Source organism: Falco rusticolus, chromosome 6 (genome assembly GCF_015220075.1).
Source record: "Falco rusticolus isolate bFalRus1 chromosome 6, bFalRus1.pri, whole genome shotgun sequence".
In the NCBI taxonomy this organism is placed as follows: Eukaryota; Metazoa; Chordata; class Aves; order Falconiformes; family Falconidae; genus Falco; species Falco rusticolus.
This window is the reverse complement of record NC_051192.1, coordinates 23,735,673-23,870,701: the sequence shown is the minus strand read 5'-3', so window position 1 is coordinate 23,870,701 and position 135,029 is coordinate 23,735,673. Positions and strand designations below refer to the sequence as shown.

The 135,029-nt window shown below is 43.6% G+C and overlaps 2 protein-coding genes across 6 annotated transcripts; both read right to left on the bottom strand.

The window, feature by feature from the left end:
* Positions 1 to 13,882: 13,882 nt before the first annotated feature.
* Positions 13,883 to 79,949, bottom strand: PRDM1 (PR/SET domain 1). 5 transcript variants are annotated; one of them, XM_037392542.1, is made up of 7 exons: positions 79,723 to 79,949; positions 37,064 to 37,312; positions 30,168 to 30,287; positions 26,727 to 26,979; positions 17,913 to 19,021; positions 17,475 to 17,603; positions 13,883 to 17,048 (listed from the first exon to the last, which is right to left on the bottom strand). In XM_037392542.1, exons 2-7 carry the CDS (start codon positions 37,244 to 37,246, stop codon positions 16,473 to 16,475), a joined length of 2,370 nt encoding a protein of 789 aa, XP_037248439.1. In that variant the 5' UTR covers positions 37,247 to 37,312; positions 79,723 to 79,949; the 3' UTR covers positions 13,883 to 16,472. The 5 variants fall into 5 exon arrangements, with proteins under 5 accessions (XP_037248439.1, XP_037248438.1, XP_037248441.1 ...); XM_037392541.1 differs by lacking the exon at positions 79,723 to 79,949 and adding an exon at positions 47,447 to 47,649; XM_037392544.1 differs by lacking the exon at positions 79,723 to 79,949 and adding an exon at positions 38,805 to 38,975.
* Positions 79,950 to 115,403: 35,454 nt separating this feature from the next.
* On the bottom strand, positions 115,404 to 119,094 carry LOC119149890. The gene is made up of 4 exons (XM_037391754.1): positions 118,948 to 119,094; positions 116,728 to 117,011; positions 116,531 to 116,624; positions 115,404 to 115,782 (listed from the first exon to the last, which is right to left on the bottom strand). Exons 1-4 carry the CDS (start codon positions 119,092 to 119,094, stop codon positions 115,633 to 115,635), a joined length of 675 nt encoding a protein of 224 aa, XP_037247651.1. The 3' UTR covers positions 115,404 to 115,632.
* Between the last annotated feature and the right edge of the window lie 15,935 nt (positions 119,095 to 135,029).

Genomic DNA, 135,029 nt, shown 5'->3' with positions numbered 1-135,029 from the left:
AGCATGCACCTATTAACAGGGCTCTGTTAAGGTCTTTGACCTCCAAACACAGATAAGCTGCTCTTGCAGGTTAGGAGATTTGAAACCACTGGGCTGAAATCCAGCATGTTAGAACCCAAGCTTCTTTATCTTTTCCTTGGTTAATAGGTGCTTGAACTATTTGGCAGGGAGCCAATGAGGGCTGCTAGGCCTGTGATGGAGCAAGGAGTTATGTTAAAAGACCCAGTTTCTAATTAATCCAGGACCTTTGTAACTCTCTAAGTGGCTTGTCCAGAGTCACGCCAGTGCAGGGTCACCCTTGTCTTAGGAGTGCGAGACAGGGTAGATGAGGCCTCCAGTTCTTCTATACACTGAACTTCAGTACAGGTCATTAGTACTTTGAAATTATCCGTTAAAAATTGCTGGGAAATTATCTGTGTGATTATATCTTGAGGGGCAGAAGCCAGAGCAGAGATAACTGGCTGATGTTTCTCTCTTGGGCTGGAGTTCAGCATTGCCCCGTTGTCTCTGCTGAGGCTCTTTTCTGAATAACATAGAACTTTGCATGGAGCTGTTCTTGGTGTAGCTTGTGTTTAGAGGAGATGAGAATGAGGGAGAACTCTTAACCAAATTTAGCCTAATGTTTTTTCTTCTTTCTGCATTTCTGATGGATATGGGGAAATTGCTTTGCTGTGCCTTGGCTTTACTACGCTATGTTGATTGTTTTTGATATGGTCTTGGTTCATGGCAAGTATATTTCCAAGGTAATCTATACCCTCTGGCACTGAAGGACATCACATGTGAAAATACTATGACCTGGTAATTTTAATATATGACAGAGCTTTTTGGTGTAGTAGTATCACAGTGAATACCCCTTTTTAGCAACTGCAACAGAGTTTGCTAGCAAAAGGCCTGATTAACATGATACTTGTATGACCAACTGATCAAGAGATTTAAAGCCATGATTAGCAGCACTGTGCTGGCAGTGCAGATTCCTCTGCTGCTGGCTGCAACTGAAATGGTGATCATCTGCAATAAACGGGGGTCAGTGCAGACCCTTGATATGCCTGCTCATTGCTTTAGTGATTCACCCTTACAGGGGATTTCAGGTCCCTCAGACTTTACTTGCTCAAGGAGAATTTGTTTTTAAAAAGTCAACAGGCCAGTAACAGGCCTCACACAGGAAGCTTATGTTGTTCATTAATATAGTCTTTGTAAATATAATGTGTTTGTTAATATGGTATAAGCTGAGTTGAGATAAAAGATTTAAGAAACAGAACTCAGGTTTGCCTGGATCCTATGTGGTATGTTTAATGAATTTTCACTTAATCATCCATTAATATGTATGATTAAAATAAACATGGCAATTGAACAGCACAGTACTAAATACTGTTCTGAAAGAAAACCACATTGGGTGAACTAAAACACTGCATTTCTTACTAATCTACACAGTGCATTTCATTTAAAAGGAGAATTTATAGTATTTGAAATATCCTACCACATACTGAAACTTTTAGTGTAAACTGCCACTTTCTGACTATCACATATTGAAATACTTGTGGTGCATAGTGAAATTTATGTTATATAGTGTAAAATATATAGTGAAACCAAACTGATGTATAATGAGACACACATGTGCTTGTAATGACTTACCAGTTCCACTATTTTCTAACTAACACTATTTTCACGAACAACTTTTTCTGGGTCAGAGGAAGAGAATGGTGAAGACCAGGACTGATATTACAATAGAAAGTGTAGACCCAATCTTGCACAAAAACCCCATCGAGCTGAATTATCCTTTGTCCTTTCCCGAGATAAATTCTAAATGCAAAGTCTGCTAATGGTTACAACATGTCTCTCTTTCTCTGCCAAAGCTTCATTACAAACATCAACATCAGCCCAGCCAGGAAAATACCACCAGCCACAAGTGGAGAGGCTGAGCTGATACCCAATTCTCAGCAGTTTTTACTGGTACAGGGATTCCACATGAGAGACCCTCGTGCGCATGTGGAGCCCTGCAGGAGCACCCAAGCACAGGTTGGGTCATTCAGACCCGTTCAGGTCTCACAGGAGGGGGGGCATGTACCGGGCATCTTGGACCTGACCTCCTTTGCCCACCAGCACTCCGGACCTCCTGAGCAGGCTCAGGGTGGATCGGCACCGGTGGTGGCTGTGACCTGCAAACTTTCCTTCTCTGCTGCTTAGACCTGTTTTTTTTCTTACTTAAGCCAGGTCCTGACTATGCAGCCAAGCATCCCTGCTGGGCAGGGCGGGCAGGCTGGCCACTGGGTGTGCCCTGCTGTTGGTGGAGGAGGGCTGTGGAAGCCGGTCTGGCAGCTGCTGGCCTCCTGGCGACCTGGGGTGCTCCTCTGTGGTACTGTCATTTGCAATTTGCACTGGCTGTTCAACCTCAGCAAAGGTTTGGGCTGAGGATGTTGTCTCCTGGGCTGGCTGGCTTGGGAAGTGGTTTTGTCTCTGTCCTGGTGGACTGTGGTCTTGCAGGTCCTGCCCAGCACAAGGCTGCAGGACTTCTGCAGCCCTGCCCGCTCCTCCCCAGAGCTATCTGCCAGACTTGGACCACAAAGTGCTGTCTCCGAGAACTGGCCAAAAAAGAAACTGAGATGCCAATGCTGCTCAACCAAAAGAGGGGGAAATAAACCACAAATGTCATATCTCCTTGACCAGTCCTAATGCAGGCTCCATCAGAGGGGTTTCTTTTATGGGTTATCTTTTACCTGGTTTTGCACCAGTGCTAGTGTGACCAAAGCATTTAACACCCGGAAAGTGTTAACAGCAATGAAGTCCCCTCTTTGTGATCTGCCTCAATAGCACCCAAGTCAATGCGTGTTTGTCTCATCATAGCTATTGGGCTACTGGCCTTTTGCTAAACCAAAACAATCTAGGCCATACTGAAATTGAAAGAAGACCTTCCTGCTTCATGACTGTTGTGCAATCGATGCTCATCAAGGATGGTTGAAGGCACAAGACAAAACACACCCTGCATTTGAGGGTAAGGTATATTAACCTTTCCACTTGGAATGCCTAATTGCTCAAATATTGCCAACATTGTTCAAACTGCCAGATATGTTAGGGAACAGGCAGAACTGGAGGGACAACTCTATATAAGGGGTATGACAAATTTATTAGGTAAATTGTATGGGAGTGCTTAACCCTTCTCTGTTCTGTTTTTTGAGAGGACAACTGCCAAGTAGAGTTGGTCATGACTAATTCATGTGAGGAAATAGCACAGAGAAGTTAAACAGCAACAACCAGTTTAATTTCACTTGTTACCAATAAGGCCTAACTTGAGTTTCAAAAGGAGATGAAAGGTAAATTTGCCATTTGCTCTCTATGTTTTAAAAGCTGCAAGAGAGCTTGAAAAGGTATGTGCTCTGCGTTATTAATGCCACCTCTGTCTTTAGAGCAGGCGAGGAGACAAACACAAAAAAATTCCTGTGTGTACCAGGACAAAAGGTCTCCAAAGCATTGAGTTTGTCTTTTGTTTTTGTTCTTCCCCATTCCTGGCTTTTTAAAATCATTCTAGAGAGGTGCATTAGTTATCCCTGAAGCCCAGCAGTGTATGTACAGGCTCCTACACGTGTCAGTACCAAAACTGACCAAGATAATATAGCAATCATAAAGAAGAAATCGTTTTGAAGGAGAAGAAAGCAGGAAACTTATCTTAAGTACCTGAGCATCAACTCTAGCAAACAACATATTAGACATTAATATTTCACAGGTGGTACAATCACCTGCTACCTCTATTTTGATCTGTCTTCTTATCTCCCCTTAATCAAAGGGTGCAACAATGGTGACAGTGAGTGGATGAGGTACTCTGTACTTAGATGACATTGTAGAAGATGATCTATCAACAGGGAAACAGAAACGTTTCATAATGCTACAAGGAAAATTCACACAGTAATCCCAGAATAATAGATTTTTAATCCATGATTGTTTCCTGTATGGTACAAACTACTAAGTGTCATCCACTTCTTTGAAGCCATCTGCAACTTGATTGACATAGACCATTTCTTTTGTAAGATGGCTGGTCCAGACTGAAACATTTACCGATTCCTTCATCTCGGTGGCTAGATTATTCTTTTACTAAAACAGAATAGAGCAAAACCACTGCATCTTTTCAAAGGCAGTATATAGAACTATCACGTCTTTGAGCTAACTTCAGTAAGCCAAACACATGGCTGAGCTTTCATAAGATCAGGCTTAAACAGTTCTCTTCATTTAAAATGCTTCTGTGTAAACCAATGATTTATACATCCACTATGTGAGTTGTATTATGAAGACCGTCCAAAATCAGGCTGCCAAACTGGATCTGCCCTCTGCTGAGCTAGGTGGTCCCTGTGAGGAGGGTGAGGGCAAATTAGCGGCTTAGCAATTTTCTCAGCATCCATAGGAAAGCTAGTGGTGATCACTTGCCAGTAAAGGGGACACTTTGCTAGCGTGGGCCCAGTTTTCTTCTCTGGCTGCCTGTATCCAGTAATGGAGATGCCAGTGTACTAACAAGAGGACCAGTTCCACATCAATAGATTTTCAGCTCCAGGGAGAAGTATTAGCAAAGAAAGATGTGTCAAAATAAGGAAAACACTAAAAAAGGAAGTAATTTGGCAGTATCATCCCAGCAAAACACAAGGTAAGCTTTGGCAGGGTGGCAGCAGATGAGCCGCAAAGCATTGTCAATGTTATAGTTTAAGTCATGGGTGAAATTTCATGCCTCAGAGTAAAGTCAGAAATGAGAAACTCTGGGCCTTTCAACATGGGAAAGCTGAATCTATCAAAATAGTTTCACTTTGCATCTACGGACTATGAAAAGATGTTCTTCCCTTTTTTTTCTCTTTTCCTTCTCTTAGTGTTTCATCTCACCCTTGCCCTTTGTTGCGCAGGTCCCTTTGCTTAGGAGGCACTGGGTTTTCCAAGGAAAAGGTGGTGTTTCACTACTTCCATCCACCAGGAAGTCTCCCTCTGGAGAGACTGGAGAAGCCGGTGGCCACCTTCCCCTGTGGCTAGCTAGCAGGGAGCTGAGAGCCCTGGGGGTGCTCACCAAGAAGGCAAGAGGATGGGACTGAGCACAGGGAAGGGAAGAATGAGAAGGGTAAAAGGGACGGCGAGAAAGGGCATGGGGCTCACCACACACCCGTGCTAGTCTACATAAAGGGTGACGGGCTGTTCCTGGCAGCAGTGCCACAGCCAGCAGAGCTGGTAGCTTGTTTCATGGAAAACACCAATCCTGCTGCGCCGTACTGACATACTGCAGGCCAGCCACAGAAAGGGACACATCTCTCTGGCCTGTGTGCTTTTCAAAACCCAGGAGCTTGTCCAGGCAGCCTGTGAGAACAGCTCAGGCACTCAGGGTTTGAGAAAAGCCAGAACTGAGGCTGAGTCAGGCCCCTATGGATGTGTGTAATGACATGGTCTTTACGGGATGCGTGTTACCTTACCGTATGGCCCTTGGCTTTGGAAACCGAAGGAGGCTCTAATCTGTAAACCCTACACCTTGGTGGTGGTCTTTGTTGAAAGGAGTGGGGTAGGTGGAGGGTCCGTCTTGGCCAGGGAGCTGGGTACTACCTGGGGGAAACACGTTTCCAAGGAGTTGTTCATAGCACGGAGCATGTCACTTAATCCAAGTTTTCACAGGCTGTAAAGTACGGTACTCTGTGGTTTTAGGTGCTTGATTTGAAGGCGCTGAGGATTCCCAGTGACCCCTGAAATTAGGATGAGCTATGCTACAGTCAAGTGACGCTTCACTTGGGATAAACTGCCCTGAAAAGTCTGTGCGCCCAAAGAGAATATTTGACTTGCAACTCCTGTATTTTGTTTCATTTTCTGCCTGCATAGGGATACCACCTTCCTCTTCTGCGTGGATGTTGAGTGATACAGGTGAAGCCTTCAGTCATCCTCCTGATGAACCCACCAAAAGCAATGAGATGCAACCGGCCCCAACTGGAGAGCAGGGCAGGAGCACAAAGGCCAGAGTCATGTGGCCAGAAATGGAGGTGGGAGAGGTGGGAGGAGAAGGAAGGCATCCCTGCCTGTTCCCACACAGGGTGAGCATCTCCCGTCTTGCGGGCTGAGTGAAATAGAAGTCCCGCAGGAAAACCAGTGTGTGAACCTGTGAGCAAGGGCTGCTCTTGAAGCTTATGTGTGGACAAGCTTAATTAATTCTGGCATTTCATAACTTCTTGGTGCTTGACATTGCAACCTTGCTTGCACTGTGTTAATGCAGGGAGAGAGGTGTGCGTATGCGAGTGAGTGAAAGTAGCATGAGCTTTTTGATTAGAACAAGGTTTCCATCAGATACAGACACATGTCCAGCCTGATACCTGTTTGTTTTCAAGCAATGTGAAGTGAAGGCCCACTCAGTTTCAGCACACTTCTGGGGGCCCGGGCTTTTAATAGTGTGTAATATTTCTGGCAACAGATGAGAGCTAATATATTGTGTTTAAATCTGGGATGAGTTGTTGACCAGCTGTGGTCTATGTGCAGAGATATCAAATGCTTTTCTTCGAATAATGTCAGTTCCAGCCTGCAACCCACATGTGGATCCGAGGCAGGACCGAAGACCAGCAAAAATAATCCATTTAATCTCATGAAGCCATGTCTCTCTTGCAGAGCGTTTGGTGCAGTTGTCCTCTAGCAATATAAACATTTCAGAAAGTTCTGGGTGAGCTGGCTCCTTTTTCAGTGTTGCACATCAGTCGATGCTGGTGGGAGGTTTCTGCCCTTCTGTCTGCACCAGAGAGGTCAATTAGTTAAGCAGAGGCACAAATTATTTGCATGCAGCTGAGGTGGTGAATGTGTTATCTTAACAGTAGAAAAGGAAATGGTTCTCTATAGATTATTAGTTACTGAAAAAGCAATGGCACATCTTTTGTTGCCACCACACCACTGGTCTGACTGTTGAGTAGATACGGATCAATATCCCCCCTTCCTCCTCACCCCCCTTGCTTTTCACATTTTCACTTACGCTGAGGTGAAGAGGTTTCACTTTAATTTATGTCATTCTTGTATTGCCAAATGGCATGCCAGAGCAACCGAACCGGGTGTGATCTGACTCTCTGTTGTGTGCTCTCACATGCTATCCCCTCGTGGGAAAATGCTAAGAGAAAATGGAAATTTAAGCTCTGCACCTAGACGCTGTGGGGTTTTTTTGGTTTTTAATAGTGCTTTGTTTGTAAGCTCCTTGGGGCAGAGAGAGTTTTTTTTTGTTGCGTTTAGGGTAGTCGTAGCCCTTCTAAGGGAGGACTTCTAAATATTGCAGATCATAAGCAACTTGTTCTGTCTATGAACAACAAAAATACGTGCTGTTACATATCTGAGGATCTCAAAAGAAGGTACAAATATTAGTCTTACACCACAACTTGCACAAGTCTTGTACCTATTCTACAAATGAATCGGGTGTTGTATGGGACGGTCAACTGGATTGTTCCAGACCTCGCTACCAGTCAGTGGAGATACCAAAACCAGGATCAAGTCATCTTGACTCCTGGGTTCCTGTCCTTGCTGCAAAACTTATCTCTGGCCTTGAAGTACTGAAATTTCTAGATAAAACGAAGTCTGTCTTTAAATCTCCATTGTTAGATAAGCTTAAACTTGGGTATATTCCCCTGTGTAGATGCACATCACTGCTGTAGTGTTTAGATTGGTCTAAACAATTACATAGAAAATTAATTATTTTAAAATAGTAATAAAAAAAGAAATGCATTAGGAATGGCATCAACAGGTATTCCCAGACTTAAATACCCCAAATCTGAGGGGGGAATGAGAACTTGTAGCTGAACTCTGTGGCTAGGTCCATCCACCCCTGAATGTGTTTTTGACGTCAGACTCACATGGAGTTGTGTTCTCTTGTGGCTAATGGGCACAGGAGGAGTTAGCAGGCAGGAGGCCAGCAGCAAAGGACTGAGATTTAGGGTGGTCGTGTCTAACAAGGCTCTTAGAGTGTTTTGCAGGGGTGTGTTCTGCTTCAGGAGAATGGGTTTGAAGGTCAGGGAGGGCCCTTGTTTTCTGGACTCCTTAATTTGGACAAGTAACTGTGCTTTTGACCAAAATTGGAGAGCACTGTGCCTCCAGTATGGTCTGCACCCTTTGGTCGTCAGCCTGCTTCTCTGTTGGGTGCTCGCTAGCAGAATAAGGATAATCCTGCCCTAGAGAGCAGAAGGGCCCATGCCATGTTGCCTCTTCCCTGGAGGAGCCTGGACCACTTGTAGTACCTGCAGCCACTGTTCCACCTTGTCTTCTGGGCTCCTTTTTGAGCTCAAGCAAGACAGGTGACTGTGCAGCAAACACCGCAGTCATTCCTCAATGTTGTATCTGGGGGTGGGGTGGCGTGGGGGGATTAAAAACCTCAAGCAGATCCGAGGGAGGGAGGAAATCTGAATGTTGCTCTTAGCTGCTATGTAGGTCATAATTTCATCTGAGAAACATTCAGGTATTTTACGAACAAGGCTCCCAGTGAACAGCAGCCCACAGCACCCGAGGAGGGTGAGTAGAACTTGTGTCCCAAGGAAAGTGTGCTGAATTCCTCCCAAATGGCTCCAAATTCAGGGGGCACTTTTCTTCAGATTTCAGCAGCGACTGCTGAGGCTGCTGTGGGGTGTCTCTGCAGGGAGCAGGCTTTTTTCAGGGTGATGGAACACCAGGGCTTCTGCTGTGGGGCCGGTGGCCACACAGGACCCCCAGGCAGGGGAGGCACAGGGATCAGGGGACACAGCCCATCTGGGGACAGCAGGACAGGCAGCACAGACATTGGTGTGTAGTCCAAAAGACAGATGTTTTTAGCAAACAGGTGTAAAGATAGCAACACTCATTTGGAAATCAGATGCATGGCTGGGCACAGGGGTTACTGTTGAGATCACGAGTCTTTGCAGCCAAACTAGATCTGCTTCGCGAGGGCCATGGAAGTACCTGCCCTGCCATTTCCTTGCTGCCATGGGCACAATTTCAGTCAGTGGCTAGTGGCCAGGCTTGCTCAGGGCCAGCCCAGGGAGGAATGGGGGCAGGCAAGCACCTCCTGCGACTGTCCGGTTTGCAGCGTCCAGGCCAGGCCCCCAGTGCTGGGGCACTGGTGCAAAGAGCTAGAGGAGGCGGTGCAGGGGTCTGGGGCAATGGAGATGTAGGAAAGGAGCCCCAGCTCCGGGGTCCTGGCTCCGCTCCCCAGGGTCCCAGCTGAGGCCTCTCAGGGTGGTGCCGCTGATGTGGCTCTCAAAGCAGCTTATTGCTCCGCTGATTGGGGTATGAGTATTTTGGGAGATTGGGATGCTCTGGTGATAAAAAGCCATCCGGTCGTCACCTCACTCGCTTTCCTGTGCTTAAAGCATATTTTCTCAGTTTGCAGTGTCAGGGGGCTGGGCGCACTGTGAGGGTGTTTGGATTCTGCGTTGATAAGGCGAGTGCAAACTGTCCCCACAGCTCTCGAGAGCAGAATCAAACTGAAACTTACCACTCGGAGTAGAGAGCACATAACACCCACAGCTACAGACATGCACAAATTGCTGCAATATAGGTTAGAAAAGGAGCCCTGTTCTGCAGCCTCTGGTCTCATTAAAAACACGCACACGCGCGCGCACACACACACACAAAATCTTCTCTGAATGACTATAGGCGCCAGCCTGTGTCCCCTCCTAAACACCCAACTAACTTGTGACAGCTTATTAAAAAGGCTAATCTTCACTTTTCATGTATTCTTGCTCCCTTTCACACCTGGTTGCAGTTTCTACAATATTTTTAACTTTTGTTTCTTTCATGACCAGTTGCAAGTAAAGTGAGGCCTCTCAGGGCTGCCACCCAGCCTGGTTAACTGGGTCCCCACCTGGCAACTCGGCCCCAGCGCAACCAGAAGAAACCAAACCTTCCCTGCTTACTGAAATATCTCTGCACAGGGCTTCAAGGCTGACAAGAAGAGCAGACCTTGCCTGTGAAGATGCACAGGACCAGGACCTGTCCTTTAAAAAAACAAGGTCATTTGAATACACAAGGTAAACTTAAGGACAAGGGAAAGCAAATGTCCCCTGTGGTTCACAGAGGGACAGTTCTCACACAGAAAGTTTTGCCATAGGAGAGCTGTGGGGAAGCTGGGAACCGAGACTATAATATCTAAACCATCCCATACAGACTGCTGCTTGCCGCACTCTTCTTCCTGCCCAAAAGCTACTCTCCGCGTTGCTCATTTGCATTAGGATTTACCGTGTAAAACTCAACCGGCAAAGGCAGGCATGTTGGGGTCCCCCGAACCCTAAGCCTGGTATCATGTGGTGATGCCTGCCCTCAACAGGGGCGAGCCGGAAAAGAGGTTTTCAGCCTTTGATTTTGCTGTGCATGGTTTCAATATTGCAGGGATCACTTCTCTTTGGGGCAGGAATGCTGTAAGGAATCTCACTCGGTTCTTGGATAAGGAAATGATCAAGGACTTGCCTATTCACAATTAATGGAAAAAAAAGAGCCGAAAGCCTTTATTAATCATTGCACAATAAGGAAGTCATACTGGTTTGGCTCCTTTCAGTAGGGCTATTTGGTCACACCTACCTAAGTGGTTTGGCATCCCAACCATCTCCTGCTTGTGCAGCTGGGGAAGGAGGAGGGAAGGGCCACTGCACCTGTGTGCCACCAAGGTGCCTGGCCACTGGTTCATGGGGCAGGGTGAGCTCTGAGTGCCCATCTCCCTTTCCTGGAGGGCTGGGCATCTCTTTTTAGAGATCTGTGCCCAATACACACACCAGTGCCACCCATCCCTGTGCTCTGGGTTTCTGCTCGCAGGTTTCTGCCCCAAGCCCTGGCATCAAAAAGGAGCAGAACTTCGTGCATGCGCTGCACCAGTTTCTCCCCTGCCAGCTGCAGGGGGTCCCTGCCAGGGAGGGTCTTGTCCTAGGGAAGTGTGCCACCTGCCCAGTGACTGCAGCTCCTTGCCCCACTACTGGGTATCTGCTTGGGGCCCTGGCTTACCTCTTGTGGCAGCCAGGCTGTTTAACCCCCAGCTCCGGAAAGCGGTTTGGGCCCAGATGTGATGGCTGGCAGGTGCCTCTGAAGTGCCAGGAGACAGATGTTCAGGCACTGGGTTTTGGCTGGTGCACAGGACTGCATCGCCCTGCCCTAGGAGAGCATGCCGGGGAGAATTTTATAGCTAGTGGTAAGACAACATCAGCACGGGTTGAGACAGCATGTCAGCAGCCTGGGTTACATCTCAGTTGCCTTTCCTAGGTGAGTTTGCACAGCCTGAAGTTTGCAGAGCTGAAAGGCCCGAAGCAGCTGAGCCCGTGTTGGCTGGAGGTGGAAAGCATTATCAAATCTTCCCCGTGCCACGTTTTCCTGCGCAGAGTGCCGTTCAACTTGTGCCAAGCTGCAAGCTGTCACGGTGGAGGTGAGGAGGCTTGGTTTTGAAGCAGAAGGCAAGTTCTGCTTGTGTGCATCTCTAAGCAATTGACATCTGACCCCTCTAGCACAAGACAAGAATACAGCTTTGCAGCCACAGTAGGCACCAAGGCTGCAGGGGCTTGGCGAGGATTAGCGGCTCCTCTCCCCTTCAGCCACCACTGTGAATTGCTGGGAAATTTTCCCCAACCTGTTTTAAAAATGAGCAAAAGCATGTCACGCAGCATGTTGGGAACTCTCAAGCCTTCTGCTGTTGACTGCAGTTAGTGCAAATGCGACCTTGATGGGTGTGTGAATGTGCTGTTTGCCAGCACTTCCACGTACTGCTCATGAGAATGGGAATGGCAGCAGCCGCGCTGGTTGCAGGATAGTCCTTTTTCAGCATCTGATGAAAAATTAAATAGCCATGTTTTTGGGAAGTGTTGCATCTTGGACAAAAAGTCACTTTTTCCGGCTCTTCAGGCAGGACTGGTTAGTGCTGAAGTTGCCAAAATTTCCGTCAGTGCCCCCCACATCCCAGCCCGGGCAGTTGCCTTCTCCCTGACCCGGTGCACAGGAGGGCGACCTCCATCTCCGTGCCAGGGCAGCAACCCTTGGTGCTGTCGGTGAGTTTTTCTTAGGCCACCGTGACAGCTCGTATTTTGCAGATACCTGCCCCATGACGGGCACATTCCTAGGCCACACCGCATCCACTCAGTCCTGGCTCACGCAGTAATTAGCCAAGTGTTTCCTGGCTGCCTTTAATTACAGCCACAACTATTTCCCTCACTGTAACATAATGCCTCTGAACGACAGCAAAGGTTTTGGGCTCCATCCCACACGGAGCGCGGGACGCATGTTGGGACGCAGCCGTGCACCGGCAGCTGCTGATTTGAACCCGAAGGGCTCATACCCCCTTGATGAGTCACATATTTCGTTTTTTGACCTCAAGGTCATAATTGCCCATGCTGGGAATTAGCGGTGTCTCCCCCAGCACCCAGCTGAGAGACACCAGACTTTATAAATCAGCCAGAAGGGCAGGATCCTCCTTAAATGTGCGTGTGTGAGTCTTTCACCTGTCATTTGCCCCATCCCATGGCAAAGCAGCTCAGCTGGCAAAGCTGTGGGCGGAAAGTGCACGTTGCCTTCCTGGGCACACCACGCTTGGTCCCCCAGCATTTTCACACATCCAGGTGGCCTGCCCACAGACAGCCCGCGGCTCTGTGCTGGGGGCGCACGGTCTTGCTGCGTTTCATGGCAGCACCCAAAACAAGGAGCTTCCCCCACCCCGCACCTCGCTGACGCTGTTGCGGTTAGCTGGCCTGGTGGTGGTGGTGCTGCCGTGGCTGAAACCCACTGTATTTCTGGTTGCAAAATGCGCCTTCAGTGGCTTCTGACTGGCTTGGGGGCTGCCAGAAACCAACGCAGCAGCTGCCGGGCTCAGCCTCACAAGGCTGTGATCTATAACGTGCATTGTCTTTTTATGTAATACGTTTTATTAAACATCTTCTAAAGCTTGCAAGTGTCCCCAGGACATAACTCTCCAGTGCAACATAACGCTTTGCCAAGTAATGAAGTATGATTTACAGCGGTAACGGTTATCCTATGTGTTTTTTAAAAAATTATTACAGCAATAGCTCTGTCAAATATAGGAGTATAACATGCTGCATTTGGCACGTTTATGACAACAGTGCTCTGGTTTTCTTAACTCCACAGTTCGCTGTTGGCAGTATTTCAAATTCTTGAGACAGATGTTTAAATGAATTTTTTAAGAGGACAGTGAAATACTTTTAAAACATCATATGGTGCTGAGTGTCTCAATATGAGCAGGAACATTATTTCTGTAGCGTTCAGGTAGGGCAGGGCAGCACATGGCCTCTCTGGTTTAGATCTCACAGTAAATGATGGAAGTAGCAAATGTTGTATTAGCTTTCTGGGGCATCCTGGCCTGTTGTTAACTTTTTGGCTGGGGGGCCGAGGCGGGGGGAACGGACACTTGACCTTCTCCTGGATTTAGTTTGCATTTGCATCTCCTTTGTGAGCAGTGAAAACAGATCCACATTTGTTTTGAATGCAGTTCCCACCACGCTGATACAGGACAAAGTGGTCTCACGCTGACACTTTTGAGTGTGTCATTGTGGTCCCAGTGGTTAGGGTTTCAGGCCAGAAATGACAATCATTTGGAAAAATGTAAATGAGAACCCTGATCATATATCTGTGAGGCAGACTGCATTCAAGGATTTCCATCAAAACACTGAAAATTCTTTTTGAACAAAAATCCTTTTTTTTTTTAAAAAAAAAAAGAGGTATTGGCTAAAACTGACGAGAGCGCCGTAATTAACAGCGCCAGGGTATTCGGCTCTGGCATTGCTGTTTGCAACTTTCAATCACAGAAAATCAGAGCCCACAAAGGCAGAAGTCGGCATTGTTGGAGACATCATCGCCCTCGGCATTGCGCGTGTTTGCGGCTGGGAGGGGAAGACGCCCCGCAACGAGGCTGCGCATGCGGTCAGTGCAGAGAGATTGAAGACAAGGGAAGCATCAGTAAAGCAATGAACACTTATATTTAATTTACATTTGACAATTTGCACATAAATAATGATGTAAACCAATACGTAAACATACGATAGTTTGTTGTTCTAGCAAAGTAAAAAGCCTGGTAACTTTGGTCAGAGTCTTTCTTGAGAGAGACAAAAAAAAAAACCCCAAAACACTGTTGATTGATTGTTGCTACATTCACATGTAAAACGTCTAAGGGAAGGGAGAAACAGTAAAGAGAAGTAACAATTCTTAAAGCTGATGCATATAAATTCTTGTAAAATTTGTATCAAATACAAGAAAGCACTACAGGCAAATAATAGGAAAAGTGTGTGTCCAGTGACAGAGTAGTGATACTTTGGTTTATCCTACAAGTAAGTACTATATTTATGAACTATTGCTACATTTAAAAGATGTCAGCCTCACAATTTGCAGGAGTGGAAATGTAATGAACTGTAGTCCTTCAAAAGCTGTGTTGAGAGACTTATTATTTCAGGATTGTTTGTTTTTTAACAGAAGGCATGAAAATGAAATTTGCTGAGAAAAAGAATCTCCAAATCCTGGATTGCTGAAGTGGGTCATCTTAAAATTTGTAAGTATAACCAGACAGAAGATGTACATGGAGGGGAGATGCTACGTGAATTGACTGTGCAGCTCGTTAACAGCAGGGTAAAACAAGACCAGGGGCTCATCCCAACTACCCCTGCCCCCTTCACTGCGTTTTGCGAACACACCGTGTGTGGGTGGTACCTGGCTGCCTCTCAAGTTTCTTCAGTTGTGTTTTCTGGCTGTGTTTTCACTGACCACCCGGTTCCTTCCCCCCCAGTACACGCTGCCCAGAGAGCAGGGGAGTGATGACCCCCCCATTCTGCAAACAGGGTCGTTCCCACCAAATCTGCTGAGACGCCACGCGTGGGTGACGTGACGTGACGTTATTCACATCAGGTTGTCTGCAAGTTCAGGCTTCCCCTGGACAGCCACGCAAGCATACTTGCGAGTGATAAATGCCTTCGTACAACCTTCTGGTTTTGAGGTCATTGGTAGTATGCAAAACTGGATAACATTTGATTTTCACACTTAGATGAAAAATAGGTTTTATTACATGGTTTGGCTCACAACTTAAGTGGTATAAATATATATACATATACATATATAGTATAGTGGTATAAATATATCTATAAATATACATGTATTCTTTGCTACACCTCAAACGTCACCATATCATCTTTGGGCTTAGCAAAACAAAAAGATAAAAGGACGTGCATTCTATCTTTCCCTGTGCACATTTTGGTTTCTTCTCTAAGTAGCAAAGCGTTTAGATAAAACAGCATTGTCTGCACCACTGGACACAAGCACTGAGGTAATTGTTGTTCAACAACTTTGCAATGCCCTTTTCTTCTTTAATTAAATTAACCACAAAATGTACAAACACAAATACTGAGAGTTGTACAGGAAGGAAGAAAAAAAAATATGTGCCAGGAAAGGACTCTATTACCCACTTTTACCCAGGCAAAGTGGGAGTGAAAAATACAAATAAAACTGAACCCCTTCTTTCTCAGGGAATCTGACCATCTTTTTTTTATCCCTACCATCTTTTTTTTTATCCCTGGAAGGCTCTGGCAAAAAAAAAAAAAAAAAAAAAAAAAAAAAAAAAAAGAGAGAGAGAGAAGAAAGAAGCCTGCCAAAAACTTCCTTTTAGGCAGAATATTAAGAATATTTGTGTGTTTGCTTTTAAACTGCTTTCAGAAACAAAGAACGTAAGTGAGATTCTATTTTGGAAAAGCCACTTTAAGCTGATGCATTCCTTTGGTCATAACATCACATGACAACGTGTGGGGCTAGAGCTGTTTTCTAACAACCTGTGGTATTGTCCATGGCAGGTAGGTGTTTGCTGTGCCACATCTGCTCTGGACAGAGCTGCAGATAGAAGAATCTCTCTCCTATCCTCCGGCAGGCAGGGACAGCAGTTTCTTCCCTGCTTGCTGCTACTCTGCGGGGTTTTTTTTTTCCCTTTTCAATTCCCAGTGGGGTGATTTGTACATAAAAGTACACAGCATTTTTTTCAAACCAACAGATCTAGGATTCTGTATGTCAAACGTCCAACTTTGGCAATACGAAAAACCACATTTGTTTAAAAGACATTGGTACATAAAACATATTTACTGAAGCCCCGATCTTAGGTTCTTAAAACAGATGTGCAGAAAAACATATCTACAAAGAATGGCCATAGAACAAAAAATAAAAACATTTAAAGTAAAAATTACAATGAATTTTCCAGTCATTGTAAACATTTTCCTAATTATTGCTTTTAGAATGATTAATTGCATAATAAATTATGAAGTACTATCATTGAAAAAATAATTATGGATAGATGATTGTCTTTTAGTAACTGGCGAGGCAACGTAGAGTCCTTTGCCCCTTTTTATGCCCTGAGAAAACAGTAACTTTGGAGTTCCTTCTTTCAGCTGGAGAGCGTAGGGAAACTACTGTAAGCCAAGATTGCTTTGCAGCATTGAAACTATGTACAAGCAACTGCTACAGGCACCCTGACTTGCCAAGTCATAAATAAAAAAAAAAAATCACTTTGCCAAAAAGTCTTAAGGGTCCATTGGTTCAACTGTTTCTTGCTTGACCTTTACAGGTAACAGAGGTAGTGGGTGACCATGAGGCAACTTCATAATTGACATATCTGACGACTCGTAAAGGTTGCATCCTGAGGAGAGCAGTCCATTTCCCAGGTTCCTCTGTAGAGATACTTTCAGATTAGCTCCTTCCATTTCCCTCCTGAGCATGGTCAGTATATCCTTCTCCACGATCGATGTTAAGTCGATATTGTCCTCCACTTCTTCCAACTTGTCGGCATTGTCACTGATGTCGAACTTCTCGATCTCCTCGTTGATTCGATTCAGGTCCTCCATGGAGAGGCCCGAGGCAGGGGCAACGGGGCAGTTGCCCTTCAGGTGGACCTGGAGGCTGCAGAGGTGAATGTAGCTCTTGTGGCAGTGGATGCATTTATGGGGACGTTCCCGGGTGTGGAGACGCTTGTGCAGCTTCAGGTGCACAAACTGGGTGAATTTGGCTGGGCAGAGCTTGCACTGGTAAGGCTTCTCTCCAGAGTGGAGCCGCAGGTGGGTTTTGAGATTGCTGGTGCTGCTGAACCGCTTGTGACAAACCTAATGCGGGGGGGGTGGCAGAGAGCAGAGAAACAGGGAATGAGTGGGAGGGGATTTTATGGTTTAAATCACAGACACCTAGGAGGAGACAGCAGAATGAAGCAGCAGCTTTTTATATCTTCACACTTTCTCACAAAGGGAAAAAATCCCCACCTTTTTTATGTAAATATTGCCAAATAGCATTTTGAGTATGGCCGACAGCAAAACTGCATCGGGCAGACGTTGCCCTAGCAGGCTAAAGGCGACTCTGCTCTTACAGATGCTGCCGCACCAGGGCTGGAAACAGCTGCAGCACTGACTGCGGCCCTGAGCAGCTGGGGGCTCGCCACGCAGCCCTCCCTGCACGCCATGCACGCCATGCGCCCGCACGAGCGCTGCCACCCCTTTGGCCTCCAAGGGAGGCTGCCTCTGTGGCATGTGGCATACCTGACACTCGTGGGGTTTTTCTCCCGTGTGTACCAGATAGTGCTTCTGGAGGTGCGCCAGCTGCGTAAAGCCTTTATTGCAAGTCTGGCATTTAAACGGTCTCTCTCCACTGTGTACTCGGAGGTGCACCTAGGGAGAAACAAAGCAATTAACAATTTCCAGTTTCCAGTACTGCAACAGAAGTACTTTCAGAGGTTTCCTAAAGTTAGCGGGAGATTCCCATCACCAAAACACAATGTCATCTAGTTACTTAGGTGGCGTCAGTATGAAAACACTGTCTTTACAACCGTGCTTTCCGGCTGGGAGATGCCCCTATTAAGCCCCAACTGGTAAGCAGCCTAACAAGCAAGGGAGGCCCGTCCCTGCTTTTCCTAGATAACCTACAGGGAGAAACCAGACCCTCTCAAGAAGCCTCACGTCTCGGTCTCCTCTGCTTACCTTCAGATTGGAGAGCTGGCCAAAGGTCTTGGAGCAAACGTTGCATTCGTACTTGATCTTCCCATTCTGCTTCTTCAGTGGGTAGGGGAGGGTTTTGTAACCGGTCACATTCCTCTTACTTTTAATGAGATTCATGGCTTCTTCGCCGCCGGTGGCAGCCAGCACCACTGAGGTAGGTTTAGGTTGCATTATGTGTTCTGAACTGGCTGCTGTTCCAGCTGTGGGCGACCCGCTGGTAGGGCTGCATGGCTTGTCCTTCATGCTGGCGGCAGCACCCGTGATAGAGAAGGCACTGTTAGGTGCTGGTATGAGGAAGTCTCTCGGGTGATCAGGCTGCAGCAGTCGACGGCCTCCTTCGCTGGGCAATGAACTGGGGAGCGTGGTGGGGTTCAGCATGTGGTGGGAAAGGCTACCTCCACTGAGAAGGTTGCCATAAAGAGGATACATCCTTGGGAAAAGATTGAAATTGTTGATGCCATTGATATTGTTCAAAGCGCTTAGGTTATTACAGCTCATATTGAACGGAGGTAATAGGAATTTGGGGTAGTGGGGGTTATAGGACGGTAGAAAGGCAGGCGGGAGGTGGCCAGGGGGTGCGTATCCAGGATAAGACCCCAGTCCTTCTGAGCCGTACGATCCATTCAAGTAAGAGTACGGCTCTCTGTGCTCTTGGGAAGTAGGTGCCAGAGGTGAAACCGTGACCCCTGGACTGCTGTGAGGGCTTGAACTTTTTAAGCTTTGGTCCGGGCTGCTCCTCCCAGAAGGACTTGGTGTAGTAGACGTCTGGATGGGTGAATGAGTAATGTAGCTAGGTCTGTCCATTCCGTATCCTAAGGAAGCTTTCAGATAGTCTTCTGGAATGTGAGGTCGGATCGGGTAGACAACTCGCGGGAAGAAACACCTCTCTGGGCTGTAGTTCTTATGCAAATCATCCAAGTCTTTTTCTGGAGTAACTGGTGAAATGTTGGTCTGGAAGAAGTCTTTTCCTTTTGGAGGATTAGATTCCATTTTCAGGATTTCTTTCACACTGTGCTCCTTCTTTGGGATGCCCTTCTGATAGAGCTCATCTTTATCAGCACTGTGCTGCTTTGGATTAACATGGGTTTGTGCTGAAATACAAAGACAAGTTAATGATTATTCAGATATGCCACCGTCATTACCTCTTTTCAAAACACAATCAAACTCCCACAAGTTTAGTGGGAAGGAAGGGCCACTCTCAGAGATGAGCAATCATTTAACTCACCAGAAGCCTAATTTCTGTGCGAAGAAATGCCTGCTGGTATTAAGTGTTAATAAAAAACATTGCTAATTTAAGGAATACCAGCCAGTACATACAGATCTGAATGATGATTCATTCCTAAAATGCTAGGCTCCACTTTGCAAACTGATTTCACCTTTCTTTCCCTTTACATTTGACTAGCTTTGCTGTCTGTTTTCGACGTCTGTTTAAGCAGTATTTCTAATAAACGCAGTAACAAGCATTTGCTCACAATACAGGTTTAACAGAAGGACTTTGCAGAACGCAAGCTCCCAGAAATGTTCCTCAATAAATAACAAGGCATGACAAATAGGCTTTTGCCAAACCGCAGCAGTCACTTCACCAGCCAGTTCAATTACTTACAGTACCAAAAAAACCATGGCTGGCTAGGATGAAAGCTTTCTTCAAAGAGAAGGTACTCTCCATCAGTAAACAGATCATTACTCATTAAATATACTGCTTAGGAACATCTACAACAAAGCAGACTATTTACTGCAGATTTCTGTGGCATTCAGTCTATGCAAAACTCCTCTGCTTACAGCTGTACTTTATAAAAAAAATGCTGAAGTGAAGCAAAAGAAAGCAAGACTGGTTGGCTCCAGCTTAAGTTGAAATGCACTTAAAAAAAAAAAGAGGGAGGAAAAGAAATATGTATTTAGAAGAAAACAGAAGCTAGCATGCGTTCGGCTCAGTTCAGCACATACACTGTTTATTTGTATTCAAAGACTCATTATCTGGACACAACAGAATATAAACAGTACACTGAAAGATGTCTTCAACAGAAAAAGAAGTCTGCTTTTATCTGCTCTCCCAAAGTTAATAGTTACATAATCTTGAAACGATGACTTGTAAGATACTTTATTATAAGGGAAAATCTACAAGAAGGTTTCATATTCATGGTTAGTTATGTGCAAGGTTTTCCGTCAGGAGGTACAAGTTGATGCCAATAGCTGCGTGACTCAAAAGTATCACAGCCCTTCAGCCAGGTTTCTACTTTTGTGACTGACTGCTCCTACTTCACTAACTGAGGTGAGAAGCAGTTATTTCTGGTTTTTGGAGGACCAGCTGAACCAGGACCAGTGAGGAAAATGCAGACAGGCAATGGCCACGCTGCTTTCATCGCGGATTCTTTGCTTCACTATTCACTGCCCTGACAGAATCTATCATTTGGCAACATTACCCTATAAGGCAAAGAAACAGCCATCTATTAAACGTATCCAAGAAAGCAGCTGCTTTCAAAGCATGCTCCTACTCACAGCAACCCGCTTTACAGTAGCATCCTTTTTCAAACGGCATTAGACTAGTAGCAAGCAATTTTAGTTGGAGATATGTGGGCATTTTGTGGATTTTCAAGTTGCAATGAAATGCAATTGAACACATTTAAGTTCAATTAAAATATTTATGATAAAATATAGGGTGTGTTGTACAGCAAGCATGTACACACGTAAGTGTGCAAGTAGCTTCCTGATTACTTCTCTTGATGTTAAAGTTTAATGCAGAACTGTTTCAATAATAAATTAATAGTGTGTCATATTGCCTGGCGTCAAAAATAATCTATTTTGTTTGGTCGTTCTGTCTGTACTTGTAGACTGGTAAACATTTTCTAACTATCCACCCAAATTTTTGCATATAACACAAGAGATCCTGCTAGGTTCAGGAAGCTCCATAATGGCACTGTGGATAGTACTATCTACATCTTCTTATCAGCTGCCTGTCACCATGCCAGCTTCTCAGAGCAAGCATTCCTGGTGACACTATCATCGGGAATTATCGAGACTTGGAAGTATTGAAAGCTGGGCAGCGGGTGGGAAGCAGGACTTGTGAAGCCTTGCAGCCGAAAAAATAAATAAATACCACCTTATCTGTCGAGCAGGAACTTCAAATTGACACTTTTCTCTTTTAAAGAAAGAAAATCCAGGGGGAGGGGAAGAGGAAGGAGAAGTGCTGGCGCTGCTGGAAAAGTGACAGAGAAACTGGGGCCACTTCAGTTAGAGGAACGGCTCCTACTGTCACAAGGTTAAACATCAGGGTGGGGACATATGTGCCTTATGTGCCGGAGAAAGCCCGCAAGTGACAAAAAGGAAGCTCACACCAAGAACGTAACTTTCTGTGCAACAGGCCCATGCCCCCACCTGACAGGCTAAAGATAATTGCTCTTTCCTTCCCTTCAAAGTTTTCCCAGTAAAGCCTTCCCTCCAACTAATTTCCATGTGTAGACAGAAGCTGCAATATTTAAAGATCATTTTTCAGGTCTAACTGTGACAGTTCTCTTTAGTTCACCAGCTATCTTTGGTCCATAAACCCCCTCTTGGCTTTTTCACCTATTTTACCTGAGCATAAGGGATGCTTCACAACACCAGAGAGATCAAAACATGATCAAGTGTGTCAGCACTGTGTAAAACAAGAGAAGGCAGTGCTGGGGGCCAAGGAGAGGTTCTTACCTTTTATACTGAAAGTGGATTTAAACCAGGGCTGAAACTGACTGAGAGTTTTACAACTTTTCTTGTTGCTCTTAAAGGAGCCATAAAAAGATGTATTTCTTATACATGATTTTTTTGGTTTTACTTCTGATTTTAGAATTAAGTTCTCACTGATGACAATGTCTCCCTCTTGCTCTTGAAATGCATTTTTCCTTCCCACCCCCACATACATACATATACAGTAAATATAGGCACATATTCTTCCAAGATCTGTCTAGTTTCTGTGGTCAGAGAGACACACAGAAAAGAAGTTCATGACAAAACAAGAACAGTGCAGCTGCATTTCTAAGTTACTGATCTGGGGGGAGAGGGGGAAAAAAGAAAGAAAAAAACCCAGACGTGCCTCTTTAGGAGCCTGATCCACTTCTAACTGAGGTCGACAGATTATTTGCTCAGATCTGAGATCAGTGAGTGCGTGCAAGAGGAAAAGGGACAAAACTCCTGACTTTTAAGTATTAATGAAACTTGAGCGGAGGGGCTGCCTGAAGTCACTCCAATGTGGGTGTTCCAGCTACAGACTGCTGCATAGCTATAAGCTTTGCTCTCGTTTCTTGTGCTCCGAGCTGTAGCCTGAGAAAGACTTCATAAGAACAATGACCTGTTTTTTCTAAAAACTTGAAAAACGGTTGTAGGCGGCCAGTAATTTCAATAGTAATTTCAGGAGTGAGATGGTACTGAACACTTCGAGTGGTAGAGCTTAATTATGCCGATTCACATTTTCGATCTAAATTAAGCACCTCTTTTGCTAGTAGAAAGAGAACCTCGAAGTTGTGAAGCAGGCAAAACAAAGAGTGTTTCCATTCAAAATGAGAACGGAGACCTATACATTAGAAGTATATAATTTGATCATCTGTTTTCTAAACGTGTCCAAGGCAGGGTGACATGCCTTGGAAAACATTTTGCTCAGAGAAGGTTTTTAAGGAAGTCTTCAAATAATCCTCAACTTTAAGTCAACTTTAGCCCTCCAATTCTGATTTTGTGAAGACAACCTTTCATATAATTTCAAAATCATTTTCCTGAGCTCTTTTGAAGATTCCAGGAGGCATTTTTTTTAAGCAAGTGCAGATGTTTCCTCCCAACCCAAACAGAAAAAAGCTTCAAAACCAGAAAGTGAAACTGCCCATAAACAAAAGGGAAAGCAAGCAGCAGGGCTTAGCTAACGGCTAGCATGTCAGGGCCAGCAGGAAGAAGAAAAGAATAAACCACATGTAAGAAACAAGCATTAAAAAGTTAAATCTTCACAGAATCTGAAAGATTTTAAATAATACCTCGTTAAGCCTGTTAATGAAACAAAAAGATTGCCAAATGTTTTATAAACATGCAAATTGTCTTCCCCCAACTCAAACTTTTTTCCTGAAGCTTGACCAACAGATGTTACCTGCCTGTACTTGACTGAGGAGACAAACACGACATGAGCAGCAGGAAGTTGCATCATATGATTGCAATACATGAACATTATTATCAAATAGTCATGTCCTGAGTCAACGCAGTTGTTTGGTTTGGGGTTTTTTATTTATTTTTTTTTATTGTTACCCTCTTCACCCTCCATCCCCAAATAATCCCCCCTACAATGAGGTAGGAATAATATGCTAAACTATGTGGGACCCCCAATGCAAATTTCCTCTGTCTGTTTGCTAGTCCAAAAATAAAATATCACAGACAAGACAAACCGAGAGTCCAGTTGAATGAGGCCAAGCATATTTAACACATTACTGGAATTTGACTTTTTGGCCAGCAGAATACATAAATCTTGTGCCATCACACTTAAAACCATTTGATGCACAACACTACCATCTGAAGATGACATATCTCAAATCTTGATAATAAACAACATCAGTGGCTTCAAAACAGGCGGGAAGAAGGGGATCATTTGAAATGAGACTGAGTTTCTGCCACCGGGATAATGCAGTCTTGCCTCCACCACTATTGTGCAACTCTTTGCAGGCACTCCAACATCCACTCAAAGTTACGTAGCTCCACTCAGGGCTAATCATGGCTGTGAAGGTAAGTGTGTGCTTCAGCGTCTGAAGGACCAGGTCAAAGGCCCCAATTCAAGAAAACACAGAGGACAGGGTTAAACCCATAACTAAGTACATGCCTAACTGCTGTCTTGAATCTGGATGCTTTCCTTCTACAGCACAAATGAACTAATGCTGAAGAAGTTACCTTTAATTTGAAAGTTTGCTGTTACAGAGGCAAGTAGATGTTATATGTGGATGTGTAATATATATTTATGCTCTAAAGTGGTAGTTCTTTCATTTTTGAGGCCACTAATTACAGGAAATAAAGCCAGAGAAATTCTCTGATACATTTTTCCCCAGAGGCCCATCCCGCTCAGGTGCTTAAAGAGGAACTGAGGTGCTAAACTCCCAAGACCGTGATCCCCAAACCCCTGAGGCACCTAAAGCAACTGCCTGTATTTTAAATTGGCAAGGCTGGAAGCTTTCCACAGGTGTGTGTCCCAGGTGGCCTGTGCCAGGCTGGGCAACCAGCCAAGGCACGGCTCTTCCAAAGCCTCCTGTGGGCACAGAGACATGGTGCAGGGAGACAGCTGGGTGCAACACAGCAGGGCCAGGAGTTGGCAGTGCTGCTGCCCCACGCTCACACTAGCGTGTGTCCCAGCAGGGTGGAGCCCTGACTTCAGCCTGCAGCGGCACCTGGTCCCCAGCTTTCCCTCCCTCTTCCTCAGAGGGTGCCAAAGCCAGCAGCTAGGAGCTGGGAGAGGCAGCAATGCTCAGCTGCTCCTCTGAGGGAAGCTGTGCCACTTTAAACAGTGAATTATTAGCAATCCGTTTGGCTGGAGAGAGCTTTTCCTGACCTTCTAGCAGCCGGAGGAGGTGACCAGTGCAGGGTGCCCCCAAACAAGACCGTATTAAGATGGGGCAAAGCCCCATGTCTGCAGCAGGTACAAGATGATAGCGATTTGGGGCCAAGCTTTCTGCATTTTATTCATAGATGAACACAATACAAGGGCACCTTGGCCAGGCTTGCAATGGAGGGAAAGGTTAGAGGGGCAGCAGGATGCTCACTAGTTTCAGATTTAACCAGAAGAAGTGGCCTGAGAGGAAGGGGAAAAAGAAAACTGAACAGTACTCACATATGCTTTAAATTCATTTGGTTCCAGTACTAACGCTGGAAAAACCATCCCTGCTTGCACTGTTGCTACAGGGCCTTCAGCAAATAAGCATCTTTGGGAGACGTCTGGATTTTTTTTTCCATACTTTTCAAGAAAGGGTACCCAAACGTTAGAAAACCTCAGTCCTTATGGTATCTGTAGGGTTTCTGGCCCAACTGCAGGCTTTAAGCCTGAATGTGTTTGTCACAAAGATGAGGGGGCAAAATAAAAAAAGTGAGAACTTTTTCTCATTTTTTTGAACGGCTATTTTCTTTAGGTGTAGGGGGCTAACAAAATTTCTGAACAGTTTAAGCAGAATTATCTTTAAAAAGAACAAGGGATATTTTGATTTCAGCATCTGGGAAGATTGTTCTTTTGAATGTTAAGACTGAACTACACAATTGTTGCTAAAGATCCCATCTCTTTAAATCCATATATTGAGCCTACTTTTATTAAAATGGATTATTCTGCACATGTCCAGACACCCCTAGCTTTGACCTGATAAAGATTAACCAGCCAATTCACTGACACTTTCGAAATACATTCCTTGCTCCTTCTGCAAGGCAACCTAAGATGCCAGCAGACGCAGGAAACCAAGGCTGCATTTGTGTATCCTCCTAGCTAGTGGCCAAATATGTCTGGCTGGATGTTTGCAAACTCCTCGTGCACAGAAACCCTTAATGCTGTTGTCTCGTACCACATGTAGGTCCTACTGAAGAGGCAACAGTTCCTCATATCAGGAAATAAAACTGCACAGCAAGTGGTGATATGACATGTGCAAAGATAACAGAATCAGTGAGATATATTTTGAATATGGAATATAGCAGCATAGGACATCCCCTCCCTCTCTTCCCTCTGCCATTAAGACAAAGCAAATTGTTTCCTGTAATTTGTAGGGAAAGACCAAAAACTGGTAGAAGGACAACATCCATGGAGGACAGAGGTACTTTTGATTAATTTGAATGTGTGACATCATTTTCATGATGCGGGGTTACATTTTAGGTCTAATGATCCCCAAAGTAACACTGATACTTTATAAGCCATTATTTGTTGCCAAATAACAGCAAATAGTCCTTTTTATAAGAAAACCTGCTTGCAGTTCTTCCTTCAAATGTCAGTGTAGGGGCTAGCAGGCCAAAAGAATGCTCTGCTCTATCTCAGAGCAGCTAGCGGGGGGGGGGAGTAAGCCTAAGAGTCAAATGAGAAGTCAGCAAGAATCTCTCCCTCTCTTCAAGTGGCTCTGGGTGATGCGCTAGGCAGTGATTAAGCTATGAGTAAAGCGCTGAGGCTGGATATGGTCAGAAACCGCAGAGGAACACAGAGATAAAACTCCTGGAAATACCTCTTCCCCCTGCTACCAATGCTATTATTTTTGAACAGAAAATGAAAGCTGCAATACACAGCCAAGAAACAGGGACGAAATACACTGACTGAGCTTAAAAAACAAGTAGCAAGATGAGAAGACGACAGGAGGTTTGCTCCCATAAGCGTAGATGCAAGGCTCAAAGAGCATTATGCAGTAAACATATATTTTGTCAAGACACCTAGACAGAGTCATGGCACATAGCCACTTCCTTGTACAGTGAGGGCAGCCCTTTGGGAGCATGACCAGCCAGCCTTTAGTATATGCCATCAAAGCAGAATTTTGCTCAATGCACTATGAAATCTAGACGTGGAAAGTTTGAGAGTGAACAAACATCTACAGTTTTGAAGGCAGAGGATGTATTCAGGTTGTCTGTCCAGAATAAAACAGTAACCATTCACAGTTTTTATACTGTGTTTACATTCGAATGGGCAAAGGGAACTCTTTCTGTTGGGGTTTTTAATTCCCCTTTTCCACTCTGAGCTACCTACTGTGACACAACAGGTGATGCAGCTGTGTAATTATACAACTTATTATTAGATCACATAGGCAGAAGAGACATTACTAGCATTCCTTGTTTACACTGTAATCCACTTACTAAGGTTCATCATCGTCAGCTCTCTGGAAGAGGGATAGTGCAGCCTCTCTGCAAAGTCTCGGCAATACCACACAAGCAGCTCTTGGTTGGCAGGGATGGCCTTGATGGTGTAGAAGTAGATGTTCATTCCATTCTGACAAGCAGCCAAGTTCTGTTCCTGAACAGAGTAGCCAGGGTTTACATAACGCATCCAGTTGCTCTTGTCCTCATTAAATCCGTCAATGAAGTGGTGAAGCTCACCACTCGAATAGATCTGGAATAGAGAGTAAGGGCTTATGAATATATATACGCACAATACGTAACACATGCACACAGAGTCCAGAGGGGAAAAATTACAGGGTTTTGTTTGTGGTTTTTTTTTTTTTTACATGAACAGATAATACTGTAATAATAATTCAAGCTGGGTTGCCCCCTTTCCAGCTATGCTATCCTCTGCGGTAAGGAAATAGATGCTTATTCAAAGTTCACCATCACTTTTTCCATTTCTGCTTATCCTGTGTCACTGCTAGTATGGACAAATCAGACCCAAAATATGAAATGCAGAGTACTCTCCCTGTGTGAACAGTGTACCTTAGAGTCCTTTTCCCGGTGCTATGATCAACAAGTGGGTGATGCTGATGACTGCAGGTCTGAGTGCATGCTTGCATTAATGCTTTGAGTCACCTGTGTATAAGACTGACTGGCTGTGCTACGTCAGAGTCTTTCTTGCCTTTTTCTATGGCCTCTGTACTTGCAGTTTCCTACCACCTCCACCCAAAGGTTTAAACTATACAAACATCCTCCACCCCCCCCAGAGTCCTAAGCAACACTTGCTCACAGTTGGACTGTAACCCTTTTGTGGAAAGGCTGGGCGAGGCAAAGATGAACTTCACCTGCCATAACTGAAAGACCTGGAGAGGGGCTAGCCAAAAAAAAGTCACTTTTCTTATCGAGGGACATGTTCTGGCTTGTCCACGAGGGGAAAGAAAACATGAATGTAAAAACCGCTCAGCGACTTGGGGAGAAAGAAGACCCAATCACTGACAGAAGCTACTGTTTCTTAAAAGCCATAAGAATAAGAAAGTTATTAAAAAAAAAACCAAAACACATTAAAAAAAATGCCAGAGACGTGTTTGTTAAAGACACATCCCTTACTCTCAGGAGGAACCAGCTCCATTCTGGATGAAATGGGGTTCCTGGGTTTTGCAAAACAGATGGCCGGGCAATAGCCAGACCTTGAAGTGGGAGCAGCCTGCACCAGCGACGCACCTCGGTGAGCAGGAAATGCCCTTCTGAAGGGGAGACAGAGCTCACTCCAGGGGGAAAACACTCCATGGCCTGTTCCTGCCTTCGTGTTCACACCACTGTCTTCTGCAACTACCTGGCCAGGCAGCACACCCTGCGAGCGCCCACCGGCCAGCTGGGACCTCTCTTCTGGAGAGAGCCACCAGCGGAGAGGGGCGAGGCAGCCTGGCCCTTTAACGCGGGCCATAAACACCAGAATCACTTTCTTTAAGAGTAACTTCCTGTAAACTGAGAAGGGGGAAATACATGTGGCCTCATCAAAGCAGCTTGTGAGAGATTTTGCGGTGTGTTTGTTATGAGAAAATGGAAGGGAGCCGGGCAAGTTGTGCTGCATCAAGAGGAGCCTTTGGGTTTCTCTGCTCACCCCAGCTAGCAAACTTCCAGGAACGCGGGGCTCCGGCACTTGACGCCTGCCGCCGCTTCCCAAACTGGCCCTCCACCGCTCCCACAGCATGGCCACGGATGCTGCCGGTCACTGTGCTCCGACTGCAGGGCAAAGGCACCCCACCAGGCTCCCACCTATTCTGGGGAAGGCGAGACCAGATGTGCTGAGTCATGGCGCAGTTCCCAGAAATGACGTTGGCCCCGGGTGGCCCCACTCCCCTCACACAGGCAAGGCGCAGGCAGCATCCCCCCACGCGTGTAGCAGATGTTCCCACTCCTGCCAGCAAGCCCAGGATGCCTTTAATAACATGTGGGAAGTTATCTCCCACAATTTCCTTTGCATATGCAAGCCTGTGTCAGACCCCTAGGAAGGAATTCATTTTTGCTGCAGCAGCCTGGCTTGAATGAATCAAGAAACTGTAACAGAGAATTTAATGATGCTTAGATGGCTCCTAGGATATTATTTCTGAGGATCCCTCTGCATTAAGGCTTAAAGTCACATCATAAGAATGATGTAATCTCTCTCGCTGCAACATATGAATGAAGACCTGCAAGATGGTTAGCAGTCCCTCTTCCCGATGCTTGCTGCCTTATTAACAACTAGCAGAGCTAGGGCTGGCATACTGGTCTCTTCCTACGCTGGGTGCAAGCTTCTGAAAAATTCAGCTAAAAGAAACATTTTGTAGCCTTATGAATGTGAAAACAGTTGCCTGCTTCATAAAAGCACTCATGCATATAACTGCCTGTGCAATGCTGTATTAAGATCTGAGAAAACCAAAATGATGCAATTAGGTAGGAAGAAAGGGGTGTGGGGAACGCTGCTGCTTGCCCTGGGTTTCACCTGCATATGAGGCTGGGATATTACTAAGGCAGACAGGCACCTGGGCACAGAGGCTTGGATATACTCCCAAATCCACCAACTTAGACACAACCTAAATGGCTAGAAGGCAGCAAAACAAATCCATGGAAGGAGATGGGGCTGAAGGAATGTTCTTTAACAATTAATAATGAGTCTGTAAAGGAAACCGAGGATTATGTCAACTGATAAACTGGAAGCACATTCCCCAGCACAGACTTCCCAAGCCAAAACGAATTGCCTGGTGTTCCCTTCCAGCTTATACTACAGAGTACAAATTAGGCATCACCTCTAGCGTTTGTCTGCCATTAATGGATTTGCCCCTTCACTAAGATCTGTAGGCTGCTTTTTTAACACTCTCTGAAGTGGACTAGAAAAGCTTATGACTTGAATGATATATGCTGAAGACCACCACCACCATGTTACAGTAGTTCTATTCAAAATTGGGGGGGGGGAAGTCACAAAACGTATCGTAATTCCAGATTAAAAGATTATGCAGTACTTTTAAAAGATTATGCAGTACTTTCACAGTTTCTTCATAGCTGGAAAAATCAAGGGTACATGATATTTGCATAAACAAGAATGACTTTCTGCTGTAAAGAAATGCAAAATAACCTGCCCCTACAGCAAGCAGCAGAACTATTTCTTTACACAATCAAGCACAAATCTGTTTCGAAGACAGAGCCAGGAGAGGCTGTGCATCTCTGCTCTCTACACCCACGCAGTCCCTATATCCAAGACAGCCAGGCTCTTACTCGGCTTAGTTCACCCCACTGGCCCTGTTCGTGCCTGGCCGCATACAGAAGTTACCCCCTGCATTCACACAGGTCTGAAGCAGGAAGTGACCCAGCTTCTCAGCTGTACTCATCTAGTGATCTGCTTACTGCAACAACATGGTGCTGTTTTTTTCTGCTTACCCGCCAAAAGTATTTTCTGTTCGCATTCTTGGGAACTGTATCACTGGTATAGATCTCTCCTACCAGGGGTCCAAAGCGTGTTCCTTTCGGAATGTACTCTTTGCTTATAACTCCAGTGACCTACAAGAAGAGCAGCACAGGATCAGTCCATTGCCAACGGAAATTGAAGAGTCTTCCTTCCTCTCCCCTGTCCCCCAAACTTAACAAGGTTAATGAGGTAAAGCAACCGATGAAAGAAATTTTTAGTGACAAGTCAGCAAAACAGAAATAAATTAACGAAGTTGGATATGGTATCACCAGATTTATTAGATACCAGCATCTTACTGAGACATACAGAAGCCAAAGATGAACACCACCTGAAAAGTGTGTTTTGTGGAAATACATTTACAAGAAGAAACAGTAAACAAAATGTATAGAGACTGTCAAATATCTTCAGAAGTTATTTCTCTTATCAAAGGCAACCTCCAAAAGTCTAGTTCCAGCAAACAAAAATATTCAACAGCTATCAATCACTTTACTGCTACAGAGCTTGCTTTTTCTAATAAGTTAGGGACTGGAATGACTGCTCTTCCAGATCAAAACGAAACTTCCCCCACCGCGCCACACACACACCCCCCCACACCCCCTTAACTCTGTACCCGTCCTGATAGCTAAAAGGAGAACAACAAAAAAAGATGACCTACAATCCTCTCACCAGCATACAGTGGCATACAAAACAGAGTATGAAAAGGCTTTGGGACATGTACTCACAGATCACCCTCTTTTATAAAAAGGAGGCAGCAGTTCCAGTAACATACGCCAAGTGGGTTTGGTCAAAAAGACGTAAGGGTTTTGATGAAAATGCTCCACTATGCTAGGTCTAAGAAATGTACTCTAGTTGTTCAGCTTCCTTCTTGACAGTAATTATACCAAAAAAAAAGTCACTGACCACAAATCAGGAAGCAATTCATCACTATTCAGAAGAACGTGCCTTGGAGTAACCCTTTGCAAAACACCGCTGAGTTATTGGTTTTGTCTCTCTCTGTTCCTCACCAATCTTCTTAAATTTAATGTATCCAAACAATGTTAGAAAACCAACAATTTTGTAAAGCAAAAACCCCAAGCCTTTGCAAGACTGATCCTACTGCTTAGATAGTGGAAAAAAGGAAGGTAAAAAGCCCATTAATTTGGTGTTATAACCAAACTTTCATGGCAAAATGCATCAATCTTATCCCCTTCAAATATCTTGCCATTTGTCTTTTTGCTTGCCAGGATTTCAGAACAAGACAGTAACAGCAGAAGTGGTTGACAACTGAGATTACTGCTGTCTATACCCCACAAGGAATCAGTGTTCTTACCAAAGCAGATTAGCCCTCATCAGACCCTACAGATAGCTCACTTCAGTGAGCATGTCTTTTTGTTCCTAACAGTCCTTCATAGCAAAGGACAGTAAAACCCGTGGACTATAGGCAGCACTTCACAAACTAGCTGAGTCTTGTGATTTTCTCATGCTGCATTTTCTTCTGTTGTATCACCCTTGGTGTGACAGAGGGAGAAAGACAGACAGAGAAATGCTTGCCTGTGTACTGGTCAAGACTGAAAATCCAAGTAAACAACTAACGCCTAGCGTAATTTCACGTTAAATGTCAAAATAAAGGAGACAAATAATAGCCATGGAATCAAGGCAGTAATCCAGCCGGAAACAGATTGCTGGGTGTACATGGTGAGTGTTTGCGCTTGTCTGCATTTCAACATGTGTTTCAGCATATTACAAAAAAATTAAACGTCAACAGTAAAGGTAGTTAAATGCTCCATTGATCTGTGCATCTGGACTGAAGAGAGAGAAAAGGGACTTCCAGAAATTTTCCTACACCTACCACAAGCTGAAACAAGCTCGGTGGCTCAGTTTTATTTTTGTCTTGCTTGTACATTTCTCATAGCTGAAAAAGGCAGATGTTCTTCTCATCTTCCCCATATATCTTCATTTACATCCATCTGCCCTCTCAAGAAAAGTTCACAACCAAGCTACAGCACACCCTATCAGTTCTACTGCATGGTAGCTCGAGTTTTTTCATAGTTTTAGAATAGCCTGGCCTTAATTAAAACAACTTTAATGAAATTCTCAGAATCTCTAGAAATCATCCTTGAACTAGTCAACTTGAAACACTCACTGAACTACTGTCTCTGACATAGCAGATACTTTTTGATATTCACCTTACATGCAGTGCTTGCTTTTCCTCCAGCACAGCTGGACACGAAGACGATTTCTCACCCTATACCCACCAGAAGGTTATTTTGGCAGAGAATGCTCTGCACATCCACGTATGCCAACAGTGAAGTTTTGCTAAACCAGACCAAAGCTGTCCAGATGACTTTTAACTAAGGGTAGCTTTCGGGTCAGCAATTCTTGGCCTCCGTTGTGCCCCTACAAGCTCAGTTACCCTCCAGGAGAGGGGTATCAGCAGTGCCAGGTGGCTCCAGACTGCTGGCAGCCGCCCCCAAAAGGGGCTCCTGCCCTGCTGCAGCTTAAAGGGTGTCATTTAACAAGTGGCCACGAAGTACAGAGCTGCCGAGGGCTTGCAGGCAAAACGGCAAAGGAATTCCACGTCCAGAACGGAGGAGAAGCCGTCTTCGGGCTGCCGGGAAGCTGCCGCAGAGAGGCATTTCAGACTTGTGTCCACCAGGTGTCCTTCAGCAGACTGCTGCGCCTCAGCGATGAGACCTTCCGAAAAAGCCTCGTGGCCGGGAACCGCAGGGAAGCACGACCTGAGCTAGCTCCCCGCAAGTAAAACCCTCCCTGCTGCCCTTGTGTAGCCTCCTGGGTCTGAACGATGCCGTAAGGGAGCAACACGCTATTTTGTGAACAATTTCCTCTCTACAGACACTTAACCCCTCTCCCTTCGAAGCTCCAGCTTTCAACGCTCTTGCAAGCGGGCCGCTACCACTTTTTTCCTTCCAGTAAACCAGCCATTTCTAGCACGAAGATGAAGCCTAGCGTCAGCCTCCCGCCGCAGGGCCGGCACCCGGCGCTGCGGGCTGCTGCGGCTCCTGCCGAGGCTCGCCCGCCCTCCTCCCGGCCCGAGCGCAGCGGGGTGCGCCCAGAGGAGCCGGCTGGCGAGCGGGGCCAGCTGCAACCTGGAGGCGCTGCAGCGGCGGCGCCCGGCCGGGCTGGCGGGAAGAGCCCCGCCGCCTGCGGGCTGGCCCGGCTCGGGCTGCCCGGGGCCGGGGCCGGGAGCAGCCGGGGCGGCGGCGGCCCTGGAACTGACCAGGGTCCTAATGCGGCGCCGGGGGCCGGCGGCGGGCAGGGGCACGCCCGGAGCCCGCCGAGCCCGGCCAGCGGGCCCGGTGGCGGAGCACAGCCCGCCCCGCCCGCTCCCCCCGGACAGGAGACGGATGGGCTCCCGTTCCATATCTGGTATTAGAAGGCGCCTGGAAAGACCAAGGCTCCTACATCTTTGGTTGGGGAGAGGGCACTGGGAGTAAACAACCACCCCTGCTAATTCTGCAAGGGCAAGGTATTTTGCAGCTGGGACCCCCTAAACTGCTTTAAAAAAAACAAACCGAAACACAGCACCTAACGAACTCTTATTGGCTTCAGTGAAATAACAGTATTCTCCAAATGCAAATCGGGAAGGCCATCACGTGTCCTGGAATGACACCGATTTTTTTTTTTTTTTTAAACTACTAGTTCTACAGTTACATAAAACTGCATAAATTTTATGCCTTCGTTCAGTGACCAGTTTTCTAGAAGATGTGCCATGAAATAAAGTGCCATGAAAGAATCTAGAAGATACACCATGAAATTTCAGATTGCTTCCTTGGTGATCACATACAAAACCAACGAAATCAAAGCAACAGGGGAGAGCAAGTGTCGCAGATCAGCAAGGCACACTTTGAAACAGCTCAAAATCACTGCTTTCGTTAAAATCACTGATTCAGGGTCTAAGAAACAGCCTTGTCAGGGAAATGCAACAAGTAACGGGTTTGCTGAGATACATTTCTCTCTGTCAAGCTCGTGGACCAGGATGAGGCACTAGGAGTATTCAAGACAGCAAAATAACTGGCACTTCATATCAAGAAGGGCTGTTCAGGCTTTAAGGACTGAAAACAAAGGGGAAAATTACTGAAAAGAAGAAGATGGTTTTAAATATCTGCATGAAAAAGAGGATTCGCATATGGCCTTCTAGAGTGTGATTTTGGCACTGCATTTCATCATTTTCTGTCAATCACTAAAACTGGAGGAAAGAATAAATAATTCACGCATAAAAATAAATACATGACTTCATGTAAATCCAGCAGCCTAAAATGTTACGAGCAGTAGTAATTCATTTTTTAAAATGCTGACACATACTGTGAACTCATAATGAAAAAAGTGTCCTTCAGAAAAATCCCCGACCAAGATCCAAGAATAAACAAGAGTATGACGTGTCATGGACTCCCTTGCAAATTCAATAAACCTTTAAAGAGGAGCTACTCACTTCACAAAGCATGCAAGGAAAAGAAACACAAAAAGCAACCCTCCCCAAACAACAGCGGTTGTACTTCCTCCCTCCTAAGCAGGCACGCCAGTACTTTTCCTACTCCAAGTGGAGATACAATACTAATCATGACAGCACCAGGATTTCATGATCTAATCATGACAGTATTAGCATTTCACAAGCGATGTATTATGTATGTTTTTGTCAATAAACTGACTCAGCATTTAAAACTCTCAACCAGATGAAGCCACAGCTCTCCCCAAAGTTAACAATGAAGACAGCTCACATGTGAAACCCCCTGGCAAACACGCACGATGCATCTCCTGAAGTCTTACCTCATCCTTTCGCAAGTGAAAAAATCCCATCCTACCAAATTGTCAGGACTCCAGCAGTTTTCCATGAGGTCAAAACCAGAATCAGGTTCCCTTGCTGACCCCACAAATGCTGATGTGCAAAAGCAACATACACCCTGTCCTGACCCCACTGAACAAAATCAGACTCGGAAGACAGACCGAAAAAAATAATGTTTCACATCAGCAGTTGTTGGAACGCAAACGGATCACACCATTTACATCTATTTCACCCTGCAGACAAGTAGCAAACAAGTGCCCTGTCCGTACATTTACAGGACTATAGCTTTCACGGAAAGTGGGGTAAAAAAAAAAAGGATCAGACCGGCCTTTTCTTTCAGAACTACCTTTGAAATAGTCAGGGTTCAAAAGTTCCTATTGCTCCTTACAGTAGGTGCTATTCAGCACAAATAAAAGACCGGGGGGAACTCTGGAGAACAAAAGGAGGATGTCCTATATTCAGACTCCCACTAGCAGGTAGCTGCATGGGTCACATTTTACAAGGAAGAACCGGGAATCTTTTAACAACTTCTCTCTCTCCCCCCACCTCTTACACAGAGATGGCAGCAATCCTCCTACCCTGATTCACTAACCTGAGCTATAGCATAAGGAAATTACACCTCGGTGTTTCCAAACACAGTGCTGGGAATTTTGAAAGCTCCTTGGACATCTCCTGCCATGGCAGCAGGACTCAATAGGGGCAGAGAGAGCAAGCAGCCTGAGCAGCCAATCAGTCACCAGCCGTCTGCCCAGGATCTGCCTGAGCTGTCGCGCTGCAAGCTCATTCTTCAACCAAGAAATCGTGCCGTATCACACAGTGGAGTCACGGCTTTATCTCTCCCCCCCCAAGTAAGATCTGTCTAACGACGCATTAACACAAAACAAGGTTTCGCACTTATTTTCTGGAGCGCGTCCTTTCTCTGCCAAAGCTCTGCAGGGCAGGGCAGATGGGAAGACAAGAGTGATTTAAAGACAAATTTAGCTTTAAACTCTTACCAAACCTACTAGGCACTGTATTAGGCACTGCCAAGCTGAATTCCACGGTGCCAGTACCCTCCAGCTGGGGGTCTCGCCCTATTTCTGCACACAGGATTAAACAAGTACCTACTTTGAAAGGAAATATTTGATAGGCACAGATGAGCGTACCTCTTCTTTTCAGCTCTGTGGTCAGTGTGTTTAGCCAAAGTAGAAGCACAGGTAATAGCTGCTGTACCACAAGTCTCAGCACAAGGAGAAATGAAGGGTTGTCCCTTGGGTTATTACCCTGCTGAACATCACACCTAGCTATAATAGCTACTCTATATGAAGGAGTAAACACAAAACCAAATTGCTCATCCGGGCTCATTTCTTTCCAGCCCTTCTGAAACAACAACAAAGAATGTACCCACTCCAGGGACAAGGATAGGACAGACTTGCACGGCTAGCTACCAGTGAAGATACTGTCCCAGATAAACTAAAGTTAATTTAAGCTACGGCCACCCCTCTGTCAAGCTTGCTACAGTTCCACCATCACTTCCTTAACCAACATGCTGGAGTTTTTAAGAATTTAGGAAGTCGGGAATACAGCAAGCTCATGAAAAGAATAAAGCAATTTCATAACCAAAGGGAAAACAAAAAGAAATAATTAAACACATTTCCAGGAATTTGGTGGGGTTTTTTCCCTCTACTTTTTTTAAAGCTATTTATTGGACAACCGAGGCACTTTAATCTCTGAGCCAGAGGCAATGAATGGTCCTGGCAAACAGCAGTCTAGAAATTGGCACAGAGAACTACCCCACAGTTTAAATATGCTTATTCAGATGCTGTTCAAATTGTGAAAATTTAACTGTTTGTGAATTGGTACAGAACCAGTTTCAGGGATAGGCTTGCTGCAACTTCCAGTGAAAATATTACACAACAGATAACCAGCTCACAGTTTCTTAAAAGAGTTATTAGGGTCCCATCTTAAAAGCCAGCAGGCAGCAGTTGGTGGTGGTGGGGTGGGTGTGTGTATGTGTTAAAGAATGGAAGCCAGTGTGAGCACACACTTTCCGAAGCGCTGTGATTTGGCTTGTCCGACTCCAACCTTCCCCAGAGCATTGCCGCTTACCTCTTTGCAGTTAGATGCGTATTTGAAAGTCAAGTTCCTTGGCAAGGAAGCCTCTGCCTGAGTTAGGGTGCCTCCATCGGCACTGGGATCCAACGGGTGATCATTTACAATGTACGTGCATTTCTCTTCAAAATCAGCTTCCGTCCACAGAGTCATGTCAGCATCCTCCATGTCCATTTTCATTGTCCACTCTCTCCCTTTCACCAGATTCTTGAAACTCACAGCGTCCGAGCTACACTGTGTAGCAGCCTGGAAAAAAAGAAAACAGCCTTTAATCCTCATTGTCCTTCAGTGTTGTGGTTTCCGTTGATACAGCATGACTAATACAGTAGTCTGTGACACTTTAAAAGCGTATGCAGGATAGTTGGTATAGTTGAGTAATAGCCAAAAAGCAGCATAAACGAAGCTGCTCTGACTGAAGCAGCGCCTTAAAATGCCAGCCTCAGTAATAATGAGGAGGGAACAAAAACAAAGAGGAAAAAATCCTTAGGCTGACAACCACTTTACCTTTTTCAGACACTTTCCTTAATGCATCAGAGAGAAAAAAAGTATTCCGTGCTGAAGAAAACGTGGGGTCATGGCCACAAGACCACTTAGTCGCCTGTGGAAAAGCTGCCTCAGAAAAGTGTCACAAACAAGGAGAGGAAGAGGAAAGGAGCTGCTGTCTGCGTCTGAATGAAGCTAAAAATGGAAAGCGCATGTTGGAAGAGCGGAACCCAGCCTTGCCTCTTCCAAATGGGGAAGCCTGAACTTTCCCACCAGCTTTCAACACACAAACAACTTTCAAAACAACCTGGCCCCCCCGCCTCCTCCTGACGTCCCCTTATCCTTTGGCATGGAAGGCTGAGAAAGCCGACATCCTGCCAGCATCACTGCAGCAGCAGCAGCCCTGCAAAAAGCACTGCAACATGTTCTTGGGGGCCAAAAAAGAAAAGGAGCAAGGGAAATAAATAAAATCAATAATAAGAGAAAGTTTTTCTCTCCCTTTTGATTTTGATGGTACCTCTGAGAATTAATACCTCAAAGCACTGATAGGAGCCTCACAGGACAATTCCACCAAGTCCCTCAGCCCCTCTGTCTATTCGGGACAGAAGCACTGTTACCAAACCTATCCCCAAACAGGTACTAGGTCGAGCTCTTTCCGTAAGGTTCATTAGGGACCACAATCTGTGCCTGCGCTGGTAGCCGGGAATGACGTTCAAGCCCGGCATAAAATCCCTTCATTTTTCCTTTTCGGATACACAGCCACTGTGAAATTCACACCCTTCCTCCGGGAAAAACGAAACGCGGAGACAGAAAGCACCCGGTCTTCCGAGGAAGAGGTTAAGGGCTGCCGGACTCCGGGTTACCGGCAGACCCCGGCGCCGCGCCGGGGAGGCACGGCCGGGCCGCCCGCAGCCGCCCGGCGAGGCTGGGGCGGGGGTCGCGGCAGGCAAGCTCCCCCCGGCCCCGGGACCGGCCCCCGCGCCCCGACCCCAGCGCCGCCGAGGCGAGCGGTGCCACAGCGACTGACTTGGCGTTAAAGGGGGAGAGGAGACGAACAGCGAAACTCGGGGGGCGGGTGTTCAGTGCGCGGCGGCGCGGGAGGCTTAGCGCCGGTCGGAGGAGCGCTCCCGGCCCGGGAAGGGCGACGAGGGAAGTTCTGCTCAGTCCGCCGGGGCCGGGGCCGGCGCGGCCGGGGAGGTGCGGGGCGGCGGACGGGGAGGTGCGGGGCACGGAGGGTCGCCATGGCGCTCCTTACCGGGGCAGAGTCCGCGCGCGTCTCCACACCGAAGCCCACCGTCGGCGGCAAACCTGGCTCATCTCTACCGAGTAAACATTTCTCCTTCCTTCCAGCGGCCGGGTCCCCGGGAGACTGACTCACACCTCCAGCCGCCGCTCCCTCCCGCTCCTCCCCCGCTGTCAGACAGGTGCTGCCGCGCGCCCTGCTCTTGCCTCTGGGAAACGCTGGGGGGCCGCCTGCCACAGCGCGCGCTCGGCCCGCCCGCGGCTCGCGCGCAGCCCGCGCTCGGCTCGCGCTCACGCACCGGGCCGGCCCCTCCCTCTCCCCGGCTGCTCTCGCCGCGGCGCGGGAGGTGGGGCTCTACCTGCGCCCGCGCCCCCACCCACCCGCCCGGCCGCCGTTTTATTTCCCTTTTAAATATTATTATTAATAACTTTTCTGCCCCCGTTTCGACCGAGATGTGGTGGCCGGGGAGGGCCTGTGTGCCAGCCGGGAGAGCCGCGCCGCTGCCCTGCGGCCCGCGGCGGGCGGGCGCCCCAGCCCTTGCAGAGAAGCCCGTGTGAGACGATTTCTACGGGAAATCTTATTTTTCTTCCTATTTGAAGCTCCAGAGGCCAACGCGTGCCCGCTTTCGTTCAAAAAACCACAAACAAACGCAAAACAATAAAACTGACTCCCAGGTTCCAGAACACCGATTAAAAACCGATTTAAAAAGTGCTTGCTCCCAAACCTTAACGATTACAGTGCTTTATGACACGACCAATTTTGGAGTTTCAGAGTTTGGATTTTATCCCCTTCCTGAGTGTCCCTCTTAGCAACACTTGTAAAAGGAATTAGGAAAAACATTTGTTTCTTCCTTTAAATAAAATCTTTCCCCTCTCCCCAAGTAACAGCAGGGAAGCTGACAGGAGCAGGGCAAGGGCAGGCAGCATTTCCAAAGTCGATGCCTCTTTCACAGCGTGGTAAGAACAGTGATCTTGCGCAGGGCAGTACCTAAGCGACCATCCAGGAGCACGACGGTGATGGAAGGAGGATTGGTATAGCAATTAGCAGACACTGCACCCAATTTTCTTTTCCTCCGATCCAAGTCAGCACGCTGGCTGAAGGAAGGACATCCTGTGATGATGGCATACAATGTCCTGTTTGTTTATTATTAAGAGCATTCCTGCTTCTCATTACAAAACAACCAGATGCCTTACTTCCTTCAGTGGTCCTGTCTCTTCAGCGAGGCGTCCTCGAGCTCAGAGAACGGTGATGCACAATTCCATTTATAGCTGTCTACAGCCCAGTGCGAATGCTAGCTGCTTCTCTACAAGGCAACTCTACCACTTTTCCTTCTCCTCACACGTCTGCAAGCATATTTCTCATAGCTTTCCTGGCACTTTACATGGAAGCTAGTTTCACATTCTTCTAAACACACACACACTTATATTTCGGGGTGATCTGGGTGTTACGTCATTCTTCAGAAGATAAAAGGGAGGGGGTGGCGGGAAGCACGTTTTATGCAATCAAGTGCTTGGCTGTCTCTCTGATGGGTGTACACACATCCCCTTCCCTCAACCTGCTCTTCCTCCCTCTGATAAAAAGACATTTGGAAAGGATTACTTGCCATTTTCAGTCTGCAATGCTGAGAATAGTATATCTCTGTAAAGACCTTCTGTATGCGCTAACACATGAGGGCTCATGGCAGCAGACCTAAGTAGGGCAACTGCTTGCAAGTGAGTGTCCTGGCTTAACTTCCACCACAGCGTAATTCCACAAGAGAGGTGGCCTGAACACTGGGCTGAAGGATATAAATGTAATTAGATATACCCAGTAAAACCGAGACATAACCAAAATGAGGTCTAGGAAGGCTCTGAAGTAGGAAGAACCATTCATTAAAGGAGAGAAATCCGGCCTACTTGATTGGGTTAATTAACTGATGCTGAGTCACACCGTATAGAACAGAAAAACAATGTAGTCATACTGAAGGTGATTATTTTACTGAAAAATAGTCTCACTCTGAGAGGCAGCTGTTTCGGAGCTTTTCACTTCCCTGTTAGCTTGAAAGAAAAACAAAAAGGGGGGGGGGGGGGCAAGAAAAAAGGGCTGATGTGTTTCCTTCAGGGGGCTGATCTTAATGTAAAGGAAAGCAGGAGAAAAGCAAATCTGCCTTTCAGAGAACTGAGAGTGCTTTTGCGTTGGAGAAGAAAAGGAAGCAGAGATTAGATCAGATCAGATGAAGTGAAATATTCGTCAGGATGACAGGAGGATGCCAGCATCCCAGGTCAGTGTGGCTCTCTCCCCGAAGCCTGGGGAGGCAAGTACAGCCTACGAAGCTTATGGACTTCAAATAACTCTGTGGCACACTCTGAGGCTATCCTGAAATTAGCTCCAGGTGTCTCAGTGAAGCTGAGCCCGGAACTACTGTAGTGCAGAAGAGATTTCACTGGTGTGCAGGTCTAGCCTAATAGTGCCTGCCTGATCTGGAATAAAACTAAGTTTATCAAGAAAGAAGAGACAGAAACAAATTGTTAAGGATGTGTACTAAAGTAAGAATCACAAAGGAAACTCTGCCATTAAAGAAATACATAGACTGACCTTCTGACCTTCCTCCTTAATAGAGAAACATAAAAAGACACCCTGTTCAACCAGAAGTTTTCTGCTCTTTTATAGAAATCTTTCATACCAGTAGCTGCTATTGTCTGGAATGTGCAATCTCAAAATGTTCATTTCAAAAAGAACATTTTTAGTCATATTTTCATTTTTTCCTTCTTGCTCATAGAAAACCTCAATTACTGTATTAATCAGCATTTCTCAGGCAGCTCTCTCTGCAGCAGCTTTCAGCCTGGCAACAAATCATGAATGGCCCTAACAGCTCTGATCTCAGAAATCCCCATCCATTTCCTTTGATGCTATCACCACTTCAGCTCAACAACAAGCCTGCGCAACCCAGCCTCAGCCTCTGCTGCCTCTGCTGCTGCTCTTCTCCCTGTGCCTGCTGTAATTGTAGGGGGAAGAAGGAGGGAAGGGAGCTGCTCTAATAGACGAAACTTCTTTAGAAAGTTGGAGGGGAGATAAAATGCACACAAGAGATTAAAGCAGAGTCTCATTTTCACATCCTCCCCTTCCCCTTACCCAAACAAGGTCAGCAGCAGATTGACCACATCAAGAGTAACTACCAGACCCACCCCCATTTCCCACTTCCTGCATGTAGGCATCCTTGTGCTGGTAAACATTTGGGGACCAGTTGTGGTCATTACTTGGAGAAGGTACATGATGTAGTTGCACAACTGCACATCTTTTAAAAGCCAACTGTGAAATCAAACTCAAAGAACTTGCTTTCAAGTTCTGCTGAGACACACTCCTGTTTTGGGGCCACGTTTCTGAAAACGTGGTTGCTGTCAGACTCAAGGGTAAGAGAGAGACCCAGCACGCTCTAGTGACTGTGCAACAGGAAAAGTTACAGCCGCCTTCTCACAGACTGGCCTGACTTTGCAAAACACAGCCTATAGGCTTCAGATACGATCTCAGAGGCTTTGTATGCCCTAGACAGCTACAGCATGGTATTGCCTATAAGGAGAGAAATTAAAATTACACTTGAATCTACATGAAGGTTTTTGCAAGGGCATTTAGGGTGCTGTATGTTGTAGCCAGGAGGCTTCTGGATTAACACATGCAGCTTTCATGGACTGCCTTTAATTACAGAGCACCCTGGTCATTGCCTCGTAGCACTTCCAAATGCCCTTTACATTTATTTTTGTCGCAGCTGTGCAACACCAAAAGCAGATCTTCTGGCTGCACTCTCAGCTACTGCCTAGTGCAAGCTTTAACATCTCTTTTGATTTCTGCTGTTTTATTCTCTCAAGAAATTTTCCTTAAGAAGAGAAAAAAGGAATCAAACTAAAATACCATATGCCTTTTTGTTTCCAGCCAGGCCTTATTAAAATAATGTTCAGATGATGTATGAATAAGCCAAAACAACCCTCCTCCAATGGAAAAAACACTGTTGCAGCACACAGAAGTGAGAACTAAGCTTCAGCCATTTCCTCTTGTTGAGGCTCGAGTTTGAGAAGAAGGAGTCAAGGCCATCTGGGCCTGCTATAAGGAGGGCAAGAAGTCACTTCGCTGTGAGAAGCTGGGCTTCTCTTCGCTGTGAACACAGCTGAGCAGCAAAGACAAAACAGTTTGAAGCCACTCGCTCTTGTTTCCTAGGAAGCAAGCTGGAGTGAAGCTACTGAGACAGCAGCAGCAGCAGCTGTTTTGTCATTGCACCTCTTTTCATTGTGGGTAAAGGTAGTAGACTTTAGGGTCTGGACTAAACGTAAGGAGCCACCTCCTTGCCCCTTATGAGAAGTGAAATGCCTCACAGCAAAGACCACAGTTCAGCCTTCCCATCCCACTTCTGAGCAATGGTCGTCTTGGGAAAGGTAGGGATGATAGCCAGGAGTCCATACAATAATACTTGTATTGTCTTTGCATGTTTCTACAACCCAAGTTTACACCGGACAAGAAAACCTGAGCACAAAAATCAACCTTCTACATCTCAAAGAGAGACTTTTGATTATTCTGACCATAGCAACTGAGTCTGAGGAAAAATGAATGAAAACAGGCCAACTCATTCCAACCACTTGCCAATCTTACTAGTGACAGAGGACTGAAAAAAAGGGTGTGCTTTGGGAAATTTTCTTTTAAAATAGGCTGATTTCCAGATTATTATTGAGGAGGGATGGAACAGTATACATATTATAGAAGGCTCACTCCTGTGAGTATTTAAAAGACATCAGCCCCACAGAGAGCTCACAACAACCTGAAATAACGAAACCATCTCAGAATTAATTGCATTAATTCAACTTTCACATCTCTTCCCAACTCTGTAGTCATGACATTTCTCAGGGTATTTTCTCCTCAACCTGCCTGGAAAGTCATAGAGATATGAACCACAGCAAAACTTTGGACTCTGTTCCTGCACAATTCAGTTTTCATTTCAGATACTCTCCAGGCTACCCAGCGTCATGGAGCTGACGAACACAGCAGAAGGAGGGTGAGATCCATGGGTGGAACCACACCACTTTTCTCAGACAAAGAACTGGCCACAGAGTGAGTTTCAAAACAGATTAACAAAAACAACAGCTACACACCATGACAAAGCGCATATGGTGGAAACAAAAATATTTACCCACAGATTATCACAGATCCAGGAATGTGACTACCACGCATCTAGGACCAAAGGATTCAAAACAGTGACTGCATGTTTAGAGCTGATTAGGGAATCTGGTAGGGGTGGGCTGAAGGACCACTTTTTAAGCTTCTAAGAGTACAGTTGTCATTTCTCCACCTTTCCTACCCCAGGGTGGTGAAATAACAGTCTTTTCATACCTGTGTGTTGGCTGGGGGAGGGAAGAATTCCTCTGCTATTAAACACAACTTCTCATTAAATAGTTGACACCTTATCCTTCTTTAAATGTTGTAATGTTTACTTTGCAAAACCCAGGAAAGCTTTTAAAATAAAGATAGCAGAGAGATTCTTAAGCCGGGTGTCCTCGCTTATCTGCTCTTTATCAACCAGCTATTGTTTCTGGAGGAGCTCATTGGGGAAGGTGGAGCAAAGGGGGTTAATGTTCAATAGGTATCTATCAGTTCCCCTGAAGGAATAGTGCTGCTGACAGAAGAGCAACACTGGGCTCTCAACTACTTCCTGCAGAATGTGACAAACCAGAGAGAAAAAACCCGAGGGCTGCAGCTACTTTTTTTTCTTCTTTTTTTTTTTTCTCCCTCTCCCAAAACAACTAGTTTTAAGAAAGACATTGTCCTTAGGAGAGATAATCCCACAATAGAGAGTCCATTAGAGGTATTAAAGCATTGGCAGCGCCTGATCTACAAGAAGGGCTCTGTCCTGACAATAGACAATTAAAGCTGATAAATCTGCACTACTTGTTGCCGTTCTAATTCCTCGTAATTGTATGCTACTTGTCCCTGCCTCCTGCGTCCAGGGATGAAGCATGCTTCTTTAATCTCCACAGTACCTGACCTAGTTCCTATGTGGTCTTTTCAGGACCTGTTTTCTTCCCATCTGGACTTCTTCCCTCCTACTCTCCTTTCCTGATTCCCTCTCCTAAGCATTAAGAAGAGGTTACGATAGAGGGCACAGAAAACACCAGAGCACAGCACCCGGATCAATAATTCTGGAGCCCCAGACAATGCACTAATCTGCAATAACAGCTAATCATGGTCAATTTGGCACACCAGTGATTAAACTGTACTTTTCATTAGGCTCAACAAGTAGAGCAGACACACAGTGACAATTCAAATTGCCCTATCTGCAAGAGCTGCCAAACTCCTGCGCACTTCTGTGCTTGTAGCTGCTGCATCACTAGTCGTGCCAAACTAGGCGCTTTGTGGGGGCATATTTTTTTTCTTTTGACATTTTATGGACTGGGACTATTAGCTGTGTTTACAAGCCCCTGCCTCACTTTACTACCACGAGTTCTCCTAGTTAAAGGGCTCAGTAGGTGAAATTGTGATGTGATGTGCTGTGCAGGATGCTGAAAACGATCATTGCAATTACATGTTCCCTCCTGGTGCTGATAATATTCGTGGTTTTATTTTACATCTCAGAGGTTTGGTGGTTGTTTTTTTTTAAGAAAGTTTGAAAGCCTGCTGGTGACAGAACAGAAGCATGAAAAAGTGCATCACAGGACTTAAAAGACAGAAAACAAGTAAAAAAACCTACCCTTGGATCTATTTATTTTTCAAACTGAACTGTTCAGCCAACCTCACAAAGCATTTGGAGACTGAAGAATGGTTTGGATTTTCTTTTTTCTCCCCTGAACTTGCGAACAAGCCACTACCGTGTCCACCTTAGAAATCTACACAGCTACTAACCCTTACATGCCATTTTGATAGCGACCATCCCATCACTCTCACAGAACAATTTCTTCTGGTTACAATTGTACCTAGCAGACCTGTTTTGCAAATTGCCCTGAAAGCTTGACACAAGAGTTTACCACAATCTTTCTCAAAAGCACAGCACCAAATTCCAGAAATCCTAGACCAACCCCACACACTTAGGGGTCTCCTTCTGTTTAACTTTAGCTTATCATCCTTGTATTAACTTGTATAAGTGTTAAAACTGCACTCCAAGCTGCTTTAAAAAAAAAAAGCATGGAAGATGTCAAACGAATGCAGGAAATGTCTATTCTACTATTAATATTAATGAATCCCTAATGCATTTGCAACCCACTTAAGGTAAGCCGGTACAGTTCTTCTCCTGACAGCTATTCCTCATCAAACTACCACTGCTGAAGATGTTGATGCTTTCCCTTTTGCTTTGTAATCTTTAAATCAAGTTTAAATCACACCAGAGCCTACCACAAAATAATGTATTTTATCGTAAGTGAACACAAAAGCCCTGGAGACAGAGGTTTTCAAACAGTGCACATGTCCGCTCAATTTATCATTTTAAGATAGGAAGCTGCCGCAACAAACAAAACACCTCCTTGAAAGTGGGACAGCAGCAGATTGTGGTGCAGAAAGCTCCGGGATCTTTTGTTTTCCTGGAGAGCAACAACGGGGCTTTGCAGAGAAAGACAACAGCCTCCCCTTGCTGAAATCTAAATCAGTTCATATAGGAAAGCCTGCCAACTCCTAATTAGATGGTAACAAAATATTGCAGATAATTCACTTTTCACGATAAAGCAGAAACAAGCAGGCATGCAGCACCCAGCAGGGGTTCAACTGATAAAACGGTGTCAAACTCAAACCATTTGTCAACTGGGAGGGAAGAGAGCAAGCTGAAAGATGGACTCAGGAAGTAGATTTATCTAGTGCGACACATTAACTAGCATAAATACTAAGGAAAAAGTAAACACATTTACCCAGCCAGCAAAGAAAAGGCTTCTGAGTCTCAGACCCACACTGGCCATCTAACCACTCAGCTGTCAGCTACAACAGCAGTAGCATTTTTCTTCCTGTGCAGGACTGCAATACCATTTAATTCATGGCACTAAAAGGTTTTATTAAAAGCATACATTATAATTAAGCAAAACAAAAGCGTGAGTCCTCTGCTGTTCTAGTCTCCTCCCTCCGCCCAGTAGCCAAAACAATAAAACCACCTTGGCAGCAAACAAGTCAGGTAACATACCCCAGAGAAGAGCACAGATTTGTTACAGAATCATTTACTTTGCATCTGGCTTGCTCAAAACTGCCTTATCAGAAACTTCTGTCCCAGAGGCTCCCAAGGCAATGGAGTGGGCTGACAATGCAGGTCAGGCACAGTAAGTCGCCAGCAGCGTAATATGGGGCACACAAACAAACTGCAATAATGCAAGGCTGAAGGGCTCTTTGGATGTATGCTTTCCATTGGAAAGTCTAAACAAGTAACACATTTTGTGGGCAGCACATCTCTGCCACTATCACCAAGAAGGAAAACAGCTCAAAGGGATTTAGAATACCAACCCACAGCGACATACATACATGCACCTTATGCTGGCAACCCATAACATCAAAGGATGGCACATCACAGCAGCAAACCATTCTAACACTCAATCTGATAACATGAAACTCAAAAATTAACAGCAAAGTAATTAATCTACGTCGTGCCCCACCTCCCCCCCCCCAAAAGAAGAAAAAGGAGTTCATTCATAAAGCAAAATACCGCACAGTTCTTTGTTCAGCTGTACCTTCATGTGTCCGCACAGCACAGGTTCCCCACCTCCAGCTCATGCATCTCAGGATTTTAGTCCATATGGGAAGTCTGTCATTCACTCTCACACCCTTACACACACACATGCGTACATGCACACCACACCAGCGCTCTCACTCCCCAACACGCACTGCCTGGAACCGCTCCGAGGATTTTAGAATTTCCTCTTGCTAGCAGATTCCTCCCTCCCCTCACATCCACTCCACCCCATTCTGTAATTAGGCTTAACAAGAGCAATTAACAAAACAAACTCCTCTCCGCCTGGTGGCCTGATAATTCTGATTGTCATAATGTATTAAGATGTGTAAGCCAGTTTAAAATAAAGGTAAATTACAACATTGCAAAAGAGCCATTTTGCACCTATTTTTACTGCCTTTATCATAGGGATAATGAACACTCAGCCACCCTTTTAATTTAAAACACAAAACCCCAAACTCAGGACTGAACAGCAGAACTCAAAACTTGATTTTGGACCAAGGAGACTACTTTCTTTTTTTGCTAGTTTATTAGAGGGCAGCTCCCTCCTCCTATACACAGCAAATTCGATATAAACTTTTTTTTAATTACTTTGAGACTAAAAATTCAAGATGCAAAATCAAAAATGCATCTTCTAGTTTTACAGACATCCACAAATAAATGGATTGTAATTGTTTCTTTTGCCCTGCCTGTCGCCTAATGGCATGACATAGGAGACCAAAGCCTCAAAATTTTTTCTGATGGTTTGTCCACCCATCACTTTCCTTCAGCAATTAAATCAAAGAAATTAGGGTCAGAATCATTTAAAAAAAAAAAAAAAACACAACAACAACAAAAAAAACCACAAAAAAAAGAAAACAGCTGAGGACTAACTGATTTCAGGTGGTCAGTGGGGAAACTTTGATGTCCTTTGATTTCATGAGCTATGGAGTCCAACCCACACAGAAAATTTACACATAGCCTGAATTCAATTGGGAAACATATCTAGTTCTTGTGCTGCTTATATACTCTGGGAACGTGTAATTAACACTGTCAACATAAAATCAGTAAACATATCAAAACTATAAACACACAGGAAAATTCATGAGCAGAAAACAGACCAGAAAATAAACCCAGTTTGGTATATGACATGGATTCGGGTTCATATGAACTGGAAAAACATTCTGCTCCCTCAGATACATATAACCTGATTCACAACACCATCTGCCAACTAAACACAAACAATTTAAAAAAAAAGAAAGAAAGAAAAAAAGACTGGTATTGCTAGTGTATTGTTGGAATCCTGCAGCTTCTGACAAGCTAGATATGTTTTCCTAAGCCAACGATTTCATCTATGCTGGGTGTCAACATTTGCACAAGAATAATTCTGGGGGTCAGAAAGACATCAGCAAATGAGATTTCAAAAAGTTTCATAAGAGTGCAGATTGCTCAAACACAGGGAAAGGAGGGTTTCAGCTTCCAGAAGTTCACTCTTCTGCTTCTTCATTCCTCCTTCCCTGAAGCTGAGTCAAAGTTCTGTAAAAACCTACAGTGAACCATCAGCTTTGCATGACAACGTTCTCACACAAAAAGCTACGCTTTGCAATGAGACAAACGGTCCAAAATGACAGTAAATGGAGCCCATTACGGTGCAAAATCAGGCACTCTGTCAAATGGTGGGAAATGCCAAACGCAGAATTGCATACAGAAACTCAGTTCTGCACTCCTGGCATACACTGTACATCTTTTTTTCCACCAGACTGCTTCCTCATTCGGTGTTTAGAAAGAAGAGTGCTGACTGAAAAAGTAATTTTTCCAGCTTTTTTTCTCTCTTCTTTGTCCTTGAAAGGCCCAGTGCCTCTACTTTTACCACAGACCATTCAAATGGAAGGCCAACCAATTCCGTCTTCTATTTTTCCACTTTGCTTATGACAACAACAACACTAGAATACCTCACAAATATCAAATAATGACTAATCTGATTTTCACAGTACCTCCTCCATATGCTGATGAAGGTATTATTGCTATTCTCACTCTGCACAAAGGGTAGGAGACACAATGACATTAACATCAAAAGCATACATTAATTTTGGGATGCAGAGAAGCTGATTTAGTCAGCATGGCATATCACTTTCTATGTTCAAAGCATTTCTCTTCCTGGAATCTGTGACGGCTCTGCATTTTGCAGGTCTTCACATCAGACACCCAGGAAGATGCCAAAATTAATGACCATCTGCAAAAGGCTTTGCTGAGGTGAACTGGCATGAATTTTACTCAGAATCATGGGCAGATATAATACCTGGTTCCTCAGAGCAGAGCTCACCTGCCCCAAGAAGAGCAACACTATTTCCTACCATGGCTATTTTACTGCCTTACGTGGCAGTCAATGAGGTGGGGGGAAGAGGCGTCTTAAAGATAACGTTTTATTACACACCCCAATTCACGTCCCGTAGCAAACTTGTCTGATGCCTGAATGAGGCAAGTAACCAGCAGAACCCCCCCCTCCCCAGTAATTAAAGTAGTAATTAAAGACTGTATCATAACACATGAGGATCAAATTGGAGTTAGGCAAACCACCTAAACTGGAGAACTTGGGTCTGCAATTTCAGTAAGGTTTTTCCACAGCTTTTGTGCTGGTTTTTGAAACTGCAAAGAGAAAAAGCAGAGATCCCACAACCTGGCATCACACTGACACCCATACAGATGGATCAGCAGAGCTGGAATATTTTGATCTGCTGCAGGCAGACCTCTAGGGGGAAGCTAAGCAGACCTGGCTCAGACCAACCATACAGTTGTTTTTGGCAAGCTCAGCACAAGCACTGGAAGGGATAGGACACTTCTGCTGGTGGGTTTCCCCAGGTGACCTGCTGGAAGCAGAAGAATGACTATTTTCAGGCATCTTGGTTTCATGCCAGGTTTGGTGTGGTTTGTTCCTACTCTCCTTGCTTCCGGTCTCAGCCCATCTTTCAGACCTCATCTCAGCCTACTGATTGGTTTCCTTGCCCAGCAAGTCCTTGCCTTGTTCCTCCTGACCCCTCCTGTAGTTTCCCTTTCCAGTCATTCCCATTTTCCACTCCCACACCCAGGCCCTATGTGCCAAGTCTTCTCATCGAGCCAGTTTCAGTCCCTCCTGGTTCCTCACCTGCACTGCACTCCTTTCCCACCCTGATCGAAGCACACGGTACACTCTCCATCCCCATGTGCCCCTTCCTGCTGCCTGGCAGGCCTGGCCCCCACAGCAGCGTGGTGTAGTCAAGTCTCTCCAGGCATCTCCTGGTGCTCCTCCGCAGGCACGTAGCAGTGAGCTCAGTTCACACGTTAAACAGACATGGTGACAAGCCAACTGGAAGTTCTGTGACTACGTTAGTATGGCACTGAGCCCAAGCTAATAAGCCCTGGTGAGAAGCCGGATATATTAGCTTGGGCTTAGCACCGTGCTAATGCAGTCAGGCAGCTTTTGGATCAGAGCTGGCTTACATCCCACCCGCTTTTAACACCGAGCTTGCTCGTCTTTGTCTACAATAACCCATAAAGATAAATCCCTTGGTCTTGTACCAACCTTACTCTCAGTTTCCCTCCTCCCTGACATTGTTGATCTCCAGGCACAGTCTCTCCTCCTTCATAATCCCCTCAAGGTTCAGCTTTTGTCCATAGGCTTTTATAAACAGCTCCTTCTGACGACTCTCTGTCCTTAGGATGGTTTGCAGTAGGTATGCGCTAAACATGCACCCTTCTGCTCTCAGTTCAGGCACTCAGTCCTAGACCCAACAGCATTCACTCACTGAAGCAAGATGTGATGCCCTCCTACAGCTCCTGGGCGGGCTGCTCTGCCAGTCATCTAGGTTGGCTTCTAGCTCAAAAGCAATTCTCCTGGGCGTAGGAGTCAGGGATGGAGGTGGTGACAGGACTGGTGTGTGTCCAGGTCTTGCTCTGACAGAGACCTGATGTAGGTAAAGCACATGTGCAGATCCAGGAACTGGGAAGAGAACCCGGCAGAGGGATGGTATTTGAGCATCCCTGACAGCAACAGCCATTCCCCTCTCCTGCCACATACACTGTCCTTCCTTCCCAGAGCCACTGAACCTGTCATTCAAACTTCTGCTCTAAAAAATGGGGGCTGTCACGGTGGAGATTGCTTTTCAAAAGAAAAGTCATCACACAATGTTAGCAACACAATTTTTGACATAGCCAAGTTCTTGGAAACGGCAGAATAGATTTTGGGGGAAAATGCAGCCTGAGGAAAGTAAAATTTAAGTGACAATTGAGCCAGATGTTTAGAACTTGGTAGATTTATGAGCACCTAGAAGTAGGATCTCCTAATACAAATGGTCTTTCTTAGCAACAGGTGATGCTACCAGCCTTGCTTATACTAGAGATCAGTTTCCTGAGATTAATTTTAGGGGGATGTTACTGAACATTTTCCTTTGTATGAGAACATCACCATCACACACAAATCACATAGAAAGCACGTGCATAGATTTAAACCCTGTTTCCTTGGCCTGCTATTCCTCTTTCAGTGGCCCAAGCCAATGCACTAGAATTGTATTAATTATACAATATGGCAAGGTTTGATAGAGACAGTGAGGATGCTCCTGTTCCAACAGGTTTATGTAAAGTACTCCTTTTCATACACTAAATCCTGAAGGGCAATGGAGACAACAAAAATGCTGATGCTACTCTTTTTCATCGCTGTTAAAATTAAAAAAATAAACAAGTGACTATCTAATTGCAGTAGTTTGCTGTAATAAAATCAGATCTTTAAGTGACTAATCTCTTCACCAAATAACAAAAAAAAAAATTGGAAGATTAATTTGCACCAGTCTGTCCCTGCATATTCCTCATCTAAAATTATTAGCGCTACATGCACACAAATCAGGCAACAGGGAGTAAGGGAAGCTTGCAATCAGACCTAATGTCTTCCCTTCCTCTCAGCCCCCAGTACAGCCACTTCCTTTCTACAAATGCTTTGCTCAGATCTGTACACAAGACAGGCCACATCTTCCGGGGAGGCTCAAAGTCTTTGCAGACACACAGTTGCCTTCAAAGCATCACTGGAAATCTGTGTGGGAAGACTCTAAGATATTAAAACCATCCTGTACTCTTCTAAGGCAACAACAAACCCCCTCTGCATTTATCTATCACTTCCCTGTTCTGTTTATTCTGGGCTGCAGAATAAACTTCTTGACTACTGAAAAAGATGCACATAAGCTGCACCACATGTGCAAAGGAAACAACAGAGAAAATCTGTATGTCCTTTCCAGACAGTTCTCTTCCAGAACATTAAAATTATACATAAACTTTTCCTCTATTACCAAAAGCCAGCAAAACCAAGGCTGGTGTGAAAATACTGTGCTTCAAAATGCACATTATCTGTCCTAAATCCAAACTGACTTACCTTTTGGATCAACACTCCATTACCATCTTGCCTGATTTTCTTCTCCCAAAGGTAACTGCTCTCTAGCAGATTCACAAGTAATTTAAGCCATGATCTTCAGTCTTAAGAAATCCCCAGCTGAAGTTTGCTATGGCACTCATAACCACAGCCCAGCAGTAAGCAGGATGCGACTGCTCTTCCTTGTGTGGCACTCAGGCGGCCAGCTCATGCTTGCTGACTACAGATGAGAGATTGTCATGTTTTCTCAGTTTCCCCACTTCTAACCTGAGAGCTACCCTGTGCAGCAGGAAGACTTTGAGAGGCACATCCCGTTGTACCCTCTCCTTGCTGCCAGATGTCCTCTGTGGCCGGTTCATGGCTTTCATTTTGTGTTTCGCAATAGCTTAACAATTTTGGTAAAAATTCAGAGACTACTACTACTACTACTACTACTGAAAAAAAGGACGTATTATTCTCAAAGAAGGTGGAGAGGCCAAAAGATCTGCTCTCAGTTAAATCCTCTGAATTTCTCTCATGTCATTTCTTCCTGACTGTCAAAGCTAGGCTTTTGCCAGTCCTGTGTATGGACAACTGGATCCCTTTGAAATATGGTCAAGCTGACAAGGTGTGGGGCACTACGATCGAGATGGTATTTCCCTGAAATACACGGCACATTGCTAGGGCACCAGAAGAGTGCAAATTATCACAACTCACTGTGCAGACAGAAGAGTGCCCGAACAGACCTTTGGAGGCTCATGATCAGTTTCTGAGGATGGATGCTATAACCCCACAGATAACAGTAAGGCTGGGTAAATTGCTTTAAGTCTAGCAAGGATCAAAGACAAACAGGTACCAGAAATTACATGTATGTACAGGTTACTGAAACAGAAAAGACACATGGGAATATTTTTTTCAGATTAATTTACATAAAACCAGATTTGACTTTTGTACAGTAGACATGATTTTGCAAATCACCACGTCAAAGAAATCTAAACAAAATCCATCTGCATGCTTATAAACACGTAAAAGTGTTTAATGGACACAAAATGTTTTAAAAAGTCAACAATAATGGTTAGTCCATGCTTCCAATTATATTCTTTCTTCAATTAGTCTTGAAGAAACTAACACCTCTATTAATCATTTCAATTAACTCCACACACCACATGACATCCGCACCAGCAGCCCATATGTTGCGTTCCAATCACCCAAATATTAAAGCCTTTTTAATTGATTGATCTAAAGAACATTCAACAGGCTCAAGGTGGCAGCCAGCCAGGAAATCCCAAAAGAAGATGACAAAAAGGTGGGGGTGCTAAACCAGCTTCCCAATTTGTTTTTCTTCTTCCTCCAGGGTTCACTAAGTTAATCCAATCACAGCCCATAAAGCCCCTTTTTAATAAAATAAATAAATAGATAAGAGAACACACATGTTGGCTTTCCCCCAGAGAAGCCCTCTCCGCTAAAGCTGGAGAGCCATCCTGTTAAGAAAGTGCCGCATACGAGGGTGCATTTTTTATCCGGCAGAAATATTTAGCTTGGCCTCCTGCCAGGGAATGCTGAAAGAATAGACTGAATTAGGGGATTTACCTTCCACGTGTTTGGCACGCGTCATTAGAGGCTCTGAAGAGCTTGACTCTTTCGCTCTCTCACTCTCTGTTTTTTCTCCCCCCCACCAGAGCTTTGATGCAGAGAATAAACTATGCACTATAAGAGCAGTTGATGTGCGTTTCTAGGTGTTGGCACAGTGGGTTTTGTTCTGTCAAAGAAAACTGATGCCCTGTTTCTGTAGTTAATATATTTTTTTCATTCCAGTCAGGTATAGGGTGGTATGTTTCAAAAGCATTTGCTTTAACACAGAAAAAAGGATGCTATTTTTCCTTCCATCTTTTCCTTAAGGAAAAAAAAAAAGTTTTTGAAGTTTTCTGTAGACAGATTTAAACTTGGAGAAAGTGACTTAGAAGTAAATTCCTTAAGTGAAACTCCCAACCACAGAGTATTTTAGGAGCTCATTAGAAAGGTTAATTTTGTAACAATAACCCATTAATTGCTCTGTCATTTGGCTTTTCTATGCTGTCATGTGGACTTACTTTATTTTAAAAACCACTTCTTTACATAAGCACTTCGGTCCTGCAAATACCTGTGAAGGTCTATACCCAGAACACGTTAGTCGAGATGGCTGGTCCATACATACCTCAGGTACCCCACGCACCCTCCCAGAGTTTCTCATTTGTGACAGAAGAGACAACACTGTAAGTTAGCCTCTGCCCTCCTTAACTGACAGAGGGGAATAAAAAAGAAAAAAACCACCAAGTTTCCAGCTGAATAAAAGCATGGAGGTCCTTAAACCAACAGTAAATGCAAATGTTTGTGTCTGGCACACATGGCAACCCTGTTTATAAGGGCAGAGTTTTGCAGAATAACCCCCCAGCGCCACTAACACCCATCCACTGAACTGCTGTGAGCGCCAGGAGAGCCCTGCTGCAGCTGCCTCTGCTGTACTTCTCCTCACAGTATCAGATAAATACAGGCCCCATTCACACGTGGGTTTTAGAGTTATTGATTCAAGCAAATCAGTTTAGAAGCTATTTGTTGACATGCTTACTCAAAAGCACAGTTCAAGCGGAGTTTCTAAACTGGTGCTGGCTTTATCTTTATCCCATCTTCACTTGCAAATAAATCTGGGTCTGAGTTTGGTTCAGCTGAATTCATGTCACCAGATGAGAGCATGTGATTCTTCATCTTTCAGTAAAACTAGTTCACTGCGTATCAGGAGATTCCGTGGGCTACAGAAAAGAAACTGAAGTGATGGATACCAGCCCTCAACTGAAAATACAGGGTATTAACTCCAATGTCAGAAAGGTGCTGAGGACCATCTCCTCACTGAATGTAAAACATCTCAGCTGTAGGGACCTCCTCATAGCTGAAGGGCAGGCCCACAGTTTATCACTTCTTAAATAAATCATTCATAATTCATAACCAGGTTGAAAACCACACAAATAATGACCTCTCAGTATTACTCAGCGGAAAGTGAGAACTGGAGTTTTCCACCCAAACCCACAAAGGCTGACAAGCTCAGACATGGTTTTGTGCGCTCCTTCCTGGACCCCATGTTTTTAATTCAATTTAAAGAAAGTCAGGCAGCCACTTCCCCCCCATCTTTTAAGTAAAGATGTTAACATCCGTGCTAATAATACAACTACCCCTTCTTTTATCAAAGGCTTCAGGAGTCACAGACACTTTCTTTTCATCACCAGGAAAAACTGCAAAAAAAAAAAGCTGCCTAGTTCTGCTGCTAACAGGGCAGGTTTGGCTCTATACATGCATGGATGCCAGCCAGTGGCTGAAGCACTGCTTTATAGAATTATAGAATCGTTTAGGCTGGAAAAGACCTTTAAGATCATCCAGTCCAACTGTTAACCCAGCACTGCCAAATCTACCACTAAACTATGTCCCTAAGCGCCACATCTATACATTTTTTAAACACTTCCAGGGATGCTGACTCCACCACTTTCCTGGGCAGCCTGTTCCAATGCCTGACCACCCTTTCAGTGATTATTTTTTTCCCAATATCCAATATAAACCTCCCCCGGCATAACTTCAGGCCATTTCCTCTTCTCCTATCACTTATCACTTGGGAGAAAAGACCAACACCCAGCTCACTACAGCCTCCTTTCAGGCAGTTGTAGAGATCAATAAGGTCTCCCCTGAGCCTCCTTTTCTCCAGGCTAAACAACCCCAGTTCCCTCAGCTGCTCCTCATAAGACTTTCTCTCTAGACCCTTCCCCAGCCCCGTTGCCCGTCTCTGGACACGCTCCAGCACCTCCACGTCCCTCTTGCAGCGAGGGGCCCAAAACTGAACACAGGATTCGAGGTCCGGCCTCACCAGTGCCCAGTACAGGGGACGGTCACTGCCCCAGTCCTGCTGGCCATGCTGTCTCAGATACAAGCCGGGATGCTGGTGGCCTCCTTGGCCACCTGGGCACACTGCTGGCTCACGTTCAGCTGGCTGCTGACCAGCACCCCCAGGTCCTTTCCCCCAGGCACTTTCCAGCCACCCTTCCCCCAGCCTGTAGCGCTGCGTGGGGCTGGTGTGACCCAAGGGCAGGACCCGGCACTGAGCCTGGTTGAACCTCATGCAACTGGCGTGGGCCCATCGGTCCAGCCTGCCCAGCTCCCTCTGCAGAGCCTTCCTGCCCTCAGCAGATCAACATCCCGCTCAACTCGGTGCTGTCTGCAAACCTACTGAGGGTGCACTTGGTCCCCTTGTCCAGATTGTCGATAAAGATATTAAACAGGACTGGCCCTGATCCTGAGCCCTGGGGAACACCACTTGTAACCGGCTGCCAGCTGAATGTAACTCCATTCACCACCACTCTTTGGCCTTGGCCATCCAGCCAGTTTTTCACTTGTTTAGCTTTTTACCCAGTGGAGAATGTACCCATCCAAGTCATGGGCAGCCAGTTTCTCCAGGAGAATGCTGTGGGAAATAGTATCAAAGGCTTTACTAAAGTCTAGGTAGACAACATCCACAGCCTTTCCCTCATCCACCGAGCAGCTCACCTTGTCATAGAAGGAGATCAGGTCAGTCAAGCAGGACCTGCCCTTCATAAACCTGTGCTGACTGAGCCTCATCAACTGGTTGTCCTGTATGTGCCGCCTGATGGCACTCAAGATGATCTGCTCCATAACTTTTATGTTTCCATCTTTGCTCCTAATCGAATCCCTGAATGAACGGCTGTGCAACACTTGCTACTGCATGCTAGTAGCAGTAGGAACTGTAACAGATGATTCCCCACTGGGTGTTTCCACTTTACCAGAAAATGGAGTAAGTCTTCTGGACTGACAGCCCCAAATGGGATAATTCCTCTGCAGAAAGACTGCAGGTTTAATAGAAAATAATTGTCAGTTAAAGTGCGGATGCTGCAGGCTCGCATTCCATGACAAAGCACCATGGGGCAGCATGTGCTTTTGCATGCAAACCTGTAAGTGAATGCGTTCAGTGCTCCCTGCTGCTCTGGTGCAGGGCTGCCATCCTGGAAAAGGCCTGCCAACCCAAAAAGTGCATCCCTGTTATCTCTGGCCTCCATCATGTATGATCACAGGAGTGTGTGGGTGTCCATGCCCGCAACCGGGAACTGCCTGCCTGCTTTGCCTCTTGAGTGTTTACAGTGAGGCCAAGCATATTTCAGTATTGTGACTGATATTTTGACACTCAGGTCAAATAACAGAAAGCCTTGGCTTGACAATACCAGTTCAGTGGCAAATTGCTTGATGTGTTTGTCAGCACTGCAATAAACTTGTGTTTAAACAATCTGCTACGCTTATCATATTTACAGATTAAAAATATGACCTTTATGAGTGAAATAAAAGAGCTCTTTTATCCCCCCTACATCTCCTCCCTCTACATTTTTAATTAAAACCACAAACCAACACACATACCCATCCTTCTTTTTGTAATAGTTTGGGATTCCACTCTCAAATACTATACAGATAAAACAAATCTTAATGTGTTAGCGATTCACAGGGCAGTAAATTCTCCTTTCCAAACCTGCCATCTTCATTAAAATCTTATTTGCTTGGTAATCTCCTTTGATCGCTAAAGTTATAAGAAGCCCCCTCCTCTTTTTTTGATACTACCAGTGTAGCTTTTGGCCAGAGAGCGTGATGAATTAAATGTATGACAGATATGACAGGTGAGGAGTGCTTGGAGAGGGCTTAAACAGCAGGGATAAGACAAAGCCCCCATTTAAGAACAAAACCCCTACCCGATGGCTAGCCCGTTAATGACCAACCACTCTATTTGTCCTGGTGGATGAGGAGCAAGCTGATACTACAGACAAAGCTTTGTTAGCCACAGGGCTGTTCTTCAATCAGGCCACACAACCAACTAATTGAAATGCCCGGTTTTTCCCCCTCGGGATTTGATATACAAGCTAGGGGGTTTGTAGGTATACTCTTTTTTTTTTCCCCCCCTCCTATAATATATTAATTCAGCCATCACAAGTTTACAGCTGGACTAAGTGGAATTACAGCATATAAACCTGAAAATCTATCTGCAGGGATCCAGCTAAGCCCTGGAGAGAGACAAGTCCAGCAATACAAATCCAAGGAATTTTGGAAGTCAATCCATTAGGATTACTAGGCCTTTGATTTTGGAAGTCGCAGGCTCAAAACAGGGAAGCAATGAACTCTCAATCTTCCTTCATTTTAGCCTCTTTTCAGAGGACTTACTGACCCCATTTTTTCTGTTAAAACACATTTATAAATGTGGGCAGAATTATATTGGGTTCCCATTATATTTGCAGTGAAGGAAGACATGAAAATACCTGCTTTCCTGAACTGATAGTTAACATGCCCTTTAAATTTTTCTGTGTATCTTCTACATATTTAGTGACTACAAGCAAACTTGTCACCCTTCTCATCAGCTAAAGACCACTCTCCCCCCCTTTAAAGTTTATGTTAACTTTCAGCATGCTATGCTGTACCTAAATGAGGCGTTTCAGGCCCTAGTTACTTTAAACCACAGGCTGCCTCCCAGAGGTGAAGAAATCTCTGTGCCCCCTGCAGACCAGGATTACATTCTCAACGGGCAGTCTCTCACTGTAGCCTACAGATCTGCGGTTAGCAGAAGGCCAGCAGCTTCCTGAGGTAGATGCCAAAGCAATATTCATTGCTAAACCCAACTGCTACAGAAAAATTAGATCATAGGGATGCAGCAATCAATCTGACGTTATCATTGCTCTGGATATAATGGAAAACACTAACTGAAGCAAGAAGAGTCTTCACTTTCAGAAAAAAATAAATTTTGATCATTTTGTTCCTTCCTGTCCAGCCCTCAGTGTAGCTGAATCACAGGTGCTGGTATCAGGAAATGTTGGTTCTGTTCTTAGCTCTGCCACTGGCTTCTTACATGGCTTCTGGCATAACTTGTACCCTCTCCGTGCCTCAGTTTCCTTATATAAAAATGCAAATATTCCTACCTATTTCAGAAAGAGTGTGGTCTAGTGGTTTAAACCACAGAATCAAGACATCTGAATTATCAAACTGAATATGGTATCAATTTCTGCTGTGGCTTTGAAGCAACTACCCTTACCTATCCAAGGGGTCAGCTTCCCCTGGAAAATGTTGAATGGCCAAAGCCTAGGCTTTCTGGTAGAATGTGTGTGCTATTTTTCAAGTGAGTGGTATTTCTGGCTGGATGAGAGCTCAACCTCACCTTGCAGTCCTCACCATGCAGTAAGACCGCTTACCTGGAACAGAAAAGAAAAGACAGTCCAAGCTACAGCAAGCAAAGCTTTTGGGAGCTGCTCTTGCTAGCAGGCTATGGTGACTGCCTCTCCAAGCACTTGTCCCCAGGCCACCCAGCAGAGCTGGCCTGACTCTGCCCCAGCCATTATGGTCCTAATTCAGCATGTGGGGGCGTAAGGCTCAAGTCCCAGATCTTCATCAAGTGGGACAAAGGGATGAAACGATAGCTTTCCCCTTCCCCAGGGAGCACTTTGTAACTTTTGGCTATTTTGCAGCAAACCAGTATGTCTCTCACGCTCTCTCCTCCTCCACTTTTGCTTCATGAAAACCTCCCCAAAGTTTTGAGGCCGTTCCACTCAGAATAAGTAGCAATTTGAAAACTTTCACAAGGCACAAAAAGCATTTCCTGCCTGGAAATGGCCCTCTAGCTCATTGGACACTTGCAAAGGTTAATTAAATAACGCTTAGATATTCTTAATATTCAAAGCCTCAGACAAGTGGTAAGTGCTAATGTTACAAAACACAGAAGAGTCATTCAGAGAGAGTAACCTTACAGAAATCTAGAGAAAAATATTGTTAACCTCACAGAAATACACATTTCTTCACTATGGACTCTATTAAAGCTAGACAAAGTTGTTACTGGTACCATCACTGACCTCATACTGAAAAAGACAGACTGATTTTTAGGAAAAGACTATAGGGATTCAGATCAATAAATTAAGGGAGGAAAAAAACCCAAAAAGCATTAATCTAGGGTATTTTGGTTTTGAACACGCAGATCTGAACGGAAGCTGCGTTTTTTTAGACAGCTTTCCGATCTCCCTATTAGATATAATGTTATAGTCTTATTACACATGTTGCCTACTAGATGTGCTCTGACTTTTATAGATGTCAACCCCATTTCTTAATTCAAGACATTTGTCTCTTGTGATCTCTGCGCCTCTGGGTTAGAGTTCCAGTCAAAGAGGTGAGCCAGCTCATATCTGCAATGCAGCCATAAAATCCTTCGGCGCTACATCCCCGAAAGCTGCTGCTGCCCTGCGAAAAGGCCTGGATTTTGTCTGTCTGCAGCTCAGCACCCAGAAAGGACATTTTGCAGAAGGGCTTGGTGGACATCCAGGAAAACTGCTTTCAGGACCTTATCTGAAGGACAATACTTAACTTTCACCACCTGGGCCTGGCCCCTGAAAGGAAACAGTCACACTCAATTATTGTCTTTTTCTAGACAATTACTATTTAATCAAACCTCCAGCTGATATTAACTGGTGGAAAAAAGGCTATTTTTAGTCAGGACAGTGATTCCCCCTCACTCCTTTCATCTATGAGTAATGTATTTCCTTTTGCTCTCAGTACCACAAACCAGTCCACACCAGATGCTCAGTATTAGGTAAAATTAAAAATGTGGGCATCATACCCTTTGAAAGATGCTTTGAACTCAAATTAATATACCTAAACCCACTATTTAAATTAAAGATATCCTGTCTCTCTGCTGTGTAGTTTTCCCTTTTATCAGAATGGGAATTTTAGTCCATTTAAAGGTTTTTTGGTTCAGCTCCACAGACCACGCTTTGACTTAACAACACATTGTAATTTCCTTTTAGCCACAAGAATAAAGGAAATGTATAGAAGCAACACCATAATCTTGTCAAGCACCCTCTTTCGTTTCCCTGAACAAGCCTGTTTGAGAAAATGTGAAGCTTAAGATTTTTAAGATGTTATCTGGAAGATGTTTAGATCATGGAGTACTTTTATTGAAAACAGACATATGTGTTTTTATGCATCTACTGATGCACCCACACACATAAAATATATGCCTACTAAATTCTTTTATGGACAAGAACAGAGCAGTCTGCAACCTGCAGAGGTTTTGCAGAGTTCAATCCCCTTGCCTCAGCATTTTACCTTTTCTAGACTTTTGCCCAGAATCTGTGCTTATACTTGAGAAAGCCCCACCAATTCTCACACCCAGGGAAGTAACCGGGGAGCGCCTGCACCCAGACTCATCTGTGAGCAGGGCTCTCTACCTGCTTTCAGAAGCAAAAATGTGGGAGCAATGTAAAATGCATCAGTTTCTCATGTACCTCTACGTATATATAAGAAATGGGCTCCTGCACTACCTGTGCCATTTATTTGCATTATTAATCTTTTTCAAAATGCCATGATTTGAATGTAACCGCTCCACTTCTGCAGAGCTACAGGACTCGATGCAGTTTGCTGAACATACTCAGACTTTGTATTTTATAAGCAAACACCATCCTTCACATTCACTCTATCCCCTCTTGTTGTCACCTTTGATGTCACTAGTGACAACACAGTCACTGAATACGGGCAGAGGTACAAGAGTTGCCTCTTCCCTTTTTGGTGCTGAGCCACAGAGCTGTAAGCACCATGGCAATGGGGATCTGGCCTTGTTTTAGCCCTGGGGGCACCCATATGTGCACGAGATGATGCTGCCTCTGGAGACCCCGCGGTCTTGTCTGGACCCTGGCAGCTTCTCTGAGGAGCCAGTGAGGCACTGGAGGGTAGCCTGGCCCTGGCCACAGCATGTGGAGAGGAACCTGCCAGGAGAAAACCCAACCACCAGGCTGGAGAAACCGATGCTGAACCCGCTGTACTGAGTGAGGGAGAGGTATTAGTTGGCAGCACTAACGATGCCCAGAAAACATACTTCAAGACAAAGCAAAGGGACAAGTTAAGCATCTGCGATTTCTCTCAGTGAGGGCTCGACAGTGATAGTAAGGCAGTTTATCCCCAAGAGCTTTCTCCTCGCTGGAGGTGTTGAGTTAACTGGCGGTGACCTCCCACTGACCCACAAGCAGCATCTGCAAGTGGTGCACAGTGGTGGCAGCCAGGAAGCACTTCTCCCAAACAGTGCCCTTTCAAAACACCACTCCAAAAAGCAACAGCTGAGGTGACCCAGGAGTCAGCCGTCCAGCCACATCCAGCATGGAGGACGTCTCCTTTCACCCTCCTGGGGTTTCATCCATCTTCATTTGCTTTTTCTTGCTGCCATTTCCTCTGACTTTTCAAACTTGGGACACTGGTAGCTATTATTCATTCTCAGTTCTTACCAGCCACACAGCAAAGAGCTGCAGCTTTCTATCAATAAATACCACATCAGTGATTACTTGCCATTATTTTAATCGCTGATTTTTTCTGCTCAGGTACCTCTTGAGCAAAAGCAGGTTTTACCACATTATTACAGTTTAGACTTCTGAGAGAAACATCTCAATGCAATTATTAAACATCACTCTGGGTAGCCACAAAATAACTTGCTAATGAAAACTCTGAACAGGAATGAAAATATAACTGAGGTATGAAGAAAGTAACTGTCCAAAACATTTGAGGTTAAGCTAGTACAAACAAACATCTTCACTGTTCACCCTTTTTGTCTATAAAAAGGGTGAAGAGGTGAAGCAGCAGGACTTATCCCTTCCACCATGAACAATGGTGTCAACAGCAAAGGCTCACCAAGTTCCAGCTATAACAAATCACTTAGCTCTGTGTAATTCCAATAATTTCTGTCAGCAACATGCAAAAGTGCACAACTGGTACTCAGTTGACATGAATTTGAGTAATCTTGTTCCCACATTTAGTTAAGAGGAGACTGATAATAATACATTTTGGCTTCAGAGTGGGGAGGTATAAAGTTAGCCCTACCCTTCCTCTCCACTTCTGGGTGGTTCAGGAGGGATGGGGGAGAAAAGGAGCAAGTTGGGGGGAGAGAATTGAGGGAGAGATGGAAAAGCGAGCAGGAGTCCTGGTAGCAGATTTGGGTGTGGGATCATGTTCTCCATTCTAAGAATAGACCGCAAAACCTCATACCTGAACCCCTCTTCCCCAAACATGAGAAGGCAGACTGTCCAGATTGCATTAGTGGACAACAACGGTGGGAAAGGCATACAAATGCACAGCCGATGACAAGAATTTCTCAGCTCAATAGAAAAGACAGAAAGAGTCAGAGATTTTGCGTAAGAGGAAGAGATCGAATGACTTCCCCAAGGTTTCACTGAAAGCAGACAACAGGGACAGGAGCTGAACCCACATGTCCTGAATCACAGCCCTTCGTCTCAATCACAAGACCCTCCTTCCTCTTGTATCTTTTGCACTATCTGGGGCAATCAAGAAAAAGCCTGCCTTGCCCTCACAAATCAAGAACTGAATACTAAACCTATAAATCACCTGGAAAATTCAGATGTCTTGATGGAATGGCAATGGGTTCCAAAGAAATAACAAACCTTGCTACTGCTCTGGATGGAAGGTGTCATTTCTTAGGCTGGTCATCCATGCTGAATCAAGACCAATTTAGATGGCAATAGGTTAGAAAATGCAGAGCCTTTCCTAGAAAAGATGCAAAAGAGCATGTCTACATCATGCTGTAAAGCCCACAAAGCCAGCACCAAGCCTGCTATCTGTGGAAAACTGCAGTGTTGTGAGGGACATTGCTGCATCAAGAAAGCAATGCAGATGCATTACAGCTCAGAAAGGCACACAAATTTAACTCCAGAGACATACTTACACTGTTTCTAAGGCTATCTCAATCACTGCTCATACCCTTAAGGGCTGCTGAACCTTGTTTGATTATACAACGCAAGCATGATCTTTCTTGCTTTCTGGCTTTGCCAAGGTTGGGAAAGGACATGGTTGTGCTCTATATGTTATGGGGTAAACAGCAAGGAGCTATTTCTTGAGCTTTTTCAGCTGAAGATTTTCACAGAAGAACAAAACTGGCCTGAGCAAGTTAAGGTCAGAAGTTCTTTAGTCTGAGAGGGGCTTTTCCATTACAGCGGTGGGGCAAAAAACCCTAGCCTTGGTATGACAGGCCTTGTTCATTAATAATTTTTTTATGAAGTTGCCTTTCCCATCAGGAGACTGGGCTGACTGACCAGGGAGACCTCTTCTAGACTTACCTTTTCTAGCAAATCTTCTAAGATATTTCTGAGAAATATTATTACAATGTTCTAGACATTCATGTACTCCTAGAAGGATGAACTAGCAAAGCATTACACATACGTTTTTCAGACCAGACTATGCATCATAAAACAATAGAGATTTTTTCTCTTTTGGAGAAAATTCTAGCTGACTGAGCAGTATACATGCATATGCGTGCCCATGAACACACATAATTTTCAGTATCAAGACCATCTTCAAGCAATTTCTCACTTTTATAATGCATTTATTTTATGTAAAACAGATGCATGTCTTTGGGGTAGGCTTTGTCTTTTAGTCTTATATTGTGAACACCCCTTTTAATTAAAATGAGAAATACAAACTTCCTCATCTAGTTCCAAGCCTGAAGCCCACTAGCACAAGCAGCCATCCGCAGATTCCGCTGGAACCCCTTCAGCATCCCACAGAGTCTGCTGGCTGAATTCAGGATCTTCGGACCTGTATAAATTGGTGCAGCTCCACTGGGCTGAGCCCCTTTATACCACATGTAAAGAAGCTGAACTGGTAATGATGTATCCAGCCTGAGTTCCTTAAACAAGTCCTGAAGCTCCATCATAGATTGCTACATAATACCTGAACAGCTGATGAGAATGCCACTCTCAGTGGCAACACCTTTTAAAGTCACTGCTATGTGCTGTGCCTAGTGGGATGAAGAACAACTAAATGAGTGAAGTAGCAAACATTACAAATGGAGATTATCAAACTGCACTAGAAGTTAAGGGGGGAGGGGGAAACACTGAATATTCCTTAATGCAAGATTATTCAGACCTAACTAATTAAAATATGGGGGTTTTAAGTAGTCTTCTCTTTTCTTCCCATACCCAAATGAAGGCGGAAGCAAGCATTTCCTTTCCCGATGATGGAAGTGATACCAAGTATTATGTTTGTATTATGTGAAGTTCCTCCCATCCATTTCTGCTGAGTTAATGTTGTCTGACTTAAATGCGATTAATAAAAGCAGGCTGTTAAGTTCCAACAAACTAAAACCTTACAAGTTTATAGACACAGTTGCTTCAGGCTCCTCCTATGGTTGGTCAGACAGGGTGTCTTTCGAATGGACTCAAAGGAACACATTTCACACCTGTCAGGCCTTGATTTAACATCCCTGCTAACTGCACTTTAAGAACAGCCGATTAGTTCTAGTCATACAAGCTTCCACGGGTAAGGGGGAGAAGCAGCCTGTTATCACCATCAGGACTCATTGTTCCCCTGAACAGAGATTTGTGTTCCACACTGTGTGTGCCTCAGCAGTTTGACTGGAAGCCCTGCTGCATGCCACGGCAGTGATGCCTTTATCCTAGTCCTGAACTTGCTTTAATGGCAATGGAGACAGTAGAGGTGACCATGAACATAAAAGGAAAATAAACTAATGCTACATTGAGGTTACAAAGCCTAACACCCATTTTCAAGCTAGAAGTGGTTTGCTGAAATTTCCTAATTATCCCAATTTATTTTTTGTTTCCTTTTTGCTCTAAAGGGACAGTACTTCACCTGTAATAAAACACTAGCTTCTGCAAGTGAAAAAAAAGCCCAGTAATGTTGCTGAATTTGCAAAAGGGGATAAGTAAAGTGCTGGCCTTGAAGCAGCAGCCTGAAGAGTGACAACTGCAGCGCCAACACCACCAGTGGGATGCTTGAAAACAAGTCAGGGACCAAGGGTTAGTCCAGCCATTCGAATGTGACAGGAAGGCTAGTTAATAAACACCAGCTAACCCCTTCAATTACAGCAATAAATTGTTCAATTGGTTAAATGTCCACAGGTTCTGCCCCAAACACTGCTGTGAACTGTTTAATTGGCAAACCCTTGCATCACTGGACAAACAGATCTTGGTGAGTGCGGGGGTGCGGGGGTGGGGGGGTGGGGGTGGGCATGGAATGCTTGGCCACTGGAGAGCGAGGGGTGCTGGTGTCCCGTGCAGCTCGCCTTTGCAGGGCTCGCCTCTGCAGGGCTTGCCTTCACATCCCACAACCTGCAATGTTTTAACAGCTCTGAAGATTAATAATTCATTGCTGCCTATTTTTAAAATAGAATTAAGACTACAGGCCAAATATGCCTTAATCACCATTCTTTCTGCATCAGTTTTCCGTATTTCGGTAAGATGCCCCACAAATTGCCTGCCAAAATATTACTTTTATTATTTTTATTATTTATTTTTATTATTTTTATATTATATATGTTATATATGTGTTATTATATAAATAGTAACAAAATGTATTGCCCATATCGCAAGCTGTGCATGCAATATGGGTTATGCAGTACAAGAGATGCCGAGTACCTGCATGCTGTACAAGACAGACCTGCAAATTAAAAGTCAGCAGGCCTATTTCTTCAAAATATTTAACACACTAAACTTCAGTTTATCTCACTAAGAGTTAAGAACATTCAAAGCCTTGTTAAAAAATTTTGGCACAAAAGAAGTTTTTGGTAAAAGCTATTCTATGAAAAAGAAAGCTACTTCAGGTGAATAAAGCAACAAGTTGACCACTGAGGAGCAATTCAGAGTTAAAGACATAAGTTGCCTTCACTGGACCTTTGATCACTTGGATGAACCATCGATTCTACATACTCTGTACTAACTAAAACCCACACACTGATGCACAGGAAATACTATGTTGGTTTTAAAATTTTTATATTAATTAGATCCGTTTAGAGGAATTTCATGTCTGAAAAACAACCAATCAAAGGAGATGAGTATTATTTGTTATGTTTACACAATGAGGAGGAATTGCATTTCCCTACTGAAATTTTTTTAATGAACTAAAATAGAGGTAAATTTGTCACAGTTGGAAGTAAAATACATACAGTGTTTGCCTGTGGAAAGCTGTAAGTGATCGCTCCCTGTCCTAGCAAAAGTATTTCTTTGGAAAAGGGCTTTAGGCAGAAATGTTCATTTAGAAACACATTTTTTTGTAACATTGAGGAAGTCTACCACTTTGCCTGAGAAGCCTGGATCCTCAAAGGTTATCCAGCACAGATAGGCAATTCAGTTTATTGGGGGAGGATGAGGCTGGACTATGTCCCACTCTCCACTCTGTAAAAACTCACAGATTGTACTGTTGAACCCGAACTCAGGATGTTTCTTCTGGCTGAGCTCGCTGGCTCCTGGGAGTCCTCTCCTGAGCACTATCTTCTCCCAGTGAGCTACCTGGAGAGCATCAGCACCTAACTCAAGCTTGAAGATTCTCCAGTGGGTCCACATCCACTCTGGGAAATAGGCTGAGCAATATGTTATTGTCTCACGTTTGAGGACATAAATGATCTTACTTGATTTAGTCTGCATGTCTTGCAGAGTGAAGCAAAGCAAACTAACTTCAGAAACACAGTAAGACTTCCGTTGACATCAGTAGTCACTGGGTCAATCTTGTACAAAGTATTTAGAATGCAAATTTTAATCTTTATGTTGCCAGACACCAGCAGAGAAAAAATGCTGCAAAGGGACCATTTAGGACCCTTCACTGCTAACAAATTACATCAGTTACCTCATGTTTGTATGTGGTGCTTACGGTTAAAAGCAAGTTCTGTTAAATCAGTACCATTAAAAGCAAAGTACTCACTTAAATAGCTTGCTGAATCCAGGGGTTTAATGTTTGTGCCTCAGGAGAGGACAATTTAGAACTTTTTTTTTTTTTTTTGGTAGTACTAAGCAAATTAACATCTCTGAAAAGTCTCAGGGTTTCAGGACATGCTTTCAGTTGACACCGATTAGCATAGCCTCACTGAATTAAATAGACTGAAGCAATTCAGGCCATTGAGAATCCACGGGGGCAGGGTGGAGAGAAACTGCAAATTAGTAAAAGAATAGAGAACACAATACCAGCACTGATGTCCTGGCACACAGGCTTTTATTCTGGAGATAGTTTACAAGCAGTTCGTAACCTTTGGACTCCAGACAGTCTGTAGAACCAACAGGAGAAGGTTCAAGATTTGTCTGAACTTTCCATCCAGCCCCGGCACTGTCAATATTTGGAAGCTGTACTGGAACTCATAAAGCCTCCATAAAATGGATGTTAGTGAAACAAAAAAAAAAAATATCTGAAACTTGCATTCATAGAGTCATTTGAGACTTTCTTACTTTAATCCAAAACGGTATTAAGGAGATAAATATTTATAACTCTGCTATGCTTAAAGAGGCACTTCCTAGCAAAATAGCTAATGCATTTTTGTCTTAACAAACACGGAGTCCAAAACCAGCCTGTCATTCCAGATTCCTGATTTCAGATTAACTTCAAAAATTTTGATTTATAATGTTAAACTTTCTGCAGTTAGTAGAATAATTCACAGAAAGAGTCTGTGATTTTTCTGCCTAAGAAAAAAGTTACTGCAGAATTGACAAAACAGGCCTGTCAATATCTCATTTATCGTTTTAAAATATCTTCACTTTTATTTCATTCTCCATTATAAATCAAATCAGTTATATCAAACTATACTCATGTATGAATGAGTCTGTCAAGAAAAATTACTTCAACAAAATAACTTCAGGCTACAAATTAAGGTTTTGTTCTTTGATAGTAATTTTAAAAGACTAAATAAGAAAAGATTTACAGCTATGTATTTTATTTTGTGAATGAGTCCTAAAATAATCATTATGTACTCTAGAGGCTTTTCTGACATATTAACTAGAAACTGACATTTACTATTAACTTAATTGACAGACCTTTTGTACAACCACAGTCAAATTAAGTATACTGTTAATAAACCACACAAAAATAAAAATTAGTTATCTTTTAATTATCTCATAATTTTGTTTCTTGCCACATGTTTAATGGTCTAAGTCACAGGGAACTTAACTGAATTAAATGTACTTACACCAGTGCAAGGATAACCTAAATGAAGAGGGGGTTGAATACCCAACGTTTTAACAAATAATTTTTACCTGGTCAATAAAAATACCTTAAAAGCATCAAATTCTAAACTTCTGTCCTAAACAGAGGCTTCTATTGCGAGTAGTGGATGCTATAAAGTTATAAATCCATTACTTTATTCAGAGCTAACAATCTCATTTGTTTGTACAGGTAGGTCACTTAATTCATCAAAGGAGGAAAAGTTAGTCTGAAAAAATAATCATGAAGAGACGATTTCTTAAATACTTAATATATCACCCACTGCCCACGGTCAAAAAACTGAAACACCAACTTCATCTGCCATAACAAAACAAAATACATTGGTTTTGCTCTAGATGTGCTTTTGAAGCCTTTCATGCTGAGTTCTGGGTTTCTACCCATAGGAATGAATAATTTGCTTATGCTCAACAAAAGCCTCTATTTCTTATTTCATATGCATAGAGGGGACTTGTGTTTGCCATAAAAAAAAAAAAAAAAAAAAAAAAAAAAGAGAGACAATTACAAGTCATCCAGAACCAGTGTTTTTCTAACAGTTCAAGAACTGTTCAGAATAAAGATGCTAACTCAACCCATTTGTAAGCCAAGATGATTAATCAAGCTGACCATGCAATGCTATCACTGCAAGAACTGTGCTTGGGTGAGAGGTCTCTCCCATATATAAAATGCACATTTTTGCCTTGGTAAAAGTTCAGAAAACAAGACTGTCAATCCCATATGCCTTATGACAAGCAAATTCCACAAAATTTTCAAATCCCCCAGCATATAAGCAAGATGCACAGTTTTGACTCACCTGATCTATTAGGTTTTTGCCTTGTACAGAAAGCTCAAAGTTTCAGCACTATCTTGCCCCTGCATGCACTGCACAGAGTATCTCCACATAGTAACCTCCTGCGTAAAGCATGATCTTGCCTATTTCTCTCCCCTTTCTCAAAGCATGAAAGCAAAGTTACGCCAACTATCCTGAGAAGCTTTATACTGCACCAAGCACCTGTTCAGACAACAGTCAGTTAAAAAATCAAAGTAACAGCTGAGTTGAGGTCAGCCACCCTACAAACTTCAGGACATACTCGGAGACCCCACTACCCTCATCCCTCCCATCTTTATTTGAAAATAGCAGCTCTGGTAACGTGATGCCATCCTTCCCTTCCCTGTTTGAGCAGGCAGTGAAAGCCCTCCCGCTGTCTTCTACTCCTAAGAAGAAAGCATTAAGTCTCCAACCTACACTAGCCTGTCTGCAGAAATAAGACAACTCATCCCACACTGATAGCTTTGTTCAAGGAGCACAGGTTCAACAGAGCCGGTTTAACCATTAGGTTAACTATTAGCTAGCACCCCTACAGATCACGTTACACTCACTATGCATACTTGTTAAGGTATCCTTTAAACGAAATTTAGTTTAAGACAAGCACTCGGGTTAGTCAGTCTTCTCTGAGCACGGCTAAAGGGTAACATCGACTGCCCCAACACAGAGCATCATGATGCACACTGAGCTTGCCTTGGAACAAGCTCCATGTTTGTAGAAACAATGGCTGTAAATCACTTCATTTACACAACTCAAACATTTATTACCAATACAAAAAATTCTCCAAGGGAATTCATGGGCACTAAAAACTTACATTAGGTGTTCACAGATTTAACGAATGTCCTTAAAACCCGTTCATGCAAACATTCCTCTTCATTCATCCAAAAGCTGCTCAAATTTAGAGGCTGAAAACAGCAGCTGTCTTCTAAAAAACAGTGTAAAGTTACCATTGTTTTTCAAATCTTTTTTTCGAGAGTCTCACAAGTTACTTACACTGGTCAGTAAACTACTTAGTGCTGCCATTATTATTAACCGTATTAACCTAAAACTTGACAAAAACCTTAGCTGCAATGATACTCTGTCACATCACACAAATTATTTTGTCAAGCTCAAAGCGTAAGTTTTATTATTATGGACTTTTATTACAAAACCATCTAGAAGCCATGAGCAAGAGCACCATGCCAGGCATCACACAAGCATGTAGAAAGAAACTTCACCACCTCAAAGAGTTTGCAATCAGATAGAGAAGGGAGACATAAAGTGAAACAAGGTAAGTGGCATTACCTTCACTTCACAGGACAAATAGAGTATGTATTGAGGCTTAGAAAGATTAAGCCCCTTCTGCAACTATAGACTTAGCACAGCAGCTATTACCATTACAGGGCTTTTTACACATGCCAGGGCTTACCAGCACCAGGCCTGAAACACGAGGGATTGTCAATCTCCATTAATTTAGTGTAAAACAGTTGCAGGAACGGAACACACATCTCCTGTCCTACCCACAATTCTAACAACCCCAACTTTACCCCTTTTTACACCTATACCCCCTTGTTCCTGTGACAGTTGGTGCTACCCTGTTCCTGGTTTATATTAATTCAAGATCCAAATCTAGTGCCTAGCTTTTCAATCTTTGTAGCAAATAAGATTAATTTTTAATTTTAAGGCCCTGAATCAGCAAAACATTCAACTACGTGCTTAATTCTATCCCTATTCAGTAAAGTACTTAAGTATTTGCTTAATTCTCATTTACTCCGCTGAGACTTGAACATGTGCTTAAAGATAAGCCTCTTCTTAAGTACTTTGCTGAACTAGGGCCTAAACTGTGACCTAGGAGCCAGGAAGAAAAGAAAAAAATAGATCAATAATGTTTAGTGTTATTTCCTCACAAATATTAAGCTAGCTGAAAGAAAAAAGATTAAGAAAAAATAAAAATAAAACTCACTTTGATTCAAGCAGTACGTACAGTTAGTACAGCTGTTTTATGGGAAAAGACAAATTTTATAAAATCCTACTAAGAAATATCTCATTAAAAATTACTTCTTGTTGCCCATTTACATCTACAAACATGCATTATAGCAATGTGTTGAACCAACCACTCACTCTCAGTTACATTACTGGAATCTTGGAAGTTTTTCAAGCTAGGTACCTGATGATTAAGTATAAAAAAAAATTTAGAGCAGAATCCAATTTATTGAGTACAGGTGAATAGAATTCAGTTTTGTATTATCTTAAGACACAAATAATGGAGCCATTGGGAAGATACAAGGGAAGGGACCCCATGGTAAAAGCAAGAAGAAAAATAAGATACTCTTGTACTCCCCTAGGAAGAAACCGCTAGAGTTTAGTCATCATCAACTGAAACGATGCAGACACTGTGAAATACATTCCCTTGCAAAAAGGTCTCATCATGAGTGGATCCTTGGGCCAGCATGGAGATAATACAAGATCAGGATCAATGAAGCTCTTGGCAGGTAGGGGAAAATGTGTCTACACATCTAAGCTCAGGCTTAGATAGCAGAGATGGCAAAGTATGACATTTTTTCAAAAAATCCAAATATACTGGCTACTGACTCATTTTCTTATGTATTTGTCTGCCCTGCCCTTACGACCCTGAATTATTCCATAAAGCATGCTTTTCCACTGGTAAGAAACTAAACGGACCAAACATACCCTTTTTACTGCAGGCTCACTGTTCAAACTAAAGCTACCTTGCCTGTTTCAAGGATATCAGTATCAATTCAACTAACATGGCCAGCAAATATTGGTAAGCTACAAGTCAGGGAAAATACCTGCAGATGAAACTGAAGTTCTGTTTCTTCCAATAATGCATTTCTTACCATTTCACAAGTTGGTCAAGCCCAAGTACTAAAACTGAATACATAGTGTGAAACTGTAGAAAGATGCTTTCACTATGTATGTGCCCATGCAACTGGAACAGGATGCTCCAGATGATTTCCACACTCAGAGAAACTGGTCCTTAGCATTTTGCCAGGAGAAGGGCCCTTCTCACAAATGGAGACCAAACACATGTCACTAGCAGGTCTCCTCTTAGCAAGTCTTTCATGTCAGCTGCTGCTGCTCTTCCTTCAGGAACTGCAGTTCCTCTGTAGCTGGGGTCATTGTTTTCATCTACCTTTTGATTTCTAGCAAACGGGAATGCTATTTAATCTTTGCAATTCCTAAGTTACACAGATGCTTAACTTCGTGCAGTGTGAATGGTTCCACTGAAGCTTGAACTACAGAGCATAAAGCTAAAACATATGCCTAAGCGCCTGCAGGATTGGGGCCTAAAAACCTGAGTATTTACTAGCTATTACCCTTTTGATGGATCCATCCCACTATAACAATGGATAAAAGTGTTTATAAAAAAAGCTTTGAAGCTGAGAGATACTCTGTAAGTACATGTGTGGGGTAGGGGAAGTGGAAAGGGCTAGAGACACAGATTGCATTGGCTGCCCTGATGTTTGCCATAGAAACCACACATCATTATTAGCAGCTGTAGGATTAAGAAGCCTCTGTGGTTGAGGTAGTTCCTCATATTTTGGATGAGTGCTGCCAGATAGCAGAGGGTGCAGTTTCTCAGCTCCCACCTCAGTTCAGTCCTCGAAAGGAACATGCCCCACCCGGACACACCATTCCGTGGAAGGCTCTGCTGCAGTAATACTCACACTCACCATCAATGCGCACAGCCACCCCTGTCGACATGGCCTTTGTCTCTCTCCTGTCTGTGTGGCAGTGGTCATGGCCAACGGCTAAGACAGAGGACGGCGAAGGGATGAAAAATGTTTATCTGTATTCCCATCGTCAGAAGGGTAGGAAAGGTCACCTGGTGCTCCCCTTCAATCACACGAGAGCCAGGTACCTGCCATCCCCTCGTGAGCTGCCAGGGCTATGGAGGTATAAAATATTTTCCAACAAAAAGAAACTGGATCACTTGCCTGGGGGAGCTGTAACATTTATTCCAACAACAATGAAAGACGGCTTTGATCACTGCAGCAGCCATACGTCTCTGATTGCAGACAGCAAGCCCACCTCAACACAGTTACAACGCATGTACCAGTCTCCTTCCTCCCACCAGGCTGGATGTCAGGCTAATCAGTTTGATCTGACAGATTTTAATTAAATTAATTAAGGCCTTTCTGAATAGACTTGATTAGTGTTCCACAGAGGAATCTCTTGTGAAAAGAAACCCTGTCAGGAAAGGCACTAATATTTTTCTCCTTTCACAATGATAAGTTTCTCGGGTTGGTATTGGATTTTTTTACACCATTAATAAAAGGGCTTCATAAACACACAGCATATGATGGTTTTTGAAGCTTGACACCCCATTATATTAAATTAACAATAGCCTACAAAAACCCAGAAGATATTCATGTTCTCCTTCAAGCAATTTTATTATGCTGCAGTTACTGCCAACTCTAGCATTTCAAATATGACCTCTTACTTGGATTTAAACAGAAATACACAAAATCAAGATGCAAAACAATCCTTATCACTTCCAATCAACCTTCTCAGAGTGGCTGCTTGCACAAACATGGGAAACTCAGCACGTGTAGAAATGCTGTGTTGCTAACACTGTGAGAGGCCACCTTGTTCCCCACATTGGCTTGTGCAAGAACAAAGACAATTTTTGTTCAATAGGACTTGACTGAGATTGTGCTGGCATCACTTTGAAAGAGTGCAGTATGGGCAAAACCCCATCCTGTCTGCACGGATGCAAGAGCATGACCAAGTCAGGAGGCATCATCTTGCTTCCCACACCACACTTGCAATCTGCAAAAGTGCTGAAGCTTGAAATCCCCTGGTGCTGGTAAAAGACAAGTGGTCACAGTCACACTGTTCACAAAAGATGTCCCATCACCTGAGGCAGCCACAGCTAGTGCATGCTAAGTAGCACGTCCTGCAGCTAGTAATGACCACTGCTGTATCACAGCTAGTCAAATGGACGTGTGCTTCTGAAGCCTATTAAAAAGTGACATGAAATCCCAAGTTTACAAATAGAAAAGCTCATTGTACTGTATTTACAGTAAGGGCATCCTTGACTAGATGATAACCATAAAAATGCAGGTAATACTTACAGATAGTTTAAACTAAATGTACTTTGAAAAACAAACTCACCTCTGAATATTTTTTTTTAATTTTTTCCTTGTATACCAGGCCGAAAGTGTACTTCTCTACCCACTTCTCCTATCTCCTGTTTCTCCCCACTTTGTATGTTCAATTTAATAGTATATTAAGCTGTCCAAGCATTGCAAAGGATTTTTATTTCAACCTGAGAGAAAGCAGGAGTGATTTTTTTTGTGACTGAAAGGATGCTAAGAGATCAGGTGCTGAAAAACCACTACTTCATCTACCAACACTTTCTTTTCCTCTGAAGCCAAAGTGGTCATTCAAAACACTTCATCTTGAAGTGTCAAATGATGGTGAGTCCTAAAATTTTTTTTTGTGACACAGGTTAAACAGGGGAAGGGAACTCTGAGGTAGGAAGATACTGCATTTCAGAATGGAAGTCAAAATGAATGACAAAAAAAAACACAATAGGAAAAAGATAAAAAACCGAGGCAAACTGGGTGAAGCAATAAGCTAGAGAGAGATTAAGACACAAGGTACTCCAAGGCAGAAAGTGACTGAGAAAAACAAAAGTTAAGGCTGGTGTCCTCCAAAGAAAGAAAAGATCCTGAAAAAGAGAAAATAGTGTTAACAGGCATTCACTTTATTAAATAAGAAAGAGGAAAGAAGAAAATGGAAAGGCCATTATAAATTTTATTCTGTGCCTTTCTCATTGTTTTGATTTTTTCCATTTTATTTTCAACATATCTGTTACACTACACTCGTCACAAGAAAATTCTGTTTCTGGCTAAGTCTGTACCCATCTACTATAGTTTTTCAATAAACAAAAGCTATTTCAGCTTATCTTCTGGTTAGTTTCAATCCAGCAGACCCAAATGCATTTTCTTGTGCTATTTTCCTCAGTCTTGTGCTTTTCTGAAGTTCAAATTAATTTATTCTGAGCTTGAGCTAGTAACTAAAGTCTTCTCATTGTACTGAGATCAGATTTACAGGTCAATGTACGCATTCCACTCTCAAAAACATACCTGGTTGCAGCATCTGTTGCAGTTTTATCCTCACAGCCACACTCGGACAAGAAACAGAAATTGGCTAAAGTGTAATTCTGTTTAGTAATTTCAATGGAAACATCTATTTTGAGACTTTTTTGGCTGTGTTATAAATGCTTCAAGAAAAGAAGGCAGATGAACAAAGAGGGATAGATTTGCCTTTGCAGGAAACAAAAAAAAAGGACTTTTTTTAATAAATTATACAAAGAAAGATAGGTTGCAATAAAAAAGACACATCCAGGAAGAAGAAAGAATTCAGTGCGACTGACCTTCAAGTTCCCTCTACTCTTTCATTAACTGTCCACTGAGGTGATCCCTGGCCAAATACGGGCAATTCAGAGCCTGTCATAGAATTACAAGATGAATTAGGGACTGCTGCCACAAATTTACAGCTACCAAGGCCTCTGCTGATTAAATTTTCCCAGACTTGAAAGTAATTTCACTGGAAACACTCCTAATGTGGCCCCAAGATCAGCATCACGACAAATGAGGAAGGGGAATAACACTTTTCCCTTCCAATTATCCGGTGATTTTTTCTCCTGTGTGATTTGTAAGCAAATAGACATAATTTAAGCCAGAGTGACATGGAAGTGCCAGATCTAACATGGGCTGTTTGTGTTCTAAAAAACTTCCCAGAAAAAACTCAGTTTTCCATTCCCTTCAGGAAAGGCGACTCCTGTATTTTCTTTCAAATTCTGATTTGCACAGCTTATTAAGTAACTTCAATTATCACACCAAATAATTGTTGACTCACCACGGAATCAATTGAAAAGCTTATGTATTTGAAACTGTACACAGAAATGCTCACTACAGGTGAGTAACTTCACATGCATGAGTTGTCATTCACTTGGTGGCACAACTCACATGCATAACTATCTGCAACACCAGGGCCTCAGATTGTAAACTCACTGAAGCTGAAACCAGATCTTATCTGCCTGTAAAGCACCTGGCAGTGCACCTATCTTTGCCAGTACATAAATTAATTATCATTAGCATCTGAATTTTGTCAGCTCCAGCATTCTCCCCTAACCTCAAACACCGAATTTCTTCCCAGAGCGATGCCTATGCACAGTGGATGGTATACACGTGGATATTTAACTATCCTAGGATTTAATTTAGAACCATTTCAAATTTTTCAATACAAGATGAACATGTGTAAGACATCTGAAAAGCTTCTAAGGTCCGAGGTCTGGGTGGGGTAAGGGAAAACTTTAAAGGTAAAAAGTACACTGAATTCAAATCCTGAAATACTTTGACCTTTAAACAGAACCTTCCTCCCCTCCTGAGGTTTAAGATAAGTTCAGCAAACAAAATTTCACCCTGGGCTTGACACATAATCTGCTAAATTACTGAAGAAATAAACAAACACTCTTTCCTTTAATTTAATAATTTTAGGGGAAAGACAGACCCCACTGCTATAACTACTGGTGATGGTTTTACATAAAAACTTACATACTAGGAAAAGCACTCCTAGATTTTAATAGGAAATACAAATTTAGAAACAGTTGTGAAACAGCAGCTCGAAGATAAGGAACTCTGAACAAAATGACTTTTGGTCATCTGAAGAAAAGAATAGTAATTTTCCTTAATCGTTTCAGACTGATTGCTTCAGTTCGGTAATCTCACATTTCAATAGGTTTTTACTGCTGAGCCTACAGAAATGGGGAGGGGGGATGGGAGAGGACAGGACTGGAAGTGCCGGTCAGTTCACTCAAATCTTTTTGGAGCACCTCAGCTAGTATTTTTTAAAAGTTCTCCGGTCTTTCCTTCAGAACGCTACCTGGTATCAAAAGAAATCTAGTAGTATACAGGTTTGGGTTTTTTCCTCAGAAAAAAAAAAAATGGAAGGGAACATTTCCATGTTTGATGATACGCTGTTAAGCAAATCTTTGTCATCAAGATAGCAGCTGGCTTTGATGCATGTGTGGATATTCAGTGCCACTTTTTCCTGCCTCCGCTTTCTCTTCTGAGGTCTAGCCTTTGCTTGTGGACTATTTAGACACCTCCTTCAAGAGGCATGAAATACTCCAGTGAACAGTGAAAGCTACCACGTGTTCACCAGACTAAAACTAAACTGAGAAGGAGAAAAAAAACCCCAAAGCAATAAAAAAAATAAGAAAAAAAAAGTAAACTCTTCACTCATTCATTTAGGTAAGACAGAAATCCTAACCTACTAACCACATGCCAGCAAAGACATTAATTTTAACTGTAGAGCCTCTGATTAAATTACATGCTACATGAAAAGTCTGTTTCATTCAAATGAAGAAAAAAAAAAAGCATTATTTTCTATTCTTGTCTGAGAGCTGCTTGGGTATGTATGGACACAAGACCTCTGCCTACTACCTTATGACACCACTGTCTAAAACCTATTTTTCTTTTATTGTTTCATAAATCACAAAAGCTCCACAAGTCAGTTTCTGGTAACACATTTTTCTTCAAATTCATAGCTGGGTCCGTTAAAAAAAAAAAAAAACTTGATGAAATTTTATTTGCATTTACCATACTTAGGCAGTGTGATGCTAAGTCTACAGTGTACAGCAATAATATTCATTCTTAAGTCACAGAAAGCAGCATGTTTTTAAAGTCCATGACAAAAAAAGCAGGGAATGTCAGATTACATCTGTTACAAAGAGAATTACAGAGTTAATAATATATGATTAAAATACAAGCAATGACAGTGAAAACTAATCTCTGAATCTTCACCTCTTCCCCTATTTGTACCATGTAACAGAAAACTGAATACACTCACAATACCCCACCCCAGAGAGACAAGCCTCTCTTCACACAAACATACATCACTCTGCATCTAATGTACACTAAAAAAAAAAAAAGAAAAAAGCAATTTAACTCGGAAGAGTGCCAAAAAGTACAACTGATACTTGACTACATAAACACTTTCTCAAGTTGTACATCGTCTTGGGGGCTGCATCCGCCTCAAGAAGTAACCCTTGGTAGCAGCTACTTACAGCTCTTTCTTCGCATTGAAAGCACCAAGTGGAAACCTCGGATACAGGTCAGAAGGTAAGGTGCAGTCTGCTGGCCAGTGCCTAGGGCAGGTGTGAGCAAGGGCCAGCCGACCGCTTTCACACTGAGACCCGTGCCAGCAGTTCAGAGTCTTTATGAAGTGAGAAAGTAGAGCAGAAGCTAAGAGAGTATATCTTTTAAGCAGGATATTTAGGAGCCTCTGCAATCCCTTTACCAGACACACAAATGCAACCTGCCTGTTGGTGGGGTTGTTTTTGTCCTTCCCCTCCACTCTAAAAATACTAACCCTTCTCCTGAACTAGTTGGAAGGGAGTTGTGAAGGGGTGGAGTAAGGGAAATCAGTGCAGCAAGTCACCTTTCAGCCACCTATGACATCAGCCTGCTGCCCTGATTCCTTCATTAATACCTTTGAGCTGAAAACAATGGGCCTGCCATTAAGCACCACACAGTTCGAGATAAGAAAGCCCTAAGCAGATAATAATCGGTGCATTTAGCTGGATTTCAAACATTCAGCTGCTTAATCATTTCTTCCTCACTGCATGCTACCCAAACACAGGGGGAATGCTTTGGATGCCTTGGGCTAAGGAAGAAGGAGCTGGGGTGTGGGGAAGAGGAGGGAGAGAGCGGAGCCACAGGATGGGGATTGGGGGAGAGGGGGATTTCATTGGCAATCCTCTCCCTGGGAAATGAAAACATTTCTTAATTGCCATTAGGGAAATAGGTTAAATACAGGCTTGGTAAGCTGCTAAGGACTGGCTAACAGATTAGAGGGGATGGCCGTTGAAGTATACTCATTTCCATTATACGACAGAGCAGGGAATTTTTGTTTTCTTAATAGTCTTCAAAGACTGTTCCTGTCAGGCACTGGGTGTGAGACTGCTAGTTAGATTTTAACTAGTCACCTTCCAGCTGACGAAATCAGGCCCAATTCTCTGGCCCTGAAGTCACTGCTTTACTGCTTCATCCAAGGAAACAGAAACTGCAAGACATGCTGACAAGGAAGGTATTGTAAGATCAGCCTGCTTTGCTCACACAAAATAACAATGAGTAATTGCAGAATCAGAGAAGCGAAAGACATGATGCAGCATACCTGCCACACCAGCAAAGGAGGGCAAAAAAGGCATCTCAGAATCCCCAAACACTGAACAGACTGACGGGCTGAGCTTGGGGTGAGCAGCAGTCCTGCCAGGGCTGAGTAACTTCTCACTTCCAAAATCTTGGGTCTCATGTGGGTGGGAGTACGGGCAACTTAAGAAACTTAAATGGCACTGCTTGCCTGCTAAGATCTTCAAAGCCCCCTCCTTCTCAGCACTCACCCAAGGCACCTCCTTCTGGCGGGTGCCCTTCCTCTTCACCTGTAGGTTCCTCAAAAGCCATCCACAAAGAAGATGGTAAAAAAAACTTTCCAGCAAACTGAGCGGGAGCAAATATACTCCAAGTTTCCCTCTAAACAGGAACAGTCTTACTCATCCACAAAACTAGAAAGTGGCTATAAGCAGTACACACTGCAAAGCTGAGACACCATCCCATCACTCTTCATCATGCAAAACTTCCTGGGGCATGAGTGGGAGTTTTATCTGAGTAAAGTCTGAGGTTTTTAAGGAAACCCTTTGTTCTGGGGCTCCCTAAAGCCAATATACTGAACTATGCAAACGACCATGGATTGGCAGGTGAAGTTGGCAGGGGGTCTTTTAAAGAAGTTTCTGGCAGCAATGCTGGTTTAAGGCAGTTGCTGCTACCCCCTTTCTACCTGCAGACACATTTACCTTCCCCCACCCCAGTTGTCCTCACTGATAAAGACACAAGCATTTTTACAGTTGTGTGCAAAATGGATCAAGGAACTGCTCCAGCTGTAAACTACCCTGGCTGGGCACTCTTCCACGAGCTTTAACTTACACTCATAAACAACTACAAGGCAGGGAACGCTATGGCCACAATTTAATAAACAAGAAACAGGGACACACAGGCTACAGCCATGGCTGTAACCATTCTACAGCACTGCAAACTACTCACCCAGAAGGGCCTATGTCCAACCTACAAGCATCTTTTAGCCCCTGCAACAGGGCTACATCCAAGTCACCTGCCAGCAATGACCCCTGGTCTGTTTTTAACACCTGAACTGTGCCCAGAAATTGTCCAAAAGAGTGTTGGCTGAGTCAGACCAAAACTGCTAGTAACCATCCCTACCAGTTAGCAGTATAGATTTCCAGCACCCAGGGCTCCTATGCCCAGTAAGCTAGCATCATTAATCCAGAGGCCCAGAAACTGATTTAAGGGTATTTAGTCTCCTGGGGGAGGCAGAACAGCCTAGAGTGATCTCCACCAACTTTTGATAATATGTCCAGTATGTATTCATCTGCATTATCGGACATCTCAAAACATTTTAAAGACTGGTGCTAAGTGTCAGTTTCATCTGACTAAAGGTAAACTTCTTGGTTGCAGATGTCTGAAAGAGATTGATAAATGTGTTGCAAATGTTGGCTGGTTTTCCCTATGGACGGAAAAGGGAACTCTGAGAGAACTGACTCAAATTCAGGTATATGAAGCTGGGTGAAAAATATGCCACCCCAGCTCGCTGCCCAGAATCACACTGGAGACAAAGGGAGACCATGAAATTCAGTTTGGATGTTCTCTCTTCCAAGTCAATATGCTTGCTACCACATGACACTTAAAGCATCCTTGCCTGTGAGTATAGACAGATACAAGATCACTGTGGAACAGCAACCACATTGGTATCAAATGCCGTTGAAGGTCGTTTGCTCAGCTGTTCTGCTATCACAGATTCAACCGGCATGGGCAGAAAGCCCATTCATTTACATAGCACTAGCCAGTGTTTTTCACTTGGCTACTAATTCCATGCATTTCATCTGCAGGGAGTGCATTTCCGTGGAACACAATGAATCTTGATCTGAAGTCAACAAGAAATGGAAAACCCAGCACCTTCCTTGGTTCTTGCTTCCTTTTATCACCTCCCATTCAGAAACGTTTGCCTGCTTCCCATACATATAAACTACCTGTGAACTGACATAAATCCCTGGGCTATGGATAGGTACTGTTCCTGGCTGATCCAAGAACTGACAGGAATATACACACCAGGGCAACTAAGGAACCAAGGTGATAGCATGCTTGTTTTAAAGAGCCTGGGACAGATCCCTTGCGTCTGCCTATCATTTCAGGCCAGAAGTTTGTGACCACGTATTTAGCCACAGCCAATCTAAACTAGTCACAGCACTGCCAGAAAGACAACTGTATAATGAAAGTATGCTTTTGCATGGTGACTGCACATGATATCCTTAGTAGCTGAATGCTACTAAGTGGTGTCAACCGTTACCTCTGCCTTCTTGACAACGTTTCTTCCAGCATAGATACAGTTCAAGACTGCACCCTTTAAACTATTTGGACATACAAGCATAAGCCTTACATGCAAGTGTAAGCCTTTTCAAATATATGACAGTGCTATGGTTTGATTTTTAGCAAACAGCACACATTTATTTTCATTCAAGACCACCTGAGTACCTCTGAATGGCACAACATACTAAGCCAGCACAATCCTGGCTCCCAACCAAGAAAAAAGATGCTGTCTTAAATGTAACAGAAGGTCAGTTAATGTTTTTTTCTGTCATTAAGGAAAGGAGAGGTACTGTCTTGAAGTACTAACACAGTGGCAAAGCAGTGGACACGTGCTGTATATCAAGTACTTTCCTTGACAACATAATAAGCATACAGATAAACTGGCCCTTTCTGCAAGTTACAACAAGTCCAATTACTCTGAACCCTACCTTTGGTTTAAGGCACTCGAGTTCTCATTCCATAAACCCTCTTGCATGCGCATTCCTGTAATACAACAAATTCCTTTTCCCTGCTTATTGCATAAACACTTATACTATATTTAAATACAGAAATAATGTATCTATATTAATGAAGAGTCTTCAGAGTAGTATCATGACATCAGGTGGTTATCCTTTGATGGCATAAAATTAGTAAGGTCAGTGAAAAGCAGCAGCTTTATGGCAAGCATGGGGACTACTGCTGTAAACAGGGCTCCTGACTCCTATATACTAAATACAGAATCATGGAATGGTTTGGGTTGGAAGGGACCTTAAAGATCATCTAGTTCCAACCCCCCTGCCATGGGCAGGGACACCTTCCACTAGACCAGGTTGCTCAAAGTCCCATCCAGCCTGGCCTTGAACAGTTCCTGGGAAGGGGCATCCACAGCCTCTCTGGGCAGTTAACTCCAGATTTCATTTTCAAAGTTATTCTTTAAATTTTAAAAATATTTTTTTTTTACGTCTTGCATATCTAAAGAGAGCATCTCTATTACAATATCATATTCTACAAGAAGGAAAATTAACCTCATCAGTCATTCTGGAATCCCCCATGTTATGAATAACATCTCAAACCACACTTGGCAAACCAAAAATGCTTTGAGGAATCCCGGACAAGTAGTTGGACAGAAGTCTACTTATAATTACGTAAATATGTTGTGCTGGGAAATATGTTGCTTGTGAATTAACTATTAAGGACAGACCGGTTTTCATCAAGATGTTACTTGCATCCAGTAGCTTTACACCAAAGTAAAATGAGGAACAAATGGACCATATTTTACAATGGGTGAAAATCATCTTCTCAACTACACTACAACAGCTCCACTGCAGCCCAGTAGAGACACGATAGCAAGAAACTGAAACTAGATGAAGTCATGGAGAAATAAAGCAGAATACTAAAGATTTAAGTTTTATTTAAAAAAATAATAACAAAGTGAACAACCTGACGTGGGGGTGGTAGGTGGTGGTGGTGGGTGTTCTGCATTACTTAATGCCTTTAAATCAAGATTAGATGGCTTCCTAAAAACGAGCTTTAGCACATTCATTTAGGACATGGTATCTGTGCTGGAAGTACTGGCTATCTATAACTCATGTTCTGCTGAAGATAAAACTACTTGATCATAACAAATTTAGGCTTTAAATTCTATAAACCTGGGAATGTGTAACAACCATTACTTATGATATGACAAAAGACCTTCCTCAACTATTTATTAGGGAAGGAAAATTAATTTTAAAGACAATTAAGTGAGCTTTTCATTATTCAAGTACCCTTTTTTTTTTTTTTTGCTGCCACCCTCCTCTCCCCCCTTTCATTCAAAACACGAATACACGAGCCTATTTCAAGACAAGACCAAATTAATGTGGGACTGACTTTGGGCATGAAAAGGAAAAGCAGCCTGATTTCCTATAAACCTTTCAAACTTTCATTCCACCTCCATCCCCTGTTTGCACAGAGGAGTCTATTTTACAACTTTATCCATGTAATGGTCCTGCAGACCACTTCTTCATGCCAAAATTTCTCTTTGAAGTTTGCTCTCCCATTAGTGTTTCAGTGTAGGTATTCAAACTGATCGCACAAGCACAGCAGAACTCCAGAACTGTCCACGTTCCATCGAATACAGTTGTTTCATGTTGCCTGTGATTTACAGTCTTAATTAATGCTCAAAAGAAGAAGAGCACATCTTTGGTGGAGCGTCCCCCCTCCACACACACGCATACCCTTCCTCCCCTTTTTTTTTTTTTTTTTTTTTTTTGGTACAAACCAGCGGTCTCTGGGTTTTGTTGGACATTGTGCAGGATGGCTTTGCCAAACAGAATGGAACACACTTAATACTTTTCCTTTATAACCTTTGCAATAAATCAGCTACCACTCCACTTGCATGAGAATGGCCATTAGTGTCCTGTCCCCTCCCCCAGCACTTCCCGAATTTTAAACAAAGTAGGAATAAACTGAAGCTGAGCAGAGCCAGCAAGCCCAGTAAATCAGTTTAATGAGAACTGAATCAGTCGTATGAAGTCCACTACTGAACAAATAAGGTGGACAGGAGAGGCTGAGCTTTCCATGGAGGTACTGGGGATGGGGAAGCAGGAAAGCAGTGCTGACATACTTGATCTTCTGCAGTGACGCATGTCTGTTGTGATCACTCTGCTCTTTAAAATCACATTTGCTGCAGCTTGCTGCTGCAATTCATTGTTTAGATTTGGCTGTTTCCTCTCCTGTTTGTGGTTTTGTTCCTCCATGTTTTCCCACAGAAGTGGAGTTTTCTGTTTACCCATTTTCACCACTTATCTCCTCTGAGATTCACTTTGACTCTTCATTTATCCTTCTCAAGTCTCCTCCATTTCCACGTTTACCATAAGTGAACACATCTACACACACATCTATATATATATACACATCCTACTGTACCATTCAAAAGCTGGAAAGCAAATAATCCTGTATTTGCAGGAATGCAGAATATTAAAGAAATCACATCAACTTACATAAACGATAGCATGTAGACTCTGGGCATTCAGCATTATAAAGACCTCAAAAGTGTACCACCCACCCCAAACAAAACAAAAAAACCCGAAAACCAACCAACCAAAAAAACAAAAACAAAAACAGAAAAATAACCCAAACCAATGTACACTGGTTTAACCATTTCTTCAAACCAGAGGCAGTAACTTGCACAAGTGGGGCCAAGTATGGATTTTCTTGGTCGAAGGGGGGACTAAGAGGCCTTTTACCTTCCACACATCAGTCCCCATCTCTGTGCCACAGCTTCTCCTTGTTTGCTCAGTCTCATGCATTCAGAAAAAGGAGCTGGTAAGATGTAGTGAGACAAGCAAAATCAGGAATTAGTATGTTCCCTTTGCACAGTACTGTCCTGCTCCAGCCAGAAGAACTGATGGACAAGGGAGGGCATGGCCTAGCCATTCAGATCACCTTGTGTCTCTTCCCTGCGACTGCCTAGACTTCTTCACTTGGGACTCAGTAAGACATCTTCATCCTAACCCAGGTGTCCCTACCCCAGCTAGAACTCATTTTCTACTTGAAATGGTCACCCCTTTTCAAAATTAAGGGCAAAAATATGGACCATCTTTTCTCTTCAGCGTTCTTACCTCCTCCAGAAAAAACAATCAAAGCTCACTCATGAGATCCTGCCATCACGAGTCCAAAAGTTTGGTCCAAGATATAGCACTTATTTGTGAATCTGGTCCTGTTTCCAGAACATTACTGTCTTCACTGTGAGCCTAACAGAAGAATGGAGTTTAATTCATCTCTCTGGGACACTTAAAACACCATACAGCCATACTTCTAATCCTAGCAGGGTAGTAAATTAAACCCTCTAAAGCATCCTGTGCTGCTTCTCTGCCCATGCATCAATTCCTCAGATGTGCTATTGCCTGTTGTGGATGACCTGAAAAATGTCAGTCTCTACCTAATTTCCAGACTTGTCAATGGGAAAACCTACTACTAGTGTCACCCCTCCACCATTTCCATGGCTTCTGGAAAAAGACAACTAATTAGAGCTGCTAATTAGAGAGACAGACAGAGCCCACTTTGCACCCTCTTGCCCCCTGCTTTCTCCTTCCTCAGTACAAAGGATAGCAGAAGACACACCTGGAGCCGCCAGCATGGCCTGGGAGATGGAGAACCTCTCCCACTGCAGGCACAGCAGAGACTGTTCTGCACAGTTAAGGGTAACAGGTGCTCCTTTAAGAATTTATGAGCACAGCTTTTAAGGATGTTGCAGTGATATCTATCAGATGAAGTGAGGAACAGAATGTGTTTATTAGAGTTAGTTTGGAGACTCTGCTTATCCACTATCAGCTTGTATTTTATGCAAGACCAGTGCTGTGAGCATTTAAGAATTCTACTTTGAGTCTTACCAGACAGGCTTTCTGTAAGGCTTTGTATTAAAAAAATCATGATTTTGTGGGGATCTCAGCCTTCATGAGAGAAAGAAATGAAGTGTCTAGTCTTCTTGGTGACAAAGAAAAACCTGAAACTGAAATCTAATAGCACCAAACCCAGAAGGCTAATTAAAGCCTTCAAATATTCAAAGTATTACTTTCATAATCTGTGATTTTTAAAAAAAACTTCATGACTTTAAAGCCTGACTCACAGTTCTTGGAAGATGGGGTTTGATTATATTACAAGTGATAATCTAAAGACCCCATATTTTCTGCACCAATTTAAATATTTTTCTTGGCTTTCCTGCAGGTAAAACATTCTACCTTGATACTCTTAACTCATACAAACTCCATTCTCCAACCTCTAAACCAATACTTTGTTCTTCATTGTATTATTGTATTTAGCAACTCTCCTCTAGTGAAGCCTGTAGTTTTCTGACAAAGCAAGTGCACTGTGTCCACTGTTCTCAAAAAAAAAAATAATACCCAAACTCAAATGATAAAAAACTGGATGCAAAGCAAATTATACTAACAAATAAGCAATTTCAAGCTTCTGTTCTGCAGAAGCACAATGAAGAACTCAATACATAACACATTAACTACAGCAAACTTCAAATTTTTCTTTCAGTCCCGGCTGTTCTCTCTGTCTCTTCTTTTGTGTCATGGGTATTTAAACTATGACCTATGGATTCAGATAATCCAAAAAACTGAGCAGTTAAGGAAAACAAAAAAAGAAAATTAAGAACATCAGAAGCCCTTGGCACAGCTAATTCACTCTGCATTCTAAATCGTTATAGATATATCTCTAATCTTTGTAAAAAGAGAGAAGAAAAGGTACTGCATTCAAAGTAGAATAATAAGACAGTCCATAAATTACAGTTTCAAAGAGTTTGGAAAAGAGAAGGAGATTTCACTGGAAGGCAGCTGAAGGTTGTTCTTTTCTTTCTCCTCTCACCAAAACTTTGCAGGCATCTGTAAACTAGGAATCTAAAAATGATTTATTGTAACAGACCATCATTCTGGTCATAGCCACCAATGGGCCAGATCCAAAGCCCTCTGTAATGAAAGTCTCCCTGTTGATTTCATGGCTTTGGATCAAGACCAATGTTTGTGCATTTCTTTTAAGAAGCAATTTTTCCAAATAAGCCGGGGTTTATTGGGAATTATTCCAAGGGCTACGTGACACTATCAAGAGTTTATATTAATCCAAATGACTTCTAGGAGCCAGTTCTCTGGGTTTTTTACATGGAAAAAGCTTCGGGGAGGAGGGGAGGGAAAGAGAAGCACTGTATGAGTCCATCTAGGCTTTTCTAGATCCTTCTTTAGAAGGTGTCCCTCAGGTCTGGTGGCACAAGCAGGGCAGGCGGTAGCAAGCCATCCCATCCCTTCCTGTCAGTTTTCCTGAGGAGCAATCACAACCTACTGAAGCGGTTGTGCCCAAGGTGGTTATGAGGAGGGAATGAGTCGCTCCCTAGACAGCTCTGGGGCTGGGGACTTGGCTAGTGCTACATTTGCTCCATGTGTCCAGGCTGGGGCAGGTGGGAGTTTGCCAGCCATAGGATGTCACCGACACTGGGTGAACCCAGCATCCTGCTGTCCTTTCTGCCTATAGGCCTATGTGGGGAAAGCCCAGCATTAGGTTCATGGGTTTATTATGGCAATCCTGAACTACCAATACAGCTCCTCGAGCACCATGCTTCTCCAGAGCTGCAAGTCATCCATTCCTCAAGCTGGATTCTGGTGCCCAATTTTTTTCAGAAGTGCCAAGTGGCTTAGGCTGGACCAGTCTTATGGCTGCTGTAGCTCACATGGTAGGCTGAACCAGCCCTCAGCCACCGCCAAGTGAGGAAGAGGAGGGAGGGGAGGAAGAAAGATGATGTAACATCTCCCTGATCTTTCATTTTCCTTGCATGCCAGGACATCAGAGTCTCAGACTGTCCACTGTGAGGCACGCTGTCTCTCAGCACAGAAAAGCTCCTGTAACTGCATGTTGATCAGTATCTCCCTCTTTGCCAGAAATAAAGACTACCACATGCCTCACCATCTCCAGAAGATATGTAGAGGGCTAAATTCATACATTTGCCTCCTCACAACAGTATCAAAGCAATCTGGTAACTGCTCTAAAGCATGAACAAGCAAAAATGAAACACCCCTTCTAACAGTCATGGGTTGTAATTAGAGGTAAGGCTGAAGAACAGAAGTCCCACTCAGCAACTGCAAATGTGATTTTTTTTAGTGCTTAGAAACTCTGGTCTTATGTTTAAAATAAATACCCAGCTACAAAAATACTGTTAACATTAAAATTATGTGAAAAATTCCTTGGCAGACCTCTGGGATCTACCCAACCAACATTCAGTACCAGAGCACTCACAGATAGATAATTAACACAGCTTGAACCGTTCAGTACAAATGTTAAGCAGCCTGAAAATTTAGTTTTACAGCAGTACTTCTGCACAAATGGAGTAATACCATGATTTGTTACAGCAGCAGCCTGATAGAATAGTAGTGAAGACAAGACAACATTTTTATTTATTAAATCGCTAACTTCTGCAATGTTTTTCCTTCAGCCAACACAGAAAGGTAGGTATTCGGGCCTTCGGTGCTGGAAAGGTATTCAGGTGGTCTTTAGGGCCAATATCCTGAGGTAGTTAGGTGCTTAACCTCCCCTGGAATCAAACAGTTTTGTTACTATATGAGGGACTATATTTTCACTCTTTAGCAGCTTTTTATAGTATTCACTTAAGAAACTTTCTGCCAAAAAGCCCTGCTGCATATGGAGCTAGATCTACCAAATTTATATTAGCTACTCTAAGTGGAAAATACTGTGTCCATAAAAAATTAGAAAAGCCTTGATTCAACATGAGCTGTTGTATAGACCTGCTTTTATTCACTTTGCGATTTTGACTGCCTCTTGCAAGCACTACTGTGAAAACTCAAAAGCACTTTTTCAAATGAAAGAAAATCAGAGTATCTAGTGTCGGCAAGCCTTGTAAAGTCCATACATGTTTACACTTGGCATCAGATTACACACATTTGACTTCTTGATTTACTGTGCGCACTTGTGTTTTCCCTTCTTTTGTCAGAAAGAAAATACAGCTATTCTTAAGAAAAGTTTTTGTTTTTAAAAAGACCTAATTTGTACTGTATGTTAGAGGAGTTCACTTTTCGCCCCACCCAGAAAGAAGCCTGATCCAAATACAGGGGGTGCAGGAAAGCAAAACTCAGAAAAGGTTAATTTGGGTAACGGCGATATCTGCTTGCAAGACATAAAAATGAGAAAGAAAGAGAGTGAGGACAAACTGGAGTCCTCGGCCAGGTTTTTTTTTGCTGCATCACAAAAGCAATTCTGCTGAAATCTTACTCGGAACATTGCCTGAGTAAAAAGGAGAAACACAGTTCTTAAATTATTTTGTACTTTCCATGTATAGAGGAACAGTCAGAACTGTATGGGGTTTTACGCCTTCTTAGTAGCCAGCTTATAAACAGCATAGCTACCAGTCTTTCCATAGGAAAAACAATGTTCTGCGGATAATAATAAATGACTAACTGCTCAAGCTTCAGGGGCAAAGAAAGCTTTCTACCTAAATAACATGGTATCTAGCCATCTATTAAGTAACAGACAACTGATAAGTAATAAAAATAATCAAAAAGAACAGATAAGAGTCTGGAATTGGGGAACAGTCTTACACAACTAAAAAGCACGTACAAGTTGACCTTCCTATCTCTTAATTCTGTGATTCTCTGAGAAGAATATTACACTAGAATGAGATGAAACTGAGGGGGGGTTATTTGTATAATATGTGTTAACAGGCCATCAAGTGGAACATGGGTACATAAGTGTGTGAGAATCAAACTCATAAAGATAGCAGTAGCCACAAAAAAGTGAATAACTAGGTGAGACCAGAAATTGTCAACATGTTTTTATGGATATTTATATGCAGAAAAAGGAAACTCATCCAAATGTAGAAACCAGGTCAAACAGAAACAGTTGTATGATTTCCAAGTTAATTCAGACATTACGCTATTATTGATCATTACGTAAATAAAAAGCAAGTTAAATCAAACACCATTTGTGCCTGTTAATAATTTGAGGGAAAACCATAATCCAAACCATTTTTTCCAAAACGTAACAAAGCAGGTTTGCCTCAGAACATGGCTTGATGCCGTCTGCACACAGCCAACCTAAGATCAGCCAAAAATAAACCGTTTATAAGCAAGCAAGCAAGCAAAATGCTCTGTTATGAATCCTACTATCTCTCTAAATTGCCTATCTGACAAATGAATGTAGCTTTTCTGCCATGGGCAATCCCACTGAATGTTTGCAGAGCTAGAGCATTATTTGTATTACCTCTGTCATCTAAACACAATATACTAATCTGGGAGAGGAGAAGAAAATAATACTCTATACGTGCAAGACATTGAACCCATAGTTTTTGTCAAAGTGTGTTAACTCCGCACCATTTCTCATATATTTCCTGCAGTACCTCATATAGAAATAGTGCCTCTTAGACATAGCTTCTTTCATAAATCTGTCACAGCTCAGTATCACATTAACAGTGACAGAGAAATGTATATTTTCATACTTCTGTGACACTTAAAACATTACAGGAGGTTGTGCCATTCAGAGCTACTGTGAGCACATGGAACAAATTCAGGCCCACATAAAACCTTCCTGATGATGCTGCAAGTGATAAGCTATAAATCACCTTTGTGTGATTTTTGTGTGTGCTGTGAAACTGTCGAAATACAGTTTAAAAATTTGCATTAATTCATGATCTTGTCTTGAAATTGCATGACTGAAAATAAAATTAATGGTCTCAATACAGACCCAAGTTAAAACTGTATTTTTCCTGATTGCAATTTTGCCATTGGTTCAGAGCCAGAACCTAGGACCAAACTTTTAAGAGAGGACACAGACCCAACCTGAATACATTATTTGCAGAAACCCATGGAAAAGAAAAGTTTGGGGTTTTGTTTTCAGCTGAGATTTGAAATATCCTGGGAATTGGTATGAGGCAGCAATTTGAGACCCCTATGTTCAATTTGCAGAGTTATTATTTAGGCTCAGAAGCTACCACAACAAATAGCAGCCTTATGCCTTCTCACAAATTCTCTTTGTGTTGGTAGAAATCTCTGTTCAAGCAGTCACCCCTACACTGGGGAAAGCTGCAGCTTTATTATTCATCACTCTTCCCTCATCTAAGAGATCCTAAACCAGCAGTATAGCATAGCATGCAAACAGCTTGTAGAAGCAGAGAAACCACATTTTAAATTATACATATTAAGGTTCATTTTAATGAGTTTCAAAGAATTTTTCCCATCCATTTTATTAGATTTTGGAAAATAAACTGTGACAACGCACTGATGAAATCCAAAATAGGAAAGTAACTACAGTTGCCTTGTTTACATGAAGAACAAGAATGTTTCTCTTTAGATTAGCAAAAGAGAAAATGATGTTTATTGTACAGGAATTTATTTTTTTATTGCTGATATGCAATCATTTTAGCTACTGAGCTGTATGCTTGTATTTAGAGAGGCTGCTTGTCTGTTTTAATAACCGTATTAATTATAGTTTTATGCTTAATTCTCTGGAAAGTAGAGCTGTTACAACAACAGAAGAGCATACCTTCTGAAGTGGCCTTCCTCATGAGGAATTTTGATGGGGCACATGGAGGGGTGCTCATAGACCCTGGCACAAAACCCCAAACTACTTTAAAATTTTGTTTAAACATTTGCAAACAGAAATGCATTATTTGAGACCTCCTGCAAACATGGATCCAGCTGCTTACAAACCAGAGCTGCCATGGTACACATCCCTGTGGTGGCTACTGCTTGTCCAACACCAAGCATCATTCCTAAAGCACCGTAATTTAGCATAATCTCAGATGGCCTGCCATTTTGGTCACACCTTCTGCAAGGAAGCACCTTGGAAAGAGGAAGCTGTGTAAGTCAATGGACACCATCCAAGGATCAGTCTGTCTCTACCCTGCTGAAAACAACTCACGAGAAGCTCAGTGCCATCTACTTCGCACTTCTGCCACTCATGAACGAGAATGCTGCACGAGCTGAGAACCTGTGAAGCTTTTTTCACTCATGTTTCTTCTCTTTTAACCATCTTAATTTTCCAATGTCTGCTGACATCTTTTTAAACTAAATAGCAAGGGTGTTTCCAGTTTCTTCGTTGTCAGGACAAGAAGATGAAACTGTCCCTATGGGACCCTCCCCTAAAGCTCTTATGAGATAGGTCCTGCAAGAAACAGTCTGTGCTTAAGCACTGCAAGGGTCTGCAGGAGACAGTATTTAAAAGTGTGCTGTGCATCTTGAAATTGTTCACGTATGGGTTTTGGTTAAGAGCTATGAGTTTTTAAAGTGTTACAGCATTTCTATGCTGGGCAGGATGGAAGAGGAGTAACTAGGATGCAAGACCTGAAAGTGTAACCAGAGAGCTTTGCACAACTGATGTGGTGTTTGTGGTTCATTTAATATATTACAGTTTGATTAACCTACTTAGCGCAGTTCAGATGATAAATGTTGCTTTGGTGAAATTATTTTATTGGAAACAAAAACTTCATTAGACTACTTAAAAGACATGAGGATGTTAACTGTTACAGTGATTTAATATGTATTTGGTTTCACTGCAATACTGGAAAAATCAAGATAGTTTCAGTTTGAGCTTGAGTCAATTCTGACCGAAGGCTTTCAGTATTTTCAGTTTTATTTTAACAAATTTTATAATTTTTGTATTTTGTTGGAATTATTAATAAAAAGTACCTGTATTCTACAAAGTCTATGTCACTTTCTTTTTCTGACATGGTCAGTGGATGCCAGCTGCAAAGCCTGTCCTGCATGGCTCGCACAAAGAAGTGTAAGGTTCACTTGACGACTGAGATCATCCGGGCTTCCTCAGCTTATGCTGAGCAGTACCACACTTCACACATCAGCCTTTTAAACTGCACCTCTGCAGATGAAATACTTCAGTCTTTGTACTTCCCTCCCATCCATCTGCACAGGCCATGGGGCCAGTTCATTTTGTTCCAGCATTTGACTCTTTGATTAGTTTGTGCCTGCAAGACTTCCACCTTCCAACCAGCTCCCTGCTGACCTACAGTGCACGCCTGTGTCTGTGGCTTTTGGAGGGCAGCTGCTTTTAGCCCATTACAGCCAAGGCCCATTGTGTGGTGATTTATTTCACAGTGCTGTGTGACAAGGACTGTGTAGTTCCACTGACTGTTTTGGTAGGCACAGTCTCACCTGGAACCTCCAAGACCCAAGCCAGACAAAGAAAAGTAACTGAGGCAAAAGAAAGACACCAATTAGTAAAACTGATTTCAGGAAAACTTTGCAGCAATTAAGAATGCCTAAAAAAGAGAAACTTTTAGACAGAATTAGCAACTGCAAAAAATATCTCCATCATGGTAGCCAGATGACAAGGAGAAACAGGAAATCTCACTTACTTGCCTAAGTGAGAAAGAGTCTAACTATAATTTCCAGTATTTTGTATTGCTCACTTTATGGAGCCAGAAATAGACGAGTAGACCCCATATAAACATGAAGCAGTCTTACAGGAAACATGCGTTTTTCTTAATTTTAGGGAGGTGCTTGCCACATTTGTTTATGGAATCACTCATTCTGTTTACAGGGACATTGACTGCATGAGTATCATTTTTCCTCTCTGTGATTTTTATATACTGCGCACTCATTCTGAAAGTAAGTCAGTGGACCCTGTTTTATGCAGTTCAAGCCTGGCACCGTAACATAGTCATTATGGTGCTTCCTACATGCATTAGCAATTGAAAGGGTTGACCCCAAAATAAAATTATGCAAATCACATTAGCGCTCAAACTGATGCTGCGGTGCTGGGAGAAATGGAAAGGCACCACAGTGGCAGTGGGTGCTGCTCAGCCAAGCTGCCAAGTCTTCTGTTGGGGCTGGGCAGGAGGAAGCAAGCCCAGGGCTGGCAGCTAGGAAACAAGGAGAGGGGAGACCAGGGGATCCAGCATAATCACAGGGGAGAAACAAAAAGCAAAAGGCAGAACAAGAGAAAATACGTGCTAAAACTTGAAGGAAACTAGAGTGAAAGAAACAGGTGTGGACAAGTAAGTAGATAAACAACAAGGGGGGATAAAACAATCAGTCATCATTCTTATTTTCAAAAATAAGAGAGTAGATGAGAAGGGAGGGTAAGCCCTCCCCTTTAGATAGGACACAGGAAAAGGAAAGGTGAGAAGGAAGGTCAACATGAAAAATGGAAAAGGAAAGAGGGAAAAGGGGAAAAAAAAATCAAGAAAAATTACAAAATTGCGAAGCTTTTTTTTCTTGCCCCAAACGAAAGTTCTCCCTTGTCTTTCTCTTGGCAAAAAGAATGCAGACTGAAAGAAAGCAAATGGATGATTACAGTCTCACAGTAAGGAGATAAAGGAGGGGAGCAAATTGGATCTCAGCCGTATACATCAGAGGATATGTAAGGGAGTCATTGAATTCAAGAACACTGCAATGCACAAAGAACATTTCTTCAAGGAGGAAAACTATCTGTCCAGCAGAATTCCTGAAATAATACTGCAAGCCCACAACTTTGTCCAAAAAACCAGTAAATAAAACTTCTGTCTGAAACTTTTCCCACCATTCCAAGACAGTTGGTATTTAATCTAAACAGCCTCCTGCTGAGTGTTGATCACAGTCTGTATCTCTGCAATCCTGCCTCACCACGGCCCAGTCTAAGTAGAGTTTTATTAAATACTCTGCTTAAATTCACACAAATTCTAACTTGATTCGAGTATGAACTCTGTTAAAACCTGTAACGTCTAAACCAAGAACAGGAACTTTGTTATGTTTGCGGAATACTAGGTTTTCATGTCGGGTCTCCAGGACTGTTGTGAAGCCACTGCTGTTTGGTGTACCAGCAATTCTGTCTGGAAAAAACCAGGATGTGTTTTCAAATAATATGGTAAGTCTACGGCTATGGCCAGACTACAGTATTGCGAATGCCTCGATGGTAAGCCCACCAGCTCTGCATCTGAGTAGGGGCTGAGAAGGGAGACCAGAATTGTATTTGTTCCAGCTCAGGTTCTTCACATCTCACTCCAGATGCTGCTTTTGCACCTTGTTTGCTTCCACCACCTCTGCATTCATCTTAATGACATAGGCACCTCACTGCCTATTCTGTGCCTACCTTGAATCCCACCAAGCCAGTCCCCCATCACAGCAAATCCTCACTGAACAATAATGGATTTATTAACATGCACACAGGGGTTCAAACATGAGAAAAATTAGATGTGTTCAAATCCAAACTTCACAGAAAACTGGAGTCTAAAAAACTACAGCCACCATTTCTAATCACACAGGCATTTTTAAGCTCCTTAAGAGACCCTACCATCCCACTGATATTTTTTCCTTGAGGAAAAAAATGGGAGAGCACCTGTTTGCAAGCAAATAAGAAGGCCTTACCCAGTCCTTGCTCAAATGCAAAGCACTTGCTGCTGCAGGAAAGCTGGGACTGCAGTTGCTCTTTCAGCCAGATACCTCATCCAAAATAGCCCTTTCCCACCTGCCAGATCCAATCAGTGACCCAGACGAGGGCTTTTATGGAGTCCAGCTATCATTTTCTCCTGCTTTACATCCAGTGACCCAACACTAACACCATTCCCCACTCCAACATTACTGCACTGACTGACAGGGTCAGTCCTTGCTAGATGTCACTAAATCAACATCCCTCCAGGGTGTCTTTCCAAAGAGAGAATACGCTGTCTGGGGTGACCTTCGGAGTTCACAAGTGACTGACGCAGAAGCCCCGTGCCATCCATCACTCCAGCAGGAGGGGACATTTGCAGAGGGTCAGAATGGCACGGGACTTCCATGAACTTCCTGCACCCTGCTTCCCCGCATACCGAGCCTTGCTGCTTCCAGTGATTCATTTATCAGGAGAAGGGAATAGAAGGTGAATTCAATGAAGCTACAGTGTGCGCAGCAGAGGTCAGGCTCAGGAGGGAACCCAGAGTGCACACACACACATACACAAGAGACACAGAGAGAGGGCAAGCGTGTTTTCTATTAGCTGCCTGCTATAAATATTACCTTTCAGGTCAAATATTTTGTTTTGAAAATAGCCAAATCCCAAGGACTGCTTCCACCCATCAATCTAAAAGGAGGGGAAAGAAATGTCAATGCCTTCTTCATCCAAAAACTAGCTCGAAACAAACAAGGTCATGGCTGCTTCATGGCTAACAGCAATGAGTGAGTTCTATCAGCTCCTCTTTTGTTCCTTACCCAGATAACAAAAAAGTTAGATTTCTGATGCATGGAGGAGAAATTCCCAGGATGATACTTGGAGGATCAGTCCCTCATGTGAGCTGTGATCTGAGGTGCCTCTGCAGCAGATCTAGACCTGACCAAACTGATTTGCGACACAAACATGTGATAACAGCTAACACTGCCATACAAACATGTTAAACCATATAACCAAAAGTAAAAGATTATAGGGTGGATTAGCTTGCCAGGAGGTATGAATCTCCTTTGACTAATACCTCCTTTACAATTAATAATTGCCTTGTTTAAAAAGAAAAAAATGAAAACAATACAGCCTCCACCATATATTATGTGTCGCTCTCTGAGCAGTATTTGGGAAAAAACAACTGCTTGGCTGATGAGTGACAACTGAGGCCTGATAAGCAGCCCTGTTTTCCTTAATGCAGCCATCATCAGGGACAGGAGTCATCTGGGGGACACAAATCAACAGATTGCCTTCTGAATTCCCTCAACCTGTCCAGTTTCAGTAGCTGTAACAACTCACAGCCCCATCTGTGGGCAGGCAGCCACTGCGAGCACACCTGCTGCCCACATGCCAACGTGGGAATCATGCTGGTCACCTTTTCCACTTGTGTCTTCTCTCTTCATTCGCTGAGCAAATGACAGGGGAGAGACCTGTGTTACTCCACTCACAGCCACACAGTGATGGGGGTCCGGGCACCACAGGTATCAAGTTTGCTATTCTGACTTACAGGCCCCTGTTTGAAGACATTCTTGGGAGAGTGGAGCTGTGACTCGTTTACACTAGGAGCTCAAGCATGCTGTGCTGAGTGTTGTACGGTAGCATGTAAACACCACAACATCAAAACCCAAAGTAACTCAGTCCCCTCTAAATACTATCACCATCTTCACAAATAGGACTTTTCTCATCCTGGCAGCTGCAATTATACATGATAACTCCTCACAGTGTATTTTTTATGGCCTGGTAAATATTCTGCAGTATGTTTTGAAAAATAAGAGAAAATCAATAAAAGGAGACCACATTCCAGGCTGGGAGCAGAGTGCCCTACCTGGCACGTTAGCTCTGCCCCGTGAGTCCATGGGGTGGGAGGAAGGGGCTGTAGGCATACCTCACCCGTCACTTCTCATTCTTGCACTCCCCACAGCAAAAGCATAACAGGCAGCTCAGTGCTCAAGCTCCTGCCTGAAGTCCAAACATACGTATTTTTTTCAACCACAGCCATGCTAGCAATTACACTGCATAGCTGGTCACTAATCATTTTTATACGCCAGTGCAACCAGCGCTGTATCGGCAGAGCTGGAAACATCAGTACTTTCTGGGATGGAGAGGTAAGAAGCAGGACAGCAGAAACGGCTACTACCACCAGTTTGCCTGGGCCGGGCATTAGTCATTCGGCAGTTGAAACACGATGACACCCTAACCGGACACCCAGACTTTGGAGCCAGTTAAAGTGTTTTTCCAGTGCAAGCCCGATGCCATGCTGTGCTGTGTTCTGGCTCTGGATGCAGTGGGGCTTCAGCAAGGCAGGGCTCCGCGGGCCATCCTTCTATGCCACAGCACCCCAAGTCGCTGCAACAAGAAAGCATGCCGATGTACGCACCACAACAGTGGCTATTCTGCTGTGATACTATGTGGGACCCCTTTAGTTTTCAATAATCAAGTTGAGAATGTCCTTAACTAACTGCTAAATCCCATCTTCTGCCATGTATATGGACAGCCTGAATTCTGAAGGAAGTGAAGACCCCCTCATGAGCTTCCCTGACCGGCTGCCCTAAAGCAGGCACTACCTATGCAGGAGCTAAGGATTCTTCTCAAACTGGCCAACGCCATTTCATGGCTGAAGTACAAGGACCAATGATCCATGTAACAGCTTAATTACACTAATGTGACTGACAAGACATTTCTTACCTAGCAGAATACCTAACCTCTTTTTTTCCAAAACATAAAGCTACTTAAAAGGCAGTGGTAGCGTGAAAAAAGCATAGCAGAAGGGCAGTGAAGTTGCCTCACTGGAGGTTCCTAGTTATTTCATCCTTTAACATTTTCCTACCACATCCACAGTCTACAATACCGTATTGGAAAGTTTACCATATTCACATCTCCACTTACAGCAATCTAATTTGTAAATAATTATGGCTGAAAGAAGGCCACTGTCCCATCTTACGCTGTCAGATGAGGTATACCAAAACTAGCTCCTTTACACTAATAAATTCCTGGGCAAAGGAGGATTGTGCTAGGGGAAAGCATGAAAGAGGGACCCTTCAGTACTTATTATGTACCCTGAAGTACTTACTATGTACAGGCACAGAAAGCGGCAGGAGTAGCAGTGAGGTAAAAGGCAATGCTAATATTAAGAAGAGGTATACATTCAGCTGAAGTACAAATTGCTGTTGGCAGAAAAATTGCTGCATGCTGGGAACCAGGGGGAGACACCAAAGGCACTGTTTGCCACACGACGTGCCTGCTCTCTGGGCAGCAGCGTTTGAGGTCCCCCTGCCTCCCAAGGCATCTCCAGTGGGTGTACATCTGCAATAAGCAGCTGCTATGCAATTGTTTATTGCTGTTACGGTTGCTCTGGTTTATGCACTCCAATGGGATTATCCGGGGTTTTTAGGTGATTGGGCTGGGATGATGACTAGCTGGCTGAGACTCAAGCCAGCCAAAACAGAGATGACCTGAGAGGTGCAGAAGGCGAGTGGGGGTGGAGATGACAGGATAAGCCTGTATCAGCCCTTCCATCCAACAGTACAGCCTTTTATACACAAATCAAGTTTGAAGCACAGAGGTCTTGTTAGAGACAAAGCTGATACTACACTACAGCCACATCAAAGAGCCTTTTTTCTTTGTCTGCACTTGGTAAAGAGCTTGCAACCTCTTATTTCAGATGTGGATTTCTGAAATTTACCATATTCTGGTCACCTCAAGAACAGGCTACTGCGATGGCTTTACTTGCTCAGGTCCTTAAGATTACTCAGAAGCTGAAGTGAAATCCAACACACAACAGCCTTAAGTGTGGCTTTATGATTACTTATGCAAGAAGGTTTGCAGGCTGAATTTAACTCAGTGGTATAGGTTTTTAACTGTAAATGCTTTCAGTTTCCCCAAGATACATGTCTGCCTATGCTGCTGCAAGACAATTCAGTGGCACTATACATCTGCATAAGATTATTGATATGCCAGAAGCGGCATGATCTAAATGCTAATCTTCAGTTTTTAATCAGTTCACTGGGGAGGCAGACTTCTCTTCTTGAGATGATTTTTGCTATTTTTGTACTCTTCTCTCAATTCTTACTGGTTTTGCTTGGTTATTGAGACTGTTTGCTTTATATTTCTCAGTAGAGATTTCTTTAACTATAACCAGGCAGAAGGAGGACTGCTAGTCTGTGCATCTATGAAGTAATAACACACCCAAATATCTTATAAACTGTTAGGCACTGAATACTGCAATTCAGTACTCTGAATTCAGTGGTTATACCTATTATATACAAAAGTTACACTGTATGATCATAAAACTTTCACAGTTCCCTCTACAGTAAGATGAGATTCAGTAAGACGACTGCTTCTCACACAGCATTCATGCCTAGGTATTATGCATTTAAACATACAAAGCTGTATCACAGTCCCCAAGACACATCTCACTATAAAGTGAACTCAACATTTCTCCTCGATAGAAAATGTAAAAGATACTACCTCTACCACCATTTTTTTTCTTTCCTATCATTATCATCATAATTCTAAAATGGAAGGTGCTGAAAAATTTAGGTTTTTTGAGGAGTTTTCCAAAACACAACAGTTTACTAACTTCTAAAAAGTTCAATAAACATGCTGGTGGAAACAAAGACCTCTGCAACCGTTTTCAATGTAAATGGTGCAGCGAGGTACTGGTGTATGAGAACCAGAAAGTGAAACAGGAGTTAACAACTTTAGTGAGATGTTCTCAATTGAGAAACATCTAGGAAATAAGCTAAAAGCCTAAGTAACAAACTTCTTTTTATTCTGAGAATAAATACACTTTTGTAAAATAGATATGCAGTTTATTATTAATTTTCATTTACTATCAGCTCCGAATGCACATTAGGTATCTGCTCTTGCCAAGCTGACTAGCGCTGAGTGCAGCACTATAAAAAAGTTTACTTTTTCAAGTCAGGAGACAATTCTGCTACATTGCTTCCCTTTATTTTTTTCAAAGCCACACCGAGATACCAGATGCGCTACTATGTAGATCCAAGAAAGGGACATAGAAAAGGGGGTGGAGGGGAGGAGGAGGAGAATTGTCTCAAAACCAGTTAAGGCGGCAATAGGGCTTGGTTTTTTTCTGCACAGTGAAAAATTTTTGGTTTGGGACAAATGAATAACGTCAAGCACTGTGAAACAAAATATGTCTCACCAAGGGTTCCCAAAGAAAGTCTGTGTATTCTAAAAAGTACATGTTTTATTTTGAAAGTGACGCTCTGAGATACTGCGCTTTGAGAATGATTAAAGAAATTAAAAACTTTTAAAAGTTTCAACTGAAAACTCTCCAGCTCTTAATGAGAACAACAAATTGAACTCATGAACTCATAACCAAGCAAGTTAATTGCTTTGCTTTTCAGAACAGCACATATTAGCAAACAAAGTTATTAGTCACGAAAACCTCTTTTACCCAACTCTAGCTAAAAAGCACAGGACTGTTTCCCCAAATTTAAGGGATAAAAGAGCTGCTGTGACTTCATTCAGATCACAGTATGCTTCTCTGGTTGCCAAAGGCAGCTGGTGCTCTGCAGATCTCCAGCTACAACTTATTTTCCCTCAGCTCACTTTGGAGATAGGATAGCCAAGAGATAAGGGAAAGGCATGAAAATTCCCCTCCAAGGGCAGGAAGGCTGGAGGGGTGGGAAGCATGCTGGGAATTTCCTTCACAGGAGGTCAATTTCCTGGGAGCCAGCACAGGCTGGGGCATTTGTAGGAAAGCCGTATTCAACAGCTGCAGCAGAACACAGTATCAGCCTTATTTCCATGAAGGGGAACCAGTAACATCACTGCACTGATCAAATCTGGTTTGTGATGTACTTCAGCCACAATATCTGTTATTAAGTTACCTAATTTTCTTGCATACTTCTCACGTTATCTTCTGGGGGTACAAGCCTTAACATACATAACTTCAAACCACCAGATGGGTAACCTTGCTGATCACCGCTGCTTCTTGATCCCTCTCTGCCTGCACACACACCGCTCCCCATACCAATATTTTAAAGCTCCACTTAAACAGGAGTCTCCTCCAGGTTGAAAGCTGTGAACTCTTATCACTCGCCTCCTATTTTTTTCACCTGTTTTAATTCATGACAGGACTTTACACTTACTTTAGTACCTTTGTGAAAGACTACATCAAAAGAATATCCAAAGGTTTCAGTTTTTGTTTTCATACATTTCTTTCCCCCTGTTTTTCCTTCAGGAGAATCCAAAACACCCAGTAGCATTGGTGCACCTTACAAAACCCGTGCTATACTTGGTGTTTGTTACACTTCCTCATTTTACTTACTAGTTACCATCAGTTAGTGGGAGCAGAGGTTCATTATGCTGCTGAATAATTCTTAGGAACATTCATGAATCTTGGAGGGAAAAAGTGTAACATATTAAGTCTATTGCTCTCCATGTTAATGCTTTACAGGAGAACTGAAGGTGACTATTCTTATACTTACCATAGCCATTTAAGCCTCTCTTCACTTTCTTCAGACAACTCAAAAAAAAAAAAACCCTCAAAAAAACCCAACACCTAAACTTGGATATGTTTCAATGTACTTTGTAAAGCTTTTTAATTTAATTCTTTGGGGAAGAAAAAAACGAAAATGTGTTGCCTTTTTCCAATTCCTCAACTTCATAACTGGCAGCGACTAACTCCTGGATGGTTATTTCCCTCCATCATCCACTGTGGTGAAGCTGACACACCTAATTCCTAGCATACAGCTGCTAGGAAAACCCCCACAATACACACATTTTCATTATACAGTGCTAAAAGGACATGCAACTGCAGCTAAGGAGCTATCATGTAAAGCACTGAATGTTACCTCCTGTTTCAGCCAAGCACTAAGTAAAAGCTTAGCTTCAAGAGTATGAATGATCTCACCCATTAAACCAGTACCTCTCATGGAAGTAAAGCTGAGGCTGCCAGAGGAGGGGGTCCCAGTACTGAAGAGCGCCCAAGCTGTATACATACCTCTCCCTGCATCGGCAGCAGGATGACAATGCTATAAAAAATACTTGCCTTAACCGTTTGACTCTCAGTCAAAAATGCACCTGCACTTTTAAGCTCAGTTGAACAAATAATGGCAAACATTTAAACTGGACATTTCCCATTTTGAGGACAGCTGGAGTACAAACCTACTGCCGCTCAGGCTGAGGATTTCAGAGCTCACATTGCTCACATCAGCACTCCATGAAGCAAAGAAAATTCAGAAACAAGAAAACAACCTTCAGATTTTCAGCATATAAGGTTGTTCCAAGACGTGCCAAAAGAAATCATTTCGAGCCAAACAGTTGGTTTGATGGCTCTGCTAATTACAGGCCAGGGGTGCTCCTGCTGAGCTGAAGAAGGCCAAGGCTTGTTGTCACGCAGACAGATTAGCCACTGTTGCCCATTAAGACCACCGCTTGAGTGTAGACAGAGACGTGGAAGGAAACATAAGAAGGCGGCATGTGCATAACCAAACAGGCTACCTTGCTGAAAAGAAACCCCCTAAAGCCACATTCTGCTTCATTAGCACATGAAAATAAGGTAATTGAATACTTCATTCTCCCATCCAGAGTCAAGATCCATCACTCATGGAAATGGAGTTTTGATAAGGTGGGGTGTTTAAATGAGGCAGAAAGAGTCTTTGAGTGTGTGTTACTTTGTTTATCTGAGAGAAATCCCACTTAAATATAAGTAAAAAGACATAAAAATCACTTTATCCTATGAATCACTGGAACACAACAAAGCCCTTCTGCGGATAAAACTTAAACAAACCCTTTGTAACATTATTCTGAAGACAGAAGGCATTATGTTTGTTGCTGCTTTTATTTTTGTATCAAAATCTGCCTGTCAATTGTTTTTTTTTTCTCCTTTCCTTGAACTCTAACCCCACTAGCTATTTTTGCTGGCTTTTAACATCAAATATATAAAGAGACCAAAAGCTAAGCAATTGGCAGGGCAAGGCATTTTAATCAGACTTTTGTTGGTTGGGGTTTTTTTGTTTGTTTCGGTTGTTTGTTTTTTTTTAAATCTATGCATGTCATACACTCAGGTTTTGGGGATTTTTATTTTTTTTCAACACTAGCTGATGACCAAAATAAGAAAATAAATTTAATAAAAGATCTGTCATTCCCAATTCCAGACTCAGACAGCTCCTACTTCAGTTCTTTAGCCTTGTTTTAGGAAAAAAAGGGAAAAAAAACCCAACCAACAAAAAACCCCAGGGAAGATAAATTCTGATAGTTAAAAGGCAAAAATGTAAGCAGAAAGTGTTTTATGTTCTTTAGCACGATAAAGAGCAATGAACTCTTTTTCTCCCACTGGCTGATCACCTTAGGTATGAAGTACAGTGAATGGCATTTGCTCCAGAAAATATATTTATGTAAATACTGCAAATCGACTCCTTACCTCAGCCAAAAATGCCTGCCATGGTATTGCCAAGTCTTTTACAGAAAGCAAGCATTAGAGAGGCATAGGGCTGAATAGATTGTACCCTTGTCCCTTGGGTTTAAGTTAAAGGGGTATAGTTTCTTAGTTTGTAAATTTTTATGCTGATATATTACCTCCAAACATAAAGCAAAATGATTTAACAATACAGATCAGTTCTCAGTCACTGGCAACCACAAGGATTTTGATAACATTTAAAACAACACCACCCCAGACCCTTTAAAAGTGATGCATAAAATGTCCCTAGCTTTTGTCTTGCTCATGTGATAAAGCAATGAAAAGGCTTTCCTGCTTAGAAATGTGTAGTAACTGCAGAGCTAGGAAAGAGCTAGGAAAGTTGGTGCCAGGGCCGTGCTACCATTCCCCCCTGTCCAGGCTGGCTGTTCCCACCACATCTTTGCTGCTCATGGTGGAACACGTCCACTTCTGTCGCAAGCCAGCTCTGAGAGATAACCCTGCAGAAAACTATTCCATTTTCTGTGACTTAGTCTGCAGGTTGAGGACTGTAAGGTGGCTTGTACAGGATCAGCTAGGAGCCAGCTCTAGAGCAAGGGAGAAGGCAGGAACGGGAAGAAGAGAGCTTAAGCTGCTGTGGACCTGCATCTCTTGGAACAATGCTACTTTGGCCAAAAGACCGAAGAATGAACTAAAGCTAAACCTGAAGGGCTGGGGCAGGGTCTAGTAAGTCAAAATTTCACCACTCCTGCTCGTAGCCAATGTAATGGTGGGAAAACCAGGTTAGCATCTGAAGGCAAACATCCTTCAGACCAAAGCTCCAGGAAGCAATCTTTAAGGCAACTAGGTCCTACCACGTAGCTTTGAAATATGTATAGCATCACCATCTTAAAGTCAGGTCACTATTTCATAGCACGCCAAGCCAAAAAATAGAAGGCTGACACAGCTAGCATATAGTACGACCAGCTGACAAGCAACCATGCTGCTGCTTTCTGAAGAAGCAGTGGGCAAGCAAAGGAGAAGCTGGGCTGAAGGTTTTACTGTGACGGAATTACAATAGTCCAGCATCGTGACTGTAGCAGCACATGCTGGTGTTGCACCACGGCTGCCATAGGCAACAGCAAGGCTGGTAACCCTTTTTGTGCTCATGGCTGAATAGACCTTCTAAGCAAAATTAGCAGGCCACGAATTAACACCCCCTTTAGTGCTTGCCAACAGAAAGCAAAAATAAAACAAAACCATGTGGCCAAGCGTTGTGTGAAATGGTGTCACAGGTCTTACTGCCTTCGACTGGGAGAACACACTGTGAAAACTGCGCAACTAAAGCAAACATTTGCAAATTATACCCAGCTTGTCATTTTCTCTGGAATAAATCCGGATAAAGCAAAATGAGGACTCAATGTGACTCACTGTCTCTGAAATAATATCTTAAATCAAACTGCCTGAACAACAGTTTTTATCGCCTAGTAAGATACTGACTTCCCAGGCCTGAGTACAGTAAGCAATGTGCCCCAGGAATTTACACAGAGCAAACTGGAGCTGCAGAGCCCAAAAGAAAAAAAGAAAAATGTGTATTATCAAAGTGCTAATAACTTTCCACAACATCTTGAGAAAAGATTGCAAGCGGTCTTATGCACGTTGAGCATGGACAGCAAGCTAAGCTTTGATGACCACAGTTACTCAACACCCCTGGCTTACTACTTCTTACAAAATGTGCCCCAAAATCAGACACAAGTAGTTTCCCTTAGGCCATGTCTACACTCAGATTTCCATGTAGATTTCTCACAGTGCTGCTGCTGGCTTTATTGAGCCAATGGAAAATTCTTCCTGAAATTCCCTGTTGCTGACAAAGCCCCAGCACTGAAGCAACATGATAAATTACATCATAAGCTGCCAAGACATCTATCATGACCAAAATGTTAATGCAACAGGAGCAGAAAACACTGAAGACCCTGGTGAGGATACTTTTCACTTTCATGTAAAACACTTTTGTTATACATAAATTGATTCAGATGTGTCAAGGAAGCAAGCAAGAATTTGACAAAGTCTTTCTACCTTAATAAATAAAAAAAAGCTAGTATTTCCAATTTAAGCAAATTAACTTAAAGAATATGAGCATTACTGCCAGGTATAATAGCATACATTATTATGACACACATGTACCTGCACAAATTCCATGTAACCTACATAAAAAGAAAGCAAGCGTAGTTCTACTAATTCTGTGTATCTAAAATTAAATCTTAATTTTTTTATTTGTTTTTGGGGGTTTTGTTTAAACTGTGCTTAACAGTAAAGGAAGCTGTAACAGGTGTCATTGTTTCTCCCAGGTGTAATCATCTTTTTCATTTGCCCATGTGAGAAAAGAATAGCCATTTAATGAGCAGGCTGAAAGTGATGATTAATTAAACAACTTCCAGGGCCTGGGGGATCCTCCTCCATTTGGGATACATTTCCTTTAGCTGTAAGACAGCAACAGACTCCTCCTCAGCTTTTTGTTTTAGCTGGCGTGTAGTTGTGAAGGGTCGAAGATGCTTAAAAGGCTTTAAGATGTTTCTCAGCTTACTTGTCAGCCTTTCTGGCATCAGTCATCCAGGAGTAATACTCATTGCCTCCGAACACAATGTTTTTTTTAAAGTGTTTGTGATGATATCCCAGCGCTGTCCAAAGCATCAGTTTTGATATTTAAGTGGCGGCACTTGCTGATAAGTCTTTCTTCTTTTAATCACTAAGACTTGAATCTGCAGCTTTTTGAACTGAATATCCATATGCGCCAAGTGAACCTCTGAAAGTAAGTCACTTCATCTAAGCAGCCTCATGACTGATTTTTCTAGTGAAAACTTGCAAACAATGAGCAAGACGACAGGTCAGAGTTGGTAAGACATGTGGCCCCCTTTCCCTTTTTCTCTCTACATCACCACCTAGGACCTTTGATCTGAATGTCAGCAGTGAAAATACACAAACAGATACTCTCTTATTATATACTCACAGGTGTACATTCCTAAAACTGTTACATTCCATGACTTTCAGCTGTGCTGGAAAACAGTACCTTCAGAAGTTGACCCCTTCTTTCCTCTGATCACACCAGTATCCAAGTACAAAGCATCACAGCTAGCATGGTATTCTAAACACCAGCAATGATCACACCAACAAATTCATGCAGCACATGTAAGGACAGGGCCAAAGTGCTGGCTGAGTTTTGCCTGTATGACACTGTGCACTGCTTTACAATTTGCAGAGAAAGGGAGAAAGGGTGCTTCTCACATCCAGCAGGAACACTTCTGGGCCAGGCAGCTGGACTTCTGATGCTGAGAAGGCTGGATTTAAGGCTAACTGGACTTGATTTTGCCAGTGCAACAAGAATTAGGAATCTTGTTGAAATAGATACAGCCCCTATGAATGTTCAGATCACTCCCCAAAACAGCATGCAACAAGTCATTTGTTTGGGCTGGGGCTACTGAATGCAAAAAGCACATCCCATCCTCGTAGAAAGAATGTTCCTACTTTTTAAAAACCAGCCTCCAGCTTTGGCAGCTTAAAATAGGAGGCAGTGCTCTTCTGTTAAAAATATGCCAGTATACTTCAGTAACTGGAAAGGAAAAAAGCGTGAGGAATTTTTCCATTTTTCTCTCCAAGTGTTCTGCACGGTGTTTATCAGCAGGCTGGTACTGCATCTCCTTTTGTTAGAAAATTAAAAGTTGCACTGCAAGCATAAAAGCCTCCAAGAACCATGCAATAACCTTCAGGCATTTTAAGAGCAGCAGAGGTTACAAGGGCAGCTCCAGACTCTAAACAGCACCTATTGTTTCTTTCTCTTCTTGAATAACAAAAGCAAAGCTGAAAGCTATTTACCTGGTTTTACCTCTGTCAGATCTCATTTCCCCCTTTATTTTCAGTAGATGATCTTATCAAATAGTGTCATTTCTAACAACTGCTTTGATCAGATGTATTTTTTGGTTTGATTTTTTTTTTTATTTCATTAGTAAGTTCTATAACAGACAACTCAGCATATGAAGTCACAGCAGAAGAGCACTTAGAAGTCTTTAGGATTCTGCCAATGCATATTTAAATTAAGAGTAACTATTTTTAAGCTTATAGGTTAACATGCTTTCATTTTGAAATCATGAGGGACAACCTAAAAGCACAAGGCTCTGATCTTGCAGCACTCCCACGCAAACAACTTTGTCTGCATCATCCCATGTGTCCCCCTCCCGCTGCAATCAGATTCATATGACAACACTTAACTTGTGCAAACACAAGTACAGAGCAAAAGGTGCAAGGATAAAACTCCTGATCCACCAAACTTTTTGGGTGTTCTGCTATTCAACATAGTATGTCCAATATATTACTCAAATTGTTTATAATGCAGAAGCAAAAACCAGTTTAATTTCAAAACAAAAACCTTATATGAGTAGGCATCCTGCAGAGGTTTTGTAACTAGCCAGGAGTGATCTGTAGCTAATATAGAATCATAGAATCATTTAGGTTGGTATATAAAATCCTCCGAGATCTAGCCTTAAAAAAAATTCTCCCTACAGACTTTCTTCCACTGTTTTAAAATATTCATAAAACTTTAAAAGAAAAAATATTTTGGGGCTGTTTTTCTCTTTAGGAACAAAGTTCACACAAAAGCAGTGATTTCTAGCTTTACTGATCTTCTCTTAAAAAATTATTTTCTTTTTTTACTTTCTCTAAATCACTTCCCAAAATCCACCTCTTGTCTTTTGTACACTTCTACAATTTCATTAAAAAGGTAAGAAAAAAAAATTACTTGAAAATATTTAAAATAATTTCCAATTCATAAGCTGCTGTTATAATCTTAATGAACTGACCAGAGAAATTATTTTACTTTAGCTATAAATTACATGCCAGTATTTGCAACCCTAAAAACATCATTAGACATAGCAATCTACAGTGCAAGTTTATAGCATTTGATTCTTCATCATTAACTGGAGTTTGTAAATACCATACAGAAGTTTAAGAAAACCATTAAAGACAGCGAAATAACAGGACTTCCCTCTCCTATAAAAGTATCTTAAAAATGTGTATTTTTAGGAAATTCTTGGATAAAAATCTAAAATTTTAATCTTCCTTACCATAACATGCTATCTATGAAATGTGACTTAATTGAATGTTACATTACGAAAACCCAGCTCTCAAGTCACTATTATACAGAACCTCAGCCACTATAAACTGTCATAACTGGGCTGACATCCAACTAAGAGTAATTGAAGACCTGCAATGTGTTTCTGACAATAAAATAGATACAAAAAAAGACTGAAAATGTGTCATCTTACACAAGCTGGAAGTATATTGAAGAGACACACATTTTTGAAAATTGCTAGCTCCTACAGCCTTACAGTCAAGTTTTGAGTTTTGTCAGAATATTTTCACTTTCCGCCAAGACTGTATCACGGATAGAAAAAAAAAATCAAGGCAGGCTCTGAAATGAACTTTAGTATTTTGGCATGAACTCTTGCCCTTCTGCAGCCCCACTTCCACCCAAAGTTCTTCCTAACTACAAATGAAAAGGAAAACAATATCTGAGCATCTGTAAGAACTGAAATTATTGCATGTATTACTGGTTTCTACGAATCTTTCTTGAGTCAGTTGAATTGTTGTAATTGCATATATTTCCTGCTTTAATAAAATGTTGGTGAAAGGTTCAGTTACTACAGTCCTTTACAGCTCTGGAAGAACTGGCAAGCTGGAAAGAGGAAAGTAACTTTCCAGTCAGTTCAAAGGAAATGGAGTATGCTCATTTCCACTTGCAGAATCTACTCTTTCTCAGGCTCTACAGACATTTCTGTGTGACCTGCGGTGCAGCATCTGGGCACAATATTTTCATCTAATTACTTTTTTTCTACTGAAGATATTATTAGTTTATACAGATCAGGAAAAACTGGACATAGGGTGAGAAACATTTGAGCAAAAATGTATGATTAGGCAGTTAATCACATTCTCATAGCTGCTCTGTATGACCGTTAGGATTTATGATTTCTCCACTGTGTCCAAATCTGAACATACACACACAAACACATAAGTATCCCGTCTTTCTTCAAAACCATAAATTTTGGACAGTCATCTAATAAACTTGATTACTTTTCTACATTACTTAACAAAGCAGGTTTAGTTAAAAATATTTATGCTGAAATTCTAAAAATGGCATTATACTTTAATAGGAAAGAAGAATATTTAGCTTGAACTTTTGAAAATTAGTGTCTCTACTCACAGTTTTCTCAGGTCAAGAACTAGTTTAGTAACACTGCCTTCAAAAAAGTTTATTAGAGGCTTGGAAGATAAATAATTTATTTCTCCTCTTTACTGCCCAAATATCATTTGAGTCTTCCCACCACACAAGTTGTACACTCTCAACATTTTCAATTACTTCATATGGATGATGCTGTTTAGTAACTAAAACATTAAGACGCTTGGCAGACACAATAAAATTATCCTGGGAAATAGATGTGGGGAGCAATGTTTCAAAACTTCTGTACGTGACACATTGCCAATAAGAGGGTTCCTAACGTTATTTAGGAACCTTTAATCACAGATACAGTATGATCAGGAAGCCATTCACAATACACCTGCATATGGCAAGCTACACAAGACTGGAGTGTTTCTGAATATAACATCCCCCCTTTTCAGGCGTGATTCTGAGGACATCTACCTTCACAGGCTTGAAGGGAAGACTAGAGCATATATAACCAATGAAGCATATATCATCACACAAAAGAAAAGCCACCAAAGGCTTAAAGGAGGAAGAAAGTAAGGAAAAGTTATCCCATCTTCATTCCACACTTCTGGAATGTGGACAGATCATAGTAAAAGTTAAGTGGCAAGAAGATTAAAGGAAAACTGTTAAAGCCAAAAAGTTAATGTTTTGGCCCGACGGCCTCACAGAAGATACTATAGATTATATGTGTGTTCTATTTCGATTAAAAGCTTCTCTGGCCATCACAGCACATCTTGCCCCAGCTGGAAGCCACTCTGGCATTTTTCTTTTTGCTAGAAAGTACCCTATAGGCAAATTCCAAAATAATAATAATAAAGAAAGTCTACATAAATTGTCAACTACTGTTTGTTATTATTTATCATTTTTTGGCACACACAGACATGCCAGGCACTTTACAGAAAATACTTCGAAGACAATTCCCGGCCCTGTGGGGCTTAAAAGACCAGGGCTAGTCTGTTCTGCAAACACAGGGCACTGCTTTACCAGAGATTATTCCAATTACTTCAGTGGCATTCCTCACAGTACTAAGATTATGCTTATTACACGTACTAGCAATTTCAGGTCTTAAGAGATGAACAGAGCAAATAAGGGAGGATAAAAGATTAAGATATTTTAGAGACAAATGGTTCGAATGCACTACATTTGATCTTTCTGAACCTGAAAGCTTTTTCCTGTGCATTTAACATACCCAGTTTTCACAAAAAAACCAAACCACCAAGTCTTCAAGGCTTTATGTTTCAAAATGTCATTATACAAGTATATGATGCTTCGTGTGGGATTTCTAAAGTAATACATTGCTACTGAAGAGATCCCTGGCATTGGTTTTAGTAAGAAAGAGAAACTGGGAACAGTGGCAACAATTCTTGAAGAGTAACACCCATATGGTTTCAAGCACAGCCACCCAGACCTGCACAGAGCAGTACAACTGCAAACCCTGACAAGCCTTCCACCCAGCCTTCAAAGCAAAAAGAAAAGTGGAACATGAGGCCAACTGTGAAACTGAAAGAGCTATCAGGTTTGAGGAGGGCTGCAGAGAAAAAAACCTCATAAATTACAAGGCTTAACAACAAAGATCACTTTTAACTTCACATCCTGAGTATTAGAAAGCCACCATCATAATTTCAGAGCATCGAAAAGGAGGAGTGATCAACAATCTAAAAGCATTTCTAGAGATACTGTGCTTTCATATCCAGTGTCTTTCCAAATGTTACTTGGAACAAACAAATAGTTTTATTGAATAGAGCAGATCCATATGGTCAAGGAATGACTAAAAGTAACATAACTAATATATAGCAAATATATACATAAAGGCACATTCCTTTCTTTGACTCATACTCTGGGCAATAGGAGTTTCATGGTAAGATTCCAGTACTACAGTACTATCTCAGGTTGGGTCCTTCAATTTTACCAAAGCTAACACTTAAATAACTTTTTTTTTTTGTGGCTATAACATGATTGGTGACACAAATTTAAAAAGAAAAAAAAAAGGAAAACCAATCTGCCAGACTTCTTCAATTGTACAAGGCTTTTAGGAAAGTGATTATTTTTATTATTATTCTTACTTTTAAGACAGGTAGAATCTAGTAAGTTTTCACTGTTCTCAAAGGAATGAATTTTGCAAACAGAGCCACAAGGAATCAAACCTGTGAAATTCGACAATCTGCAGTCAAGTATGAATTTTCAAAAATACAATCTTGGCCATTAAGAATAGCATTTCCAAACTTACTAGTTTAGCACACAGCACTGTATTTTAATCACAGCCACAAGACACGAAACATATTATTATTAAGTGCTTTAGCAAGTTCTTAACAGCTGCTGAGAACATGAGTGTTTCTATGGCTTTTGGCAAGACTTAGCAGTGTTGGAAATCAGGAAGATGAGATCTAGCAAAGATATTTTTAGGATCAAATCTTGCAAAAAATAGAAATAATAATCTAAGCAATCATACATGCAATCTGCAGTTAAACTATCAACTGTACTACTCTGCCTCTTCTTCTGTAGTTTCATATTATGCTATAATTTTTAATTCTACACAGCAAAAAGTCAGGATGAGTGCCAGGGGTACTCAAAAAACTTTAAAACTTCCACTGTGAAATAGCTTACCGTTTGCCAGTGTGCATACTACTGAAATTATATTAAATGCTTTTTAAAGGTTACCTATTTTAAATTGAAGTTGATGGAACAATCATTTTCACTTCAATCCAAAACGCTTTACAGGAATTACAGAGTGGTTTAATTTGTTAGACATATTATACTGTCTACCTACTTTATGTAAATTTACTTTCTCTTTTGAAGTGTTTGATAAGGATTCATTTGAAGGATGCAGTGTTCCACGTAAATTTATTACTACAGAAAAACTTAAGAAAACGACACTGCTAGCAGTAGAACCCATGGGAACACTTCAGCATTAGAAATTCTTTCAGATAATCTAATTGGCTGTTATTTGCCAGAAAGAAATCACATGTTTAGAGGAGAGAGGTATATTTTGCAAATTCTTACAGTTCATCTGGAATTAGCACTTAATATTTCTCCATCAGAGCAAAATGAAGTTCATCTGAACAGGAGAGCTACAACTTGAGTTAATTTGTCATCCACGATTATCACTTGGAAGTTCACTGCGTGATAAGGACAGTAGAAACACTATTAACCATGTCATTTAAATTGCTTGAGTTGGCATCGTGCCCAAGTCCTTCAGATCAGTATATCAACACACTTGTTGCTGGCAGGGACTTATTTAAAGGGAAGGGAAGAGGAACTACCTCAGAACCTAGTATGCTGTACAGATTTCTACAGTAACTCATGAGAATAAGCAGTATTACTCGGTCTTTGTATTTGATTCCTAGACAAGAGAATGACAAAATAATAACAATCAAGTGAAAGACTCTTTTCTTCCTAAGGAAAAAAAAATGGGAAAGCATTTCTACAATATTCATTTTAGATTACTTGAATTTGCATTTACTGAACAGCGTACTTTGCTTGTAATTGCAATACTGACAAACTAACAAAGACACACACCTACCCCCCAAACACTTGCTCTGCCAAATTTTATGATCCTGTATCTCTCCCACCCTTGCCTCCTCCCCAAGATCTCCAGCATTCACTTCATTAATCCTGTAGGAAAGAGGAAAGCTCTGATGGCTGGACACGGTTTATTTTCAGTAGTAGTAAGAGCCATTTTATTTCACTTCAGACAAATGTCACAAAGTAACATAACAACACATTTGTGAAAGCTGCAATTAAGAAATACAAGGATATTTTTTCCCCCCCAATTCATACCAAAATTACTAACATCTTTGTTGGAAACAACCTACATGTTAAGTTAGGCATATTATTTCTACATGCAGAAAACAGGACAGAAACTTTTTCATTGTATTCTTCATCTCCTGTTTGCCTACGCTATGTCCCGATTAAGAAAAGGTACCCCATTTTTGGACAGGAGGAATTAATCAGCTTCACAAGCATCTTAGTGCATAAAAGCAGCTCATCTGTTTGCTAAAAAATGCTGTGCTTCCCAATATCCACACCGTGGCCAGCAACAGCTCAGCATTCTCCTATTTATCACTTCGCAGCACGAGTGTGCTGGCAGTGTGGGCCTGAGTGGTAGGCAAATACTGAGGTACGCACAGTATGTGGCCCCAGAGGATATTGTTGGGGAAAAGGCTCTCTTACCTTCCACAAATCGTCCTCCGGCGTCTTCAAGTGAATGATCTGGAAACACAAAACCAAAACCCCCTAAAGTAAGAGCACAACCCACAGCCAGCCCCGCTGATTTGCCGTCCCCACACACACACCCTCCAGACCACTTTCCCACTGCTTGCACTACAAACAAGCAACTTTCCTGTGGCATTTATTTTTTACTGGTGAGCCATAAAATCGCCTGCTTGTCCAATTAATGTGAGCATCATCGTTTTCATTTACCTTTCACCATCTCCAGGGAAGGAAAGCGGAAGGGGGGAAACAGAAAAGCAAATGCATAAAAGAAGCTTCAGAAACACGAGTTTCAACTCATTTACGATCTCAGATAAAGGTTAATAGTTAAACTCCTTCCTCTCCCTCCCCCCCTCACAATTATTGATGCCCTTCAAGAAATGAAATGGTTTTTTTTTTTCTCGTTTACTAGAGGCTAGACAAACTGTCAACATCTCCACTTTATTTACGGGTTGAGCAAGAGCAGTTCCTCAAACATCAACATTTTTTACGTTAATCCTGGAGAGAATCCACTTCTCTAGAACTACAAAATCTGCCAACTTCTGTAGTATTTATTTTTAACGAACGAGAGTGAGAGCCTTGAGCTATCCTCCCTGCCCTCAGAGGAGAGGAAGGGGGGAAACGCGGCTCCACTCTCCCAACTTTAAAGCCCTTTTCTCTTTCTTCCCACACCACTCAGCTCCTGGTCATTCTCCATCCCACCACCCCCTCCCACTCCCCCAAAATCTCTCCCGTCCCGATCCCCCACCTGCTCCACGTCCACAGGGATTTCAAGGGAGGAAACAAAATCTGCCAAGTGGTTCGTTTCGGGCGATTTCTTCAACCCGTCTGGAGGTTTAAACCTGAAAAACAAACACCTCTATTGAATGCAAACTAAGCTTTGGGGGTTACCGAGTTAATTCCTCGGCAGACAGCTACTCTCAGTGTCTGGTTACACAAACATACCTACAGACAGGTTGGAGGGTGTCCCTTAGAAACCGGGGCGTGGGGGGGTAAGAAAAAATAATCAAAACGGGGACAGAAGTTGGAGGGGGGCCCTCGGGGTGGGCAGGCTGGAGAGAGGGAAGATACGCAGCCGGAGACAGGTTTAATACCGGGAAGGGACGGGGAGAGTTAAAGCAAAGGGCAACCCGCGAAGGGGCAGAGACCCCAGAGGTCTCAAGCAGGGATGGGGGGATGGGAGAGGGTGTCCTTTTGGGTGGCGGTGACAACAAGTTTTTATACACAGCCTAAGTACAACAAAGGAAGGTACAAGCCCGGCTGGCCGCGGCGGCGCGGGTGAGGAGCGGGCTGCTCCGGGGGCGAGCGGGCTGCTCCGGGGGCGGGCGGGCGGGCGGGCGGCGGGGCGGGGGGGCCCGGCCTGTCCCAACCCGGCCCGGCATCGGATGTCACTGCGCACAGCCACGCCACGCCGCTCCGCGCCCTCCCCGCCGCACCGGCACCTCGCTCGCCCGCCCGCACTGGCGGTAAAGAGCGGCTGCCCTGCGTGCCCGCCCCCCGCCGCCGCCCTGCTTACCTGCCGCTGCCCCCGGGCGCCGCGGGCCGGCCGCGCCCGCCGGCCCCTCGCCTCATCGCGCCGGGCACAAAGGGGCGGCGGGGCAGGGCCGCGCCGCGAGCCCCGGGAAGAAGCGTGGTAAGAGTAACGGTGGGAGCAGTGACAGCCGCGGCGAGGAGGAGGAAAATGGAAAATAATAATTAAGAGGAAAAAAGGAGGGAGACGACCACCCTAATAAGCCGCCGTGACCATGCCGGGGAGGGGAGTCCCTCCTCTCGGGGGCAGCGCTGCGGGCCGCGCTCCTGCCCTGCCCTGCCTGAGGGGGACGCGGCGGAGGAGAGGGGAGGGAAGGGGGTGCCGCCCGCCCTGCCCGGCCTCCCGCGCCGCCGCCCCCAGGGACGGGCTGAGCGCGGCCGCGGAGGAAGGCGCCGGCGGTGCGGGACCGCGGGAAGGGGAGGGCAGGGAGCGGCGCGGGGCCGCTCGGCGCTGCTGCCGGGGCGGGCGGGGGGGCGCACCGCAGCCGTTAGAATCGTACACCCCCGCACCCCCCCGCCTCCCGGTAATCGCCCTCCGCAACCCCGTGCGGCCGCGCTGCTTCCCGGCTGTCACATGGCTCCTGCCGCCACCCCCAAAGGGTTTCGGGAGGCGCTTCACTTTCACTTTGGCCCCGCCAAGGGGCTCCCGGGGGGCCGCGGCGCCTAACGGGAGCCCAACGGAAGCCCTCGCAGCGAGGGGGCTCCCCGCTGCTCCCCTCGCTCCAGGGGGGGCTGCGGGGCTGAGCTGCACCCCCGACCCCCTGTCAGGGCGCGGGTCGGCGCCGGGGCAGCGGCCTCCCCTCAGGCCCGGCGGGGTGCGGGGCCGCCCCTGGGCCCGCGGCGGCGGTAACGGCGCTGCGCACCCAGCGCTGCCAGCCCTCCTCTCGCATCTGAAGTAGGAAAAAAGTGAGAATAATGAAAAGATAACCGGGTCCATGGGAGCTCCGGGCTGGGGAGGGCCATGTAGTGCTGCAGCAGAGGGGTGCAGGGGGCTGACTGGTAGGAGTGGGGCATTTCAGAGCCGTAGGCAGGGACACTTTCCCCAGCCTAGTGGGGACTGATCACATGTATGTCCTGTCCCCCCTAACCTCCTTGATCCCTTCAGTCAATTTATCTAAAGGGGCTGGTGAAAATGCCACTGGAGAGGCTTGCACAGGGTGGGTCACCTCAGGCAATTTCCAGTGTCTGGCACGGGGATGTGGCGGTGCCCCCACCGGTCCTCTCCGCACTTCCCACCAAAACGCACTGTACCCACACCTACGGGCACCAGCTGCTCAGTACCCCGCCACCCGCGAGACCAGCACTGCACGTTTAGCCAGGGATGGATCTGGCCCAGCATCATGGTTTTTTGAGCTTCCAGGGTGGGTGTGGGAGGCACACTCAATACAAGTATGTCAAATGCTGTTGCCTCCCTGCTTCGTTTTGAAAGAGCAATTAAATAGGAAAAAGGAGTTACAACTTTGCTCTTGCTCCCCTCTTTTACTGTGGGCACCCCACTCTCACGGACCTGACCTTTCTGTAAGAAGAATAAGTTTTGCCATGATCACTTCTGATCTAAATGCTGGTACCATTCAAATGGGACGAGAAAGAGCCAGAAAAGAGCAGTAGCCTTCTCCAGAGAAGCTCTCCACATGCCTCCTGTGAAATGCCCATCGCCTGCATGGTGCTTATGGGCAGGTGGTCATTAACCATGTAACGGAGCTGGTGGCTCCCAGCAGTTTCTGGAAGACACAGCAGCACTTCACTAATTACAGCTTCACATGCCCTGTGCAGACATGACATTGTGCCGAGTGAGTCAACTGGCATTATGTCCTTGCTAATGCTTTTATATAAGTTCTTTCACTCTGGCCTTCTCTCAACAGTCATCAAACATGGCACAACACATGTTCATCATCTTCCATGAGCTGGCCTGTAACCACCTTTGCCTAAGCCCTTGTCACAAGCAAAGCAATTGCTTGGCTTTCGTCAAAGCCTGGCTGATGCCGGTGCTAACCATCAGGCTGCGTGTCCTGTGAAGTCCTAGTATGCTTGGTTCCTCTGCACCTCAGCCTGATTTCCCAAAATGTCTGACATGTTTTACTCAGCATGAACAAGAAATATATAATTATGTTGAATTTGGTTGGGGGGGTGGGTTATTTTCAAAGCACAGTTAGATAAAATATTACTGCACAGAATATACATTGCAGTGACAATAAATGAAGTCCCGGCACCACACATTTTAGTATTCTGTCCTGAAATTTCTGCTTCTGAACTAAAACCATTAGCCTTGAGATTCACTGTTAAACAGAACAAAAATTACTGTGATATTTGTGTTTGTGTTTCTTTCTTCTTTTAGTGTTTATCATGAGGCAACAAGAAGCATTGATAAATCAGACTGTGAACAAATGCTTTCTCAATAACCACCCAGTGCATGGCCTGTCATTCTGAGTATTTGCTAACTTGAAAATTAAATTGCCATTTGAGACTATTCCGTATTCTATAATATTCATTATCTTTCCTTAATTTTCCCTTTAATTACAAGGCCTGATTTCACCCCTTCTATCCATGTTTTTTTCTGCTAGAACCCCCCATGAAATCAAGAGCACTAGACAGCAAGCTACTGCTAACAGGCAAAATAGGACAGAATCTGTCCCCAATTATATAGTTCTCTCGAATCCCCTTTCCAGTGACAGCATGCTCACTGCCCTGGAACAATGGCCAGAAGTTAAGAAAGAAAACATTTTACAATAAGTGAAATACAGGGAAACAATAGCCTAATTTACCAAATAAGAATAGTGAGATATCATCCCTGAAAAGAGTGGAGGGGTAATCCAGATAAAAGAGAGAGTGAAGAGATGATCAGGCAGTCATTCAGGCCTATCTCCTGATGCTGCCCGAAGATTAAATCTGTCCTAACAAAACAGAGCAAGAGTCTGGAATAATGTTATCTTCCTTCTCCTCCTCCTGCCTGACACCCATCCACCCACCCGCTCCTACATTTTTATCAATCTCTATTACCTTTGGATGCTCAGAAAAGAAAAGGAAAAGATGGAAAAATACAGAAAGTGAGAGGAAGGAACTTGACTCTTTTTTTTCAGTTTAAGAAGAGGCAGGAACGTATTTATTTGTTATCACACTTCCATCACAGAGCATTTTGATTTAAATATTTGCAATTAAAAGAGCATCAGTTTTACTTACAAAAGGCTAGAATTAAAGGAATATCAAGTTAAGCGTCCATCAAGTGTCTGTGATGTTTTAAGTAAATTTGGGGACTTTATCGGCTTTTGCAACATCAGAAAAAGTGGTCTCAAACAAGTGAAATACATTTTTAAATCAACTGACAAAAAGGCTTTCCATCCTTAGAGTTGCAGGGGGGAGCGCTGCCTAGCAGAATAATGTTTTATGATCAACAGCAGAATAATCTGAGACAGCCAAGCCTGTGTTTGCATGTTAAGGTACACAGAAAACACGCACCAGGGTGCTGAGCAGTGAAGAGAGGCATGAGTGAACTCAAAGCTGTCCCTTTATGTGGTTTTCACAATATTCTCATTTACCAACGTTTATCAGCAAAAAACAAGACGGAAGGATAAATTAAAATGTATACCTGGTGCATATTTTTGTTTCCAAATGCTTGCAAACTCTCTTTGTGATTTAAGTAGTTCTGAGGTTATTTATGATAATGGTATGCATGAGTCTAAATGGCATCCTGTTCTGAAAAAAAGAGCTGATGGAAAAGTGCTTTGGGGCAGTCTACACCCTTTTTTGTCCTTCGTCTGTAAAGACAACTGATACAGACAAAATGTGACAAAAGCGTGGTGCTGTGTGAGGTGGGGCAGCCGGATTAAACACGATGTGGAAAAGTGGTCTGGCTATGGGAATTCTACTAAGCTTTCTACTCCTGAACTAAACAGACTTCCCAGAATCTTGGGCAGGATGTTGTGTCTTACTTTTTCTGTACAAGGTAACTGATATTTCTCTGTAAAGCAGTCCACCATGTCCCAGCAACTGTAAATGTTGCTTTCAAGTTTGTAACATGCTTCAGCAATCCACATGGAAAATGTGAAGTGGCAAAGAGTCTAGTTGAGAAATTTCCTTACCTCTGAAATTTCAGTTACCGGAGGTAGTCTGTACTGAGGGAGAAATTACTGTATTAGAGTCCTGGAAATTTGCTGCTTAATTTATTGCTGAGCTTCAAACAGCCTGATATTACTATTTTCTGTCAGGGTGCAAGCCCGCAACTCTTTTTGCCTTGCCTGGAATAGATGCATGTTTGGAAGGGCAAAGAAACAGTGTTGCAGGTCTGTAAGGGCAGTTGATAAGTGTCAGTGCTTGTTCTTGTGTTTATTTAATTAGAGATATTTTTTATTATTATTTGTCCAGGGTACTTAGAACACCAGATATGCAGGCACTATCTGATAGTCTGCAAGCTGCCCAGATGTGTTAAATTAAAGTTATTCTTATTAAAAGTTAAGGAACAAAAATAAAAGTGGAACTTTTCTCTTTGTAGTTTTAAAGAAAGTTTACGTTGCATGTTTGTACTCTTTTCTAGTTCCACTAAAAACAAAGTTAAGCCCTCAAATTAGAACACTAATATAAAGATTTCCTGTAGTGATTACTTGAATTGGAAAGGACAGTCAAACTGACTCTACCACGTGTGAAGAAACAGACAAATGGTCATGATTCTTATTTTGAATAGGTCGAGAAGGAAACAGTTTATACATCACACATTATTATTTTGGCAGTATGCAACATTTCCAAAAACTCCCAAGTCTCCTGTTCAAAAATCTGGAGACTTATAATATTTTTCTGACAGTCAATGAGACATCCTAATTCACATTGGTGCTGTAATAAACATGCAGAAAAGGATAGAACATTATTTGAATTGTTCTACTTAATATTTTAGTGTCATATTTGGTACTTCTATTCTGTGAATTCAGTTCCAGACTTGGCACTAGTAAGGAGGGCTAAAAACTGTCCAGGAAAGAAAGCCTCTCCAGGAGATGTAGAAACATAGGAACGGTCATACTAGCTCAGTCCAAGGTTTATCCAGTATTTAACCTCAAATTATGTCTGTTGGTGGCTACTTCAGAGGAAGCTGCAAAAACCACCGAAAAAAAGTATTGCTAGTGTAATCATGTTTCTGTCTACACGTTCTATTACTTGGACTTCGAGATGAAGACTTGCATTTCTTCTAAATATGATAGTACAAAACTATTACCTTGATTAGGAATACAACTCCATACATATCAATACAATATCCATATGTATATTTTTCTTTGAATTCCATCAAGACCTTGCTTTTAATGGCATGTGATGACAGTGCATTCCACAAGGTAACTGCCTTGTACAGAAAATTCCTAAGATCTCTTTTCCATTTCCTCGTCTTGTTTATGTATTACTCATACAAGTCATGAGGGTGGCCAAGAAGTTCCAAATCTACCTTATATTACACCCATTATATTTTACACATCTGTGTTATTCATCTTACCCTCTCATTATCCCATATTCCCCAAAGCAGCCATGATCTTTTCAAATACCAGTGTTGTCTATACCGCTGACAATTCGTGGTGCTTTTCCCTGGGCCATTTTATTTCTGTGCTTTTCTTTTGAGATCCTATTCCTGGCAGGGGCTTCCCGCTGATTTACATGATGACGAAGCTTATGTAAATCTTTCTCCCACGCCTGCCTCCCCTTTCCTTTGCTATCCAATATTTAATTAGCTTCCTTTACTGTTGCTGCCCTTTGACCAGAGGTTTTCACTGTTATCCACAGTGATGTCCAGATTTCCATCCTGAGTCACTACAGTATATTAAGAGGCAAATCAGTGAATGTGTTTTTCAAATCTTGTGTTTGCCGTTTAACATTTGCCAAGCTGTTACCCATTTTCGTGGCTGCCTTGGGCCTCTCTGAAATTCCTCTCAGTCTGTCAAGCATTTGGCCAAAGTAACCACTTGCGCCATTTAAGATGGATACCACTTAGTTGCACTTATCCTCCCCTTCCATCTGCCAGACTGTGGGCAGGCTGGGGTTACTCAATTGAGTTTAGGAAGGAAAGTGAAGGGGAGCTGTGAATCCTGGGCCATCTTTGTCTCAAAGGGCCAAACTTTCATCTCCTGATTAAAAGTTCTTCCTTGTTAAATGAGGTCCCTTGGGAAATGATGCCTCCTCTGTGGAATGGGATTGTGGAAGCATTGCATTTGCAGCCTTTTGGGCTGTTTGTTTGAATCCTGCTTATAACCAGCTAGACCATGAAATTTGGAAACAATATTTTTTTTTAGCAGGGGGCACACTAAAGTGGGGTCTTTTACTTGTTCCAAAATGGCCTTAAATATCAGAAATACTAGAAGAGATTAAACAACTCTTTTCCCCTTCTCTGTTTTGATATATCTGCCACAAGCACAGGAGAGAGCCCCTTCCCTCTGGATTAGTGTTAAAGTGAGAGACATTGTTAAAAGGCTAATAAAAAATCAAGGAGCTATAAATACTAAGTGATTTTTAAGTAAATATGTTTTTTTTTCCTAAGGAATGCTCAGCTGTTAGTGTTACGTTTGACAGCTTGTAAAAAGGTGAGTTTTCACTGAAGAGCAAGAACAGGTCGAAGGAGAGACAAAGGCATGTTCTGAGATAAAGAAATCAAGAGGTATCTGCTCTACAGATTGAAGGTGTTGCATTACTCTGTGCAATGTCCAGAAAGAGGGAAATCTGCACAGCAAGATGGTCATAAAATACATTTTTGCAAAGAAGACAGGAAATGTTTCTGTCAAAAAAAAAAAAAAAAAGAAAAAGAAAAAAAGAAAAAGGAGGGGGGGGCAGCAGAAAAAAAGCTCAGTCCCTCTGGTGTAGCTTTCCCATCTGGTGAAACGAAGTGAGACAGATCTCTCCCTGGCTCCCAAGCGATGTATCTCAGAACCATCCCCACACCTTGTGGCAGCAGTTTCATTCCCAGAGCAAGGTGCTGTGCTCTGGGTGTCCCTGCGCTGTGGGTATGGGGGGTGCTGCCAGCCCTGCTTGTGCGGGGACAGCTATGGCACCTTCTTGGGCAGCTTAACCAAGACAGGGCAATCAGACTAGCGCTGGGCTGGCTATAACATCATGGCTCGTTTAAGTATGTAACTCAAAGGTCACTGCGTTAGCTCTGAGAAAAAACACTTGCCGTCTCATTCTTCCCTCAGGGTTTATTGCCAGCATGATTATATTTTCAGGAGTGACAGGGAGGCCCTGATCTATAAATCTAAGGGAGATAGGGCGTGAGCAGATTATCAGACACCTCCTTCTCCACTCCAAAGTCAATAACCTCAGCACCTTGCAAGGTTACTTTCTGGAGGAAAACAATCTCTCAGCCAGGCTCTGCCTGTTTGCATCTGCTGAATTGCATTCAGTCTGTCTGCCCGATAGCTGGGAAATCAATAGCTTGCCAACCAGACCAGAGCCCCAACAACCCGATCTTTTTTGTACCAGTGAGGAAGAGGCTCAGGTCCTCACTGAATTAGGTGAATTGGATTTGAAAAGCATGATTTAGGAGGAAAGTAAGTGCTTGAAGGAAGATCGCTGTTCCCCACTCCTAAAATCCAGCATGTGCATCTCTCCCCCTGCAAGCACAGGCCCCCTTGTCTTTGACACCCCTCTCCCCCCAATAATTCCGTGGTGTTTTAATGACCAGAGAGCCACTAAAGACTATGCAAAATGTCACATTTAGGACAATCCAAGGAAGACATCAGCAGCCTCCCGGAATCTCATTTCCACCCCCAGGGTAAGTTTATTGTTGGAAGGTTACCGTTGTTTTACCCCAGAGGCAAGTGGTAAACTCAGGCAGCCGAAAATAACAGGTCATTTGGCATCTGAGGAGCTGCTTGCAGATGGGGATCGGTTTTTATAAACCCTGTACGAGGGGGCACGTTTGAAGTAGCCCCTGCGAGCGGCTCCCCGCTCCGCGGCTCTGCTCGACTCGACTCGGCTCGGCTCGGCTCGGGTCGGCCCGGCCCGGCCCGGCCCGGCCCGGCCGCCTCCCGCCCCCGGCACCGCGGCGCGGAGGGACAAGGTATTTCCTCGGACTGAACCTAAACCCTTTGTCGAGGGACTTCGTGTTTTATCATAAAATCGTGCACTTTAAACCGCACTGTAACGGGACTTTTTTATTTCACATAAACCTCCGGGAAGAACAAGGGAAAAATCCAAAAGATGCCCACTCTCCTTCCCGACACCCGCCCGGGTGCGTTTCCTGAGCATCAGGACTTGCCGGTGGTGACTGACCGACCTTCCAGCGCAGGAACCACCGACAAGTTCCGCGCTGGCGGTGCGCAGCCCCGGGCAGCCAAAGCGTCAGGCTGTGCCGGGCGGCCGCACGGTCATTCCACCAGCTTTGGTGCAAGGGGAGAGGAAAACAGACCCCGGTCGGGCTGGGCGCTGGCAAAACGTCACCGGCAGCCGCGCCGCCAGCCCCGCGGGGGACCCCGGGGGGCTCCCCGAGGCCCCGCGCCCCACCTGCGAGGTGTGCCCAGATGCTGCCGCGCCGCAGCGGCGGGGGCGGGATGGGCGCGGAGGAGAGGCTCAGTTAGCGCGGCGTTAATGGTCTCTCTGCCTTTGCACCGCTCTCCGTTAAGCAGCGGCCTCAGCCCGCGGGGGGCACCGGCCCGGCTCACCTGCAGCTCCGCGCCGCCCCGCGCACCTGGGCGGCCTCGGCGGGAGCCGCCGGCGGGGCTGGAGCCGCGCGCGCCGGGGCTCGGTGTCCCCGCCGCGGCGGCCCCTGCGCGGCTGGCGGGCGCGGGGCGCTCCGGCCGCGGGAGCTTTCCCCGGGCTGGCGCGGAGCAAACTCGGGCGGGTTTCCACCACCAGCCCCTCGGCAGCACCGCGAAAAGCACATTATTCCCAGCGTATGGGACTTTTATTTTTTCTTTCTTTTCTTTGTTCTTTTTCTTTTCTTTTTACGCGCAACCAAAGCGCTAGGACGAAGAGTGCGATTTAAATGCGAGCTCCGCCGTAGTCCTGGCACTATCAAACCACACTGATTTTCACATCCTTCCAAAAATCTTTTTGCCTCGGTTCCCTTGCTGCAGTTTGCGTAAACAGCTTTACTATTTAACTACTAGGAAACATAAATACACGCCAATAAATAACAGCACGGCAACCGGAATGAATAACCCTGGGCAGAGCGGGCAGAAAGTAGAGATAATCTCCCAGAATGTGGTTTGGGGGTTCCCTCCCCCCAGCCCCCCGCGAGCAGGGCGAGGTAATTTAATTAAAATATAGGTGTGGTTTTTTTCCTTTTTTGATGTGCGCTCGCGTAGCAGCCACGTCTTGAAGAACAAGACGAAGCAGACGGATTCGGGCGCCGCTAATTAGACAGCAACGAATGCCGGCATTGCACGAATGTTTGGGTGGCCAGTGGCGCAGAAGGAGCCACCGGAGGGGCCGCGGTTTCCGCGTGTTGTTGGGCCAGCGTCGGAATGGCTCCGAGCGGCGGGAATCAGCGCGGGTCTCCCCGCCGGGCCGCGGAGCCAGCGCGGAGCCGCGGCGCGGGCAGCCAGCCCTGCCCTGCCCTGCCCTGCCCGCCCCCCGCCGGCGCGCCGCCTCCGCGGGGCGCCGCGTAAGCCGGCGGGAGAGCCGGGCTGGTGGATCCGCGGGGGGATCCCTCCCCTCCCCTGCTCCGGGTTTCGCGGGGGTCTGCGCCGCGCCCGCCCGCGCACCCTTTCTTTCCACCCGAGGCTCCCGCGCCCGTCCCCTCCACGAGTGGCCGGCGGCAGCTCCGCGCACCGCCGCGGCTGCCCGCGCCCGGGCGTGGGGCGGCGCGCAAGGCGGGGGCCGCGCAGCCGGTGACAGAGCGAAAGCCCCCGACCTCCCAACCTCTTGTCAATCCATCTTCGGCGGATCGCAGCGAACAGCCCGAACGGGTTAAAGAAAAAGGCTTTGTCACTGCCGAAAAGGGAGAAGTGGGGAGGGGAGGCGGGGAGGCAAGAGAGGTCCGGTGGTGAAGAGCGGTGGTACAGGGTGGGAGGGGAACCACCTGGAGATCAAGCTGCAAGGGAAGTTAAACGCACAGCCGTCCGTCCGTCCGTCCGTCCGTCCGTCCGTCCGTCCACTCCCTCGACCCCTTCACCCATCCCACTGCCGACCCCCGGCGCTGCACCCCCGTGCACCCACAGCCGTGCCGCGGGGCCGGGACCCACCTGGGGAAGGCGGGCAGGGCCGCAGGTGCGCGGTGCGGTGCGCGGTGTCAGGCGGCGAGGAGCGGTGCAGACCGGGGAGGAGAGAGCTAAGGGCAGCCAGAGCCGGGGGGAGGGTCTGGACGTGCTCGTTTGCCCCCAGCACCGGTGGCCTCCATGGACGGAGCGTAGGGGGTTCACCTCCGTGGGCTGGGACCGGGGCGGATGAACTTTTTTCCCCAGCAGTAGAGCCCGGGGCTGTGAGAAGCAGGCGAGGGAAGGGTTCCCTCCGCTTGAATTACACTGGTTTTGCTTGTCCAGCACAAGGGACTGCAGCAAGTGGGGGAACGAGAACCAGCTGAGCCCTCCTGCCAGCCTTGCTGGGGCTGAACTTGAGGTCAGTGGAGCGCAAAACTCCTCCAGGGAAGGAGAAAATATGGTCGTGGATCGGGTATCGACAAACTTGGAACAAGTGGGAGGGAGAGGAGGAGAAGGGGCAGTCGGAGCTGCCTTCCTAAAACTGTAAACAGCGATGTTGGGACAGAGTTGGAAGGAAATTGCCCAGCAGCTGCTTGGAGTTTCCCTCTGAAGTGCTTGTCCCAGTGAGAGAGGAGAAAGCCCTTTACGGGAAATGTGAAGTCCCCCCATCCCAGTAACCACGTCCTGCGGCAGAAGCTGGCCATCCCCTCACAGGTTCCCCTCTGGGTTACGGGCAGGCTGGGGGGGTGGGGGAGTGGGAAGCAGGTCTTGGAGAAGATATCCCAAGAAATCTCATCGCTGCTGATGAAGGCCTTTGCACGGGGACACAATGCGCTCCAGTGTCCCGGCCCTCGCAGCTCCTCCTGCCAGGCAAAAGGTGACTGCCCCTTCGACAGGCTGCCTCTCTGTTCGGGTACTTATTAAATTGGCCTGAGCCACTGGCAAAGGCAGAACTTCCCATTGATTTTTACAAACTGTGAAACCTTAAGCCGGTATCAGGTGATGAGAGAGAGGGGGAGATCAGGGGGTTTCAGCACTTGCAAATCTCATCATTTCATCACTTTAAAAAGGAATTTTTATCTCCAACCATATTGAAGATAAATGATCTATTAATAACAATAAAAGAGAGTTCCAAGCAGAGAGACCCAGGTATTCACTTTTTTTAATGGACTTCTGGTTTACGATTGATTTTCTGAACAATGCTTCAGCAATGGTTTTTCATAAGATACAATATTTGATTTTTCCACGAGATATCAAGAACAGATGCATCTAAGTAAACAGATACATGTAAGTACAGACTCTCACAGAAGGCAGTACTCATTTTGTCCGTGTGAGCTTGGAGAATGATTTATTTTTGTAGCCCTTAAGCATAATAATAATAATAATGATAGAACATATGTGTCCATTTTATTGCCATATTTCCAAAGTTCATACAACTCAGCAAGCAACGAACATTTTTGTTTCAAGCTGGGCCTTAGACCATATATTTATTAAAAAAAGAATTCCACAAAACCCAGAACTGGTAAAACTGTGTGAAGGGCCAGGGAGCTGCTTTACTACAACAGTTGTGCCTAACGTAACCTAGAAAGATCAGAACTAGCTCCGTTCTCTCTTACCTTACCAGAAGGCCTGTGACATCCCAAGCTAAAGCTGTATGATCATTCCATTACAAACCACACATTTCCCAGCTGTAAATGGTCACGGTAAAAACATATTTGTGGCTTAGTTTGGTGTGCAGAGACTGAGGACATTTTTTTCCACTCTGAAAGACTTTGAAATTAAGCAATTTGGTCAATTGTTTGGGTTTGGAAACAGTAGAAGAGGGTCTTTTAAACTTCTTTCTCAGGTTTTAATACATAGAAGTGGTCTGGTTTTAAAAGTGATCTTCAGTCATTAGAGAAAGAACTTGAATCTACACATTAAAGGTTAAGGGGAATTTGTAATGAAGTTCAGCAGACATGGGAGAAAGCTCAAAGTTTTTTGCTGATGGTTATGTATAGTATATAGACTGTACATTGGAGGTAAACCATAGCTGAAGTTCCAGCAGTCAGTTTGGGGATATAAGGGCAGTGAGAGCGAAAAGTTGCTACAAGTCAAATACTTCAGTGTGATACATCTATACTGCATACGATGTCCCTGAGGGTTTGGTTCTGTGTCATCCTGTATGGGTGGGGATTCTTCTTAACCTGTCAGTGAAACCTGGGATGCGGGTTGGAGGGAAATTAATTTTGTCATCATTTGTCATGCAGTCAGCCAAGGCTGGGACTCTGTAGGCCAAGGACCTCTCTACATCTAAGGGTCCTGTACGTCACTTCGGGAAGTGGCTCTCAGAATACAATCAGAGCAAAACCACACAGGTCCAAAGATTTTACTGGACATAGTGATCCTGGAACTGTTTCTGACTGCGACTGTTTTTCCCCCCTCTGATTTTGTTTGCCATACAGACATAGGCACACTGAGACCACTCAATGAGTGATATCACTCAGTGATACAGTGAAGCCCTAGCTAAACCCCACCCCTCCAATACAGGTGTGTGAGGACAGCATGAAGGAAAGGGCAGGGAGGAGGAAATTGCCGGGACCCTACGTGGTAGATGGACTAACCAAATGAAGTAAGGATGCACCTAGTGAAACTTTAGGAAAAGTCTGGTGCCAAAGGCCAGTCGACCAAAGGAAAAGAAAGTCCCAAGACTCATGACACGTCTCCATCTCTATCTGCACTCCATCTGCAACTACTTACCTATCTGTTTGTCTGCATCTGACAGCTTAAGTTTCTGAGCCATGGCTGGCAGCGGGCTGGAATTTCTCCCTTCCCCATGTGCTGGGAAGAGCAAACTTCTCTCTCACAGAATTAGGATGAAAGCTAGAGGGGGGACTGAGAAAGGAGAGGTCGCCATCCTATTGCAACCTTGGGTGAGCCTAACCCACACAAAGCCTGCAATGCTGCAGAACACAGAACTTGTGCTGGATGAACTGCTGTGACTGCCCCAGAAACATGCTACTATTTCTCAGCGGAATGGGTATCAGTGTACTCCACCAACACCCACAGTTGTCGCTGCCACTTAACTGGGCTGCCTTAAGGCCCTGCTGCAGAATGAATGTACATTGCATATTCATTGAGACTAGACTTCTTGCACAAGCCATGTGTAATGCAGTTTCTCTGTGCATTACATGGGCATAGTCACGCTGCGCATGAGCGTCACTTAACGCTGCATGTCATTCAGCATAGCCACAGTGCAATGCTATGAGATCTTCCCAGCATGTTTGAAGTACCCAACATAATGCATGCTGAAGACTGCTTTTCAGCTAGGCCCCCTGAGCTCATGCTTGGCATTCGCTATCATTCTTCTGCTCAGGACGTGACCTCTTAGTGGTTATATGTACAGGGTGACTCCTAGCTCTGTCACCATGGTGGTGACACACCTCTACCCACATCTCCATGCCACAATACTGAAAAAATAATTAAAAAAAATAGTAATTTGTAGAAGTGGGAACTAAAAGGCTGGAAGGAGTAAAGGAGACTGAAAAAGAGTATGAAAAGGGAGGCAGTTGCAGTCCTTCATTTATCCTTAGGTTGACATTGCCAAGAGCAAGACCAAGGGCCACAGTTTCTGCTGACAACAGGAGATGGGCCTGGCTGGCAAGACAGTCAAAAGAAAATGTGGCAGGTCCTATACACAATTTCTGTAAATGCTCTTGGTTAAACTACTGACTGTATTTCTTCTTTGTCAGCTGGCTTGGTGTATGTTGGGGCCACTCAAAAGTCTCAGTTTTTGTGGTCCAGGGGTCTCAGAACAAGCAGGTTATGTGCCCAGTCCGGCACAGGCATGCTGTGTCTGGCTCCACAACCGTAATCACCTTGAGTAGCTCAGACACTGCTGCAAAATGCATCAACCAGCCCTATCACATCTCTTTTTCACATGCTATTCATGTCACCCTTGCTACTAAGAGCTCCACAATACCACTCTTAGCAGGACAAGTGGAGCAGCACGCCACTTCTGCTCCCCTCCCCATGTCACCTTTACTGGTAGTGAAAAAAACGGCAGGAGGGAAATCAGTGGTGGCATTTCAGTGTTGTGTAAAGTATAATGTTGTGAGATCCTGCGGTATGAAATGTGCCGGAAGAAAAAAAAATTAAACACTATTTAGTTTTCTCTGTGCTTCAGTACTACTCAACATCTGCTAGTGATATTTAGCTTCTGAAAGTGTGAGTTTAGGTACTATCAAATGGATGGTTCTGATCCTGGAAACCTCTTAAATGCATAGCCCTGACATACATTAATTGCTTTCAGTAAGAAGATTATTCCTTTATCATCAGGTAATTGATTTAAAAGTGTTTCACCGTATGTTTACACTTGACATGAATTGGTGTGCTCAAGGACTTAATCATTTAATAGATTTAGTCATTTACTGAAATCTGATGGTCATTGCATTATACTAACACCTGACGATATTTATACAGTTCTTTCTGAGGAAGACCTGCACATCTCAGCTTGTGTACAGGAAAAACATTTCATGGATTTTAGCCTGTATTTTTTCATCAGAGGTTTTTAAAGAGATTACTGCATGTGAAAGGTAGGGCACTGGGCTGTCTGTGCACATGCGAGCAGACATTCAAGATGTGTACTCTTTACAATTCACAATATTCACATTTTTTTACTGAATGTGTAGTGATATATCACTGTTTTTGCGGCATTATCCATATACTATTTTCTTGTGTTTCATGGATTTTTTTGGTGAACTTATCTGTTCAGCATCAGCCTACCTGGTGGGTTTTGTTAATTTCTACTTGGTGGATGCTGGTGAGGATAGACTTAGAGAAAACAATGAACGCACACTTCTAGACCAGTTCTGGAGGCAAAAGGCTGCTGAGTACCCAAAGCTCCTTTTGAGTGACCAGCAGGGTGATGCAGTAAAATATACTGCATTTAGCCTTGTTCTTGTAAAACAACTTCTATTGATATGCAAGAATGTTTGAGAAGTCTTTCATTTGGCTTTGCGTGTATCTTGGAGTAATTTGCAGGCTGGTAATAACCAATCTTAGAGGTGCTCTTTAGCAATAGATTTTAAAAGTGACAAAGTAAAAATGCTTTGTAAATACGTTAGCACTGGAAACTGCCTTTCTGACCAAAATAGTTCATTGCCCTTTTTACTTTGAGTTCTGTTTTAATTTATAGTTGATGACATTCATACCTTTAAAAGCAGTTATGTCAGGTTGTCACTCTCAGGTGATAAAATAATTACACTTAAGGACATTTGTGCCTGAAATGCCATTGGCCTGTATTCAGTTTGGAAATCATTTCAATGGTTTGAGAGAAGCGTTGTTATTGCTTATGAGCGTACTCAAGCATGGTGTTCAGTTCTTTACCCATTTGATTAGTATAGTGTTTTTTCTTCCCTCAGTATGTATATAACTGTGACATAAATAGAAGTTTATAGCAGATTTACTCATGACTATGAATATTTCTCTATATGTTCTATGTTTATTTCTCCAGTGATACTTTACCTGTTGATATATTCCATAAACTCTTTGTTAGGTCCTAAAGCAGTATGTTTTGTGATTCTTACTTTGGAGTTACCTAGTTCTTCCGTGCCTCATAGCAGCTGTTAGAGTCTTAATAGTGAAGGGAGCTGTAGAAAGACAGCTTCAATTCAGCAAACTGTACACTCTTTCCTACTTGGATGTAGAGGTGCCTTCCCCTCCCCACCATTGCCATCTTGCATTAAAAAAATATTACAAACAACTCTTATTACTTTGTATAATTCCTATTTTTAAATCAGCCATCTTCTGGTTCCCCCCCCCCCTACCACCACCACAAATATGTTACTCAGCCTTTGAGACAATAGCTGTAATTTGGCTGTAATTAGAATCTGATCAGAGCAGGGAGAATGGATGAATACAAAAGAAATCATCAGATTCCAGAAATGTGATACCATGGACCAAATCCCACTTGCTTTGCTAATGAAAGCTGACTTGCGTGAGTTAGATGGACATAATTTTAATCAAAAGAAAAAAAATAATAATATGAGCTGCTACAGAGCCTAAAAAGACCAAAAAAAAAAAAATAGCTGAGGACTCTGAGTGAAAAAAATCTTCAAAGGCATATAAAGTATTTCGATTTAATCCTGCTAACATCTGCCTGTTTTGAACCCGAAAACAGCCTAATGTTTATCTAATAGTCTTAGTACATTTTGTAATTAAACTAATTAAGGAAAATATCTCACAGCTTTTCCCTGAAAAGACACACCCCCACCCTTCTCCCTCTCATAAGAGAAACTGAAAATAATCCCTTTTGTTTGCAAGGCAGATAAAATGAATTCCCTCTTTACATGTATTTTTCAGCAAAAACCTTTCAATATCGGAACCTGAGAAGCAATTGAGACCTGTCCAAAGGAGGCAGAAACTGCTTCCCCTGAAACCTTTTTCTACAGAAGGAAAGTTTTTGATCTTAGGAACTCTGCTTCCCCCCACTCTCGGCTTCCAAAGTCCATAAAAATACTTCTAAGCAAAATTAGCTTCCAAGTCCATAAAAATGCAATATATCATTTAAATCATGACTTTTATAGCATCCTTTTTTAGTACTGGAAAGGGGAAACCCATGAAATGGTGTGAAGACATTCTAGGCTTTGAAGATGGTTAGAGATATGATGGCATTTTCAGCACACCTTCTTATTGTCATGAAATGAAAAGTGCTTAGTTGATTAGCAGGCTGATCCAACTGAGTGAACTGCAATTAAAGTCAGTGGCAGTTTTGCCAGAGTAAGAACTACATGAACAGCCATCCAGGGACTTCTTAACCACTTTCTCAGAACTGGAGCAAAATCTCTATTTTTTTTCTAGTGCTCCATCTACTTTTTCCTCTCTTTACAGCTACTCCTGCTTAGACTTCATGATTTCTGGTATTAAATAACTTTAACCAACCTTGTATATTTAAATAAAAAATAATAATTTGCAAAGAGCATGGGCTTTTTGGCCTAAAGATTGTCTCTGTTTTCACCTTTTGAACAGTGCCTGACCTTTGTACATTCTGACTGCTTCATGAACAAGAAAGTCCAGAATCACTGTTTGTGTGAGGGTTATGGCATACTGAAAATAGCACATTTTGTGTTAACTTCTAGGTGATATTGGTATTAAATGTTACTCATATGGATAGTGTATCTAGCTCCCACTCACATATGTCTTTGAACAATCAGGACAGTGTGAACTATAAAACCACTAATTTTCTGAGACGTCTGCAGGTGGCACATTAGATGACGTTAGGGAACTCTGCAAGAATCTGCTCCCACTGGACTGTACGATGAAACTTCTGTTGCTTCATAGGGTAAATAATGTAGCCTATTAAGTGTGGGCCCATGCCTGTTCATGAGAAGCAGGATTGCCTTGCTCCCCTGGGAAGCCCATAGGCTGCAGGTCAGGAATTGTGCCATGCCTTTGCTCTCTGACAGATCTGCCTCACTGAATGGTGAAGACATACAGGGTTGGACCAGGTATTCATCCACACTGACTTTGAAGGGGCCTGGATAAGACCTCTGATGAATGTCAAAGTCTATTCAATGAATAAATAATTTTGTTCCCTGCAGGAAACAAATAGATATATTACATTAAAGGATGTAAAATGCA

Bases quoted from the DNA above. Each gene is read 5' to 3' on its own strand.
- PRDM1 (XM_037392540.1), bottom strand. From the start codon at position 37,345: ATGAGGATTAAAGGCTGTTTTCTTTTTTTCCAGGCTGCTACACAGTGT. The intron at 30,288-37,063 runs GTAAGCGGCAAT...CTCTTCTTGTAG, and splicing joins ACGCATCTAACTGCAAAGAG to GTCACTGGAGTTATAAGCAA. The intron at 26,980-30,167 runs GTAAGCAGAAAA...TCTCTATTCCAG, and splicing joins ACAGAAAATACTTTTGGCGG to ATCTATTCGAGTGGTGAGCT.
- LOC119149890 (XM_037391754.1), bottom strand. From the start codon at position 119,094: ATGTCATGTCTGCACAGGGCATGTGAAGCTGTAATTAGTGAAGTGCTG. The intron at 117,012-118,947 runs GCATGTGGAGAG...TGTTGTACTTAG, and splicing joins CGATGGGCATTTCACAGGAG to GCTGTGTATAAAAACTTGTT. The intron at 115,783-116,530 runs GTGGGGGATCGG...TTGTGTTTCCAG, and splicing joins TCCCTGTGGACGTGGAGCAG to ATCATTCACTTGAAGACGCC.